At 47.3% G+C, this 144,179-nt stretch overlaps 1 protein-coding gene across 1 annotated transcript; it reads left to right on the forward strand.

The window, feature by feature from the left end:
- The first annotated feature begins 20,741 nt into the window (after positions 1–20,741).
- On the forward strand, positions 20,742–90,916 carry CD63 (CD63 molecule). Its single transcript, XM_063952661.1, has 8 exons — positions 20,742–20,887; positions 21,110–21,188; positions 82,013–82,201; positions 82,319–82,393; positions 82,668–82,763; positions 87,519–87,662; positions 88,773–88,856; positions 90,258–90,916. Exons 2-8 carry the CDS (start codon positions 21,123–21,125, stop codon positions 90,321–90,323), a joined length of 720 nt encoding a protein of 239 aa, XP_063808731.1. The 5' UTR covers positions 20,742–20,887; positions 21,110–21,122; the 3' UTR covers positions 90,324–90,916.
- Positions 90,917–144,179: the final 53,263 nt, after the last annotated feature.

The raw sequence follows: 144,179 nt of genomic DNA on the forward strand, positions 1-144,179 counted from the left end.
GAGACTGCAAAGAATTATTTATTAGCAGTTCTGCTAATCTTTTGTTCGCTATTCTGCTAAGCTAAGATACACTCCCAGAGGGCGGCGGCCTAGCGTGTGCAATGCTGCTAAAAGTAGCTAGCGAGCGAACAACTCGGAATGAGGGCCATACTTGCTAGTCCAGGAAACCGGTGATCGGTGTTCTGGTGCAGGCTGACGGCCATCGGGACCTCCTGTGCGCTGCTGTGACCCCCGATGCAGTAAAGTGATGCTGCAAAACGGAGGTCACTTTACAGCACCAGGAGTCACAGCAGCACACAGGATCTGATGCCCGGCAACCCTGCAGGAGCAGCGATCACCGGCTCCCTGGACTTGTAAGTATATTTACCGTGATGGGAAGGGGGTGGCGCGGCAACAGGGAAGGGGTAGTCACGATGGGGGGTCGACCCGGCGGCGGTAGCGGCGATGTCGGTGGTGGTGGTGCATGCTGTTGAGGATTACTCGCAAGCTCTGTCCCTGCATGCACTAATTAATACATCCGTGCGATGTAATCAATTATCGCAGTGCGGATTCGTTTGATTTTATCACATGCCATGGATGCGGATGGTGATAAATCGGCCCCTAAGTCAGGGAAGGTAGAGCCTCAAAATGGTCAGTCTGCCGAGACCCATCTTCTTAAAGCTATCTGGGAAGTTATGTAGGATGGCTTTAATGTATTCCATGCAATAAATAGGTCATTTGTGGTTGATGAGAGCAAAAAATTATGAAGGGAAGGGGGGCTGCATTTTTAAACGCTGCCTCAATCTGACCTTTAGCTGCATTTAATATGTGGTTGACCGGTTTTTAGGAGTGTCTAAGAACTTTTGGAAGGGGACTAGGAGGAGGAGAGGAGAGGGCTGGGCATTGGAATGTTGGTTATGGAGTTTATAAATGTGTGTATAAATTATTTTTAAGCTTGACCACCAGATATACAGCAGTGTGCCAGGTTGACCTCAAGACTTCCAGCACCAGTTATAGGAAATAGGGAAGATGGAATGAAGGTTTTAGCTAGCTGCCTCGATTTCAGACCACTGCTTGCCAGTGTCCCTCTCCCAGGCAACTTCATGCAGTTCTTTAGGGGGTTGGTGGTAGGAACAGTATTAGTTAATAAATATAAATAAAGGATATTAAATCCTTAGATAGTTCCTGCCAACAAATCAACATCAATGTCACAGTGCGCCGGAGCCCAGCTCCTTACCAGATCTAGCGGGTCGCCAAGGGATGGTGGTGGTTCTGTTGCAGGTGGGTGTTGGTCTTCTATTGGCTGGCACCCACCACAGTGATGGCCTCTTCAGCTGTTAGCTGTAGCTGCCAGCATCTCCCTTCTGGAGGCTGCTGAAGGTGGCTCCTGTGCTCCAACTGGCTGTGGCTCCCACAGGGACGCACACAATGCTCTGTTTACAATTTAAATGGCCAGTGCTTTGTCAGTTCCCACTATTGCCCTTACTTTGTCGGTCTGGGACCCAGTGGCCACAAAACTCTCTCTACCTATCCTTTGCCCCAAACTCATTTGTGGCACCACCCCTCTTTTCTCCCTGGCTGCGTGCCTCTCATTGCCTCCAATTGGACAGCGACAGGCATTACCCAATTTCGCCATGTACTTGGCAGCTTAGCGCCTCAGTCTATTGCGGAACCTCAGGAGAGGTACTCCTCCCTCCCTAACTCTTATTTTTACCAGTATCTTCAAATTTTGAACTTTGTCACCACGTCCATTAAAGAATCTGGTCTCCCCGTCCCCCCCTTAGTCCGACGACGATCTATTTATCACCCTATGGATAAAGACATTATCTCTCTGCTATATAATGCCATTTTGTCCTCAGGCTCTCATCCCTGGGCTGCCCATGAACTATCCTGGGAAACTGATTTGGGGATGCCCCTGGAAGAGGAGACATAGGAAGCTATCCGCTTAAATGTCTCTAAATGTTCCATTAGTGTTTCTATTAAAGAAAACTCTCACAAAGTCTACTTGTGATGGTACCTAGTCCCAGAACGTTTGCACCAGATTTACCCCTCTGCTTCTAATCTCTGCTGGCGTCAGTGCGGTATGATCGTTTTTTTCTATCACGTTTGGTGGACTTGTCCTCGGATCGCTTCTTTTTGGTACTTGGTTCAAGCACTTATAGCCTCTGTGATTCCTTACTGTCCCTCCCTCACTCCAGCAATGCTGCTCCTGTGTGCCCCAGCTTGGCAGTTGGCAAAATCACACATCAAAATGATCCTCCATTTAGCTTGCGCAGCTAAATTTCAAATTGCAAAAGCTTGGCAACAACCGTCCCCTCCATCCCGTTTTCAACTCTTAAACCAAATTTGGTTTGTATCCAAAATGGAGTCTCTCCCTCCTGCAGAACAACACAGTGGACAAGTTTCATTATACTTGGTCCGCATGGCATAGGCTCCACAATTCAACTCTCCCTGGCCTTACTTAATTCTTTTTCACTAGATGTCCCCTCCCTTCCAGTATTCTCTACACTTTACATCCTCTTACACTCTGGCCCGCTCACACCTGTCCCTTGCTTTTACCCTGTCCCCCCTTCTTCCTCCCCACCTTCTATCTTTGTTCTCCTTTGCCCCATCTTCTCATTTATTTCTTCTTTCCCCTTTCTCTTTTCTCCCCACACTTCCAAGCGTTCGAATTTTACCTTTTGTTACGCATCCTATGTTCAGTCTGCTCCCTTTTGTCCCTCAGACTGCTTTTTTGCCTCCCTCCCCCTCCCCGCTTCTAAAGCCTTTAATAATACCACTGTTGCAGTTCACTGGCTGGGCTGCCCCATTATTGATTATTGTTCTATGTCTTTACTGATGCCTACTTGCTCACAGATTAATATCATGTTTTTGTTTTGTTTTTCTGTTGTGATTCCACTCACTCTGCTCTCCTTGGAATCCTTTTCAATATATTGTTCTGTTAATTTCACTTATTATTATAATATATGCAGCAGTGATATAGTTATTATAACTAGGTAATCTACACTGTCAATTTGTATATTATAAGGTATATTGTATTCTAGGAAGAAACTATTGCAGCTTTGAAATAGTTGGTAACTGCTATCTTAGTGTTTGTTTTAGGTGAGTTTTATGGCATGCTCTGTAAACGGGGGTGGGATGTCAGGCCTTGATTGCAATTACTAGACACACATGGATACTTACCATTCATAAGGAAAGATGCTTGGCTGACCAACAGCCGGCTGAACAGGGCTTTATTAGAAGGGCTGTTTAAAAGGGCTAAGAAAATATTACAATATAGACTTACCCAGGACTTACCAGGACGAAAAAAGACGGAAACATCCCACCAACAAAACAGAAAACCATCCTCCCTTCCTTTCATTCCCAAACATCTGTGCAATTCAATCCACATGACCTCTAAGAACAAAATGCAACCAAATTTTAATATAACCAGTTACATTGTGATTTACATGTGATTGTACATACCTGTTTGTCACTTTGCAATATCATGCACAGCTAACATACAGCAGAACAACACCAGTAAATAGGCACCTGAACTTTTAACTTGATCAAGTAAAACCATACATTCTCAGCCCTGATAACACTGGTAAAATCTCAAACAAACTACCGTATATACTAGAGTATAAGTCGACCCGAATATAAGCCGAGGCACCTAATTTCACCCCAAAAAACTGGGAAAACTTATTGACTCGAGTATAAGCCTAGGGTGGGAAATGCAAGTCTAGCCGTACACAGCCCTCAGTGCCAGATATGCCCCCACATTGCCAGATATGCCCCCACATTGCCAGATATGCCCCCACATTGCCAGATATGCCCCCACAGTGCCAGATATGCCCTCATAGTGCCAGATATGCCCCCACAGTGCCAGATATGCCCCCACAGTGCCAGATATGCCCCCACAGTGCCATACTGCCAGATATTCCCCCACGGTGTCAGATATACCCCCACAGTGCTACATGTGCCCCCACAGTGCCAGATATGCCCTCATACTGCCAGATTTTCCCCACGGTGCCAGATATGCCCCCACAGTGCTACACATTCCCCCACAGTGCCAGATATGCCCTCACAGTGCCAGATATACCCTCATGGTGCCAGATATGCACAGCCCCCAACCCCCCCCCCCCCCCCACTGCCGCCGCCTGTCTCTACTCACCATTGACGGGCTGTGTGTAAACGAATTAAGGGGCAGCGGAATGCGGGCAGCAGCAGGCGGTGCGGGCATCGGTGGCCGGCCTTAGGTCATACAGGAAAGTCTGCAGCGGCTGAGGAGGCGGGCGGCGCGGCGGTGCTTCAGCGAGCAGGGAGAGGGAGACGGATGGCTGCAGCAGCGTCACTGATTGATGCACCAATTACAGTGCGCTGCTGCGGCTCCCGTGTCCCCCTCCCTCCTCCTCCTTCCCTCCTTCCCAGAGATCTCTACGCTCTGCTCCGGAGCATCACTCGAGTATAAGCCGAGGGGGAACTTTTTCAGCACAAAAAATGTGCTGAAAAACTCGGCTTATACTCGAGTATATACGGTATTTTCCACAGATTGATTTTCTGCATTGCTCTTCAAGGAGTATTCATAAAGACCATTGCATCATTCAGTCTCCCAGCAACTCAGCCCTCTGTGTATGTTGCCCCCTCAATTCTACACTCCCCTCTTATTAGCACTCATGAGCTTTTCACTTCCCTATACTCATTGACAATAACATCTACAACCTCTCACCATAAAAACCTTTCACAAGCCTCTGACACTCACATTTATCTCTCTCTTCTGCTTCTGATAGCTGATGACATTTCACCAAATCCAGGACCCAGCCACTTGCATCGCTCACATTCACCTGATTCACAGCAACATAGAAATCCAGCTAACCTCATAAACATCACATGTCTTCCATCACCCTCCAGATCACTAAAATGTGCCTTATGGAATGCACGCTCTGTTTGTAACAAATTAACATCCATCCATGACCTCTTCATATCCAACAACACCAATCTGCTGGCTATAACAGAAACCTGGATCACACATTCTGACACAGCCTCCCCTGCAGCACTGGCACATGGTGGTCTCCACTTTACACACACCTCCAGACCCAGTAACCATAAAGGAGGAGGAGTTGGACTTTACTTTCCCAATCTTTTGCATACACTGTTCTACCACAGGTTCCATCATTCACATTTACATCATTTGAAGTACATTCCATTAGGGTTTACACGCCTTTCTCTCTGCGTGTTGCAGCTATCTACCGTCCACCTGGGCATCCAAAACAATTTTTGGAAGATTTTTCTGCCTGGCTCCCTCACTTCCTATCCTCTGACATCTCCACCATTATCATGGGTGATTTCAATATTGCTATTGATTGTCCAAAATCTGCTGCTCATGCCTCCAAACTACTCTCTCTAACTTCCTCTCTTGGCCTCTCCCAATGGGCTGACTCCTCTACTCATCAGGAAGGCCACTGCCTTGATCTAGTATTCACCAGACTATGCTCCATCTCTGAACTCACTAACACTCCTTTCCCCCTCTCAGATCACAACCTTATCACCTGCATGCTCTCCTCCGTTAATTCAAACCCTGTGTTGCTGAAGTCCTCCAATCTTCCTCAAACCCGCAGAAATATTAACACAATTAATCTTCAAGAACTTTCCACTTCACTCCAACAACTGCTTTCACCTATTTCTGCATTCACCTCTCCTGAGATGGCTGTATCACACCTTAATGAGACTCTAGAACTAGCCCTTGATGAAGTGGCTCCAGCTACCCATCACACTCCACGTAGGCCTAGATGTCAACCATGGCACTCCAAATTAACAAGACAACTACAAAAACTCACACGAAAACTTGAACGTCAGTGGCGTAAATCTCGTATTTCAAGTGACTTCCTCACATATAAGACTGTCTACCATTCTTATAAAAATGCCCTGGACACTGCCAAACAAACATATTTCCAAACTCTTATCTCTGCTCAAGCCTCCAACCCCAAACGACTCTTTAATACATTTAAATCACTTCTGAATCCTCCCTCACCTACCCCACCAGCCACTATCAAGGCACAGGATCTTGCTTCCTACTTCAAGGAGAAGATTGATAAGATCCGAAATGAAATGGTATGCTCTTCGGCAGCCAGTGACCTGCCCCGTTCTTTACCTGAACCCTCTGGCACTCTTTCTTCATTTGATACCACAAATGAAGATGAAGTATCATCACTCTTCTCATCCTGCTTCTCCACTACCTCTCTTCTTGATCCTTTACCCTCACAAATAAGTAAAGCTCTGTCTCTGGTGCTCATCCCTACCTTAACTAACATCTGTAATCTCTCTCTCTCTACTGGTATTTTTCCTTCACTCTTCAAGCATGCAGTGATTACTCCCATTTTAAAGAAACAAAATTCTGACCCTAATGCTCTCTCAAACTACCGCCCTATCTCTCAGCTCCCTTGTCTCTCTAAGCTACTTCAGAGACTTGCCTACACTCGACTTACACACTTTCTTAACTCATACACTTTATTGGACCCACTTCAGTCAGGCTTCCGTTCCCAACACTCCACAGAGACAGCACTGACTAAAGTGGTTAATGATTTGGTCACTACGAAGTCTAAAGGCCATTACTCACTACTTATTCTTCTAGATCTATCTGCTGCATTTGACACTGTAGACCACTCTCTTCTCATACAGACATTACAATCCCTAGGTCTTAAAGACACAGCCCTTTCTTGGTTCCTATCCTACCTATCTAATCGCTCCTTCAGTGTTCGCTTCTCTGAATCTGCCTCCTCTTCGCTACCTCTTTCAGTTGGAGTACCGCAAGGCTCAGTCTTGGGTCCTCTGCTTTTCTCTATCTATACCTCATCTCTTGGTAAACTAATCAGCTCTTTTGGTTTTCAGTATCATCTGTATGCAGATGATACTCAAATCTACCTATCCTCACCTGACTTGTCCCTATCTGTACTGGACCGTGTCACTGAATGCCTTTCTGCCATTTCATCCTGGATGACATCTCGCCACCTCAAACTGAATATTTCAAAGACAGAGTTAATTATATTCCCCCCGGCCAATAGTAGGTACCAACCTGATATCTCTATCACTGTTGAAAACTCGACTATCTACCCTACCCCACAAGCTCGCTGCCTAGGTGTCATCCTTGACTCTGATCTGTCCTTTGTTCCCCACATTCAATCTGTCTCAAGATCATGTTACATGCATCTAAAAAACATATCCAAAATACGACCATACCTTACACAAGACACTGCTAAAACTCTAATCCACGATCTCATTATCTCCCGCATTGATTATTGCAATAGTCTCCTAACTGGTCTTCCCAAAACGAGACTCTCACCACTGTAATCCATTCTGAATGCAGCAGCGAGGCTTATCTTCCTCGCTAGACGTTCATCGTCTGCAGATCCACTCTGTCAGTCCCTCCATTGGTTACCTGTACTCTACCGCATTCAATATAAAATACTTTTACTCACACACAAGGCCATTAACCAAACTACACCAACGTACATCACTTCGCTTATCTCAAAATATCTCCCGACCTCTTCGCTCTTCACAAGACCTGCGTCTCTCATCCACACTCATTACTCGCTCCCACTCACGATTGCTGGACTTTTATCGGGCTGCACCCACTCTGTGGAATGCCCTACCACGCACAATAAGACTCTCCTCTAGTCTCCAAACCTTCAAGCGTTCCCTGAAAACTCACCTCTTCAGGCAAGCATATCAAATTCTAGAACCGCCCACATAACTTTCATAAACCTTCCTATCAAATTGCATCCACTCTGTACAGTCCACACATATCCTCACATGTCTTCTCATTCTATGCAATAGATAGCACCTTTCCTTATGTACACATGCCTATTTCCCTATAGATTGTAAGCTTGCGAGCAGGGCCTTCCTACCTCTATGACTGTTTGTTATCACCCATTTTGTTATTGTTATTTCAAATTGTAAAGCGCAACGGAATTTGCTGCGCTATATAAGAAACTGTTAATAAATAATAAATAAATAAATAATTATTACATTCCACTGTTGGCATATGTTAATTGTACTCATTGTTCCTTTTCAATAAAATAAAATATGTGATTGAAAAAAAAAATAAGGTAACTTAAATGGCCAGGCATGCTGAAAACATGACATCATGTAGGCAACAAACTTGAACACCCCCCCCCCCCCCCCTTCCCAATATAAGGAAGTCTCTGAACACTGAGGTGAAAAAGTTGCCATTTCATTGGTCACAATATTCCTCATTACCCCAATACCCATAGAACTGAGGTGCTGTAAAGAGCACAATGCTTTACAGCATGAGGATGGTAGTCTTACGGATGGTGAGGCATGCTGTTTTTCTGCTGAGCTGCCCAACATAGAGACCCCAGCCCTGTACTGGTTAAACTATGACTTAACACTGCAGGTTTCCCTGTTGACAAAGGCAAGCAGACTGGGCTGTCTAATGTGAAGACCATAGCAGGAGGACCCAACCAGGCTCGGACTGGCCCACAGGGGTACAGGGGAAACCACTGGTAGGCCCCACTGCCTGGGGAGGCCTCCTCCTCTAGGGATCAGGTTCTAGACTGTGCACTTGAATGATATATTATACATATGTTACCTTATACTACACAGGATTATGATGTATTATCTACAGTACATTGCTGTCATTAATCTGGCACATTATCGTGCATGCACTAGCATTAATTACTATATAAATTATCAAGGAGTCCAGACCAGGTACTCTATAATAGTTAGCCAAACCTCTGTGGTGGCTGGCCACACCCCCTTTGGAGGCTGGCCGCACCCCCTTTGGAGGCTGGCCACACCTTTTCATGGGCCCCTACCACTGCATACCCCCGGTGGACCCTTTATGCTCCAGTCCGACACTGGACCCAACACTCATCTCCCTGTTTTAGTGGCAGGATCAGGTTAAAGAAATTTATCTGGGGTGGGCTAACACTGGGGATGGTCCTAGGCTTTAGTCTGCTGTATAATTTTTAAATGACACTACAAATGAAGGTTGGATACTTCTGAGACAGCCTGTATGCAACTTTTAATGATATCCAAGAGCAGACGACGGGACCAGGAAACAAACATAGACTGGTTTCTAGCTACACGAAAGTGGTAGAACTTCAATGGTTACAGTGGGTGCAAGTGCCTCATCACAGTGGCGGAACAAGCAAGCGGTGGGCCCAGGTGCGACAAAATGCTTTGGGCCCCCCCCCCCCCCATCCAAGTCCACCCCGGGGGCAGTGCGCGCCGTAGGCGCGTGCAAAAATACATAGTGGCGCGGCTTCGTGGGGAAGGGGTGTGGCCACAAAATAATACCAACACAGTAGTCTCCATTATTCAAATTACGCCGCACAGTAGCACCACTACACCAGGTAGAGACCCTTTTACACCTTACAGCGAACAGATTCCTCTTTTTACACATTACAGCAGACAGCGTGCCCTTTTTACACATAACGGCAGACAGCGTGCCCTTTTTACACATAACGGAAGACAGCGTGCCCTTTTTACACATAACGGCAGACCGCGTGCCCTTGTTACACATTACGGCAGACAGCGTGCCCTTTTTACACATTACGGTAGACAGCGTGCCCTTGTTACACATTACGTCAGACAGCGTGCCCTTGTTACACATTACGGCAGACAGCGTCCCCATTTTTACACATTACGGCAGGCAGATTCCTCCTTTTTACACATAGCAGCAGGCAGATTCCCCATTTTTACACATAGCGTCAGGCAGCCCCCCTTTTTTACACATTACGGCAGGCAGATTCCCCATTTTTACACATAGCGTCGGGCAGATTACCCCTTTTTACACATAACGGCAGACCGCGTGCCCTTGTTACACATTACGGCAGACAGCGTGCCCTTTTTACACATTACGGCAGACAGCGTGCCCTTGTTACACATTACGGCAGACAGCGTCCCCATTTTTACACATTACGGCAGGCAGATTCCCCTTTTTACACATAGTGGCAGGCAGTCCCCCCTTTTTACACATTGCGGCAGGTAGTCCCCCCTTTTTACACATTGCGGCAGGCAGTCCCCCCTTTTTACACAGTGCGGCAGGCAGTCCCCCCTTTTTACACATTGCGGCAGGCAGTCCCCCCTTTTTACACATTGCGGCAGGTAGTCCCCCCTTTTTACACATTGCGGCAGGCAGTCCCCCCTTTTTACACATTGCGGCAGGTAGTCCCCCCTTTTTACACATTGCGGCAGGCAGTCCCCCCTTTTTACACAGTGCGGCAGGCAGTCCCCCCTTTTTACACATTGCGGCAGGTAGTCCCCCCTTTTTACACATTGCGGCAGGCAGGCACAAGAAAGAAAGAAGGAAAGAAAAAGAAAGAAAGAAAGAAAGAAAGAAGAATTATACTTACCCTCAGGCTCCTCGGTGCAGCTGCGTCAGACGACGATTCCCGGGCAGTAGAGAATGAGGAGGAGGGAGCCGGAGGACGGAGCCGCAGCAGCGCTTTGTTACTGGTGGAGGCGCTGCTGCTGCTGCCCCTCTGCTTCCCTATAGGCTGTTCTCGGAAGACAGCCTATAGGGAAGCAGAGGAGCAGCAGCAGCAGCGCCTCCACCAGTAACAAAGCGCTGCTGCGGCTCCGTCCTCCGGCTCCCTCCTCCTTCCCCCGTCTGTACCGCTGCTCAGCTCCTATCTCCGGGCGGCTGTGCGCTGCGGGCAGCGGTTGCCTGCAGCGCACAGCGGCATGTAATGAGTCAGTTTGACTCATTACATGCTTGGGCCCCTGGACAGAGGCGGGCCCCAGTGCAGTGCACTGCCTGCACTGCCGGTAGTTCCGCCTCTGCCTCATCAGCTTCCTCTCATAATCTAATTTATCACTGCTATGTCCTAATAGCCCTTTCACATCACAAAAATAACCCGGTATCGACCTGGCATATTGTGCGATGTGAAAGGGGCCATGGAATATTCCCGGGTCGCCTGAGCCTGTAATTCAACCCGGGTTATAAGCAGTGTTATTCCCGGGTTGAATACCGGGTCAGTGGCAGTATAAACGGGTTCCCCGTTCACTACATAGGGAGAAGCGGCGTGGCGATGAGCTCATCTCCCAGCGCCACCTCCACCCCCTGCTGCCGGCTCTGCTCCCCGCCACTGTGGCAACCATCCCAGCATATTGCCAGGTCGGGAAGCCTGCCGTTAGGGTCCAATGCCGGATCCCACCCGGGAAGGCCCCGTTTCCAATTCCCAGATGGGATCTGGCATTGGAGATCTGAAAGGGGTATAATGTAAGAGAATTCACAGAAATCTCCTCCAGGGGGCTAACTATCAGTGCAGATTATCAGTGGGGACTACGATCTGACCCCTATGTACCAAACTCGTTTTTCGGAGTTTGGCCCCATTGGTTTACTGAGATGGTGTAAACTGCTTTATACCTATGGAGGTATTCTTGCAGGAGAGAGATCTTCCGATCCCTCTCCTGCAGCATCCTTCCCAGGGCCAACTCTAGGCACGTTCGACACATGCGATCGCGCAGGGCGCCACCCTCAATGGGGTGCGCCGATTTCTCACCACCATATTGGCTCACGGATCCATCTCCGTCTCTAATTCCTCCTGCTCTCCACCTCCCTCCCCGTACACTGCACCTCTCCCCCCAGCTCGCAGCAGCAGCAATCTCCCCCTGCTTTCCCCGCTCTGCATACCTCCCTCCGTACTCCGTTCACCGTGGCCCCCCTCCCGGCTCTCAGCAGCAGCTATCCCCCCTGCTCTCCCCACTCTGCACCCCCTCCGCACCCCGTGCTTCCCCCTCCCCCAGCTCTCCCCGCTCTGCACCACTGGCTCCCGGTTCTGGCTGTCACACTGCCGAGTCTCCTCCCCAAGACACCGGCAGTGGCAGCACAGGATGCACGGGGGATCTTCAGGCTGCTCTGGCTTACTGTCTGCCTGGATCTCCCCGCTCTGCGGCTCTCCCTCCTCGGCTGCTGTCCAGCTCCCCCGGACTGCTGACCCCGGGGCTCCTCTTCTAGTATACCTGTGTGCTGCTGGGGGAAGACCCCGGTGTGCACCGGAGAGAAGTACTACAATGACCGGGCATGTGTATCTGATACTGTGTGGGGGGCATGTGTATCTGGCACTGTGTGGGGGGCATTTGTATCTGACACTGTGTGGGGGGCATGAGTATCTGGCACTGAGTAATGGGCAAGTGTATCTGGCACTGTGTGGGGGGCATATGTATCTGGCACCATTTGGGGTGCATATTATGTGTATCTGGCACTGTATGGGAGGCATGTGTATCTGGCACTGTGTGATGGGCATGTGTATCTGGCACTGTGGGGGCATCGTATGTGTATCTGCCAATGTGTGGGAGACATGTGTATCTGGCACTGTGTGGGGGCATGTGTATCTGGCCCTGTGTGGGGGGGCATGTGTATCTGGCACTGTGTGGGGGCATATTATGTGTATCTGGCACTGTCAATACATGTATATCTGACAATGTGGGGGCATATTATGTGTATCTGGCACTGTGGAGGCATATTATGTGTATCTGACACTGGGGGGCATGTGTATCTGGAACTGTGGGGGCATATTATGTGTATCTGGCACTGTGAATACATGTGTATCTGACAATGTGGGGGCATATGATGTGTATCTGGCACCGTGGAAGCATATAATGTGTATCTGGAACTGCTGGGGGCATATGTGTATCTGATACTGCACAACTGGGGGCATATGTGTATCTGGCACTGCTGGGGGAATATAATGTGTATCTGGCACTGCTGGGGGCGTATAATGTGTATCTGGCACTGCACTACTGGGGGCATATGTGTATCTGGCACTGTGGGGGCATATAATGTGTATCTGGCACTGTGGGGGGCATATTATGTGTATCTGGCACTGTCAATACATGTGTATCTGATAATGTGGGGGCATATTATGTGTATCTGACACTGTGGAGGCATATTATGTGTATCTGGCACTGGGGGGCATGTGTATCTGGCACTGTGGGGGCATATTATGTGTATCTGGAACTGTGAATACATGTGTATCTGACAATGTGGGGGCATATTATGTGTATCTGACAATGTGGGGGCATATGTGTATCTGGCACTGCTGGGGGCATGTGTATCTGACACTGTACAACTGGGGGCATATGTGTATCTGGCACTGCTGGGGGAATATACTGTGTATCTGGCACTGCACTACTGGGGGCATATGTGTATCTGGCACTGTGGGGGCATTTAATGTGTATTGTGGGGCATTTAATGTGTATCTGGCACTGTGGGGCATATAGTGTGTATCTGGCAGTGCACTGCTGGGGGCATATGTGTATCTGGCACTGCTGGGGGCATATAATGTGTATTTGGCACTAATGGGGGTGTATATTTGGCACTACTGGGGGCGTATGTGTATCTGGCACTGCACTACTGGGGTCATTATGTTTCTGACACTATACTGGAGATATTATGAAAGGAACACTACTGTGGGCATTATTTGTAAGGCTGCTAATTGTATGTGTAGAGGGGTGTGAAAATATATTTATTTATAGTTTGATTATATAAAGTTGTGAGACCACACCCACTTTTCCAGGAGCGCGCGCGCCTTCGGCATGCGCATGGTGGGGGGAGCACTTTGCAATTTTCTCGCTCAGGGCACTAGTAGGCCTGGAGCCATCCCTGCTCCTTCTGACTCTGGGAACTGACATTGTGAGCATGCGCTCAAATGTGAAAGACTCCCCCAAAATACCAGGAATGTAACTTCAGGGGCATCAATTAACGCTACAACTATCCCTGTGAGTTAACTTTTGTACATAGAGAGGATATTTTCATTCAAAATAAAATATGTTGTCGCAATACTGACTGTTAATAATTGTGCCAGTTATTAATAGATAAGCCCCTGTGTTCTAGAAAGGAAAAGTTCCACAGTCAATCCTGCAGTGTACTTGCTCCGTGCGGTGCATTGCAGCGTAATCGTGATATTGCAATTGCTAAAAGTTTTATTGTCTTGTCATTAAGTTACTGCTGTGTGTTTCCATTAAGTTACTTCTGTCTGTTACAAATTACACTATAGTAGTAAAAAAAATAGATAGCTAGATAATTCAGATTAGATATACAGTAAACTTACTTTAGATACATAACTGGGAAGCATGTACATGTGGCCTTTGCATATTTGTAAGTAAAGCAAAAAAAAAATAACTGGGCAAAACCATGTTTCACTGCAGGTGAGGCAGATGTACAATACGCAGTGAGATTTAGATTTGGGTGGGTTATATTGTTTCTGTGCAGGGTAAGTACTGTCTGCTTTTGCATGTAGCACACAAATCTAAAACAGCTTTATTTTTACACTGCAATTTAGATTTAATTTTGAACACACCACACCCAAATCTATTTCTCTGCTCCACCTGCAGTGCAACATGGTTTTGACCATTTGCTTGATTTTTTGCAATACTTACAAACAGTATTATTTTTCTGGAAAAATAGGTTCAGTTACTATGAGTCTGGGGGTGGAGCTATTTAAAAGTGATAGATAGATAGATAGATAGATAGATAGATAGATTTTAGAAAGAAGGCACTTAAAATTGACTTTAACATAAATCTACAGATTTTTTTTTTTTTAGAAAAGAAGGCACTCAAAATGGACTTTCAAATAAAACTTATCTTATGGAAAATACATTCAGGCCCAGGACAGGTTCAGGAACCCAGTTCCTGATTATGTCATATTTAATGAGATTTGCAGGAACTGAGGGGCAGATGTATGAAAGTGCGCTGTGGTTCCCGCTGACCACAGCGCACCTTAAGGCAGCATTTTGCGCTGCACCCAACTGTATGAACGGCGTGTTAACGCGGTATGCACTGCCCGCCGTGTGCCCCTGCCACTTACCGCTTCCCTGCAGTAGAGAATGGGAAACGAAGGGCAGAGGCAATGTATGATTGCCTCTGCTGTCACTTTTCGCCTCCTAAGGCCGCTGGCCTGGTTCGCCTCCCCCAACCAGGCGATGTGTGGCAGCAGCATTCAGGGATGTTTTTTTTTTATTTAATTATTGAAATTTTGAGCCTAAAACTTTATTGCTCGTGGACAAACACGTCCACACAGCCTAATCGCACATGCGTCTCCTGCTGTCAGCGGCGCGAGCATGGCGAACGGCGCATGCGCAGAAAGACGCTGACAGCGATACCAGCCCAGCCGATGTGGAAGGTGCGCTATCGCGGGACAGGTAAGATAACGCCCTCCCACATCAGCGGGGGCCTCAATAATACATTGTGGCGGCGGCTGCGGGCGTATCACCGCAATAATGTGGTGATAACCCCCTGGATACATATCGTCCGTTAGGACGTTTTTCATACATCACCCCGAGTTCCTGCCGATTTCTGCTGAAAAATAGCACTGCTTACAAACATGAATCATACATACGTTTGACCGGCAGACGGGATGCCGGCTGTCACTATACCGACAACAGCATCCTGTATGTCGGAATCCCGGCAGCGAGTCCTCTCGCGGACTCGCTACACTCTCCACGCTTTCAGACCCTCCAACATGACCCGTTCCACTAGGTACAAAATGCTCTGTTTCTGGACTTCCCTCTTAATTTATGATTTACATCACCTGTGTTGAACTAGTCAAATGATAAGAAAGCTGTTTCTTCACAGGTGATGGCAATAATAAATTAAGAGGGAAGTCCAGAAACAGAGCATTTTGTACCTAGTGGGTCGGGTCATGTTGGAGAGTATGCGCTTTGGGCCCGGTGGCTCATTTCACGCGCCACAGATTATATTCCCACTCAGTTGGTGGCGTAGACCCATCAATTGAGTGGAATCAGTGGCGTCATGAGGTGGGTGCGGGGAGTGCGGCCCGCACCCGGGTGTCACCATTCAATAGGGTGACACCAAGACGAGACGCCCACTCACACGCACCCCCATAATAGGCGTGCGCACGGGGGTGCCCGATGCGCACAGGCACCCCCTAATGTCTGGTCCCCTTACACACGCGCGCACTGCAGCCGGACACTGGAGGGGTCCTCTCCACGAAGGGGATCCAGAGTTGCTCGCTACTGAGGCTCCAGCTCCCATACTACCAAGCGCAGTGGAGCTTTTGTTCTGACGTCGCTGGAGCGGGGGCCGGGCTCAGTTTTGTGCTGCGTCCGCTCCGTGTTCTGCACAGGGAGAGGAGCTGACAAGTTCAAGAAGTTCAAGTGCGCTCACAGAAGAAAAGGTGAGGTGAGGTGCTGCTAGGAGAAGGGGGTAGGGAGAGGTGTTTGCGGCAGAGGCATGGATGACCCCCCCAACACCACCCCTCCCCTCCCCTTCTGCCCTATTTTCCCAACCTGTCGAGCTGCTAGGGAGGCCATATAAGAGCAGCATCGGTGAAGACCCGTCCTTCACTTATGGCTGGCCACTGTGTCTCAACCACGGGACAGGCTCCTGCAACCAAAATATTAAGGCTACAGCCGCCTACAGCTCCCATCATCTGTGTGAGTCTGGCGATGCACAGCTCCAAACAGCCACAGAGCAGCTATATGTACCGTACCTGGGATCCAGCGGTTAGTGTGCTTGCATGGAGATCCATTGAATGGTGCTCCTGGTTCCTGCGTCAATGACACCTTTGCCACACCCCCAAGGTGAAGCTGTTTATGTGCTTTTTTTTCATATACAGGTTGAGTATCCCATATCCAAATATTCCGAAATACGGAATATTCCGAAATACGGACTTTTTTGAGTGAGAGTGAGATAGTGAAACCTTTGTTTTCTGATGGCTCAATGTACACAAACTATGTTTAATACACAAAGTTATTAAAAATATTGTATTAAATGACCTTCAGACTGTGTGTATAAGTTGTATATGAAACATAAATGAATTGTGTGAATGTAGACACACTTTGTTTAATGCACAAAGTTATAAAAAATATTGGCTAAAATTACCTTCAGGCTGTGTGTATAAGATGTATATGTAACATAAATGCATTCTGTGCTTAGATTTAGGTACCATCACCATGATATCTCATTGTGGTATGCAATTATTCCAAAATACGGAAAAATCCCATATCCAAAATACCTCTGGTCCCAAGCATTTTGGATAAGGGATGCTCAACCTGTAATTTCATTATTATACCTTTTTTATTATTTTTCTTTTTAAGTATAGAATTTTTATCTTTCATTCTTCACTTATTACATTTTTTTCAAGGTAAGGGACATACTAGTAGTGGCGGTGGGCTGGTTTAGGTGGGGGCCCCAACATCTCAGTCAGGGGTAGGGTGGGAGGGCTGCCTATTTTATCAGTCCCAGGCCCCACAATTTCTAATGGCAGCCCTGACTGTAATCTTCATTTCTCTCCATTTACTGTATATGAAGGTGTGTTATAAAGAAATGTTGTGAGCTGTCGCCTTCTGGTGCAATAATTGTGCATTGAGATTTATGTTTCAGAATGTAATTTGTATTGTATTTACATTGAAGTTTTTTTTTTACGGATTTGGAGAAAATTAAGTCATTACTTTATGCTCACCTGCATACTAATCTAAGGTTAATGTGATCCGAATACCATAAAACAAACAGCGGACAGTAATTGACAGATAGTAATAATACAGGTTGAGTCTCCTACATCCAAAATGCTTAGGACCAGACGTATTTTAGATATAGGCTTTTTCCGTATTTTCGAATAATTGCATACCATAAGGAGATATCATCGCGATGAGACCCAAGTCTAAGCACAGAATGCATTACTGTATATTTCATATACACCTTACAAACACAGCCTGAAGGTCATTGAATACAATATTTTTAATTGGTGGCAACGCCGCTGTAGCTTTCCCTCTCATTCCACATAAGCTGGCCGCCGCTGCTGTGACTGCTGGGATGCGCTTCCCTCATACCAGCATGCACAGCAGCGGCGGCCAGCCAATGCGGAAGGATAGGGACAGCTGCAGCGGCGCCATCGGCAATTACAGTGCACTGCTGCGGATCCCTCCCTCCTCCCCCTCCCTCCTCTTCCTTCTCCCCTGCCCCCGGAGCTGCCAGCACTGAGGAGCCTGACTGACTGAGCCAGTGGAGAAATGGTAAGTATAATCTATTCTGTCTGCCGTAATGTGTAAAAAGGGGACGCTGTTTGCTGTAATGTGTAAAAAGGGGACGCTGTCTGCCGTAATGTGTAAAAAGGGGACGCTGTTTGCCGTAATGTGTAAAAAGGGGACGCTGTCTGCCGTAATGTGTAAAAAGGGGACGCTGTCTGCCGTAATGTGTAAAAAGGGGGACGCTGTCTGCCGTAATGTGTAAAAAGGGGACGCTGTCTGGCGTAATGTGTAAAAAGGGGACGCTGTTTGCCGTAATGTGTAAAAAGGGAACGCTGTCTGCCGTAATGTGTAAAAAGGGGACGCTGTTTGCCGTAATGTGTAAAAAGGGGACGCTGTCTGCCGTAATGTGTAAAAGGGGGACGCTGTCTGCCGTAATGTGTAAAAAGGGGGACGCTGTCTGCCGTAATGTGTAAAAAGGGGACGCTGTCTGCCGTAATGTGTAAAAAGGTGACGCTGTTTGCCGTAATGTGTAAAAAGGGGACGCTGTCTGGCGTAATGTGTAAAAAGGGGGACGCTGTCTGCCGTAATGTGTAAAAAGGGGGACGCTGTCTGCCGTAATGTGTAAAAAGGGGATGCTGTCTGCCGTAATGTGTAAAAAGGGGACGCTGTCTGCCGTAATGTGTAAAAAGGGGGCGCTGTCTGCCGTAATGTGTAAAAGGGGCTCTACCTGGTGTAGTGATGCTACTGTGCGGCGTAATTTGAATAATGGAGACTACTGTGCACCGTACGTAATATGAATTGGTATTATTTTGTGGCCACACCCCTTCCCCATGAAGCCACGCCCCTATATATTTTGCGTGCGCCTACGGCGCACCCTGCCCCTGTTTTACATGCAGGTTGGCACCAATGCTCTATCTTGCACACAGCACTAAAATGTCTAGTTACGCCACTGGCGGCGGGCATTGGGGGTCGGCATAGCTGCAAAAGGGGGTCAGAGCTTTTTTGGGGTGGCTACGTCTGCAGGGGATCATCCGTAGTTTCTGCTCCAGCGATGGAATCTCAATTATTTTGCGATCGCATCACTGGATGCCAATTAGCATGCTGGACGGCCCCCAGCCAGGGTCGTCTTAACAGTAGTGTAGGCCCCTGGGCACAGCAATGTGCTGGGCCCCCTACCCATCCTTCAGAGGTAGGGGTTGGGGGTGCTATCAGCGGCAGCTTTGATGTCCCACGGGAGGTAGGGGGTGCTCTATCTTCTGCTCAGCATGTAGGACCTGGAGCAGTCATTTCTGCTAATATTGCCTTTACTGCACAGATGGGGCTAAACTGTAGAAGGGGGCATTGGGCTGAGTGAAGGGGCTTCCAGGATGGTATGGGGTGTTTAATATGTAGGGAAGGGGTCGATAGTGGAGTGGGCTTCATATTTATTATTTTTTGGTGGGAGGGCAGCTTGCTTGACTGCAGATATCTCAAGTTCCTGAAAATATATTTCTTAGCTTTAAATGGAATAAAAAACTAGAGAGTCCCACCTTTCAGATGGTTCTGGGGACTTGGGGTTCAGAGTTCAGGAGCCAGAGCAATTCACCAACGCAAATCTAAAACTGCATATTAGGTGTGTGGAGCTGCAGCAGGGACCAGCTGCTTGAAGGCTGATATCTCTAGTTCTGGGCATAGTAGAGACAAGCTGCTAGTATTCACTGAAAGGGGAGAGTCACAGCTTTTGGATTATACCCTCAGAAAAACTCTAAGTCAGACAAAACCTGAGATATCTGTCTGGGAAGAGCAATTAATAGGCTTGGATGGGGACCACTGGTTTCAAGTCGGATATCTCCGGTTCCCCAGGGCCGATTTTAAAAAATCTGGTACCCCTGGAAAGAGGGGACCCTCAGCTATCAGCCTAGGGCCCTTAATCTCCTGGGGCCCTTGGGCAAGAGCCCATTGAGCCCATACGAAAAGACGGCCCTGCCCCCAGCATGCTACAGAAATGATTGCAGATTCTGCTTTTTAGCAGAATATGCAAACCAACCTGAATAGTGTCCTATGTCACTACTATTGCCATTGCATTCAGTGATATACAGGAATTGTGATTTACAAGTAAAACTAGTACAAAAACATTACTAAGGATTCCGTGTGGTGTGATATGGGAGGAAGTCCATGGGGGGTGACACCATGAGTTACCACACCGGGTGACACCAACCCTAGTGACGCCTCTGAGTGGAATAACCTGTATTGTTCGGGATTCCGTCAGTCAGCATATCACCAGCGGTTGGGATTCTGGCGTCAGTCTCCTGATCTCCGGGATCCCGACAGCCGGTATATTAACTGCATCCCCCTAGCTTAAATCGTCACTTTCAGTGCCCTCTTGACAGACATTGGTGTTCTACAGTTCCCACCCCAATATGATTACGGAATATTTATTTTGCGATTTTAAGCATTCCTTGTCTATAACTATTCATACTACAGAATGGGAACAATTAGGGGAAGTGCCATTAAATATACAGACTATAAGACACTGTTTGACCAAGTAGTCAAGATGGAAAAACAAATATTTCCAGAGCTACAGCTGTAGAACTTGTGAATATCAGGGAGAGCTAGCAGCTCTGGAGTGTTTATTCATACTGCGCAATACCGCCAGCACACACTGATCAGTCACTGTGTAAGTATGAGTAATACTCATAGGTGAGGGGGTTCCCACTCCCAGCATTACGTCCAGCAGCACACACCCTGCAGCCAGGAAGGCAGCGGCGGCAGCAGCAGCATCATCAGCCACCAGGCAGGGTCATATGACCGCAGCAGGAGTTGCAGAGTTGCGGGGGCAGGCTATTTAGCTGGGGGGAGGGGGCGGTGTGTGTTGTGCTGCTTAGTTTCTGCTCAATCACTGAGCTCGTCACGCAGTGTCTGGTGTGTACAGCTACGGGCGGCAGGGACTCGGGGACGAGAAGCAGCAGCAGTTGTGCACTAAGTTGGGGCAGAGGTGAGTGCGGCGTGTCGGGCTGCTACTTATACCCTGTACATACGCTGCGTGTGTACTGTAATAGCGGACCAGGCTTTCTCCCGTGCCCGGCGCTGTGTTCCGCTGTCTGCTCAGCAGGGTGTAACCGGACATCTCTGGCAGGGAGGCGCAGCGCCGCGGCCATTGAGTTATGTACTGCACATAGGGGTAACGCTGCTTCTTCTGTCCCCTCTGTGTTCCCAGGCGCGGCTACAGGATGGCTGTCGATGGAGGAATGAAATGTGTGAAATATCTCGTCTTTATTTTCAACTTGTTGTTCTGGGTGAGTGACTTGTGTCTAACTGTCCCCCCTTCCCCGCAGCCCGAGCACCTAGCTAGCGGTAAGTACCCGTGCCCCTGCCCGCATCCTCCCCGGGGGTGGCGGCTGCCGCTGGCTCCCTGCCTGGGCTGGGAGTCTATGCTGGAGATAAATATCATCATAAATCCTGTGTGTGATCGCCGGGCCTCCTGCCCCAACCCAGGTGTAATCACATTAGCAGCAGCTGTTTGTCCTGGCTGCTCCTAGCGTCATTCGTCATATGACATGATACCTGCTCTGTGCACTCCTCTTATACTTACACCGACGGGGGGGGGGGAGGAAAGGGAAGAAGCGAAGCGTACAACTGTGGAAACTGATGGCCCCAAAAAGAGGGGCCTATTTATCAAGTGTTTTCTTTTTCTGCAAGGCTAATTAGTGCTGAAGAACACTATCCATTTTCCTCAACGGGGACTAGTCTGACACCTATGTACTAAACTTCTAAAAGTTAAGCTTTTGTAGTTTTGCCCCATTAGTCTACGCCATCGTCAGACTGCATAAAGCGCTTTGGGGTCGATTCAGCTCACTGTTAATAGTGTTGGGAAGGAGGTCCTAGAGCTATTCAATTCAGCGTGCTGTTAAGTTCGACTGCATGACTTCTGCTCACACCACTCCGAGGTGTGAGCAGAAATCTGACAAAACTAGTGCCGCAATGCTATTGTGCCTTAGTGTGGCGCAAACAGCATTTAAATTGGAGAATGCCAGTTCTTGCGACTTGATGCTGAGTAGACACTAGTAGCTATATCTGCAGATCAATTGATCTACAGATATATCTACAAACGAACTGGGCAGTGTGTTCTGCATACACACTTCCCAATTCGCCGAGGCTGATATCACAAACTGGGTGAGTATTTACATGCGCCCGCCCATTTGTGCTGTCAATCACTGCTGGCGTCTGCAGCAAGTGTACGTGCGGTCAGCTGACCACCCGAACACTCAGCGCAATTTGCCCAAAAATTGTTGGATATATTGGTAGTCTGCTGTGCTGCAGGGCCTACGCGCTATGTCTGTGAATGACTGCGTTCGGACATATTGCTCATACACACTGGCCGACAGACCTGCAATATATCGGCCAGTGTGTACACACCTTAACACTCAGCTCTGAAGGACAGTGAAGAAAGTGTAGAACTTTAGGGGCTGATATAATTGTTTTTGTGTTCCTGATCTCCCATGTAAAATGACAGGTGATCGGGAGTCTCAATTCAAATTTATTTATTTTTTATCAAACTGATTGCACCCAAATAGATGGGGTTTAGCTGCAGGGATAACATGAATCTCCCCCTAAAGCAGAAGTTATTTTGTGAAGGTAGATCCCTGCCAACACTGAATTGTGATTAATCAAATAATGTGCTTTTTGTATGATATCCTTTTAATATGCTCTATATATGGCAGTGAGGTAATAGGTTGAGATATAGGGTGTACCTGTAAAAACTTCAATTTTTTTTTTTTATTTTTTCCCCTTCCAAACACCTCCCGAGCAGTGAAAAGTCTGTGGTTCTGGCAGTTTGCCCTAACCAAGACTTTAGATTGTGTCGCTGCTAATCCCATATATTTGGGCATGTAGAAAGTATTGGGCAACAATTGAATTGCTGTGATGGGGCCCCATACAAACATTTGAATCACCCCCGTAGCAACAAAATGTAATAGGCCTTCAAAACTTTTCTAAAGGCATTAAGTTAGTCTGACTTTACAAGGTTTCCTGATACCAGTACAGCTAATGGTCATTTCTATAAAGCTCCCGAGTGCTGATGCTTCAACATTGTGTTTTCACTTTATGTTGCCTTCTTAATCGCACCGTTCGGACTGGTCACTTATGGTCTAGACTTGTGTAGAAAATGGTTAAAGCCAAGAAAATGTGGCAAGTTTGTGTAGAATAGGCTTTAATGTTTCATATGAAGTGCTAAAGCTACATGGCTTTGTAAGCAGATGTAGTATATGCTTTCTGTATTCTGTAGGATAAATTAATGTCACATTTTCATAGGGATACATTTTTCTAGAATGAGTGCTTTTAAATTCAACACAGATGCGTGGCCTTTGGCTGATGGGCATTTTCAATGCAAAGAAGTGCAGAAATTGAGAAGTGACAGTGACTCGGTAAGAAAAGCTTGCTGCTGTGTATTAAGCTTCCAGTAGGTCTGTTCCCCCACAGAGGCTCTTGAACTATGGCCCTCATTCCGAGTTGTTCGCTCTGTAATTTTCTTCGCATCGCAGCGATTTTCCGTTAATTGCGCATGCGCAATGTTCGCACTGTGACTGCGCCAAGTAAATTTGCTAAAAAGTTTGGTATTTTACTCACGGCATTACAAGGTTTTTCTTCGTTCTGGTGATCGGAGTGTGATTGACAGGAAGTGGGTGTTTCTGGGCGGAAACTGGCCGTTTTATGGGAGTGTGTGAAAAAGCGCTGATGTTTCTGTGAAAAACGCGGGCGTGGCTGAAGAAACGGAGTGTTTGGGCGAATGCTGGGTGTGTTTGTGACGTCAAACCAGGAACGACAAGCACTGAACTGATCGCACTGGAAGAGTAAGTCTCGAGCTACTCAAACTGCACAGAAAAATCTTTTCGCAATATTGTGAATACTTCGTTCGCAATTCTGCTAAGATACACTCCCAGAGGGCGGCGGCTTAGCGTGTGTACTGCTGTGAAAAGCGGCTAGCGAGCGAACAACTCGGAATGAGGGCCTATGAACGCTCTAAACGAGGTTGTGCTGGGTCCTACAGTTTAAAGCAGATTTTACATTTTGGAATGGAATTGTGGAGGGATGTCCTCTTTGGCTTGTTAATGTTTTGCTTTTACAGCACAAACTGACATAGGCAAAATGTAGCAGCCTAGAGCTTGGCATGGCTTACAAAAAAATAAGGATCAAATAAGGTTAGTGATAAAAAAAAATAATATATAAAAAAAAAAAAGGGGCAGACTAGATGGGCCAAGTGGTTCTTATCTGCCGACAAATTCTATGTTTCTATGTTTCTATGGCTAAAACACAGAAGCATACCTAAGCCTTTTAAACGTTCTAAACTAAAATGGTTTATAGTAGAAAATAGTATCTAATTCCTAGGCCCACAGCTTTCCCCTGTGCACTTTTTAGCAAATAGGAAAAACAAGGTCTTCATCCCACCCACTTCTCTCACCTCCTTAAACTGTTCATTATACATGGTCACAGCTGGAAGTGAGGCCACACTAGCTGTCATCTAAACTCTATATCTACATATGGTTACAAAGTCTTCTGTAGGCAGCTGGTGATGAACGGTAGTCCTATTGCTCATACATCCTAAAACTGACTAATCCATATGGCATAACTATTTAAAAAAAATTATTTGAGCTATAACTGCTTGATTATTTATGCCCCTTCTGTTACTGGTACATTCTGGAACATATTTGGTATTTACAAAGACATCGCCCGGTTTTCCTTGCACCGTTATGAAGAGATGCAATACTGGTGGATGTGACTTACTGCGAATGGTTCAACGTGTGATGCACCAGAATTGAATACCTGTAAAAATGGTACATGTGCTACTAATATTGGAAGGTTTTACGTTATTTATTCCTAGCCAGGTACACCTGTAATACAGAAGTGGGAACTCTTATCTAGAAGGTTATGACAGTTGGGTTGCGTGGAGGGGAGTGGTAACAATTGAGCAGCTGAGATAAACCAGTACATGCAGTAATGATCAGGGTGTCTCCTCTGCAGGTGCTATAAGGAGAACTGAAAAATTATTATACATCAAGGTCCCTGGCCTGACCTAGGATTTGGAACACTCCTCTAATATGGGACACATTTCATACCATGGCTTTGACCCAAGTTATTTTCAAGTCTGCATTGTTTACACTGCAGGTGTGTGTGATGCCGGCACTTGGCGATAACCTTTCCTTACACTGAATGCGGCTTTCCCAATGCTGTGAACGGGACCTGGGTCAGATGACCAAGGCTACCTGTTCACACTGTCACATTACCAGTCCTTCCTGGGACCAACCGCGCAAATTATCGGGGTAAGTCAGAAATGAGTTTTGTGAGTGATTGTGTCAGACAGTAAATTCTGTGAGGTTGATGCCACAAGGGGAAGCACTGCACATATTTCATCTGACTAGTTTTATTGATTGGATCTGTATTTATTATCCTTATATAGCGCAACAAGGGGTCTGCAGCGCCCAGTTAGAGTAAATATGCACATAATCAGAAGCGGAAAACACTGACTTATGGTTGAAGACAATATAGGACAAGTACAGGGTAACTAAGCATAACTACACCAGTAAACGACAGAAGTTCCAAGGTGGCCAACAAACTGCATGAATTGGGCAGTTGAGGATTATTAAAGTAAGAAAAGAATAAGCACATGAGGGAAGAGGGCCCTACTTGTGAGAGCTTACATTATAAAGGGGAGGGGCAGACAGGGGTGACACAGATGGGGTAAACGGAGCATGGGACAGAGGGTTAGGATGAGATTTGGCTGGGTTTGGTAAAGAAGTGGGTCTTAAGAGCCCGTTTGAAGTTCTGTGGAGAGTCTGAGGGGGAGAGGTAAAGAATGACAGTGAGAGGGAGCAGCACGTGAAAAATCTTGGAGATAGGAGTGGGAGGACGTAATCAGAAGACAGAAGAGTTGGCGTGCATTAGCAGAGCGAAGAGGATTGGTAGGGGAGTAAAAGGAGATAAGGTCAGAGATGTAAATGGGAGAGGAGTGGGTGAGGGCTTTGTAAGTGAGTGTGAGAAGTTTGAATTGGATTCTGAAATGGAAGGGAAGCCAGTGAAGGGCTTGTAGGAGAGGGGAGGTGGATGAACCGGGCTGCAGCATTGAGGATAGATTGGAGTGGAGAGAGGTAATTGTCAGGGAGGCCAGTTAGAAGATTACAGTAATCCAATCTGGAAATCAGTGAGTGAATAATGATCTTAGTGGCATCCTGGGTGAGAAAAGGTCTGATCCTGGAAATGTTTGAGATGAAAATGACTGGTTTGTGAGAGGTGCTGAATGTGTGGTTTGAAAGAGAGGGAGGAGCCAAGGATTATGCCAAGACGGTGTACTTGGCACAACTATCTCCTCTAGCCCCCATCAATGGATAATGAGATTGTGGGAGGTGAGTTTGTGCGGGAGGGTGGGAAGATGATCAGCTCGGTCTTAAGGTGCATACACACGGAGAGATTTTGACTGAGAGATTTTGACTGAGCGATTTCCCTTGAACTGGCAGTGGGAGATTTTGACTAGCTTTTCCAGCGATTTTTGACTAACTTTACCAGTGATTTTGGCTAACTCATTCAAGCAAGGGGATGCTTTTTCTTTTCCAGCGACATAGCCAAAATTGACTTGCCTGCACAGTCTATTTTTAGCAGCGATAGCGTCCTAGCGGGGACGCGCATCGCTATCGCTGGCTTTGTACACATGGAGAGATATGCACTAACTTTCTGAGCGATTTTGACTATATAGTCAAAATTGCTCAGTTATATCGCTCAGTGTGTATGCACCTTTAGACATGTTGAGTTTAAGAAAGCTCTGGGACATCCAGGAAGAGATGGCAGAAAGACAGTTGGAGGTACAAATGAGGAGAGCTGTGGAGAGATCAGGGGAGGAAAGGTAGATTTGAGTGTTAACAGCATAGAGGTGATATTAGAAGTTAAAAGAACTGTGTTCAGCTGAAGAAGACGTATAGAGAGAAAAGGAGAGGACCAAGAACAGAGTCTTGGTGGACACTAACAGTTAGTGGAAGTGTGTGTGTGTGTGTGTGTGTGTGGGGGGGGGGGGGGTTGGGGTAGTGTCATGAGGAGAAGGAATGATCAGAGAGGTAGGAGGACGGCCAGGAGAGGGCAGTATCAAGCAGACCAAGAGTAAAGGATTTGCAGAAGGAGAGGGTGGTCCAGTGTCAAAAACAGCAGAGAGTAGTGGCCCTTAGATTTGGCTGCATGGAGGTCATTGCAGACTGTTGTGAGGGCAGTTTCAGTGGAGAGTTTGGAGGCAAAAGGGAGGAGAGTGTTGGGTCGATAGTTGGAGAGAGTGTTTGGATCAAGGGTAGGATTTTTAAGAATAGGGGAGACGAGCATGCTTGAAGGCAGAGGGGACAGTGCCTGATCAGAGGGAGAGATTGAGATGGTGAGCAAGATGGGAACAGGCAGGAGAGAGGTAACTGAGGAGGTGGGAGGGGATAGCGTCAAGTGGGGAGGTTGTGGGGGAAAGGAACGCATGAGGGCCATGACTTCCCCCACCAACAAATACATGGGAGAAAGATGTCCGAGTTGGTAAGAGAGGATGGGTGGTGGCTGGTTGCTAGTCTGGTGGGATGTGATGTCCTGACGCATGGAATCAATCTTGGATGTGAAATAAGTGGCAAAGTCAAGAGCAGATAACGAGGAAGGGAGAGGAGGTGGTGGTGGGCAGAGGAGGGAGTTAACAGTGGCAAAGAGGCGCTGGGGGATGGAAGACTGAGTAGAGATGAAAATTTTGAAGTATGATTGTTTAGCAAGGGAAAGGGCAGTACTGAAGGATGAGAGCATAAATTTGAAATGGAGGAAGTCTGCCTTAGAGCGTGATTTCCTCCACTGTTCGGCAGTATGTGAGCATTTTTGAAGATATCTGGTGCATTTGGTGTGCCAGGGTTGAGGTGTTGATCTGCGTGGGTGAATTTACATTTTGCATTAAGTAGTCTAGATAGAGCATTTTTCATGTAATCTTCAGGTCACTAGGATCAGAAAGACAGTGAAACTTAGAGTAAATATAAAAAAAAAAAAGCCACCTGAAACTAAAAATGGATGGTTCCCAGTAGCGATAATAGTCACATGCTGCACTCCAAAGGTGGGTACATACTGATAGATATATCTGCTGATCAATTGATCGGCATATATATCTACGGATGATCGGGCAGTGTGCTGTACATACACGGTTCGATCCGTCGGGGACTGAAGTCATGAACTGGCTGGGTGTGTACACGCGTCTGCCCAGTTCAGCTGTCAATCACCGCTGGCCGCCGCAGCCTGTGTACTGGTGACTGGCTGGTCGCATATACACACAGTGATGCTGCGACAATATATCTGTGGGGCTGACGCAATATGTCTGTGAATGACTGAGTTCAGACATATCGCCCGTACACACTGGCCGACGGACCCGTGATATATCGGCCGTTCAATGAACGGCCGATATATTGGCCAGTGTGTACCCACCTTAACACTTTGCCTGTTCCATGCAGGCTGAGTGGTTCTTGGTTCCTTCTCGTTCATGAACCTCCCACTTCTTGAGCCTGAGAGATGGAGGCAACTTACTGTAGAACTTTTTTTTTATTTTTTTTGACACTCAGAACTTCCTATAGCTCTTGCGGCATCCTGTAGCTTTTTCATGTTTTTCTGATCTTGCTTACCACATTTAGACCTGCAAACAATCTGCTTGTAGATAAGTGTTTGTTATGCTAAGATTGCATTTGGTATAGGATGTGTGCTTGAAATGTAGGCAGAGCTAGGTTTCATAACTGGGGTTTAATGTCACCACTTTCACAGCATCCTGTGTTATCTATAAATCGTGCTCAGAGCTTCCTCTTTTTATATCTGCTCTTGACCAATATGAGTAGTGTCCTCCCCCTTTTTTTTTTTTTTCCTCCTGTGCTCTCCTCTCAATGCAAAGAGAGCCTAAAGGTTAGGTTTATAAAAAGCAGTTTCCTTGTATAAACATGGTGACGTAACAGGAGGGAGTGTGTAGAGCTGTATAGTTCTCATGTTTTGGGTGGGGTGAAAACTGCCTCCTATAATGCCTCACTAGTACTAATTACAGAAAATAGACATGTACACAGAAGATCTGCTCTGATCAGTGGAAGTCTTAAATGTCTTAATTTTTCTTCTGTTATCTTAGTGATCTATAATGGCTATATCTGCCTTAATGTCTTGTGTAATCCATGCAACGTGTCCTTTCACGAATAATCGTGAATTGCAGCTTAATGTATGCAGCAGTGCTATTCTCCCTTGAATATCAGAATACCTTTGTTTACCTAGACCACAGGTTCTCAAACTCTGTCCTCAGGACCCCACACTGTTTCATGTTTTGCAGGTCACCTGTAGATTTTTAAAATGTGGCAGTTGGTGATACACAGTGCAGCTGCTGGGTGACATGGAAAACGTGACCTGTGTGGGGTCCTGAGGACCGAGTTTGAGAACCACTGACCTAGACTAACGCCCATGTTCAAATAAGCCTATCTCTTACCAAGCCGGTAACATGACAAATAAAACGGCAAGTGTATGTATGTATGTATGTATGTATCATTTAAAACTGGAAAATAGAATTGTAGTGGTGATGCAGTTCTTCACATTTTCATGGCTTGCAGTTTACAAAACAAAGACCATTCACACTGGCAGGTCGCCTGTATCTCCTACGTTGTACTATATTCACGTAAGCTGTTCTACATGTAGCATTGCAGAATAGGATACTGTTGCTTATAGTAAAATATTAGATTCTGTCCATTCTAGTTCACTAAGCTAACTTCTAGCTATGGGTCGTATAGTACGGACATAAGCTGTATGTGTAACCTGTTCTCCACTGTACACCTATTTAAAATCCTGGGCTGCTTATCCTCGGGTGCCCATTCAATTCTGAGGGATGTGCTTCTTGGACACTTGTAATATAGCACATAGCGGCCGCAAAATTAGTCTTATTGCTATCGTGTTTGACCAATGGTACCCATGTAATGGTGTCACATTGCTAGAAATAATATCCGCCCTAGGCATCCTGAATGATGGAGAGAAGAGTTAAACATAAGCTGTTTCACAATATTTAGCCATTGTATTTGATCATAATCAACTTCGAACATTAAAATCGCCTAAAATGTAATACACAATGGGGTCGATTCAATTCACCGACAGTTGAATAGTGCCGGGAGTTAGCTCCCGGCGCTATTCAATACAGCGCCAAGTGACACTTAATTGTCAGGAATTCTTCTCTCACCCCCGGGGGATGAGAGAAGAAATCCGACAAAAGTGCTGCCGCGAGGCTGATTCTGTCGGGCATCAGCATCACGGCAGGGAGTTAAGCCGGAGAATGCCCGTTCTCCAGACAAATCAACCTGTTAAGTCCGGGAGAACGGGCATTCGCTGACTTAACTTAAGCTGAGTTGAATAGCGCCGGGAGCTATTCAACTGTCTGTGAATTGAATGGACCCCAATGGGCTAAAGACGTGCCAAAGACCTCAATGTGCTGAGATGGGGTTTGCAACTTAAGATGTAAGGTTGACTGATTTAAAGTCAAATGGGTTTATGATGGAAGCTATCTGATGTTGAAGAGTGTCCGACTGACTTAATTTGATAGTGTAATGTGCTTATTCACTAAAGGGCCGTACTGACGGGGAGATTTCCCAGAGATGTGTGCTGAGCGATCTAGCACAGACCGCTCAGCATGGCGGTGAAATGAGCGACCTGCTAGATTGTGCCTGCATGCAGGCTAATCTAGCACCGACGATAGCCACGTGCGGGGCCGCGCATCGCTGTCGCCAGCACCCTAGTCAGATTGCTTAGAAATTAGCTGAACATCGCTCCGTGTGTACCCCCCTTTACTGTCCTAATGTAATTCAGATTATGTACATATATGGCCAACTCTGGCAGAGATCTGTCCACTTGTCTGGTCTGATCATCCCGATCTGGCTCAGCTACACTAGTGTAGCATATGGCCCGCTTTAATCTAGTGCAGTGGTTGTGAGGAGGTGAGCCGTTTAACTTTATTTCTATTAGGAATTCACTGTCAGTTTGCAACTGTGGATGCAGATATTTAGGTACTGAGGAAGGTTCTTAGAACTGCTAAACTGGTTATTTTCAGATTTAATAGGTTATTAATGAAGCATCTGGTTGTAAACCCAGTTTTTCGGATCATGTTTTTGCACCATATTTAAATGGGCCATACTTTTAATAGTAGTGTCCTGCTAGTATTAGCATTTGCCTCTTAAATATCTAGCTTAAATATGATCAAAAGCATCCATTTACAACCCGCTGCTGAGTTGATATCTCCTAAGTGTCATTTTAAGTGTGAATTCTATCCTGTCTTTCATTATGGGAGCCTTATACGCTTATGTTGTACAGATTCCTTATCTTCTGTGACTAATAACTTTAGTTTTCAGTGCCTGGTGACTGCTTACATCAATATTTACCAATCTGAAAGTTGGAGATATCAGCCACCTGAGAGCCTGTAGCCTGACTGCTGCCCTGGCTTAACCACTTGAATTCTAGAAAGGAATGTGCTAGGTATTATACAGCCACTGGAGTTCTTTATGCCAGTGTGTGTGGGTGTTTTTTTTTTTTTTGACTCCTGATTAGTTTGTGTGATGATGGCAAAACTAAAACAAGTGGCATAAAAAAAAAAAAAAAAAAAAATTAAGTCACCAATGGTTATTATAACACTAGAAACTGTTCTAGGGAGGGAAATCAATTGTGCCTAGTGCACCCTGCTGGATGTCTATAGTAATGTGCGCCTATAAGAGCAATTCAAATGTTGCTCTGATCGGGCCACATCAGCCGTGGCACGCACACATTCTTTTTTTTTTTTTTTTTTTTTATTTCTTTCTCTCATCCTCCCGAGGTGCAAGAATTAAATTGTATGAAAAGCCTGTAGTTTGGGCGCCCAATAAAGATTTTTAGACTGGTTTAGCCACTTTGCACGGCTAAACTTGGTGCTTTCAGCTGTGTTCAGTGCTAATGGGCGGGCAGCAGGTTACATGTGGCTCAATTGAATTTCCCCCTATTCTTTAATGTTTTAAGGTAAAATGTGTTCACTTTCTAAAGGCTCATACCCACTGGAAATTCTAGGTTAAAATACTGCAGGATTAAATGCTGTATGTATATACACTTCCACCTTACAGACTGGGCACATCCTATCGGTGCCACATCATATAAAACTAGAGGGGATTTTGGTTATCCCCAATGACTGTACTTATCAGGGCCTTATTTTATTTTTTGCTCCAGCCTTCGGATGGGGAGAAAAGTTCCTTTTAACTTGGGAGATATCTGGTCGGCAACCCTGTTAATGCTGGAATTAGAGATGTGTGGGTTCTGATTTACCCGGATCTCAAAACACCAGCTTATTGGCTTTCAGATGTCGCGTGTTTTGATTAGCCAGTAAGATAAATTCAAACTCTCATTAAGAACAGAGTAAATCCGAAGATGCACATCTGTACCTGGAAGCCATGAAAAGTTCCTTGCCCGTTAACAAAGGTTGGCTTGGTTTAAACCAAATGTGGTATACTTTACATATTTAAAGAATTCATTTTAATGTGCAAAAAGAAGCCAAGGAAAGATGGAAAAATCTCAAAGGCATCAAATTACAGATTAGACATTCTTATAACATGTTAAAAAAAAAAAAAAAAGTTTGATTTCATTTCCATCATTTACACTTTCAAAAGAACAGAAAACAAAAAATGGCGTCTGCAAAAGTTTGGCCACCCTGCAGAGTTAATACCTTGTACTGCCCCCTTTGGCAAGTATCACAGCTTGTAAACGCTTTTTGTAGCCAGCCAAGAGTCTTTCAATTCTTGTTTGAGGTATCTTCGCCCATTCTAACTTACAAAAGTCTTCCAGTTCTTTTGAGATTTCTGGGCTGTCTGTGACGCACTGCTCTTTTAAGGTCTATCCATAGATTTTCAATTATGTTGAGGTCAGGAGATTGTGAAGGCCATGGCAAAACCTTCAGTTTACGCCTCTTGATGTAATCCACTGTGGATTTTGAGGTGTGTTTAGGATCATTATCCATTTGTAGAAGCCAGCCTCTCTTTAACTTCAGCTGTTTCACAGATGGCATCAAGTTAGCATCCAAAATTTGCTGGAATCTTATTGAATCCATTTTTCCTTCTACTCGTGAAATGTTCCCTGTGCCACTGGCTGCAATACAACCCAAAAGCATGATTGATCTACCCCCATGCTTAACAGTTGGACAGAGGTTCTTTTCATTTAAATTCTGTGCCCTTCCTTCTCCAAACGTACCTTTGCTCATTCCAGCCAAAAAGTTCTATTTTAACCTCATCGGTCCACAGAACTTTATTCCAAAATGCATCAGGCTTGTCTATATGCTCATTTGCAAACTTCAAACGCTGATTTTTGTGGCGAGGACGTAGACGAGGTTTTCTTCTGATGACTCTTCCATGAAGACCATGTTTGTACAAGTATCTCTTTATAGTGGAATAGTGTACCACAACTCCAGTGTCTGCCAGATCTTCCTGGAGGGATCGTGCAGTCAAATGTGGATTTTGACTTGCTTTTCTCACAATCCTGCGAGCTGTTCTGTCTGATTTTTCTTGGTCTTCCAGATCTTGCTTTAACTTCCACTGTTCCTGATGACTGCCATTTCTTAATTACACGCCGAACAGAGGATATGGGCATCTGATAACTCTTGTATCTTCTTATAGCCGCCTCCTGCTTTGTGAGCGTCAACTATTCTGAGTTTCAGTGTTCTACACAACTGCTTAGAGGAACCCATGGTGCTGATTGTTGGAGCAAGGTCAGATGAGTCTGGGCTTTTAAAACCTTTTTAGATTGACATCACCTGGTCTTTCCAGACGATGATTGAGAACAATCCATGACACTGCCAGCTCTTGGCTGTCCAAAGGCGGCAGTACAAGGTATTAACTCTGCAGGGTGGCCAAACTTTTGCAGTTGCCATTTTTTGTTTTCTGTTCTTTTGAAAGTGTAAATGATGGAAATAAAATCAAACTTTTTTTGACATGTTATAAGAATGTCTAATCTGCAATTTTGATGCCTTTTTGGAGATTTTTCCATCTTTCCTTGGCTTCTTTTTGCAAATTAAAATTAATTTTTGCCTGGGGTGGCCAAACTTTCAAACCCCACTATGTGTGTGTGTGTAATATATATATATATATATATATATATATATATATATATATATATATATATATATATATATATATATATATATATATATATATATTATATATATATTTATTATAATTTTTTTTTTTTTTTTTTTTAAACCACTGTTTTGGTGGTTGGTTGAACGGCTTTCCATAGCAGGTGATATCAGCAGATGAACGGTGGCCGCCGGCGATTCAGCGGAAGCGCGCATCAACGCTCATCACTGCGGCATACACACCAAAAGAGAGCTGCTTTCAGCTCAAAATTGCCCAGTGTATGTGCCTTTTAAAGAGTAAACACCACCAACACATTAAACAGGGCAATACACCGAAAAACACCTCATGGTTTAATCTTCATGTTTACTTCAATTCAAAGCCTAATGTATTTCCTATTATTGAACAACTTCTGACTGCTCAATCCTCTTCAGCTAGTGTAGAAATTTTTTTTTTTCTTTTGGTTTAGCTCATTCAAAGCTTCGAAACTGGGAACTGAAAAGGCATCTAAACTAATGGTTTTTATTCAGAATGTTTAATGCCAGTGGCATAGCCAGTGCTAATGCTGAACGCCTTCTTACTTTTGCATGTTTTAATTGGGTTTAGTCTAAAATTGGTTTTATTGAAAGATTTCAAATCCTCTCAAAGCCTAATAACTTTGGATTGTTAATGTTAGAAAGCGTTAAACCATGGTTGATCAAGGTTTCTAATACATAGCAATGTTTCACAGTATTATAACAAACAGGATTACATTTTTTTTTTTTTTTCAATAAAATGTTAATGCAAAAAAAAAGTGTTAAACCAAAAAAAAGTGTGTGTGGGGGGGGGGGGGGGTTTTGTGTGGATTTTTTCTTTCTTCCCCCAACCCTGGTGTTAACCAGCCTTTTGGGAAAAGTCAGGATGTTAATTGAATAACATTCTGCATTAAAGCCCGAGGTTACCTCCGTTGCCCGCAGCCATACCCCTTTCACATTGCCAAAATAACACTGGTTATTTTCTGGTGAACATGTGTCGCGCTGCAGTGTGACACAGGGGTATATGCAATTAAGGTCGAATTCCCGAAATTGTCGAATTTCGGGTATTTTTCGCCAAAAAAAATAATTCGTCAATGCAATTCAGTGCTTTCCGTCAAAAAAACGGACTTTTTGCACATTCGACTTTTTGCACATTCGACTTTTTGCACATTCGACTTTTTGCACATTCGACTTTTTGCACATTCGACTTTTTGCACATTCGACTTTTTGCACATTCGACTTTTTGCACATTCGACTTTTTGCACATTCGACTTTTTGCACATTCGACTTTTCTGCAATGATACAAGTGCTGCAATTCGACAAAAGCATATTCAATTCAAGTTTGGAAATTCGACAGCAGTGCTTTTAGACAGCAAATTCGTCATTTTCAATCCGCCACACTTTGGAGGGTGAAACCAATAAAAATTTTTTAAAACATGTTGTTTTTGTGGGGGTTTTTTCGTGGTAATATCAGATCTATTTATATTAGAAGGGATTAGGTACTTGGTTTGTCTTTTTGGGAGGCACAAGTATTATATATTTTTAAAAATATTTCTGACGTCCTAGTGGATGCTGGGAACTCCGTAAGGACCATGGGGAATAGCTGGCTCCGAAGGAGGCTGGGCACTCTAGAAAGATTTATGACTACCTGGTGTGCACTGGCTCCTCCCACTATGACCCTCCTCCAAGCCTCAGTTAGATTTTGTGCCCGGACGAGGTTGGATGCACACTAGGGGCTCTCCTGAGCCCTTAGAAAGAAAGTATAGATTTAGGTTTTTTATTTTCAGTGAGACCTGCTGGCAACAGGCTCACTGCAGCGAGGGACTAAGGGGAGAAGAAGCGAACTCGCCTGCTTGCAGCCGGATTGGGCTTCTTAGGCTACTGGACACCATTAGCTCCAGAGGGATCGACCGCAGGCCCAGTCCTTGGTGTTCGGTCCCGGAGCCGCGCCGCCGTCCCCCTTACAGAGCCAGAAGCAAGAAGAGGTCCGGAAAATCGTCGGTAGAAGACATCAGTCTTCTCCAAGGTAGCGCACAGCACTGCAGCTGTGCGCCATTGCTCCTCACACACACTTCACACTCCGGTCACTGAGGGTGCAGGCCGCTGGGGGGGGGCGCCCTGAGAAGCAATTATAACACCTTGGCTGGCAAAAATACCACAATATATAGCCCTAGAGGCTATATATGTGGAAAATACCCCTTCCAGAATCCAGAAAAAAGCGGGAGAATAGGCCCCGGAAAAGGGGCGGAGCCATATCCTGCAGCACACTGGCGCCATTTCTCCTTCACAGATCCACTGGAAGGAAGCTTCCTGGCTCTCCCCTGCAGTCTACACTACAGAAAAGGGTAAAAAAAAGAGAGGGGGGCCACTAAATTTAGGCGCTGTATAAATTATATAGAAAAAGCAGCTATAGGGGACATAACTCAGTTAGTCCCTGCATTATATAGCGCTCTGGTGTGTGCTGGCATACTCTCACTCTGTCCCCCCAAAGGGCTTTTGTGGGTCCTGTCCCCTGTTGGAGCATTCCTTGTGTGTGTGCGGTGTGTCGGTACGGCTGTGTCGACATGTTTGATGAGGATAATGATGTGGAGACGGAGTAGATGCCTTTAGAAGGGATGTCACCCCCTGCGGGGCAGACACCTGAGTGGTTGAGCTTATGGAAAGAAATGAGTGCACGTATAGACTCCTTACATAAGAAATTTGACGACATGCCTAATGTGGGATAGCCGACTTCTCAGCTCGTGCCTGTCCAGGCGTCGCACAGGTCATCAGGGGCTCTAAAACGCCCGCTACCTCAGACCGCAGACCCAGATGTCGACACTGATACTGACACCAGTGTCGACGACGATGAGTCTAATCTGATGCCCACTAAGGCCATTCACTGCATGATTGAGGCAATGAAAGAGGTGTTACACATTTCTGATATAAAAGGTACCACTAAAAAGGGTATTATGTTTGGGGAGAAAAAACTACCCATAGTTTTTCCCCCATCAGATTAATTAAATGAAGTGTGTGAAGAAGCGTGGGCTTTCCCTGATAAAAAATTGGTAATTCCTAAGAAGGTACTAATGGCGTTCCCTTTCCCGCCAGAGGATAGGTCACGTTGGGAAACACCTCCTAGGGTGGATAAAGCACTCACACGTTTATCAAAAAAGGTGGCACTACCGTCTCCGGATACGGCCGCCCTCAAGGAACCTGCTGATAGAAAGCAGGAGGCGATCCTGAAGTCTGTATATACACACTCAGGCATTATACTTAGGCCAGCTATTGCGTCAGCTTGGATGTGCAGTGCTGCCGCTGCGTGGTCAGATAAACTGTCAGAAAATATTGACACATTAGACAGAGACACGATCCTGTTAACCATAGACCATATAAAAGACTCAGTCTTATATATGAGAGATGCACAGAGGGAAATCTGCCGACTGGCATCTAAAGTTAGTGCATTGTCCATTTCTGCTAGGAGAGGCTTATGGACTCGCCAGTGGACAGGATATGCAGATTCTAAAAGGCACATGGAAGTGTTGCCATATAAAGGTGAGGAATTATTTGGGGATGGTCTCTCGGACCTAGTTTCCACAGCAACGTCTGGGAAGTCAACATTTTTACCCCATGTCCCCTCACAGCCTAAGAAGGCGCCGTTTTATCAGGTTCAGTCCTTTCGGACCCAGAAAAACAGGCGTGGAAAAGGCGGGTCTTTTCTGTCCAGAGGCAGAGGTAGGGGAAAAAGGCTGCAACAAACAGCAGGTTCCCAGGAGCAAAAGTCCTCCCCCGCTTCTTCTGCCAAGTCCGCCGCATGACTGTGGGGCTCCACAGGCGGAGCCTGGTACGGTGGGGGGCCGCCTCAAGAATTTCAGCGATCAGTGGGCTCGCTCACTGGTGGATCCCTGGATCCTTCAAATAGTATCTCAGGGGTACAAACTGGAATTCGAGGCGGCTCCACCCCACCGGTTCCTAAAATCTGCCTTGCCGATTGCTCCCTCAGACAGGGAGGCGGTGCTAGCGGCAATTCACAAGCTGTATTCCCAGCAGGTGATAATCAAGGTACCCCTACTTCAACAAGGCCGGGGTTACTATTCCACACTATTTGTGGTACCGAAACCGGACGGTTCGGTGAGACCCATTTTAAATTTGAAATCCTTGAACACATACATAAAAAAATTCAAGTTCAAGATGGAATCGCTCAGGGCGGTTATTGCGAGCCTGGAAGAGGGGGATTACATGGTATCCCTGGACATCAAGGATGCTTACTTGCATGTCCCCATTTACCATCCTCACCAGGAGTACCTCAGATTTGTGGTACAGGATTGCCATTACCAATTCCAGACGCTGCCGTTTGGACTGTCCACGGCACCGAGGGTATTTACCAAGGTGATGGCGGAAATGATGATACTCCTTCGAAAAAAGGGAGTTTTAATTATCCCGTACTTGGACGATCTCCTGATAAAAGCGAGGTCCAAGGAACAGTTGTTGGTGGGAGTAGCACTATCTCAGGAGGTGCTGCACCAGCACGGCTGGATTCTTAATATCCCAAAGTCACAGCTGGTTCCGACAACACGACTACTGTTCCTGGGGATGATTCTGGATACAGTCCAGAAAAAAGTGTTTCTCCCGGAGGAGAAAGCCAGGGAGTTGTCATCTCTAGTCAGAGACCTCCTGAAACCAAAACAGGTATCAGTGCATCGCTGCACGCGGGTCCTGGGAAAGATGGTGGCTTCTTACGAAGCAATTCCTTTCGGCAGGTTCCATGCCGGAATCTTGACCTGTTGGACCAGTGGTCCGGATCGCATCTTCAGATGCATCGCTTGATAACCCTGTCTCCAAGAACCAGGGTGTCGCTACTGTGGTGGCTGCAGAGTGCCCATCTTCTAGAGGGCCGCAGGTTCGGCATACAGGACTGGGTCCTGGTGACCACGGATGCCAGCCTTCGAGGCTGGGGGGCAGTCACACAGGGAAGAAACTTCCAAGGACTATGGTCGAGTCAGGAGACTTCCCTTCACATAAATATTCTGGAACTAAGGGCCATCTACAATGCCCTAAGTCAAGCAAAATCCCTGCTCCCACACCAGCCGGTGCTGATCCAGTCCGACAACATCACGGCAGTCGCCCATGTAAATCGACAGGGCGGCACGAGAAGCAGGATGGCGATGGCGGAAGCCACAAGAATTCTCCGATGGGCGGAGAATCATGTACTAGCACTGTCAGCAGTGTTCATTCTGGGAGTGGACAACTGGGAAGCAGACTTCCTCAGCAGACACGACCTCCACCCGGGAGAGTGGGGACTTCATCCAGAAGTCTTCCAGATGCTGGTAAACCGTTGGGAAAAACCACAGGTGGACATGATGGCGTCCCGCCTCAACAAAAAGTTAAAAAAATATTGCGCCAGGTCAAGGGACCCTCAGGCGATAGCTGTGGACACTCTAGTGACACCGTGGGTGTACCAGTCGGTTTATGTGTTCCCTCCTCTGCCTCTCATACCAAAGGTATTGAGAATAATAAGAAAGCGAGGAGTAAACACCATTCTCGTGGTTCCGGATTGGCCAAGACTAGCGTGGTACCCGGAACTTCAAGAGATGCTCTCAGAGGACCCGTGGCCTCTACCGCTCAGACAGGACCTGCTACAGCAGGGGCCCTGTCTGTTCCAAGACTTACCGCGGCTGCGTTTGACGGCTTGGCGGTTGAACACCGGATCCTAAAGGAAAAGGGTATTCCGGAAGAAGTCATTCCTACGCTTATTAAGGCCAGGAAAGATGTTACGGCAAAGCATTATCACCGCATATGGCGAAAATATGTTGCATGGTGCGAGGCCAAAAAGGCCCCAACAGAGGAATTTCAACTAGGTCGATTTCTGCATTTCCTGCAAGCAGGAGTGAATATGGGCCTAAAACTAGGCTCCATTAAAGTACAGATCTCGGCTCTGTCGATTTTTTTTTTATTTTTTTTTTTTTTTATTTTTTTTTTATTTTTTTTTCTTTCAAAAAGAACTAGCTTCAGTACCTGAAGTTCAGACATTTGTGAAAGGAGTGCTGCATATTCAGCCCCCATTTGTGCCTCCTGTGGCACCTTGGGATCTCAACGTGATGTTGAGTTTCTTAAAATCACATTGGTTTGAGCCACTAAAAACCGTGGATCTGAAATATCTCACGTGGAAAGTGGTCATGTTATTGGCCTTGGCTTCAGCCAGGCGAGTGTCAGAATTGGCGGCTTTATCATGTAAAAGCCCTTATCTGATTTTCCATATGGATAGGGCAGAATTGAGGACTCGTCCCCAGTTTCTCCCTAAGGTGGTGTCAGCGTTTCACCTGAACCAGCCTATTGTGGTGCCTGCGGCTACTAAGGATTTGGAGGACTCCAAGTTGCTAGACGTTGTCAGGGCCCTGAAAATATGTTTCCAGGACGGCTGGAGTCAGAAAATCTGACTTGTTGTTTATCCTGTATGCACCCAACAAGCTGGGTGCGCCTGCTTCTAAGCAGTCTATTGCTCGCTGGATTTGTAGTACAATTCAGCTTGCACATTCTGTGGCAGGCCTGCCACAGCCAAAATCTGTGAATGCCCATTCCACAAGGAAGGTGGGCTCATCTTGGGCGGCTGCCCGAGGCGTCTCGGCTTTACAACTTTGCCGAGCAGCTACTTGGTCAGGGGCAAACACGTTTGCAAAATTCTACAAATTTGATACCCTGGCTGAGGAGGACCTGGAGTTCTCTCATTCGGTGCTGCAGAGTCATCCGCACTCTCCCGCCCGTTTGGGAGCTTTGGTATAATCCCCATGGTCCTTACGGAGTTCCCAGCATCCACTAGGACGTCAGAGAAAATAAGAATTTACTCACCGGTAATTCTATTTCTCGTAGTCCGTAGTGGATGCTGGGCACCCATCCCAAGTGCGGATTGTCTGCAATACTTGTAAATAGTTTTCTCTATCGTCCTAGTGGATGCTGGGGTTCCTGAAAGGACCATGGGGAAAGCGGCTCCGCAGGAGACAGGGCACAAAAGTAAAGCTTTCCGATCAGGTGGTGTGCACTGGCTCCTCCCCCTATGACCCTCCTCCAAGCCAGTTAGATTTTTGTGCCCGGCCGAGAAGGGTGCAATCTAGGTGGCTCTCCTAAAGAGCTGCTTAGAGAAAGTTTAGCTAGGTTTTTTATTTTACAGTGAGTCCTGCTGGCAACAGGATCACTGCAACGAGGGACTTAGGGGAGAAGAAGTGAACTCACCTGCGTGCAGGATGGATTGGCTTCTTGGCTACTGGACATCAGCTCCAGAGGGACGATCACAGGTACAGCCTGGATGGTCACCGGAGCCTCGCCGCCGGCCCCCTTGCAGATGCTGAAACATGAAGAGGTCCAGAATCGGCGGCAGAAGACTCCTCAGTCTTCTAAAGGTAGCGCACAGCACTGCAGCTGTGCGCCATTTTCCTCTCCGCACACTTCACACGGCAGTCACTGAGGGTGCAGGGCGCTGGGAGGGGAGCGCCCTGGGAGGCAAATGAAAACCTATTTGGCTAAAAAATACCTCACATATAGCCTCCGGGGGCTATATGGAGATATTTAACCCCTGCCAGAATACACTAAAGAGCGGGAGACGAGCCCGCCGGAAAAGGGGCGGGGCCTATCTCCTCAGCACACAGCGCCATTTTCCTTACACAGCTCCGCTGGTCAGGACGGCTCCCAGGTCTCTCCCCTGCACTGCACTACAGAAACAGGGTAAAACAAGAGAGGGGGGGCAAAATAGTGGCAAGAATTATATTATAAAAGCAGCTATACAGGGAGCACTTATTATAAGGCTATCCCTGTCATATATAGCGCTTTTGGTGTGTGCTGGCAAACTCTCTCCCTCTGTCTCCCCAAAGGGCTAGTGGGGTCCTGTCTTCGTTAAGAGCATTCCCTGTGTGTCTGCTGTGTGTCGGTACGTGTGTGTCGACATGTATGAGGACGATATTGGTGTGGAGGCGGAGCAATTGCCAAATATGGGGATGTCACCTCCTAGGGGGTCGACACCAGAATGGATGCCTTTATTTATGGAATTACGGGATAGTGTCAACACGCTAAAACAGTCGTTTGACGACATGAGACGGCCGGACAATCAGTTAGTGCCTGTCCAGGCGCCTCAAACACCGTCAGGGGCGGTAAAACGCCCTTTGCCTCAGTCGGTCGACACAGACCCAGACACAGGCACTGATTCCAGTGGCGACGGTGACGAATCAACCGTATTTTCCAGTAGGGCCACACGTTATATGATTTTGGCAATGAAGGAGGCGTTACATTTAGCTGATACTACAGGTACCACTAAACAGGGTATTATGTGGGGTGTGAAAAAACTACCTATAGTTTTTCCCGAATCAGAAGAACTAAATGATGTATGTGATGAAGCGTGGGTTGCCCCCGATAAAAAGATGCTAATTTCAAAGAAGTTATTAGCTTTATACCCTTTCCCGTCAGAGGTTAGGGCGCGCTGGGAAACACCTCCTAGGGTGGACAAGGCGCTCACACGCTTATCTAAACAAGTGGCGTTACCCTCTCCTGAGACGGCCGCACTTAAAGATCCAGCAGATAGGAGGATGGAAAATATCCAAAAAAGTATATACACACATACAGGTGTTATACTACGACCAGCTATAGCGACAGCCTGGATGTGCAGTGCTGGAGTAGCTTGGTCAGAGTCCCTGATTGAAAATATTGATACCCTGGATAGGGACAATGTTTTACTGTCTTTAGAGCAAATAAAGGATGCATTTCTTTATATGCGTGATGCACAGAGGGATATCTGCACACTGGCATCACGGGTAAGTGCTATGTCCATTTCAGCCAGAAGAAGTTTATGGACGCGACAGTGGTCAGGCGATGCGGACTCAAAACGGCATATGGAAGTTTTGCCGTATAAAGGGGAGGAGTTATTTGGAGTCGGTCTATCAGATTTGGTGGCCACGGCTACAGCCGGGAAATCCACTTTTTTTTACCTCAAGCTACTCCCCAACAGAAAAAGACACCGACTTTTCAACCGCAGCCCTTTCGTTCCTTTAAAAACAAGAGAGCAAAGGGATATTCATATCTGCCACGAGGCAGAGGAAAGGGGAAGAGACACCAACAGGCAGCTCCTTCCCAGGAACAGAAGCCCTCCCCCGCTTCTACAAAAGCCTCAGCATGACGCTGGGGCTTCTCAAGCGGACTCGGGGGCGGTGGGCGGTCGTCTCAAGAATTTCAGCGCGCAGTGGGCTCACTCGCAGGTAGATCCCTGGATCCTGCAGATAATATCTCAGGGGTACAGGTTAGAACTAGAGACAGATCCGCCTCGCCGTTTCCTGAAGTCTGCTTTACCAACGTCCCCCTCCGAAAGGGAGACGGTTTTGGAAGCCATTCACAAGCTGTACTCTCAGCAGGTGATAGTCAAGGTACCTCTTCTACAACAGGGAAAGGGGTATTATTCCACTCTATTTGTGGTACCGAAGCCGGACGGCTCGGTAAGACCTATTCTAAATCTGAAGTCCTTGAACATATACATAAAGAAGTTCAAGTTCAAAATGGAGTCACTCAGAGCAGTGATAGCGAACCTGGAAGAAGGGGACTTTATGGTGTCCTTGGACATCAAAGATGCGTACCTCCACGTTCCAATTTACCCCTCACACCAGGGGTACCTCAGGTTCGTTGTACAAAACTGTCGCTATCAGTTTCAGACGCTGCCGTTCGGATTGTCCACGGCACCTCGAGTCTTTACAAAGGTAATGGCCGAGATGATGATTCTTCTTCGAAGAAAAGGCGTATTAATTATCCCATACTTGGACGATCTCCTAATAAGGGCAAGGTCCAGAGAACAGCTAGAGAGGGGATTAGCAAAATCCCAGTTAATGCCGACAACTCGTCTGCTGTTCCTGGGGATGATTCTGGACACGGTTCAGAAAAAGGTTTTTCTCCCGGAGTAAAAAGCCAAGGAGTTATCCGAGCTTGTCAGGAACCTCCTAAAACCAGGAAAGGTGTCTGTACATCAATGCACAAGAGTCCTGGGAAAAATGGTGGCTTCTTACGAAGCAATTCCATTCGGCAGATTCCATGCACGAATTTTCCAGAGGGATCTGTTGGACAAATGGTCAGGGTCGCATCTTCAGATGCACCAGCGGATAACCCTGTCTCCAAGGACAAGGGTATCTCTTCTGTGGTGGTTGCAGAGTGCTCATCTATTGGAGGGCCGCAGATTCGGCATACAGGATTAGATCCTGGTGACCACGGACGCCAGCCTGAGAGGCTGGGGAGCAGTCACACAAGGAAGAAACTTCCAGGGAGTGTGGACGAGCCTGGAAACGTCTCTTCACATAAACATTCTGGAACTAAGAGCAATCTACAATGCTCTAAGCCAGGCAGAACCTCTGCTTCAAGGAAAATCGGTGTTGATCCAGTCGGACAACATCACGGCAGTCGCCCATGTAAACAGACAGGGCGGCACAAGAAGCAGGAGTGCAATGGCAGAAGCTGCAAGGATTCTTCGCTGGGCAGAGAATCATGTGATAGCACTGTCAGCAGTGTTCATCCCGGGAGTGGACAACTGGGAAGCAGACTTCCTCAGCAGACACGACTTTCACCCGGGAGAGTGGGGACTTCATCCGGAAGTCTTCCACATGCTGGTAACCCGTTGGGAAAGACCAATGGTGGACATGATGGCGTCTCGCCTCAACAAAAAACTGGACCGGTATTGCGCCAGGTCAAGAGATCCGCAGGCGATAGCTGTGGACGCGCTGGTAACGCCTTGGGTGTACCAGTCGGTGTATGTGTTTCCTCCTCTGCCTCTCATACCAAAAGTATTGAGAATTATACGGCAAAGAGGCGTAAGAACGATACTAGTGGTTCCGGATTGGCCAAGAAGGACTTGGTACCCGGAACTTCAAGAGATGATCACGGAAGATCCGTGGCCTCTACCTCTAAGGAGGGACTTGCTTCAGCAGGGTCCCTGTCTGTTTCAAGACTTACCGCGGCTGCGTTTGACGGCATGGCGGTTGAACGCCGGATCCTAAAGGAAAAAGGCATGCCGGAAGAAGTCATTCCTACTTTGATTGATTAAAGCAAGGAAGGAAGTAACCGTGCAACACTATCACCGCATTTGGCGAAGATATGTTGCGTGGTGCGAGGATCGGAGTGCTCCGACGGAGGAATTTCAACTGGGTCGATTCCTACATTTCCTGCAATCAGGATTGTCTATGGGTCTCAAATTGGGATCTATTAAGGTTCAAATTTCGGCCCTGTCAATTTTCTTTCAAAAAGAATTGGCTTCAGTCCCTGAAGTCCAGACTTTTGTTAAGGGAGTGCTGCATATACAGCCTCCTGTGGTGCCTCCAGTGGCACCGTGGGATCTCAATGTGGTTTTGGAATTTCTAAAATCTCATTGGTTTGAACCACTAAATAAGGTGGATTTAAAATATCTCACATGGAAAGTGACCATGTTACTAGCCCTGGCTTCGGCCAGGAGAGTGTCAGAACTGGCAGCTTTATCTTACAAAAGCCCATATCTGATTTTCCATTCGGACAGGGCAGAACTGCGGACTCGTCCGCATTTTCTCCCTAAGGTGGTGTCAGCATTTCATCTGAACCAGCCTATTGTAGTGCCTGCGGCTACAAGTGACTTGGAGGACTCCAAGTTACTGGATGTTGTCAGAGCATTAAAAATATATATTGCAAGGACAGCTGGAGTCAGAAAATCTGACTCGTTGTTTATATTGTATGCACCCAACAAGATGGGTGCTCCTGCGTCTAAGCAGACGATTGCTCGTTGGATCTGTAGCACAATCCAACTTGCACATTCTGTGGCAGGCCTGCCACAGCCTAAATCTGTAAAGGCCCACTCCACAAGGAAGGTGGGCTCATCTTGGGCGGCTGCCCGAGGGGTCTCGGCATTACAACTTTGCCGAGCAGCTACGTGGTCAGGGGAGAACACGTTTGTAAAATTTTACAAATTTGATACTCTGGCTAAGGAGGACCTGGAGTTCTCTCATTCGGTGCTGCAGAGTCATCCGCACTCTCCCGCCCGTTTGGGAGCTTTGGTATAATCCCCATGGTCCTTTCAGGAACCCCAGCATCCACTAGGACGATAGAGAAAATAAGAATTTACTTACCGATAATTCTATTTCTCGGAGTCCGTAGTGGATGCTGGGCGCCCATCCCAAGTGCGGATTATCTGCAATAATTGTACATAGTTATTGTTAACTAATTCGGGTTATTGTTTAGGAAGCCATCTTTCGGAGGCTCCTCTGTTATCATACTGTTAACTGGGTTTGATCACAAGTTGTACGGTGTGATTGGTGTGGCTGGTATGAGTCTTACCCGGGATTCAAAATTCCTCCCTTATTGTGTACGCTCGTCCGGGCACAGTACCTAACTGGCTTGGAGGAGGGTCATAGGGGGAGGAGCCAGTGCACACCACCTGATCGGAAAGCTTTACTTTTGTGCCCTGTCTCCTGCGGAGCCGCTTTCCCCATGGTCCTTTCAGGAACCCCAGCATCCACTACGGACTCCGAGAAATAGAATTATCGGTAAGTAAATTCTTATTATTGTTAACTAAAGGGTTATTGTTGAGCCATCTGTTGAGAGGCTCAGTTTTCATACTGTCAAACTGGATATAGTATCACGAGTTGTACGGTGTGATTGGTGTGGCTGGTAAGAGTCTTACCCGGGATTCTAAATCCTTCCTTATTATGTCAGCTCGTCCGGGCACAGTGTCCTAACTGAGGCTTGGAGGAGGGTCATAGTGGGAGGAGCCAGTGCACACCAGGTAGTCATAAATCTTTCTAGAGTGCCCAGTCTCCTTCGGAGCCCGCTATTCCCCATGGTCCTTACGGAGTTCCCAGCATCCACTACAGACTACGAGAAATAGAATTACTGGTGAGTAAATTCTTATTTTTTTTTTTTATTATTTTTTTAATAGATGGAATGGTGAAATCCCTGAAAAAAATGGCGTGGGGTCCCCCCTCCAAAGCATAACCAGCCTCGGGCTCTTCGAGCTGGTCCTGGTTCTAAAAATGCGGGGGAAAAATTGACAGGGGATCCCCCGTATTTTTAAAACCAGCACCGGGCTCTGCGCCTGGTGCTGGTGCAAAAAATACGGGGGACAAAACAAAAGGGGTCCCCCATATTTTTTACACCAGCATCGGGCTCCACCACTAGCTGGACAGATAATGCCACAGCCGGGGGTCACTTTTATACAGTGCCCTGCGGCCGTGGCATTAAATATCCAACTAGTCACCCCTGGCCGGGGTACCCTGGTGGAGTGGGGACCCCTTCAATCAAGGGGTCCCCCCCCCAGCCACCCAAGGGCCAGGGGTGAAGCCCGAGGCTGTCGTCCCCCCCACCCCACCCCCATCCATCCAAGGGCTGCGGATGGGAGGCTGATAGTCTTGGTAAAATGTCAAGAATATTGTTTTTTCCAGAAGAACTACAAGTCCCAGCAAGCCTCCCCTGCAAGCTGGTACTTGGAGAACCACAAGTACCAGCATGCGGGTGAAAAACGGGCCCGCTGGTACCTGTAGTTCTACTGGAAAAAAAATACCCAAATAAAAACAGGACACACACACCGTGACAGTAAAACTTTATTTCATACGTCGACACACACATACTTACCTATGTTCACACGCCGACATCGGTCCTCTTCTCCATGTAGAATCCACGGATACCTGAAAAGAAAAGATCAATATACTCACCTCAAGCCAGGGTCCAGAGATAAATCCACGTACTTGTAAAAAAACAACAAACCGGACACCCGACCAAACGGACTGAAAGGGGTTCCATGCTTACACATGGGACCCCTTACCCCGAATGCAGAGAGACCTCTCAGAGTGACAGCTGTCACAGAAAGGTCTCTAAAGCCAATCAGGAAGCGCAACTTCGTTGCGCTCACCTGATTGGCTGTGCGCTGTCTGAACTCAGACAGCGCATCGCACAGCTCCGTCCATTACTTTCAATGGTGGGAACTTAGCGGCTAGCGGTGAGGTCACCCGCCGGTCAGCGGCTGACCGCGGGTAACCCCCGCAGACTGCAAAGTTCTCACCATTGAAAGTAATGGAGAGGCTTTGCGATGCGCTGTCTGACCGCTCAGACAGCGCACAGCCAATCAGGTGAGCGCCACGGAAGTAGCGCTTCCTGATTGGCTGAAGGGACTTCAGTGACAGGAGTCACGTGGTGTCCCGGCATTCGGGGAAAGGGGTCTGATGTGAAAGCATGGGACCCCTTTCAGTCCGGTGGTACGAGTGTTCTGTTTTTTTTTTTTTTAACAAGTACGTGGATGTATCTCTGGACGTGGATGTACCTCTGGACGCTGGAAAGTGAGTATAATTTTTTTCACAGGTACCCTCTGATCGTCGGAGACCGTGGCAGTCGGCGTGTCAACATAGGTAAGTATGTGTGTCGGCAGTGTGTAATAAAGTTTTACTGTCACTGTGTCTGTGTACTGTTTTTATTTGAGTATTTTTTTTCCAGTAGAACTACAGGTACCAGCGGGCCCGGTTTTCTCCCACATGCTGGTACTTGTGGTTCTCCAAGTACCAGCTTGCGGGGGAGGCTTGCTGGGACTTGTAGTACTGCTGGAAAAAACAATATTCTTGTCATTTTTCTCAAGGCTATCAGCCTCCCATCCGCAGCCATTGGATGGGGGGGGACAGCCTCTGGCTTCACCCCTGGCCCTTGGGTGGCTGGGGGGGGGGGACCCCTTGATTGAAGGGGTCCCCACTCCCCCAGGGTACCCCGGCCAGGGGTGACTAGTTGGATATTTAATGCCACGGCCGCAGGGCACTGTATAAAAGTGACCCCCGGCTGTGGCATTATCTGTCCAGCTAGTGGAGCCCGATGCTGGTGTAAAAAATACGGGGGACCCCTACTCGTTTTGTCCCCCGTATTTTTTGCACCAGGCGCAGAGCCCGGTGCTGGTTTAAAAAAAAAAAAAAAATACGGGGGATTCCTGCCCAATTTTTCCCCGCATTTTTAGAACCAGGACCAGCTCGAAGAGCCCGAGGCTGGTTATGCTTTGAAGGGGGGACCCCACGCCATTTTTTTTACGGGTTTTTCCCGTTTTTTTTAAATCGCGGCAAAATCCTGCAAATCGGCCGTTTTTCGCCCGCGGGACTGTCTAATACGTTTTTCATTGAATATGGTGAATTCAGGCAGCCACCTGCCGGAATTCACCTGTCGAATTGTGTCGAATTAAAAAAACAGCGATAATTTGCCGCGACTCGCCGTGAATTGCATATACCCCATAGTGGCCTATTAGAGTGATGAGGCAGTGAAGGAGGAGTTTAGGATCTGGAGGAAGCAGAGATATGCAGGGAAATTACAGGCACTGTCAAAGATGCTATATTTGGCCGTATCAAACAGCCGTAAAGTAGAAACGGTCATCAACTCGGGGCTACACACGTGCTCCGCTGGCTATGATTGCTGCAATGCTATGAGCAGTCCCTACCCCCTCATTTTGTTTCCTTTTGACGCCGCTCTTGTGAGACAGTCAATTTTAAATGACATTCGTAGTGTTTACATGGGTGATCTGGGTTTAGTGTGAAAGGGTTTAACCCGGGTTCAAAATCCTGGGTCGGACCCGGGTTTGTAATGTGAAAGCAGTATTTTCTGTAGGTAATTGAATCTCATTGTCTAGTGGGGCAGGGGGTGATGATCAGGCATGTAGGGAAAAAGGTGTTCTAGGGTTTTAACCCCCCCCGCATCAGTGTGGACCTGATAACAGGCAGGAAAATACAGGATGTGATCACTAGTGTTTCTTGCGCAGGAGATTGCTCCCCTAATCCAAAAAAAGAGTAGTTGTGATGTGCACTGGTCAAGACTGTAAACAACCTAGAAATCCACACAAAGCAAACACATAAAATGGTGAAATATTAGTTTAATAAAAGTCTTTATATGATGTGATATGCTTCAATAAAACAGTTTAAATCAACCAGAGACATTATATAGTCTCTCTATTTAGAGGCAGGACACAATTCTGCCACTTGGTATTGAATACATTACTCACCTAAACATGACATGCAAATGACATATATATACTAAAGGCTACAGAAATGTGTTGTGTAAAATGACAATTTTCACTTAATTAGTTCACACTAGGTTTAAGTTGTGCACTATTGACCCATGACATTGATATTCCCTGTAGAATCTATTAGTCATGGGTTATGTGAAAATACAACTTGCCAGTATTATCTACTGATAAATATTTGTCCTTTAGCAGACTGTATAATACTGGAATAATTAGGATTTTCCAGTCTTGAATGTTCTAGTTTACTTTCAGTATATATGCAATATAAATAGCAAAGGGGAGCACTTACTGCTTTTCTCTAACGTCCTAGTGGATGCTGGGGACTCCGTAAGGACCATGGGGAATAGCGGGCTCCGCAGGAGACTGGGCACTCTAAAGAAAGATTTAGTACTATCTGGTGTGCACTGGCTCCTCCCTCCATGCCCCTCCTCCAGACCCCAGTTAGAATCTGTGCCCGGCCAGAGCTGGGTGCTCCTAGTGGGCTCTCCTGAGCTTGCTAGAAAAGAAAGTATTTTGTCAGGTTTTTTATTTTCAGAGAGCTTCTGCTGACAACAGACTCTCTGCTACGTGGGACTGAGGGGAGAGAAGCAAACCTACTCACTGCAGCTAAGTTGCGCTTCTTGGGCTACTGGACACCATTGGCTCCAGAGGGACCAAACACAGGTACCTAACCTTGATCGTCCGTTCCCGGAGCCGCGCCGCCGCCCCCCTCGCAGAGCCAGAAGTACAGAAGCAGCAGAAGCAAGAAGACATCGAAATCGGCGGCAGAAAACTCCTGTCTTCACTTAAGGTAGCGCACAGCACTGCAGCTGTGCGCCATTGCTCCCACAGCACACCCGCACACTCAGATCACTGTAGGGCGCAGGGGGGGGGGGGGGGGCGCCCTGGGCAGCAATTGATACCTTTTGGCAAAATTATACATATATACAGTCAGGCACTGTGTATATGTACGAGCCCCTGCCATTATTTTTACACAGAAACTGGACAGAAGCCCGCCGCTGAGGGGGCGAGCCTTCTTCCTCGGCACTCACCAGCGCCATTTTCTCTCCACAGATCCGCTGAGAGAAGCTCCCCAGGCTCTCCCCTGCAATAGAAGAGGGTAAAAAGAGAGAGGGGGGGGGGGGGGGGGCATATAAATTAGGTGCAAAAACAATATATACAGCAGCTACTGGGTTAACACTAAGTTACTGTGTGATTCCTGGGTCATATAGCGCTGGGGTGTGTGCTGGCATACTCTCTCTGTCTCTCCAAAGGGCCTTGTGGGGGAACTGTCTTCAAATAGAGCATCCCCTGTGTGTGTGGTGTCGGTACGTGTGTGTTGACATGTCTGAGGTAAAAGGCTCCCCTAAGGAGGAGAGAGCAAATATGTGTGAGGGTGTCTCCGTCGACAACGCCGACACCTGTTTGGATATGTGTAAGTGCTGAGGTAAATTTATTGCACAAAAGATTAGAGAACAGACAGGAAATCTACCCATGTCTGTCCCTATGTCACAGAGACCTTCAGAGTCTCACAATGCTCACTATCCAAAATAATAAACACTGATATCGACACGGAGTTTGACTCCAGTGTCGACTACGATAATGCAAAGTTACAGCCAAAATGGCTGAAAGGTATTCAATATATGATTATTGTAATAAAAGATGATTTGCATATCACTGATGACTCATTTGTCCGACACAAGGGTACACATGTTAAGGGGAAGAAAGCTGAGGTAAATTTCCCTCCTCTCATGAGGAAAAAGAGCGGGAATCTCCAGACAAGAGACTGCAGCTTCCCACAAAAAAATTCTCAGGCAGTATCCTTTCCCCACTAGGGCCAGGATGTGATGGGAATCTTCCCCTAGGGTGTCACGTTTGCACAGAAGGTAGCACTAGCTGTTTTCAGGTATCCTGCAGATAGCGTGCACATTCTAGTATGCTACTCAGACCGGCGATAGTGTCGGCATGGGTTTATAGCGCGGTGGCAGTGTGGACAGGTACCTTATCAGCAGAGATTTAGACCCTAGTAGGTGTATATATGTATGTGTGTGTGTATATATGTGTATATATAGATATAGAGCGACCGCTGTATCAATAAATATTTTCAGGCGCCCATAGTGATAAAATCTAATTTAATATTGAACACAAAGATGCATAAAAACATACATAAAAAATGGGACAACAATAAATACACAGCTGCACTAAATGAATTAAGAACTACAATAAAAATATTTAAAAGCAAATTTTCCTTATCTTTGGAGTGAGGTAGGTACAGGTCATCCAACGCGTTTCGTCTGAGACTTCTTCAAGGGATATGGAGATATATATATATATATATATATATATATATATATATTATATAAAATTTCTATCCAAAGAGACACAAGTATACTGGGTCCTAGAGTCAAAGCTATGTCGATTTCTGCTTGACGTGTCCTGTAGAATAAGCAATGGAACAGCTAGTTCCCAGGGAAGTCCTCCCCGAACTCTGCAAAAAAAAATCCACCGCATGTCGCTGGAGCTCTACAGGCGGAGCTAGGCCCGGTGGGGGCACGCTTTCGTAAGTTCAGCTACAAGTGGGTTCACTCCCTATTAGATCCCTGGGCAATAGATGTTGTGTCTCCGGGATACAAGCTGGATTTGGAGAAGATGCCTCCTCACTGACGGCCCTGCCGGCTTCCCCCTGCGAGAGGGTAACAGGGTTAACTGCAATTCAAAAGTTTGTATTTTCAACAGGTGGTGGTCAAGGTTCCCTTCCTTCGACAAGGAGGGGGTTATTCCACCAGGTTGTAGTCCTGAAACCGGAAGGTTCGGTTAGACCCATATTGAATTTAAAATCCCTGAACATATACCTGGAAAGGTTCAAGTGCAAGATGAAATCGCTAAGAGCGGTCATTGCAAGCCTTAAAAAGGGGGAGATTTTATGGTGTCTCGGGGCAAAAGGGATGCATACCTTTGTGTCCCCATTTATCCACCTAATCAGGCGTACCTCAGAATTGCGGTACAGAATTGTCATTACCAATTTCTGACGTGGCCGGTTGGTCTCTCCACGGCCTTGAGAATATTCACCAAGGTAATGGCGGAAATGATGGTGCTCCTGCGGAAGCAAGGTGTCACTATTATCACGTACTTGGACGATCTCCTCATAAAAGCGAGATCAAGAGAGCAGTTGCTGAACAGCGTATCGCTGTCTCCGGAAGTGAAACGGCAACACGTCTGGATTCTATATATTCCAAAGTCGCAGTTGGTTCTTACAGCTCATCTGCCTCTTCTAGGCATGATCCTAGACACAGACCAGAAAAAGGTTTATCTCCCGATAGAGAAAGCTCAGGAGCTCGTGACACTGGTCCGGAATCTATTAGAACTAAAACAGGTGTCAGTGCATCACTGCACTCGAGTCCTAGGAAGGAGGGTGGCATCATACGAGGCCATTCCCTTCGACAGGTTCCATACCTTCCAATGGGACTTACTGGACAAGTGGTCCGGATCACATCTTCGGATGCATCGGTTAATCACCCTATCCCCCAGAGCAAGGGTGTCTCTCCTGTGGTGACTGCAGAGTGCTCACCTTCTCGAAGGTCGCAGATTCGGCATTCAGGACTGGGTCCTGGTGACCACGGATGCAAGCCTCCGAGGGTGGAAGTTTTCACGCAGATTGCAAATCGACGGGAACTGCCACAGGTGGACATGATGGCGTCCCGCCTCGACAAAAAGCTAAAATGGTATTGCGCCAGGTCAAGGGACCCTCAGGCGATAGCTGTGGACGCACTAGTAACACCGTGGGTGTTCCAGTCGGTCTATGTGTTTCCTCCTCTTCCTCTCATACCAAATGTGCTGAGGAGTGAGAACAATACTCATTGTTCCGGATTGGCCATGAAGGACTTGGTACCCGAAACTGCAAGAAATGCTCACAGAGGACCCATGGCCTCTGCCTCTCGGACAGGACCTGTTGCAACAAGGGCCCTGTCTGTTCCAAGACTTGCTGCGTTTGACGGCATGGCGGTTGAACGCCGGATCCTAGCGGAAAAAGGCATTCCGGATGAAGTTATTCCTACGCTGATAAAGGCTAGGAAGGACGTGACGGCAAAGCATTATCACCGTATATGGCGAAAATATGTGCTTGGTGTGAGGCCAGGAAGGCCCTACAGAAGAATTCCAGCTGGGTCGATTCCTGCACTTCCTACAGTCAGGAGTGACTATGGGCCTAAAATTAGGGTCCATACAGGTCCAGATTTCAGCCCTATCCATTTTCTTTCAAAAAGAACTGGCTTCACTGCCTGAGGTTCAGACGTTTGTTAAGGGAGTGCTGCATATTCAGCGCCCTTTTGTGCCACCACTGGCACTTTGGGATCTTAACGTGGTGTTGGGTTTCCTGAAATCCCACTGGTTTGAGCCACTTAAGACTGTGGAGCTAAAGTATCTCACGTGGAAAGTGGTCATGCTGTTGGCCTTAGCTTCGGCTAGGCGTGTGTCAGAATTGGCGGCTTTGTCATGTAAAAGCCCCTATCTGGTTTTCCAGATGGACAGGGCAGAATTACGGACTCGTCCGCAATTTCTGCAAAAGGTGGTGTCATCTTTTCATTTGAACCAACCTATTGTGGTGCCTGCGGCTACTTGTGACTTGGAAGATTCCAAGTTGCTTGACGTCGTCCGGGCTTTGAAGAATTATGTAACCAGAACGGCTGGGGTCAGGAAGACTGACTCGCTGTTTATCCTGTATGCATCCAACAAAGTGGGTGCTCCTGCTTCAAAGCAAGCTATTGCTCGCTGGATCTGTAACATGATTCAGCAGGCTCATTCTGCGGCTGTATTGCCGCATCCAAAATCAGTGAATGACCATTCCACAAGGAAGGTGGGCTCTTCTTGGGCGGCTGCCCGAGGGGTCTCGGCATTACAGCTTTGCCGAGCGGCTACTTGGTCGGGTTCAAACACATTTGCAAAATTCTACAAGTTTGATACCCTGGCTGAGGACGACCTTGTGTTTGCCCATTCGGTCCTGCTATGGAAAGCCGCTGACATCACTGGGCAGGGGGGAAAAGCGCTCAGTGTGTGCACCTTTTAGTTTAGAGTTTAGACAGTACAAATTTCTACATTGCAACAATTTCAAAATATAGCTTAAGAGCCCTACACACTGGACAACATTTTATAAAGATATCCTTCAAAAATGAACGATATCATTCATATCGTTCAGTGTGGAGGCACAGATGATGAAAGATGCACGCGTCCTCGCAGTTGGTGGTGGTCTATCATCGTTTATCATTGCAAGCCAATTTGGACGATATTGAGGTTTGCAATGTCAAATCGTTAAGTGCATGCAAAAAATTGTAACTGAAAAATAGTTAATCGTTTAAATCGCCCAGTGTGTGGGGCCCTTAGTTTGCTGTGTATCACTTTTTTCACTCTTCTACACAATGAGTCATTTAGTTGGGCATATTCATTTGATTTGGCTGCCAAGTTTCCCCCTTGGCTAACTGCTGTCAGCCCGATTCAGTTGCTAGTGTCTGATGTTGACCTACGATATTGCATGTTAAGGTTTTATCACTTTCTGGTTTAATTTAAAAGTTGTAAACGTGTAATCAAAGTTAAAGGAAAAATTATCCCTGCAACCTTACAGTAGAACATGACCTAGCTATATATAGCAGCGCCTAAACATTTGATCTTATAGTTATATTAATTACAAGTGTGTTTGCTGTGCAAATGTTGATGATACAAATGTAAAGTAGCTGTCAAGTGGAACCTGGATGGAAGACTGAGAGCCATTGCTTTAGAACAGTCGGGACCTGATCAACTTCTCTGGGGGATCAGTTACACATGGCTAGTGGCCGCTGGGCACGCTGCTGCTCTATTTCACAAATGTTCAATAATTTGTACCATATTTTGTAGCAGTTGTAATTTGCTCACAATTAAGTCACTTGTTTGCACAACATAATGTGCGAAGGTGGCTTGATCACGACTCCTAACACTTCTATTCCTTTATATTTTAACTAGTTTAAAGGCTCAACGTCCAGTGGTAAATATCGATCTTTAGAATATATGTTCTGCTTTTGAGTTTTAGTGGATGTGTTAATGGCAGAATGACTTTTGTACGTAATGCAGTGTTATGGCTTCCAGCTGCACCCCCCACTCCCATGTAGTGTTGGTAGGCTGAGTTTTCAATTGCTTAGAAATGTTGTTTTTCAAGTCTTATATGTCCAGCTATAGACATATGAAGCAAAGATCATGTGATGCTGGGAACTCGAACAAGTAACTAGTCTGAATTCATGTGATTATATCTGAGCACAACGTTCATGTGGAGATCGAAGCTTTCATTTGTATGGAGTTTGACTATACAGTGTCTAGCCATCCCTTTTTTTTTTTTTTTTTTTTTTTTTTTTCCTTTTTTTTTTTTTTTAAGCTAAGGTCCTATTCTATGTGACGTTCTTGTATTTATAGACCGAACTCGTTCATATAGCACTTTTACATTATCTGCAACATTCCCATCTCAATGTAATATAGTGGTGAATGATGTAGACACCAGGCATGATGGTCATTAGTATTGCCCCATCCAACAGGGACATTAGTGTATTCCAGTATTGCTCCATTCAACAGTGACATAGTGCTAGAAATTTGGTAATGGCTCTTCCCCAGGCAATAACATCCCATATATGCTCTGTAGACATCCCTTCAGTGAGTCTGTAAGCCATTTCTAAAGAAATGGGTGTGAATACAGGAAACTATGGAAGGGAGCCTCCTCTGGGGTGCCATCCCTGAAGTCGCCACGCTGACCTACTCCGTTGCTCCAGGTTCTGCTTTGTGCCCCAGAGCAGGGAGCCCATGGGGCATATGCCACAGTCCTCCATTTCCATGTCTGTGTGGTGATGTGCAGGAGGCAGGACATCTCCTACCGCAGCCAGCACTTAGGGTGGGGTACGAAGTCTCTCCCCATAACTTTCCCCTTCTCCTCACAACTATATATGGGCACTATCCGCTGCACATAGTAACCATGTCCCCTGTAGCAGATGACTCGGGCCGGGGCTCTCTAACATGCCTGGGCATCCCTGTAGAGAGCATGTCTGGGTGCTGCTGGGACAGGGTGCTGACAGTGAATGCGAGCGAAGGGGGGGGAAACCAATAATTCCCCACCAGACTCCTAGTATGAGCTTATGCCCTTGTTAAGAAAGTATACTATTTTGGCCTCTTGGAAGGTGAAAGGGGGAGATTCAAATATATAGACTAGAAACAATGGGGTCGATTCTATTCGGCAACTAATGAATAGCGCCGGGAATTGGCTCCCGACGCTATTCAATTCATCAACTAATTACCTGCAATTGTCGGGAATTCTTCTCTCATCCCCGGGGGATGAGAGAAAAAACCCGACAAAAGTGCTGCCTCGCGGCTGGCGCGAGGCTGATTCTGTCGGGAATCTGCCTCGCGCCGTAGAGTTTAGTCGGAGAATGCACGTTCTCCCGACAATTCAACCTGTTTTGTCGGCGAGAACGGGCCATCGCCGACGTAACTAGTTGCTGAATTGAATAGCGTCGGGAGCTAATTCCCGGCGCTATTCATTAGTTGCCGAATAGAATCGACCCCAATGTTTAAGTTCTTGAAAGAAACTTGTTGATAAATTGTCCAGCCTATTTATATTTCTTGTAGCTGCTGTGTGGTTGGCTGGCTGGTCACATGAGTAACCCGTGATCAGCCAGAATGGTCCCCTGCAGCGACAGAGTAACATTCCTTCCCATGAACTGGTCAGGCTGCCTAAGCAGCACTACATCGATCTTAAACCTTTTGTATCCTCAGTGTAATGTGTACTTTTCTTGGACAACTCCTTATTAAAGAGGTTCTATCTTGTTTCAGCTTCATGACCTTTCACTTAATGCCTTTTGCAGTGTTGAGACTGTCCTGGGCTGTAGGCTGGATGTTGGGAATTTGCCCTCGCCCCACATGAGTCACTGGGCTTTAGGAGGCTGCATGTTCAGGTGTGGATCATGTTCAAGGCAGGTGATAAAATGTAAAGATTTTATTTGAGATAAAAACAACCCGTGATGTAGAATGTTGGGAGGCAAAATGCAGTGAAAAGGTAGAGGCTAAAATGGGTTAGGGAAATTCTTCCTACAAGAAACAAGTGGCAAGTGTACTAGGTAAACCACTGCTCATTGTACCTGTGCTATTGTCCCCATTTATGGTGTGCCCCTCACAGTACGCCAGCCCTCATTGCCCACGAACAGTACTAAATGGCTTCCATCTATGCAAGTTCCTTACATATACATGCTAGTCCTCAACCTGTATGGATAACTCCCATGCAATCTCTCATACCATGTTCGCTGCAATATGGTACTTCCCACGGGGCAAATCTATGCTTTTTAATTGTGGTTCCATACTCTTGCCATACTGGCTGGTCGCATGACACCACCAACCTGATATCCTGTCCCGGTATTCTGTTGCAGAACTATATGCCCCAGCATATCTGTAATGGCATTCTGGGAATGTAACCCAAAGCCAAATGGTGACCCTCCTCATGCAGCTGATTTCAATGTCCCATAAGGATACTTGCTAGCTTGTGCTCAGATGCTGAACCATATTGTCCTTAAGGCTTACACATAGATGTGACTGGCCCTGCAGTGTTTTAAACTTGCCACCACTTCATATTCCCTGCTACATCTGTAGGGCAAGTCTCCTAACTAGCAGCTTTTCCTGTGACTTGGGCCAGACTGGTAGATGGAGTTAGTTGCATGCCTCCACATAAAAATAGACCCATCATTGCTGCATGATGACCAGCTGGCCACTCAGTCCAACATAACTCATAATTTAGTTTTTGTTTCTAACAAAATTATGCAATTGGCAATATATTGGGGCTAGTAGTGTAGTGGTGTAAACACCCACATAGGGCATAGCTAGTACTAACAGCACTGGTCTCTGCTCCTCCCCTTCTCACAACAGGCACTTGAACATTAATCCGGTCCTAACTGTGATGGTAGTAAAGGAGACTATTATCAGGGGTTAAGGTGAGCAGGAACAGGGCGGAACCGCGTTCCATTTTGTTCCGTCTCCTCTGGCTCACCTAACCCAATGTTAGCCTGCCGTTGCTGGAAGATGCTGGGCGCCCGCTGAGATTGTGTTACCAGCGGGCGCCTGGCTCCCTCTCCACAGCTCCGGCTTCCGGCTCTGAGTGTACGCTATGGGAGAGACGTCATGACATCTCTCCCATAGTGCCGAGGAGCGGACGCCGGAAGAACTGCAGCGGTCTGACGTGGGAGCGAGGCTCTGTGTACGGTGGTTTTTGTTTTCGTCTGTGTAGCGGCGCATCTACTGGGGGGGGGGGGCCTAAACTACATAAGGGGCATCACTCCTGGGAACATAAGAGGCACCACTATTGTGGGCATTGCATATAGGGCACTACTATGGGTTCTATATAAGGGGCACTACCAGTACAGTGTACATTGCATAAGGAGTGCTACTGCTGTGGGCATTGTGTGTATTACGGGGCGCTATTGCTGTGGGCATTGTTTATTACTGGGCACTATTGCTGTGGGCAATGTGTATTGTATGACGCGCGCAATAAATGTATTACATGGGCACCTTGGGGAGGGGTGCGAGTTCCACCACCTCTCTAGGACCACTTTAAGCACTGATTATCGCTGCTTCTGTGGGCTGTGCCCACTTAGCTTAGTCTGACCAGAAATCATCAGTGACAATGGGCCTGGAACAGGGCTATCCTATTACTAGTATTGCCAGTGTTGCTATTTTAAGGTTGTAGTCAGACCCTTATCTACAGTAGCTTAAAGATGATTGCACAGTCCTCCCCTTAGAATAAATAACCACAGACCTGATGCACTATGCAAGAGTTAAAAAAAAAAAAAAAAAAAAGTCAGCTGCCTGTTTTTGCAGCAACAGTATGGCCTTTGTAAGGTGTGCTCTCTCCTTGGTGGAATCAGAGGAGTGCTAGTTTAGATGTTGGATTGTTGTGACCAGCATTCAGTTAACCTGATAATTGTTCTCCCGAGAGACTGGCTGATAACAGTTGCAAGATTGTCATTATCGGGCTATCCAATTAAATCCTTATTTTTGTTTGGTGAGGGGAGAGAAATGTCCTGTTTTCTGTGCGATAACACATGGGATGCGCCCCTATGTATCATTGCGGCTCTGAGGGCTGCTAATCGGGGATTTCTTAATGTGCCTGAGGCACTTAAAGCATAATGCCTGGTATTGGGGCTGATTGGATAGCTCCCGGTGATTCTATTAGTTGTGGTGCATTACCACATCTAATTGAATACCAGATTTTTGTCTCATGCAAGTAATTGCTTTTGCTTTTATAGAAGTTGCTTGAATTAATGTTTAGCAAGTTGAGTTATGGAGCTGTTTAGGCAGACAACTGAACTAGACCTGAAAATAACTTGTCGACGTGGGGAAAAATAAGAGCACCTAGTGTAAGGGTGTGTACACACGGTGAGATTTTCTTTCGCTTTTGACTATATAGTCAAAAGCGCAAGAAAAGTTAGTGCAGATCGCAAGGTGAAAGTCACCTTGCGATCCCGATGCGCGGTCCCGCCAGGTCGGCATCACAAGAAAAGAGACTGCACGCAAGTCAATCCTTGCTAGATCGGTGTACTATCGAGTTCATCTCACATGTCAATGACATCTCACATAAGCCAAAATCGTAAGCACACATAGGAGTCTATTCAATTTGGCAACTTATGAATAGCGCCGGGAATTAGCTCCCGACGCTATTCAATTCAGCTTTCAGCTGCTAGTTACCCGCAATTGTCAGGAATTCTTCTCTCATCCCCGGGGGATGAGAGAAGACACCCGACAAGTGCTGGCGCGAGGCTGATTCTGTCGGGAATCAGCCTCTCGCCGGGGAGTTAAGTCAGAGAATGCCCGTTCTCCTGACAATTCAACCTGTTTAGTTGGTGAGAACGGGCCATCGGCGACTTAACTGGAGCTGAATTGAATAGCGTCGGGAGCTAATTCCCGGCGCTATTCATAAGTTGCCGAATTGAATCGACCCCATAGTCCATATCTCAAGAAAAGTTAGTCAAAATCTGTGCTATCTGGGCTCCGGGGAGTTCAAGGGAAATCGCAAGTGAAAATCGGGCATAACAAGGATGTCACCGTGTAGCATTCTAGCTAGATAAATTCCCTTATTGCCTTATCAGGCATTAGTATCTTGCCATGTACAGTACATATCCATTCTTTGTCATGAAGAGCAATTTGGGTTCTAGAGAACTGCTGTCTGTTTACCCCTTTTTAATGTGCTGCTGGTTTGTTGTGTGGGCTCCAATGTCCCCATTTTTTGTTTTATTTTTTTTGTTTGTTCTGCGGGCAGTTAAGGTGTGGTATAAAACCAGTATGATTAAGAGTACTGTGTACAGTAATGTGATCTCTCCATTCGGTGTCACAGCAACATATGAGACCATACGTGAGGTGTTATTTTAGTAACAAATCATTTCAAGGAGTATTTGGAAGGTGCAGTTTATACAGTAGGTGTGCCATGCTAGAGTCTAAGGGGGAATTTATGGGTTGTGTGGTTTTTTTCTTTTTTTTTTTTTTTCTTTTCCCCAGATGGACGTGAGTGACATGGGCGCCCACCTCTGGGTTTAGATGTGTAATGTGGCTAAAACCATGCAACGCCGACTTTTCTCAGATCTCTGCTCACCACCTCCATAAGGGTGTGAGCTGGACTCATTGGTGCCTGCCAGCAGAGACCATTAAATAGCTTTCTCTATCGTCCTAAGTGGATGCTGGGGTTCCTGAAAGGACCATGGGGAATAGCGGCTCCGCAGGAGACAGGGCACAAAAAAGTAAAGCTTTTACCAGATCAGGTGGTGTGCACTGGCTCCTCCCCCCATGACCCTCCTCCAGACTCCAGTTAGATTTTGTGCCCGAACGAGAAGGGTGCAATCTAGGTGGCTCTCCTAAAGAGCTGCTTAGAGAAAGTTTAGCTTAGGTTTTTTACTTTACAGTGAGTCCTGCTGGCAACAGGATCACTGCAACGAGGGACTTAGGGGAGAAGTAGTGAACTCACCTGCGTGCAGAGTGGATTTGCTGCTTGGCTACTGGACACTAGCTCCAGAGGGACGATCACAGGTACAGCCTGGATGGTTACCGGAGCCGCGCCGCCGGCCCCCTTGCAGACGCTGAAGAGAGAAGAGGTCCAAAATCGGCGGCTGAAGACTCTTGAGTCTTCATAAAGGTAGCGCACAGCACTGCAGCTGTGCGCCATTTTCCTCTCAGCACACTTCACACAACAGTCACTGAGGGTGCAGAGCGCTGGGGGGGGCGCTCTGAGAGGCAAATAAAAACCTTATTAGAGGCAAAAAAAATACCTCACATATAGCCCACAGAGGCTATATGGAGATATTTAACCCCTGCCTAACTTCAAAAATAGCGGGAGACGAGGCCGCCGAAAAAGGGGCGGGGCCTATCTCCTCAGCACACAGCGCCATTTTCTCTCACAGAAAAGCTGGAGAGAAGGCTCCCAGGCTCTCCCCTGCACTGCACTACAGAAACAGGGTTAAAACAGAGAGGGGGGGCACTGATTTTGGCGATATTGTATATATATAAAAGATGCTATAAGGGAGAAACACTTATATAAGGTTGTCCCTATATAATTATAGCGTTTTTGGTGTGTGCTGGCAGACTCTCCCTCTGTCTCCCCAAAGGGCTAGTGGGTCCTGTCCTCTGTCAGAGCATTCCCGGTGTGTGTGCTGTGTGTCGGTACGTGTGTGTCGACATGTATGAGGACGATGTTGGTGAGGAGGCGGAGAAATTGCCTGTAATGGTGATGTCACTCTCTAGGGAGTCGACACCGGAATGGATGGCTTATTTAGAGAATTACGTGAGAATGTCAACACGCTGCAAGGTCGGTTGACGACATGAGACGGCCGACAATCTATTAGGACCGGTCCAGGCGTCTCAGAAACACCGTCAGGGGTTTTAAAAACGCCCATTTACCTCAGTCGGTCGACACAGACACAGACACGGACACTGAATACAGTGTCGACGGTGAATAAACAAACGTATTTCTCATTAGGGCCACACGTTAAGGGCAATGAAGGAGGTGTTACGTGTTTCTGATACTACAAGTACCACAAGAAAGGGTATTATGTGGGAGTGAAAAAACTACCTGTAGTTTTTCCTGAATCAGATAAAATAAAATGAAGTGTGTGATGATGCGTAGGGTTACCCCGATAGCAAATATTGGCGTTATACCCTTTCCCGCCAGAAATTAGGGTACGTTGGGAAACACCCCTTAGGGTGATAAGGCGCTCACACGCTTATCAAGTGGCGTTACCGTCTCCAGATACGGCCGCCCTCAAGGAGCCAGCTGATAGGAAGCTGGAAAAATATCCTAAAAAGTATATACACACATACGGTGGTTATACTACGACCAGCGATCGCCATCAGCCTGGAGATGCAGTGCTGGGTTGGCTTGGTCGGATTCCCTGACTGAAAATATTTTATTCATGTAGAGCATTTAATAGGATGCATTCTATATATATGTATGTGAGATGCACAGAGGGATATTTGCTCTCTGGCATCAAGATAAGTGCGTTGTCCATATCTCCCAGAAGATGTCAGGGACACGACAGTGGTCAGGTGATACAGATCCCATACGGCAGATGGAAGTATTGCTGTATAAAGGGAAGGAGTTATTTGGGGGTCGGTCCATCGGACCTGGGGACCACAGCAACAGCTGGGAAATCCAACCTTTTTTTACCCCAAGTTACATCTCAGCTAAAAAAGACACCGTCTTTTCAGCCTCAATCTTTCCTTTCCCATGAGGGCATGCAGGCAAAAGGCCAGTCATATCTGCCCAGACATAGAGGTAAGGGAAGTAGACTGCAGCAGGCAGCCCTTTCCCAGGAAAAGAAGCCCTCCACCGCGTCTGCCAAGTCCTCAGCATGACGCTGGGGCCGTGCAAGCGGACTCAAGGTGGGGGGGTAGTCTCAAGAGTCTCAGGGCGCAGTGGGATCACTCGCAAGTTGACCCCTAGATCGTACGAGTATTATCCCAGGGGTAAAGATTGGAGAGTCGAGACATCTTCTCCTCGCAGCTTCCTGAAGTCTGCTTTACCAACGGCTCCCTCCGACAGGGAGGCAGCATTGGAAACAATTCACAAGCTGTATATCCAGCAGGTGATAATCAAAGTACCCCTCCTACGACAAGGAAAAGGGTATTATTTTTCCACACTATATTGTGGTACTGAAGCCAGACGGCTTGGTGACACATAGTCTAAATCTAAAATGTTTTGAACACTTACATAAAAGGTTCAAATCGAGATAAAGTCACTCAGAGCAGTGATAGCGAACCGGAAAAAAGGGGACTATATGGTGTCCCTGGACATCAAGGATTACCTCCATGTCCAAAATTTGTCCTTCTCATCAAGGGTACCTCTGGTTCGTGGTACAGAACTGTCAATATCAGTTTCAGACGATGCCGTTTGAATTATCCACGGCACCCCGGGCCTTTTTACCAAGGTAATGGCCGACAAGATGTTTCTTCAAAGAAAAAAGGCATCTAAATTATCCCTTACTTGCACGACCTAAAAAGGGCAAGTTCCAGAGAACAGTTGGAGGTCGGAAGAGCACTATCTAAAGTAGTTCTTCGACGGCACGACTGGATTCTAAATATTCCAAGAATCGCAGCTGTTTTCCGACGATACGTCTGCTGTTCCTAGGGATGATTCTGGACACGGTTCAGAAAAAGGTTTTTCTTCCCGAGGAAAAAGCCAAGGAGTTATCCGACCTGTCAGGAACCTCCTAAAACCAGGAAAGGTGTCTGTACATCAATGCACAAGAGTCCTGGGAAAAATGGTGGCTTTTTACGAAGCAATTCCATTCGGCAGATTCCATGCAAGAATTTTCCAAAGGGATCTGTTGGACAAATGGTCAGGGTCGCATCCTCAGATGCACCTGCGAATAACCCTGTCGCCAAGGACAAGGGTATATCTTCTGTGGTGGTTGCAAAAGGCTCATCTATTGGAGGGCCGCAGATTCGGCATACAGGATTTGATCCTGGTGACCACGGACGCCAGCCTGAGAGGTTGGGGAGCAGTCACACAAGGAAGAAACTTCCAGGGGGTATGGACGAACCTGGAAAAGTCTATTCACATAAACATTCTGGTACTAAGAGCAATCTAAAATGCTCTAAGCCAGGCGGAACCACTCCTGCAAGGAAAACCGGTGTTGATTCAGTCGGACAACATCACGGCGGTCGCCCATGTAAACAGACAGGGCGGCACAAGAAGCAGGAGTGCAATGGCAGAAGCTGCCAAGATTCTTCGCTGGGCGGAGAATCACGTAATAGCACTGTCAGCAGTGTTCTTCCCGGGCGTGGACAACTGGGAAGCAGACTTCCTCAGCAGACACGATATACACCCGGGAGAGGGGGGTCTTCATCCAGAAGTCTTCCACATGCTAATAAACTGTTGGGAAAGACCAATGGTAGACATGATGGCGTCTCGCCTCAACAAGAAACTGGACAAGTATTGCGCCAGGTCAAGAGATCCACAGGCAATAGCTGTGGACGCACTGGTAACACCTTGGGTGTACAAATCAGTATATGTGTTTCCTCCTCTGCCTCTCATACCAAAGGTATTGAAGATTATACGGTGAGGAGGAGTAAGAAATACTAGTGGCTCCGGATTGGCCAAGAAGGACTTGGTACCCGGAACTTCAAGAGTTGGTCACGGACGACCCGTGCCCTCTACTTCTGAGAAGGGACCTGCTACAACAGGGTCCCTGTCTCTTTCAAGACTTACCGCGGCTGCGTTTGACGGCATGGCGGTTGAACGCCAGATCCTAAAAGGGAAAGGCATTCCAGAAGAAGTCATTCCTACCTTGATTAAGGCAAGGAAGGAAGTCACCGCGAAACATTATCACCGCATTTGGCGAAAATATGTCGCGTGGTGCGAGGATCGGAGTGTTCCGACGGAGGAATTTCAACTGGGTCGTTTCCTACATTTCCTACAATCAGGATTGTCTAGGGGTCTCAAATTGAGATCTATTAAGGTTCAAATTTCGGCCCTGTCAATATTCTTCCAAAAAGAATTGGCCTCAGTTCCTGAGGTACAGACTTTTGTTAAAGGAGTACTGCATATACAGCCTCCTGTGGTGCCTCCGGTGGCACCGTGGGATCTAAATGTAGTTTTAGATTTCCTCAAATCCCATTGGTTTGAACCATTGAAAAAGGTGGATTTTAAATATCTCACATGGAAAGTGACTATGTTACTGGCCCTGGCTTCCGCCAGGAGAGTATCTGAATTGGCGGCTTTATCTTATAAAAGCCCTTATCTAATCTTCCATTCGGATAGGGCAGAACTGAGGACTCGTCCGCATTTTCTCCCTAAGGTGGTATCAGCGTTTCACCTGAACCAACCTATTGTGGTGCCTGCGGCCTCTGGCGACTTGGAGGACTCCAAGTTGTTGGACGTTGTCAGAGCCTTAAAAATATACATTTCAAGGACGGCTGAAGTCAGAAAATCTGACTCGCTGTTGATACTATATGCACCCAACAAGTTGGGTGCCCCTGCTTCTAAGCAGACGATTGCTCGTTGGATTTGTAACACAATTCAACTTGCTCATTCTGTGGCAGGCCTGCCACAGCCTAAATCTGTTAAGGCCCATTCCACAAGGAAGGTGGGCTCATCTTGGGCGGCTGCCCGAGGGGTCTCGGCATTACAATTCTGCCGAGCAGCTACGTGGTCGGGGGAAAACACGTTTGTAAAATTCTACAAATTTGATACCCTGGCAAAAAGAGGACTTGGAATTCTCTCATTCGGTGCTGCAGAGTCATCCGCACTCTCCCGCCCGTTTGGGAGCTTTGGTATAATCCCCATGGTCCTTTCAGGAACCCCAGCATCCACTTAGGACGATAGAGAAAATAAGAATTTACTTACCGATAATTCTATTTCTCGGAGTCCGTAGTGGATGCTGGGCGCCCATCCCAAGTGCGGATTATCTGCAATACTGTACATAGTTATTGTTAACAAATTCGGGTTATATTGTTAAGGAGCCATCTTTAAGAGGCTCTTTCTGTTATCATACTGTTAACTGGGTTTAGATCACAAGTTGTACGGTGTGATTGGTGTGGCTGGTATGAGTCTTACCCGGGATTCAAATTGCCTCCCTTATTGTGTACGCTCGTCCGGGCACAGTACCTAACTGGAGTCTGGAGGAGGGTCATGGGGGGAGGAGCCAGTGCACACCACCTGATCTGGTAAAAGCTTTACTTTTTTGTGCCCTGTCTCCTGCGGAGCCGCTATTCCCCATGGTCCTTTCAGGAACCCCAGCATCCACTACGGACTCCGAGAAATAGAATTATCGGTAAGTAAATTCTTATTTTTTGTCCGGTACCCACTTCTTACATAGGCACAAGATAGATAGTTCTTTATCCATGGACAAATAGATGTTCGTTTTACTGAAGCCCTGTCCATTGTGGGAAAAGGGTTAGATTCCCCCTTTACCTTCATTACCAGGTTCTAGCGATAAAAATAAGGCAAACAATTACTAATGTGTAGACCTGCCTTGGGCTGCATCAAATGGGTATGCACCCTGTGTATGAAGGTGTGCTTTTACAATCGCTGACCATTACACTTAGTTGGTAGTGATCTGTAAAAGCAGTGATTTTGCTACTCTCCTAATATAAGATAATAGGGGGGCCATATACAGTGGTGGACTACACAGTGTATTGTGCTCAGTGTTATGTATGCAGTTTATACCTTGAGAAAGTTACAGGTATTGCAGTAGTAGGATGGGAGTTTCTGGATTTTTTTTTTTTTTTCTCCTAGGTTATTTGTTCTTTGATACTGTATGTAATTTGCCTTGTAATATCTAGTCTGTGTGCCCTTGGTGGGTTGTTGGTAAGGTAAATAGTGCGTAAACATGGGTTGTTACTTGGCCAAGCCTCCTTGGTACACATTGCAGTAGCATAGGCGTATGCATAACTTTCCATTTTAATCATTCTAAAAAGAGTACTTGTATTTCATACGGTACTTGCTGAGTGTAAGTCTTGCTTTGTTCTTCAAATGAGCATTAAAACTACTTATGGTCTTAGGGGTATATGCAATTGCGGTCGAATTCCCGAAATTGTCGAATTTCGGGTCATTTTCGCCCAAAAAAAAAAATTCGCCAATGCAATTCAGTGCTTTCCGACCAAAAAACGGACTTTCAAAATTCGACTTTTTGAAATTCGAATTTTTGCAAATTCGACTTTTCTGCAATGATACAAGTGCTGCAATTCGACAAAAGCATATTCAATTCAAGTTTGGAAATTCGACAGCAGTGCTTTTAGACAGCAAATTCGTCATTTTCAATCCGCCACACTTTGGAGGGTGAAAACAATAAAAAAAAATTTAAACATGTTTTTTTTGGTGGTTTTTTTTTTTTTAGGAATAGCATATCTATTTATATTAGAAGGGATTAGGTACTTTTTTTTTTTTTTTTTTTTTTTTGGAGGCACAAATATTATTTATATATTTTTTTTAAAATATTATTTTTTTATTTTTATTTTTTTTTATTGCTGGAACGGTAAAATCCTTTAAAAAAATGGCGTGGGGTCCCCCCTCCAAAGCATAACCAGCCTCGGGCTCTTCGAGCTGGTCCTGCTTCTAAAAATGCGGGGGAAAAATTGACAGGGGATCCCCCGTATTTTTAAAACCAGCACCGGGCTCTGCGCCTGGTGCTGGTGCAAAAAATACGGGGGACATAACGAGCAGGGGTCCCCCGTATTTTTCACACCAGCATCGGGCTCCACTAGCTGGACAGATAATGCCACAGCCGGGGGTCACTTTTATGCCGTGCCCTGCGGCCGTGGCATTAAATATCCAACTAGTCACCCCTGGCCGGGGTACCCTGGGGGAGTGGGGACCCCTTCAATCAATGGGCTGCGGATGAGGGGGCTGATAGCCTTTTGTGATAATGAAAAGAATATTGTTTTTTCCTTCAGTACTACAAGTCCCAGCAAGCCTCCCCCGCAAGCTGGTACTTGGAGAACCACAAGTACCAGCATGCGGGAGAAAAACGGGCCAGCTGGTACCTGTAGTACTACTGGAAAAAAAATACCCAAATAAAAACAGGACACACACACCGTGACAGTAAAACTTTATTTCATACGTCGACACACACATACCTAAGTTCACACGCCGACATCGGTCCTCTTCTCCATGTAGAATCCACGGATACCTGAAAATAAAAGATCAATATACTCACCTCAGCCATGGTCCAGAGATACATCCACGTACTTGGCAAAAAAAGAAAACGAACACACGGGCCACCGGACTGAAAGGGGTCCCATGCTGACACATGAGACCCCTTTCCACGAATGAGACCTGTCAGTGACAGTTGTCACAGAAAGGTCTCTAAAGCCAATCAGGAAGCGCAACTTCGTTGCGCTCACCTGATTGGCTGTGCGCTGTCTGAACTCAGACAGCGCATCGCACAGCCCCGTCCATTATATTCAATGGTGGGAACTTAGCGGCTAGCGGTGAGGTCACCCGCCGGTCAGCGGCTGACCGCGGGTAACCCCACCGCTGACGGCAAAGTTCCCACCATTGAAACTAATGGAGCGGCTTTGCGATGCGCTGTCACAGCACAGACAGCGCACAGCCAATCAGGTGAGCGCCACGGAAGTAGCGCTTCCTGATTGGCTGAAGGGACTTCAGTGACAGGAGTCACGTGATGTCCCGGCATTCGGGAGAAAGGGGTCTGATGTGAAAGCATGGGACCCCTTTCAGTACGGCATGGAGCGGGTGTTCGGTTTGTTTTTTTAACAAGTACGTGGATTTATATCTGGACGTGGATGTACCTCTGGACGCTGGAAGGTGAGTATAATTTTTTCACAGGTATCGTCGGAGACCGTGGCAGTCGGCGTGTCAACATAGGTAAGTATGTGTGTGTCGGTAGTGTGTAATAAAGTTTTACTATCAAGGTGTCTGTGTACTGTTTTTATTTGGGTATTTTTTTTCCAGTAGTACTACAGGTACCAGCGGGCCCGTTTTTCTCCCGCATGCTGGTACTTGTGGTTCTCCAAGTACCAGCTTGCGGGGGAGGCTTGCTGGGACTTGTAGTACTACTGGAAAAAACAATATCTTTTTATTATCACAAAAGGTTATCGGCCACCCCATCCGCAGCCCATTGGATGGGGGGGGGACAGCCTCGGGCTTCACCCCTGGCCCTTGGGTGGCTGGGGGGGGGGTGGGGGGGACCCCTTGATTGAAGGGGTCCCCACTCCCCCAGGGTACCCCGGCCAGGGGTGACTAGTTGGGTAGTTAATGCCACGGCCGCAGGGCACGGCATAAAAGTGACCCCCGGCTGTGGCATTATCTGTCCAGCTAGTGGAGCCCGATGCTGGTGTTAAAAATACGGGGGACCCCTACTCTTTGTCCCCCGTATTTTTGGCACCAGGCGCAGAGCCCGGTGCTGGTTTTAAAAATACGGGGGATCCCTGCCCAATTTTCCCCCGCATTTTTAGAACCAGGACCAGCTCGAAGAGCCCGAGGCTGGTTATGCTTTGGAGGGGGGACCCCACGCCATTTTTTTTTTCCGTTTTTTCCCCGTTTTTTAAAATCGCGGCAAAATCGGCCGATTTTCGCCCGCGGGACTATCTAATCCGTTTTGCATTGAATATGGTGAATTCCGGCAGCCACCTGCCGGAATTCACCTGTCGAATTTAAAAACGGCGATAATTTGCCGCGATTCGCCGTGAATTGCATATACCCCTTAATCTTTCCAGATCAGAGTGATACTGTGTATGACGATAAGGTTCTTTGGATAAAGTTTATTTTTGTTCTGGTGTCTACCCCATAAGGGGTGTATGTCTCGGACCAGGAATGGAGTATCTGATCAATATTGCTGTTGCATACATGTATGCGTGGATGTCTGTTATACCCAGGGTAATCCTACGTAGTGTGCCCAAGACTGCTGCCTCATCTGGTACCTTTTTGTGGGTGGAATGGGCAACCCATGGAAGTTATTACCCAAAATGTCTGCACAAACCCTGCAATGAGGCTTATTGTGCTCTGTTTGTTCTTATCACTGAAGTTTTGTATTTGCTGTTATTTTAAATACTCTGTATAATGCGTCGTGTGGGCTTTGTTTTTTTTGTCTGCGGGAGAAAAGCACTATATAAATAAAATTATTATACTGCTGTCATCTACTGTAGTTTTTTTTGTGTTAAAATTCATGAGTTCTTTATATTCTGACTGCTGTTAAAATATACATAGCATGCACCAGAGTTCAGGCCCTTCATAAAGTTTTGCAGAAGTCTGCATCAGCATCTTATAATTCTTGCAGTGTGAGCTTTGTCAATTTATCTGCTGGTGGGATTGTACTTTGTGCTGCTATAACCTCATATGAAAACTCAGGGCCATTAAAAGAATAGATTAATAAAACAATGTTGAAAGATGTGCTTCAAGTGTTCCGAAAATCCCCTGTGTGAGTAGTCTACAGGTGTTGGGTATGGTATATCGGTGGCCGGGATCCCAGCCGCCAGAATGCTGGCAGGGTGGTGAGCGCAACAAATCCCCCTAATAGGCTCGCTGCGCTCACCACAGGTTCTATTACCACTCTATGGGTGTCGTGGGAATAGCCCCTGTTAGCCGGGATTCTGGCTGTCAGCATTGTCACTGTTCGGGATTCTGGCGTCTGTATCCGGACCGCCAGCAATGTAACCACATCCTGTCTACAGATGGAGTCTGTTTTTCAGATTATACTTGACAATACCAATAGGGACATGTAAACATGACTAAGGGGTCTATTTATTAAGCCTTGGATGGAGACAGTCGCTGGAGATAAAGTACCAGCCAATCTGCTCCTAACTGCTATGACACAGGCTGTGTTTGAAAAATGACAGTTAGAAGGGGATTGGCTGGTACTTTATCTCTGCTGACTTTATCTCCATCCAAGGCTTAGTAAAGAGACACCTAAATCTAGGTGGAACAGCTGTGACATTTTGGCGTGTCTTTACCACTGTAAATTGTTACAGCATGCAATTGGCAAAACATTAGATGGCTGTCTGCTTCTTCGGTGCTTTAGCTGAGCAGAGACAATTGAGGTGTGGTAATAGTCAATGCGTTTTGAGAATAACCAGTCTAGTTTTATCAGAGTAATACTAGAATCTGTTATGTCAAAAAGGTACTATGCCACTTGGATCTTTAGACACTGCTTCAATGCAGCTCTGAAGAACGAGCAATCAATGTTTAGCCAATTGCATGCTTATTACCATATAAAAAAAAAAAAAAAAAGTGCCTAAAGTAAGTCTCTTATGAAATGCCTCTTGACCTGTTACTCGAACAAGTGCTATAAATTGTTCTTTTTACTACAAATTAACTGCAGTTTGAGGTCGGCGAGCTTCTTTGGCATGTTTACTGATCACAATAAGGTTTGTTACTATATCCCTATGTTAGCATGATTAAACAATTCTAAGTCCATTTTGAAGACTGTCTTCTCAGACTAAAACAAATCTGCATTTGCTAAGTTTAAGCATCCTTAAACTTGTACAGATTTTCAACTTTCTTAAACCCCTGTCACATCACAAAAATAACCCGGTATCGATCTGGCATATTGCTGGGTCGACACGGGTCAGTGTGCGATGTAAAAGCGCCCCATGAGAATTCCTGGGTCACCTGACCCGGAAATTCAACCCAGGTAATAAGGGTTATTCCTGGGTTGAATACCTAGTCAGTGGCAGTGTGAACGGATTCCCTCGTCGATGGGACCAGTTTACTACTGCCGCTATGGCAACCGACCTGGCATATTGCCTGGTCGGAAAGCCAGCGCAGAGGCTTCAATGCCAGATCTCGCCCAGGAAGGACCATTTTCCAATTCCCAGGTGGGATCTGACATTGGAGATCTGAAAGGGGTGTAATTGCAATGTAAACAAAAAAAATAAATCTATCCTATCTAATCTATTTGATGTTTCCTTTAGAAGGACACTCTCCAGAAATTGGTTATCTCTTAACGACTTTTGAATTTGAGGGTTGACCAGAATTGTTAGTGTCTTGCCCGCCTCTGACCGTGGCCTATCTATCTATCTATCTATCTATCTATCTATCTATCTCTATCTATCTCATAAACTGAGATTCACTAAATTCTTATATTGACTGAACACGTGCTTGCAGTTGGCACAAGCCACATTTCATGCCCTGTTTGTACATACATTGGGGCAGATGTATTAACCTGGAGAAGGCATAAGGAAGTGACAAACCAGTGATATGTGCAAGGTGATAAAGGCACCAGCCAATCAGCGCCAATATGTAAATTAACAGTTAGGATCTGATTGGCTGGTGTGTTATCACCTTGCACATATCACTGGTTTATCACTTCCTTATGCCTTCTCCAGGTTAATACATCTGCCCCATTGTTCTTAAAAACCTTGTTTCTGGGGGTAATTTAAAGAACCTGCGGTTATGGTGCACCCTCTGCCTGTATTAAACAATAAGGTGCATTATGACTTGTGTTGTGTTTCCACCCCCCTTCCCCCCCCCCCCCCCCCCTACCATGTAATTTTCTTGTGGGCTTTGTTCATGCGGGTTCTTCTCTGGTTAGTTTGATACATGATCCTTTCTTTATGGCATTTATAGAATACATGAAGCTTTAGGCACAATAAAACTGAGTGCAGCTACAAATCCAGTGCACAAAAGTATACAACCACAAAACACTCCAAATTATATGGTGAAAAAAATCACTCAAATATAAAGCACTCTTTAGGTACATATGATAATAGTCTCCATAGGGGGGAGATATATATATATATATATTCCTTTTGAGGGTCGAGCGGATATAGGGGTATATGCAATTAGTGGGGAATCGCGGCAATTTTTCGCCCGTTTTTTAATTCGACACAATTCGACCGTCTAATTCCGGCAAGTGGGTGCCGGAATTCAACATATTCAATAAAAAACGGATCCGACAGTCCCGCTGTCGAAAAACGGCCAATTTGACGGATTTTAATCCGATTTTTAAAAAAAAAACGGAAAAAAATTGCGTGGGGTCCTCCCTCCAAAGCATAACCAGCCTCTGGCTCTTCGAGCCGGTCCTGGTTCTAAAAATCCGGGGGGGAAAATGACGGGATCCCCCGTATTTTTAAAATCAGCACCGGGCTCTGCGCCTGGTGCAAAAAATACGGGGGACAAAAAGAGTAGGGGTTCCCCGTATTTCTTTAACGTCCTAGTGGATGCTGGGGACTCCGAAAGGACCATGGGGAATAGCGGCTCCGCAGGAGACTGGGCACAAAAGTAAAAGCTTTGAGACTACCTGGTGTGCACTGGCTCCTCCCCCTATGACCCTCCTCCAAGCCTCCGTTAGATTTTTGTGCCCGAACGAGAAGGGTGCATACTAAGGGGCTCTCCTGAGCTGCTTAGAGTAAAAGTTTAAAGTAGGTTTTTTTTATTTTCAGTGAGACCTGCTGGCAACAGGCTCACTGCATCGAGGGACTAAGGGGAGAGAAGCGAACTCACCTGCGTGCAGAGTGGATTGGGCTTCTTAGGCTACTGGACATTAGCTCCAGAGGGACGATCACAGGCCCAGCCATGGATGGGTCCCAGAGCCGCTCCGCCGGCCCCCTTACAGAGCCAGAAGACTGAAGAGGTCCGGAAAATCGGCGGCAGAAGACGTCCTGTCTTCAATAAGGTAGCGCACAGCACCGCAGCTGTGCGCCATTGCTCTCAGCACACTTCACACTCCGGTCACTGAGGGTGCAGGGCGCTGGGGGGGGGCGCACTGAGACGCAATAAAAACACCTTATATGGCGACAAATACATCACATATAGCTCCTGGGCTATATGGATGCATTTAACCCCTGCCAATTTTTCCATAAAGAAGCGGGAGATAGGCTCCGCCCCCTTCTCGGCGGCCTATCTCCTCAGCACACTGGCGCCATTTTTTCCTCTCAGCTCCGTTGGAGGAAAGCTCCCTGACTCTCCCCTGCAGTCCTGCACTACAGAAACAGGGTAAAACAAGAGAGGGGGGGCACTAAATTGGCAGATAAATATATACAGCAGCTATATCCGGGAGAAACACTTATATAAGGTTATCCCTGTATATATATAGCGCTCTGGTGTGTGCTGGCAAACTCTCCCTCTGTCTCCCCAAAGGGCTAGTGGGGTCCTGTCCTCTATCAGAGCATTCCCTGTGTGTGTGCTGTGTCGGTACGTTGTGTCGACATGTATGAGGAGGAAAATGGTGTGGAGGCGGAGCAATTGCCTGTATTAGTGATGTCACCCCCTAGGGAGTCGACACCTGACTGGATGGTCTTATGGAAGGATTTACGTGATAGTGTCAGCACTTTACAAAAGACTGTTGACGACATGAGACAGCCGGCAAATCAGTTAATACCTGTACAGGCGTCTCAAACACCGTCAGGGGCTCTAAAGCGCCCGTTACCTCAGATGGTCGACACAGACCAAGACACGGACACTGACTCCAGTGTCGACGGTGAGGAAACAAACGTATTTTCCAGTAGGGCCACACGTTACATGATCACGGCAATGAAGGAGGTTTTGAACATTTCTGATACTACAAGTACCACAAAAAAGGGTATTATGTGGGGTGTGAAAAAACTACCCGTAGTTTTTCCTGAATCAGATGAATTAAATGAGGTGTGTGATGAAGCGTGGGTTTCCCCCGATAAAAAAAACTGCTAATTTCTAAAAAATTATTGGCATTATACCCTTTCCCGCCAGAGGTTAGGGCGCGTTGGGAAACACCCCCTAGGGTAGATAAGGCGCTCACACGCTTATCAAAACAAGTGGCGTTACAGTCTCCTGATGCGGCCGCCCTTAAGGAACCAGCTGATAGGAAGCTGGAAAATATCCTAAAAAGTATATACACACATACTGGTATTATACTGCGACCAGCAATCGCCTCAGCCTGGATGTGCAGTGCTGGGGTGGCTTGGTCGGATTCCCTGACTGAAAATATTGATACCCTGGACAGGGACAATATATTATTGACTGTAGAGCATTTAAAGGATGCATTTCTATATATGCGAGATGCACAGAGGGATATTTGCACTCTGGCATCAAGAGTGAGTGCGCTGTCCATTTCTGCCAGAAGAGGGTTATGGACGACGCGACAGTGGTCAGGTGATGCGGATTCCAAACGGCATATGGAAGTATTGCCGTATAAAGGGGAGGAGTTATTTGGGGTCTGTCTATCGGATCTGGTGGCAACGGCTGGGAAATCCACCTTTTTACCCCAGGTCACCTCTCAGCAGAAAAAGACACCGTCTTTTCAGGCTCAGTACTTTCGTCCCCATAAAGGCAAGCGGGCAAAAGGCCACTCATATCTGCCCGGGGCAGAGGAAGGGGAAAAAGACTGCAGCAGACAGCCTCTTCCCACGAACAGAAGCCCTCCCCCGCTTCTGCCAAGTCCTCAGCATGACGCTGGGGCCTTACAAGCGGACTCAGGCACGGTGGGGGCCCGTCTCAAGAATTTCAGCGCGCAGTGGGCTCACTCTCAAGTGGATCCTTGGATCCTGCAGGTAGTATCTCAGGGGTACAAATTAGAATTCGAGACGTCTCCCCCTCGTCGGTTCCTGAAGTCTGCTTTACCAACGTCTCCCCCCGACAGGGAGGCAGTATTGGAAGCCATTCACAAGCTGTATTCCCAGCAGGTGATACTCAAGGTACCCCTCCTACAACAGGGCAAGGGGTATTATTCTACGCTGTTTGTGGTACCGAAGCCGGACGGCTCGGTGAGACCTATTTTAAATCTGAAATCCTTGAACACTTACATACAAAGGTTCAAATTCAAGATGGAATCACTCAGAGCAGTGATAGCGAACCTGGAAGAAGGGGACTATATGGTGTCTCTGGACATCAAGGATGCTTACCTCCATGTCCCAATTTGCCCTTCTCACCAAGGGTACCTCAGGTTTGTGGTACAGAACTGTCACTATCAGTTTCAGACGCTGCCGTTTGGATTGTCCACGGCACCCCGGGTCTTTACCAAGGTAATGGCCGAAATGATGATTCTTCTTCGAAGAAAAGGCGTCTTAATTATCCCTTAGTTGGACGATCTCCTTATAAGGGCAAGGTCCAGAGAACAGTTAGAGGTCGGAGTAGCACTATCTCAAGTAGTACTACGACAGCACGGATGGATTCTAAATATTCCAAAATCGCAGCTGATTCCAACGACACGTCTGCTGTTCCTAGGAATGATTCTGGACACAGTACAGAAAAAGGTGTTTCTCCCGGAGGAGAAAGCCAGGGAGTTATCCGACCTTTTCAGGAACCTCCTAAAACCAGGCCAAGTATCAGTGCATCAATGCACAAGGGTCCTGGGAAAAATGGTGGCTTCTTACGAAGCGATTCCATTCGGCAGATTCCACGCAAGAACTTTTCAGTGGGATCTGCTGGACAAATGGTCCGGATCGCATCTTCAAATGCATCAGCGGATAACCCTGTCTCCAAGGACAAGGGTGTCTCTCCTGTGGTGGTTGCAGAGTGCTCATCTTCTAGAGGGCCGCAGATTCGGCATTCAGGACTGGGTCCTGGTGACCACGGATGCCAGCCTGAGAGGCTGGGGAGCAGTCACACAGGGAAGAAATTTCCAGGGCTCGTGGTCAAGCATGGAAACGTCACTTCACATAAATATCCTGGAACTAAGGGCCATTTACAATGCCCTAAGTCAGGCAAGGCCTCTGCTTCAGGGTCAGCCAGTGTTGATCCAGTCGGACAACATCACGGCAGTCGCCCACGTAAACAGACAGGGCGGCACAAGAAGCAGGAGGGCTATGACGGAAGTTGCAAGGATTCTTCGCTGGGCGGAAAATCATGTGATAGCACTGTCATCAGTGTTCATTCCGGGAGTGGACAACTGGGAAGCAGACTTCCTCAGCAGACACGATCTCCACCCGGGGGAGTGGGGACTTCACCCAGAAGTCTTCCACATGATTGTGAACCGTTGGGAAAAACCAAAGGTGGACATGATGGCGTCCTGCCTCAACAAAAAACTGGACAGATATTGCGCCAGGTCAAGGGACCCTCAGGCAATAGCTGTGGACGCTCTGGTAACACCGTGGGTGTACCAGTCAGTGTATGTGTTCCCTCCTCTGCCGCTCATACCCAAGGTACTGAGAATCATAAGAAGGAGAGGAGTAAGGACTATACTCGTAGCTCCGGATTGGCCAAGAAGGACTTGGTACCCGGAACTTCAAGAGATGCTCACGGAAGACCCATGGCCTCTACCTCTAAGAAAGGACCTGCTCCAGCAGGGTCCCTGTCTGTTCCAAGACTTACCGCGGCTGCGTTTGACGGCATGGCGGTTGAACGCCGGATCCTGAAGGAAAAAGGCATTCTGGATGAAGTCATCCCTACCCTGATCAAAGCCAGGAAGGATGTAACTGTGCAACATTATCACCGTATTTGGCGTAAATATGTTGCGTGGTGTGAGGCCAAGAAGGCCCCTACAGAGGAATTTCAACTGGGTCGTTTCCTGCATTTCCTGCAAACGGGACTGTCTATGGGCCTAAAATTAGGGTCCATTAAGGTTCAAATTTCGGCCCTGTCAATATTCTTCCAAAAAGAACTAGCTTCAGTTCCTGAAGTTCAGACGTTTGTCAAGGGAGTACGGCATATACAGCCTCCTTTTGTGCCTCCAGTGGCACCTTGGGATCTCAATGTAGTTTTGGGGTTCCTAAAATCACATTGGCTTGAACCACTCACCACTGTGGACTTAAAATATCTCACGTGGAAAGTGGTAATGCTGTTAGCCCTGGCTTCAGCCAGGCGTGTTTCAGAATTGGCGGCTTTATCCTATAAAAGCCCTTACCTAATTTTTCATACGGACAGGGCAGAATGGAGGACTCGTCCTCAATTTCTCCCTAAGGTGGTTTCAGCGTTTCACTTAAACCAGCCTATTGTGGTGCCTGCGGCTACTAGGGACTTGGAGGACTCCAAGTTGCTGGACGTAGTCAGGGCCCTGAAAATATGTTTCCAGGACAGCTGGAGTCAGAAAATCTGACTCTCTGTTTATCCTGTATGCACCCAACAAGCTGGGTGCTCCTGCTTCTAAGCAGACTATTGCTCGTTGGATTTGTAGTACAATTCAGCTTGCACATTCTGTGGCAGGCCTGCCACAGCCTAAATCTGTAAAAGCCCATTCCACAAGGAAAGTGGGCTCATCTTGGGCGGCTGCCCGAGGGGTCTCGGCTTTACAACTTTGCCGAGCAGCTACTTGGTCAGGGGCAAACACGTTTGCTAAATTGTACAAATTTGATACCCTGGCTGAGGAGGACCTGGAGTTCTCTCATTCGGTGCTGCAGAGTCATCCGCACTCTCCCGCCCGTTTGGGAGCTTTGGTATAATCCCCATGGTCCTTTCGGAGTCCCCAGCATCCACTAGGACGTTAGAGAAAATAAGAATTTACTTACCGATAATTCTATTTCTCATAGTCCGTAGTGGATGCTGGGCGCCCATCCCAAGTGCGGATTGTCTGCAATACTTGTACATAGTTAGTTATTGTTACAAAAATCGGGTTATTGTTGTGAGCCATCTTTTTAGAGGCTCCTCTGTTATCATGCTGTTAACTGGGTTCAGATCACAAGTTGTACGGTGTGATTGGTGTGGCTGGTATGAGTCTTACCCGGGATTCAAAATCCTTCCTTATTGTGTACGCTCGTCCGGGCACAGTATCCTAACTGAGGCTTGGAGGAGGGTCATAGGGGGAGGAGCCAGTGCACACCAGGTAGTCTCAAAGCTTTTACTTTTGTGCCCAGTCTCCTGCGGAGCCGCTATTCCCCATGGTCCTTTCGGAGTCCCCAGCATCCACTACGGACTATGAGAAATAGAATTATCAGTAAGTAAATTCTTATTTTTTTACACCAGCATCTGGCTCCACTAGCTGGACAGATAATGCCACAGCCGGGGGTCACTTTTATACAGCGCCCTGCGGCCGCTGTATCCAACTAGTCACCCCTGGCTGGGGTACCCTGGGGGAGTGGGGACCCCTTCAATCAAGGGGTCCCCCCCCCACAGCCACCCAAGGGCCAGGGGTGAAGCCCGAGGCTGCCCCCCCCCCCCCCCCATCCAAGGGCTGCGGATGGGGGGCTGATAGCCTTGAGAAAATTGAAAGAATATTGTTTTTTTCCAGTAGTACTACAAGTCCCAGCAAGCCTCCCCCGCAAGCTGGTACTTGGAGAACCACAAGTACCAGCATGCGGGAGAAAAACGGGCCCGCTGGTACCACCTGTAGTTCTACTGGAAAAAAAATACCCAAATAAAAACAGGACACGCACACCGTGATAGTAAAACTTTATTTCACACATGTCGACACATACATACTTACCTATGTTCACACGCCGACCTCTGTCCACTTGTCCAAGTAGAATCCACGTGTACCTGTGAATAAAATTATACTCACCTGATCCAGTGTCCAGATTATAATCCACGTACTCTGCAAAAAAAAAACAACCGAACACCCGGACCAAACGGACTGAAAGGGGTCCCATGTTTACACATGGGACCCCTTTCCACGAATGCCGGGACCCCACTTGACTGCTATCACAGAAAGGTCTCTTCAGCCAATCAGCGAGCGCAACGTCCTGGCACTCTGCTGATTGGCTATGCGCCAATTTGGATATTTTTTTTCCCAGTAGAACTACAGGTACCAGTGGGCCAGTTTTTCTCCCGCATGCTGGTACTTGTGGTTCTCCAAGTACCAGCTTGCGGGGGAGGCTTGCTGGGACTTGTAGTACTACTGGAAAAAAACAATATTCTTTCAATTTTCTCAAGGCTATCAGCCCCCCATCCGCAGCCCTTGGATTGGGGGGGGGGCAGCCTCGGGCTTCACCCCTGGCCCTTGGGTGGCTGGGGGGGACCCCTTGATTGAAGGGGTCCCCACTCCCCCAGGGTAACCCGGCCAGGGGTGACTAGTTGGATATTTAATGCCACGGCCGCGGGGCGCTGTATAAAAGTGACCCCCGGCTGTGGCATTATCTGTCCAGCTAGTGGAGCCCGATGCTGGTGTAAAAAATACGGGGGACCCCTACTCTTTTTGTCCCCCGTATTTTTTGCACCAGGCGCAGAGCCCGGTGCTGGTTTTAAAAATACGGGGGATCCCCTGTCATTCCCCCCCCCCCCCCCCCCCCCCCCGATTTTTAGAACCAGGACCGGCTCGAAGAGCCCGAGGCTGGTTATGCTTAGGAGGGGGGACCCCACACATTTTTTTTTCACATTTTTACCATTCCATTTGAAAAAAATAAAATAAATTTCTATTTATAATTTTTTTTTTTTTTTTTTAATATATAAATAATACTTTTGCCTCCAAAAAAGACAAACCAAGAAGTACCTAATTCCTTCTAATATAGATATGCTATTACCAGTTTAAAAAAAAAAAAAACACCAAAAAAAACATGTTTTACAATTTTTTTTATTAGATTCTGCCACCAAAGTGTGGCAGATTGAAAATGACGAAAGTCTAAAAGCACTGTTGTCAAATTTCCAAACTTCAATTGAATATACTTTTGTCGAATTGCCGCATTTGTACCATTGCAGAAATGTTGAATTTGACAAATGTCGAATTTGGAAAGTCCGTTTTTTTTGTTTTGTTTTTTTTTGACGGAAAGTACTGAATTGCATTGTCGAATTTTTTTTGGGGGGCGAAAATGTCCCGTTTTTCGACATTTTCGGGAATTCAACAGCAATTGCATATACCCCATAATCCATTAAACTTAACAAAGAACTGTTGTCATCTCTCTGGACCTCAAAAGATATATCCTATGGTGACTTCTGGTTTATTTTGAGTGAAGATTGCACACTTTGGTGCTTTGTGGGGGGGTGGAGGGGGGGTGGGTGTTTGTTTCTTCCTTCATTGTGGACTTTCTTCTGGGTACCAACAAGGAGCAGGTAGAAATTGAACCTGCAATGCAAACAAACCATAACCCTATTATATTTGATCATCGCATAAGAAACAGTTCTGACTATCTGTGAGAAGTTATGCCTTTTTTCCCCCCTGATAGTGCCTGTAGAAGATTTGGAGGTTGTGTTGTGGCCATCATTGTAATAACTCTTCTTTCTTCCTCAGATCTGTGGCATTGCTCTCATAGCACTGGGAATCTATGTTCAGGTCACTCTTAACAGCTCTGTGATCATCAAAAATGCTGCCTCCGCTGCCCCTGCCATTGTTCTTATCGCAGTGGGAGTCGTTATCTTCTTTATCTCCTTCTTTGGATGCTGTGGGGCTGCAAAGGAAAACTACTGCATGGTGACCACGGTGAGACATTGGCCCACTTCCCTCAATTCCTGTTCATGCTGGCATGTTATACAAGACTTAATATGGTTCTTTATCTCGGTCTCATTGGTATTGTATTTTTATTTTTTCCCCGACCAGTTTGCCGTCCTCCTGTCTTTAGTGTTCCTTGTGGAAATAGCAGCTGCGATCGCTGGTTATGTTTTCCGGGATAAGGTAAGCCTACCTTGTTGATGTATTAGGGGAAATCCTAAACCCACCATGGCCCTAATGGTGTGGAGTTTGTATATTCTCTCTGTTCTTGCCTGGGTTTCCTCCCACAAACCAAAAATATACAGGTAGGTTAATTGTTTTCCAGCAAAAAATAATTGTAGTTGTGTGTAGACGGGCCAGGTAGTTCTTATCTGCTGTCAAATACTCTATTTCTATATAGAATTTTATGCTTCAGCTGCTGTAGAAGTCTACTTAAATGATCTTCCTTCCATTGTAGATTCAAGGTGCATTTCAAGATGCAATAACAGATGGTATGAGCAAATACAACACTAACAACTCCTCGAGAGAACAGATCGATGGCCTACAACGTGATGTGAGTGTTTGAGGCATCTGTCTTCATGTTAAACACCCTAATAGTCTATTGTAACTTACATTTTAAATCATGTAAACATGCACCTGGTAATTTGAGACTGCCCTTTTTAATGCTATTCTTGTGGTTCCTCACTGATGAAAGTATTTGTTCATATAGTGCCTGATTCTGATTTGCAAATAGCACATTTTAGGAAACTGCGCATACGCAGTAGGGAGTTTATGCATGTTTGTACGTCTGCTACTCGAATAGGGCAGATCTTGGCTGGATCTCTCCATCTGTGAAACAGGAGTGTCTGGATGGCAACTTCTGTGGGTGCAAGCAGGAACGTTATGGGCGTGTAGTCATGCACTAGTCTGAGACATGCATGTGCCTAAAGCTTGGGTACACCCTTTCCGATATATCGCTGGCCTGCCCGATATGTCTGAACGCCATCATTCAGACATATCGCATCTTCCCTGCTGCACACACGATGGCCAATATATCTACATCGGGATGTGTGTGTACAAGTGCTGCAGAGGCTGCCAGAGATTCACGGCTTAACTGGGCAGGTGCATGTAAATGCCCAACCAGTTCGTGACCTGAGTCACAACGGATTGGGCAGTATGTATGCACAACACACTGCCTGATTCGCCTATAGATATATCTGCATCTACATTGATCTGCAGATATATAGAGCAGTGTACCCACCATATGGCTGGGTACACATCGGAAAGTGTCATTGTTGTCTGCAGATATATCTGTTGTGAGGACATCAGTGGATTAACATTTTACACACTGGCAGGTCATCGTGAAATGTGACAAATATTCCTGTAATTTTAAATACTGGGCTACCCTTCTAAAGAGCACACAATAAATGGACATAGGCCTTTTTTCTTTTGTTACAGCTCCCACTGTCTGACTTGCCAGAAACTATTTAATTACATATACAATTTAAACATAACAATGTTTATTGTGTATACTAGGCCTCATGATTAGAGTCCACCATACAAATATTTGACTCGTACACACAGATAATTCCTGCAATGACATGGTTGCGTTAATGTTCACACATAGGATATACAGTTTCCCCCAGTGGTGGCAGGGCATCATCAGCTCTCTGGAGTGAAGGTGATGGGTTTTTTTTTTTTTATAATGGATTTATGTTTTTAATTTCAACAAGGTGAAGTTCCACTTTTGCAAAATTAAAAAAATACTAGTATTGGCCAATGTAAGAAATAACCCATACGTCCAAATAGTGTTCTGTTTCAGTGACGCTCACACACCCTTTCCTGCCTGACTCCATGCTGGCTGCTAGCTATCAATAATTGGGAACACTGGTAGCGACACTCGCTGAGCCAAGGAGGAGAGTATCTGGTTAAACACACAACACCATTATAGTCACAGTAGTGTGCCTGGCACTGTGTGACAGTACAAGGATGCAGCAGGAACCTGCACAGTGCACACACAGGGACTGGTTGGAGTTAGCTGAGCACCTCCTCAGCAGCAGGTTGAATAGGTGTGAGGAGCAATGGGGGTGGCCCTCCTTCCTTCTCCAACTTTCCTTAGCCCTGTAGTGTTGTATTAACATGGCAGGCAGTGCTATCCTCCTCTTGCTGCTGGACTTGGTTCTGCTAACTGAAGTCTGGAACTCCTCTACCGGTGATACCTGCTACTTCTCCCTGCCACAGACACCACCAGAGGATGGGGGCATTGCTGGGTGCTGGTCTAGTTTTCACCTAATACAGTCTTGTTGGCAAAGTCACAATGCAGAGATGAAGACAAGCAAACTGCTGTCACTACTCTAATCCATCCAGTGTGTGTGTGTGTGTGTGTGTGTGTGTGTCATTCCCATTCTGATGCCCCCACCCCACTGGGGACCTGTCGGCTTTCATTTGCATAACCTGGCACATCCAGGTGATGTGATGAACAGCCAACCTATTGTGTGATTGGCATGTTGGCTGTGCACACAGCATAATGCACCAGTATATCTGCAGACATTAGTCATTTGCTGTGCAGCACAGCCAGCGCGATGTCTGAACAACATAGTTCAGACTTCTCATTTGTACACACCCGCTGATGATTAAATATATATCGTCTGTGGTTTCCAGTGGGGGGGGCCACAAAGCGTTTTATCTGGGCTCTGGACCACAACCTCTCAACTGACCTTTTAAGGGGTAATTTTGGATGAATTTCTCCTTCCAAGTTGATTGCTGCAGTGCTACCACATCCAGGAGTAATTTAAGCCTGTTATCTGGTCTGAAGTCCCTAAACTTTTGCTGGAGTTGAACCAGCAAGGATCAGGCATACATGAGCGCCCCAGGCATCTTGGGTGCGAAAAGCTGGGAGATGTGGGAGGCTCTCCTGATGCTGACATCCCTGCCCATCCTTACTTCATCGACCACATGCTTACCTTTGCTGCTGAGTGGGAGCTGTGGACTCGAGCAGTCTTTCTGCATCAGAGTGCTGATATCTTTTGCTGTGAGTGGTACTCGGGCGTTACCTGCTCCTACTGCCCAAACTATTTGGAGTAGATTGCCTGTTGCAGAAGTCACACTGAGTGCTGCATCAGTGAACAGGGAAGAAGATGCTGATTGTTTGCAGCACCTAAAAAAAAAAAAAAAAAGTCCTGGACCTTTTATCAAGGGGTGGTATTCATGTGACCGCCGGTCAGCTGACCGACAGTCACATGACCTCCTCCACGAGCCCGACTGCTCAGTATCCCGATGGTCGGCATGCCGATCAACAGGGACTATTTCCACTCGTGGGTGTCCACGACACCCATAGAGTGGGAATAGAACCCGTGGTGACCGCAGGTCGCCATCGAGCCCGCAGCGTGGCGAGCGCAGCGAGCCCGCAAGGGGCTTGCTGCACTCGTTCCTCCCCGCCGGGATCCCGGTGTCGGTAAGCTGACCGGCGGTCAGGAGACCGGCGGTCGGCCATACTACACCCTTATCAAGAACCCTGCTTTTGCTTTGTAGTTTGGAACGGTTTCAGGTACCTGCTGTTTGATCTGCACCAGTCATTGGCTTTCACTCTTTGGACTCTAAATAGTGGTCTAAGCTTTTCTCCACTGTTCTATGAAATGACAGCCACCATGTTGAAATACATGGATTGCGAATCTATACTACTCAGTTCCTGAGCCGGGCAGGCATTTTTTGTGGTCCTACCTGGATGATTGCTTTGTTAAGGGGGGTACTGACGGAGCGATATTCTAAGCAATCTGACTAGATTGCTTAGAATATGAGCATTATCGCTCCGTGTGTACCCCTTATAGCAATGCGCAGCCCCGCGCAACGCTATCGCTGCTGCTAGATTGACCTGCATGCAGGCCAATCTAGCAGGTCGCTCACTTCACCCGCTTGGTGAAGTGAGTGCCCCCCCCCCCCCCCCGTCTCCCCCCGCACGCTCAGCACAGATCTCTCCTGCATCGGCCAGTCTATATGCTCCTTTAGTCCTATATTGTTTGGGAAATGGGAGTTCAGAGCAATGCATCGTCACACCAGTCTGTATTCAACACATGTGACTTGTATGTTTTCACATTGTCCTATACAATGTACCTGTTACTGGTCGGCCTATCTGAGCTGCACATTTCCACTGTAATGCCTATTGTTTGTGTGTTTTGTTTTGTTTTTTCTCAGCCTTGTGTCCGACTTACTCTTTGTTGGTGTAAATTGTTTTAATGTATTTGCTCCATTAAAAATTAATGTGGTGGTGGGGAGGGAATGATATCCTTTGAGTCACATGATCATGATGAAACACATTGGTACTCTTGCCTCTATTCCCTGTTTAATCCACCTGTGAGTGGGTGTATGTATGTGTATATGTATATATTATGTATGTAATTTTCTGTGACCCTCCTGGTTTCCACACTGTTTGGTTTGGCAGTCAACACCTGGGTACGCTCTCTGGCTTCTAGCCGCATGTTGCATTGCCACTTACATCTTAAAGCATCATTGGGCACCTGCTTCATCCCGAGTCGTCTTTATTGAAATATACAGTGTTACCCATCAAAGACAGCTTAATTAAATAGTTATGCTGAAGGAAGATTGATGCAGTTAATGCAGTATAGTAGTATAAGGTGATGGATGTTACATCGTGGAGTGAAAACACATGGACACAGCATTTCAAGTTACCACTGTGTGCACAGGGGAATATACCTGGTTTAAGACTAGTGCTTCCAGTCACCAAGAGACTCTTTTGCGTCCCAGGTGTGTTATGAATAATACACTTTTTAATTGGTTGATGGATGTATGGTTAATATCTCCCTGGCAGCTTCTGATTTACATCAGCTCGAAGGCCCAAATGTATTAAGGGGGATATTCAACTAGCCCATGTAATTTGTCTGGTTGCATCAGATGTGACCACGTCATGGAATGCCCAGCCTGGTGTTATCACATCTGATGCGACCAGCATAATACACATGTCAAATATATATCCTGAGCGGTTTGACACTGGCAAACCAGGCCTTGTCGTTTGATCTTGGGTAGACTTATTCATCAGTCTGTTTGTAAAGCTGCTAATCACTGGGGGCTTGGGCTGAAAGTTTAAAATTCAATAGGAAAGTGTTAGGAATGAATGCTAAATAAGCTTTGTCTATTTCCATTTTAAACCCATCAGTCAGTTTAGTTGCTCCCTCATGTAGCAATGTAGGCTGTCCATGTACCTTAAGCAGCTTTAAAATTCTTAGCTGATTAAACTTTAACATAACTGCAGAAGTATTGTGTAATTATAGAATTTTGTAGCTGGTTTGATTTTACACCTGTGTCTTCGTTACAGTTCCACTGCTGCGGTGCCGCTAATGCTACGGACTGGTCTAAGTATGACCCTTATAAAGCCGGGAACGTTGTCCCTGATTCTTGCTGTAAAAACTTCACTCTTGGCTGTGGCAAGAACACATCTAGTACCAACATTTATACTTCAGTAAGTCTTTTTACAAAATCTCAAATCCTTCATATCAAAATGTACTGTGATTTTCACTGACATAACCTTCAGTTTCAGTGCAGTCTCCATTGAAGCCTGCACAAGGTGGTAATTCTGGTATCTCTCGACATTGGCTAAATGTTTTTGGAGGAAAATGTCTTAGAGATTGGTTACACCACTCACTTATTATGTTCACCAGCCTAATCGGCGACTCTGCCACCTGCCCAGGCCTTAGGTTGCCATCCCTGTGCGTAACTTACCTTGCAGGATATGAGTGCTCCTGTTCTCTTGACATGTTGTCCTAGAGAAACCATTGTTAAAGGAGTGGACTGTAGCCATTAGATGGCACATCTAAACTAATAAATGGAAGGTCTGCAAGTATAAATGAACTGTAGGGGCTATCTTGTTGGAGTATATAATGTATAATTTTACAGCAGATTTAGCTTTTCCATTAGTTCTGTATTTAGGGGGTAATTCCAAGTTGAGCGCAGCAGGAATTTTTTTAGCAGTTGGGCAAAACCATGTGCACTGCAGGGGGGGCAGATATAACATTTGCAGAAAGAGTTAGATTTGGGTGGGTTGTATTGTTTCTGTGCAGGGTAAATACTGGGTGCTTTATTGTTACACTGCAAATTAGATTGCAGATTGAACACACCACACCCAAATCTAACTCTCTGCACATGTTATATCTGCCTCCCCTGCAGTGCACATGGTTTTGCCCAACTGCTAAAAAAAAATTCCTGCTGCGATCAACTAGGAATTACCCCCTTAATGCGCAAGTAGCCCCTATTTTTAAAGTGATGCTTAATGTTTTTGCGGAGGTGGTAAAAGATGAAAAATAAAAATATTTTTTCGACTTTTACACGTTTACTCCTTGTAAAGCTGAAAGCAAAAGTAATTTTTTTTTTTTTTTTTTTTACCGTAACAGTACTGTGGGTGGCTTTTGCTCTTTGTTTTGCTTATTCAAGTATAACTGTTCCTATAATAAAATATAATATGTCTGCATTTAAATATGGTTTTTGTACTTGACCTATAAATGCAATGTTCCACACAGATGGTTTCTGACTTGTTTACACTAAGCACTTGGCTCTCATCTGCTCTCTCCTGCAGGGTTGTGCAACAAGCATAGAGACAACATTGAAAAAGAATGTGGGAATTGTGGCTGGAGTGGCCCTGGGTATTGCATTCTTTGAGGTGAGTCCACCTCTATATTCATTATTAGAAATTAAGTGCCACCCCATTTGGAAACACTTAGGGTGGAATTCAATTATTCTCCCCCATCGTGGGCAGCACTTTGGCCAGGTTTTGCTGCTTTACATGGCTAAACCCGACCTCCATTGGTGCGATAAAGACATATAATTGAATATCACTCCTGCAATCTCATCACTTTAGACTGGAGATCACCCTTAGTGTTGCAGAATGGGTTAGGAGTTTCATCACTTGAGTGAACTTCACCTGATTTACAAGCTGCGTAGAATATTTTCCAGTGTGCTTTTATAGAATGTTAGCGGTGTCCAGCTTTGGAAACCCTTAATCCCTCTTTCTACCTATGGCATGTTACTCCATATCTGGAGCTGCCACTGGTTATTGATATATGCACCAATAGACTTAATAACGTTTTTCTATAGAAGAGCTATAGATGCTGTACAATGAACTTGTTTTACATGTCGAGATGAGTGCTATTCAGGGTTTTCCCTTTAGCTTTAGTGGGTGGGGGAGGTTACCCATACAGACCAGTCTGCTTCCAGATGTCATTTTACAGGCTGTGTGAGAAAAAGGAAAGAAGCTGGTTGCTATAGGCAACTCCATTTGATCTAGTCAAGTTCTAGGGGAAGGTTGGGGTCCAAAGCATTGAAATAAAACTTAATCGTCAATTTTTAACAGGGTTACACAAACCTTTATCAGGTAAAGCCTAAAACCGGCTGCAAGGGTTTGGATGCAGTAAGATAGAAGTCTGTAAACTAAACACTTATGGGCCAGCTCTGACTGTGGGTTGAAGTGATTTATGCTGCTGTCCATTTACCTGTGTGGTGGGGTTTTTTTTTTTTTTCTTCTAGTGGAAACTGTCCCCCCTGCAAATTCCCGGATCAAGTGATCCGGGAATCCTACCCGGGTAGCTTACCGGGTTGAACACGAGTACAACCTGGTAAGCTGTGCACTGTAAACGGAAACTGCGTCTATGCGACACTGCTTCCGTTCGGTGTATGAAAGGGTGGCGCTGGGAGATCATGTGATCTCCCAGCGCTGCCCCTGCTGTGTCACCAACCCGGCAATATGCCGGGTTGCTGAGCGCAGTGTAGAAGGCGGCTCTAGCACGGGTCGCAGCAGTGTCAGCCTCCCAGCTGCGACCCGTGCTATAGCTAGTGGAAAAGGGGTATAATTGTGTTGCTCTTAAAGATGGGAAATTAAAAGTCCCATCCTGTTTAAATGCCAAATCACGTTATAAATTTTCTGGATTACAAAATACTTCACTGATTCAGTGGAGTGCTACTACAGCACTGCGTCATTGTGCTTTCCCAAGGCCAGTTTGTAGCTTTGTACCCATATTACCACGGATAACTGATGTGCTCTTAACTGTCCTCTCTCCCTTTGTAGCTGTTGGGGATTGTCTTTGCCTGCTGTTTAATGAAGGGAATCCGCAGTGGATATGAAGTGATGTGACCTGCCACTACACTGGATATGCCGTGATGTCCCTTTCCCTGTTGCCATGTTAAGATGCAAATGCTAGTCTGTACCTCCTGATTTGTATTACGTTTGCACATGCCACTTACTGACTTGATATGGCAAAGCATGTTACTTCTTGTGTGAATTGGGTTAAAAAAAAGTCTGCATCACTAGTTTTATTTTTATATCCAAAGAAAATCTGTTCTTATAACTGTCCTTTTCTCCCTGATTTTTTTTTTTTTTTTTTTTTGGGGGGGGGTTTCTCTTTCTAAATGTTTTATATTAAACCATAGTCTTATTAAAGATAATTTATAACAAAGCCTGGATATAAAATAAGCAGATGGTAACATTCCTTCAGTGCCTTATTGCAACATTTTGCTTCACCTCCAAGTGGAGCCGACTGTCTTGATGCAAACATCTACATGTAAAAAGTGTATGTAAATTGTGCCATAAGTTTTGTCACTGATTGATGTCCTGTCATTTTTGCTAAATAACATGTGCTATACAGTACTCTTATGGTGTTCCAAGTTTCCATTTCTACAAAGCACAAATTGTAAAATGCCACGAATAAACTGATACAACGGCTTTAATTCCTGCTTGGCTTGTTGGCTATGATTATGCTGGTTGAGAGGCTTATGTACAAATAGCCACAGTTGTCTGGAAACTTTAAAGATGTATTAAGGTGGAGGGTTTCCCATAGCAACCCATCTTTTTGTAATATTTTAGACTGTGTATAGAGAAATGAGAGCTAGGACCTATTTGAATGCTAGTGGCAATGTCTCCACCTTATCTCTGGCAGAGGTTTGATGCATCTTTTCAGTATTTCACAAGACTACTGTAATGTGACTGACTGCTAAGGGTGTGTTTGAGTCTTCAGTGTGGGGTTGTTTGTTTTGGTGTGCGTTTTGTTTGTTTTTGTTGCCCTTTCGTGAATATACAACTATTTATGGTTGGTGTGCTGCTTTTTTTTAACCTTCTCTCGGCATTGGGTTTTCTTATTCAGAATACATATTAGAATTAGAATCTCTCCAGAACATTTTGCCAACTGGGTGGGAGCAGTGTAATACTTCGCAATAAATGTTGAAATCCTTATTGACCTGTCCTCAGAGTTATTATTTTAAATGAGAATTTCTCATACGTCCTAGAGGATGCTGGGGTCTACTTCAGTACCATGGGGTATAGATGGTTCCGCAGGAGCCATGGGCACTAACACTTTTTTCAGAGTGTGCACTCACTCCTCCTATGTCCCTCCTCCAGACCTCAGTTTAGAAAATGTGCCCAGGCAGACTGGTCGCACTCTAGTGGAGCTCTTCTGAGTTTCACTAAAATACTTTTTATGTTAGGTTTTTTATTTTCAGGGAGACTGCTGGCAACAGTCTCCCTGCTTCGTGGGACTTAGGGGGAAGAAGTAGGAACCAACTTCGTGAATAGTTTCATGGCTCTGCTTCTTGCCGACAGGACACCATTAGCTCCTGAAGGGTACTGAACACTAGCTGCGACTATGCGCTCACTCCCACAGCACGCAGTCACCCCCCTAACAGAGCCAGAAGTCAGAAGACAGGTGAGTGTATTACCGGAGGTCTGCAGAAGAGAGGATCTCCGGTCATTGTGACGGCAAAAGGTACCACGTGGCGGGCGTGCTGTGCGAGCATGCTATCCATAACACAGGCACTGCAGGGCGCGGGAAGGGGGGCACCCTGGGCAGCATGAAACTTACTCTAAACGGACTAAAGGTAGCGCATGATTCTGAGGCACAGTCCTACGCCCCCGCCAGTTTAAAAAATAGTGAAATTTTCTGAGGGGAAACTCTCCATTACAGGGGGCGGGGCTTCCTCCTCAGTCAGCCAGCACACTGCTCAGCGCCATTTTCTCCAGGCAGGCTGCAGGGGAAGAAACGCTGGTCCTCCACTTCTGAAACAAGTATCAGGGTGAAAATAAGGTAGGGCAGAGTGTATATTGGTGCTCAATTTATACAATTTGGCAGTGTAAAAGTGCTAAAGGTCTCTGTAGTCATTTTACATGCACAGGGATTTTAGTCACTGGAGCTGAGTTGTGAACTTGCAAGTCCTTCTGTCAGATTTTACTGTGGGTCTGTCCCCTATAAGCCCCGGAGTGTCTGTGGTGTGTTTGTGCACGTGTGTGACATGTCTGAGGCAGGGAGCTCTTCCCCTGAGGGAGCCATTTTAGGGACAGAGTTGTAATGGGGTGGCGCTGCCGGCACACCATGAGCCTGAATGGGTGAAAGAATTACGTGATGGTGTGAATCATATCATTAAGAGATTGGATAAGTCTGAGTCTCATACAGAAACTTGGAGAAAATCCGTGGAAGATGTGATCTTTAATAGTTTTGCTCTTTCATCCACAGGGGATCCCTCTGGGTCTCATAAAAGATAATTTGCACAAATAGTACAAACTGAAACCGACACGGACTCTGATTCCTATGTCGACACTAGTGATTCCAGGCGAATAGATCCAAAATTAGTGAAAAAACATTCAATACATGATTGTAGCTATAAAGGAGGTGTTAGAAGTTACGGAGCCCCCTCCTTTACCACAGGAGAAGGCCTACTTGTATAAAGTAAAAAAAGAAAAAAAGTGCTATGCTAAATGTGTCAGCTGTCCCAACTAATTAGCCAGTGCAAAAGAGATAATTAATATTCCTCACTTTAATTTAATGCTCTCAAACTATTGGGTTGTTGATTGCCAATAAACTTAGAAACAAAGAGAAAAAGAGTTGAAAGCGCTGTCCAGATTAAAGATTTGGTAAAAAATGTAGTAAATGTATTGAATTTTATAACACTTAATACGATCCACCTATATGTCTAAAACACATTACTTGTACCACAATGCCCAATTCCTTGGTAATTGTTAATTAACACAGCTTATACCATAGTAACACTGATGAATTACGTTTCCATATGAAACAGTGTAGCATATGTCCATTTCCTCTACAATGTATATTCCTTACTGCACATAAGCCACACTGTATCATACACTTCCTAAACCCTCCGATAACCACTTCCCAGCCCCAACACGACTAAAGGGATTGCATAAGCACAGTAGCTGCTCCCGTTAGGATGATGTTTGTGATGTAGGATCCAAATATGTCTCTGCTGTTATAACGGCTGAATTAGTAAATGGATTGGCTGATATTGTTAATTAGCTTTCAGATTACATTCAAGCCAGCTGTTATCTTTTGACGGGCGTCCCCGTCTATTATACAGGTATAGGAAGTGAGTTTGTTTTGGAAATATGTATAATAGTTCCCAATTGTTTGGAAGTCCACTGCAGCTAGACCGTAAATAAAACTTGTCTCGCCAGTGTTTGCAAGTGCCGCCTCTCTCGCCGGGCTCCGTTCCCGTCACATCTAGCGCTCAGCGGCTCCACCGCTAGCAGCAGCGCTGTGATTCTCCCGTTGCACTGGGTTGTATGCAGGCGGCAATGCTAGTTAACTGCTGTATCTCCCGCCGGACTTCGTTCTTGTCATATGCAGCGCTCAGCGGCTCTAACTCTGGCACTAGCACGGTAGTTCTCCCGCTAGGGCTGGATGTATACAGGCAGCTGGGATGATTTGAAGTCCTTAGGTCAATAGATTCTAGGCTCCATATGCTGCTATACGCAGGCCCGTAGTCAGCGGGGACACATGAAGTCTCGCCGGCACTGGGAGAAATGGCAGCTGCTTGGAAAAGGCTTGTGTCCGTGAAAATAGGGGTTTAACTTGACGCGTTTCTCAGCCTAGTTAATCGTGGCTGTTTCCTCAGAAGATACTATACCCCTGCCAGAATCCATAAAAAAGCGGGAGAAAAGTCAGCCGAAAAAGGGGCGGGGCTATCTCCCTCAGCACACTGGCGCCATTTTCTCTTCACAGTGCAGCTGGAAGACAGCTCCCCAGGCTCTCCCCTGTAGTTTTCAGGCTCAAAGGGTTAAAAAGAGAGGGGGGGGGGGGGGGCACTAAATTTAGACGCAATATATGTATACAAGCAGCAATTGGGGGGAAAAATCACTCAGTTATAGTGTTAATCCCTGCATTATATAGCGCTCTGGTGTGTGCTGGCATACTCTCTCTCTGTCCCCCCAAAGGGCTTTGTGGGGTCCTGTCCTCAGTCAGAGCATTCCCTGTGTGTGCGGTGTGTCGGTACGGCTGTGTCGACATGTTGGATGAGGAAGGTTACGTGGAGGCGGAGCTGAGGCCGATAAATGGGATGTCACCCCCTGTGGGGCCGACACCAGAGTGGATGGATAGGTGGAAGGTATTAACCGACAATGTCAACTCCTTACATAAAAGGTTGGATGACGTAACAGCTGTGGGACAGCCGGCTTCTCAGCCCGCGCCTGCCCAGGCGTCTCAAAGGCCATCAGGTGCTCAAAAAAAACGCCCGTTACCTCAGATGGCAGACACAGATGTCGACACGGAGTCTGACTCCAGTGTCGACGAGGTTGAAATATATACACAATCCACTAGGAACATCCGTTACATGATCTCGGCAATGAAAAATGTGTTACACATTTCTGATATGAACCCAAGTACCACATATAAAAGGGGTTTTATTTTTGGGGAGAAAAAGCAGCCAGTGTTTTGTTCCCCCATCAGATGAGTGAATGAAGTGTGTAAAGAAGCGTGGGTTCCCCCAATAAGAAACTGGTAATTCTAAAAAGTTACTGATGGCATACGCTTTCCCGCCAGAGGATAGGTCACGTTGGGAGATATCCCCTAGGGTGGATAAGGCGCTCACACGTTTGTCAAAAAAGGATACGGCCACCTTGAAGGAGCCTGCTGATAAAAAGCAGGAGGCTATCCTGAAGTCTGTATATACACACTCAGGTTCTATACTGAGACCTGCAATTGCCTCAGCATAAATAGTGCTGCTGCAGCGTGGTCTGATGCCCTGTCAGATAATATTAATACCCTAGACAGGGATAATAGTTTGCTAACATAGAGCATATTAAAGACGTCGTCTTATATATGAAGGATGCACAGAGGGATATTTGCCGGCTGGCATCCAGAGTTAATGCAATGTCCATTCTGCCAGGAGGGTATTAGAAACCCGGCAGGGGATGCTGCCTTTAAAAGGCACATGGAGATTCTGCCTTATAAGGGTGAGGAATTGTTTGGGGATGGTCTCTGGGACCTCGTATCCACAGCAACAGCTGGGAAGAAAAATTTTTACCTCCGGTTTCCTCACAGCCTAAGAAAGCACCGTATTTTCAGGTACAGTCCTTTCGGCTTCAGAAAAGCAAGCGGGTCAAAGGCGCTTCCTTTCTGCACAGAGGCAAGGGAAGAAGGAAAAAGCTGCACCAGACAGCCAGTTCCCAGGATCAAAAATCTTCCCCCGCTTCCTCTGAGTCCACCGCATGACGCTGGGGCTCCACAGGTGGAGACAGGTGCGGTGGGGGCGCGTCTCGGGAACTTAAGGGACCAGTGGGCTTGCCCACAGGTGGATCCCTAGGTTCTGCAAGTAGTATCACAGGGATACAGGCTGGAGTTCGAGGCGACTCCCCCTCGCCGTTACCTCACATCAGCCTTGCCTGCTGCCCTCGGAGAAAGGTAGTACTGGCGGTAATTCACAAGCTGTACTTCCAGCAGGTGAAATCAAGGTACCCCTCCTTCAACAAGGCCGGGGTTACTATTCCAAAATGTTGTGGTACCGAAACCAGATGGTTCGGTGAGACCCATTCTAAAATTGAAATCCTTGAACACTTATATATACGAAGGTTCAAGTTCAAAATGGAATCGCTCAGGGCGATTATTGCAAGCCTGGAGAATTTCATGGTATCACTGGACATCAAGGATGCTTACCTGCATGTCTCTATTTACCCTCCTCACCAGGAGTACCTCAAAATTGTGGTACAGAATTGTCATTACCAATTCCAGATGTTGCCGTTGGTCTGTCCCCGGCACCGAGGTATTTACCAAGGTAATGGCCGAAATAATTATCCCGTACTTGGACGATCTCCTTATAAAGGCGAGGTCCAGGGAGCAGTTGTTCGTCGGAGTAGCACTATCTCGGGAAGTGCTACAACAGCACGGCTGGATTCTGAATATTCCAAAGTCGCAGCTGGTTCCTACGACGCGTCTACTGTTCCTGGGTATGGTTCTGGACACAGAACAGGATAAAAAGGGTTTCTCCCGGAGGAGAAGTCCAAGGAGTTGTCGTCTCTAGACAGAGACCTCCTAATACAAATACAGGTGTCGGTGCATCAATGCACGCGAGCCCTGGGAAAGATGGTAGCTTCTTACGAAGAAATTCCATTCGCCAGGTCCCATGCAAGGATCTTCCAGTGGGACAAGTGGTCCGGGTCGCATCTTCAGATGCATCGGCGGATAACCCTGTCTCCAAGGGCTAGGGTGTCGCTGTTGTGGTGGCTGCAGAGTGCTCATCTTCTAGGGGGCCGCAGATTCGGCATACAGGACTGGGTCCTGGTGACCACGGATGCCAGCCTTCGAGGCTGGGGGGCAGTCTCACAGGGAAGAAACTTCCAAGGCTATGGAAAAGTCAGGAGACTTCCCTACACATAAATATTCTGGAACTAAGGGCCATTTACAATGCCCTAAGTCAGGCTAGACCCCTGCTTCAACACCGGCCGGTGCTGATCCAGTCAGACAACATCACTGCGGTCGCTCATGTAAACCGACAGGGCGGCAAAAGAAGCAGGATGGCGATGGCAGAAGCCACAAGGATTCTCCGATGGGCGGAAAATCATGTGTTAGCACTGTCAGCAGTGTTCATTCCCGGAGTGGACAACTGAGAAGCAGACTTTCTCAGAAGACACGACCTCCACCCGGGAGAGTGGGGACTTCATCCAGAAGTCTTCCAAATGATTGTACACCGTTGGGAAAGGCCACAGGTGGACATGATGGCGTCCCGCCTCAACAAACAGTTACAAAGATATTGCGCCAGGTCAAGGGACCCTCAGGTGATAGCTGTGGACGCTCTGGTAACACCGTGGGTGTACCAGTCGGTGTATGTGTTCCCTTCTCTGCCTCTCTTACCCAGAGTAATGAGAATAATAAGAAGGAGAGGAGTAAGAACTAGACTCATTGTTCCGGGTTGGCCAAGACGAGCTTGGTACCCAGAACTCCAAGAAATGTTCTCAGAGGACCCATGGCCTCTTCCGCTCAGACAGGACCTGCTGCAGCAGGGGGCCTGTCTGTTCCAAGACGTACCGCGGCTGCGTTTGACGGCATGGCGGTTGAACGCCGGATCCTGAAGGAAAAGGGCATTCCGGAGGAAGTTATCCCTACGCTATTTAAAGCTAGGACAGAAGTGAACGCAAACCATTATCACCGCATATGGCGGAAATATGTTGCGTGCTGTGAGGCCAGGAAGGCCCCAAAGGAGAAATTTCAGCTAGGTCGATTTCTGCACTTCCTACAGTCAGAGGTGACTATGGGCCTAAAATTGGGTTCCATGAAGGTCCAGATTTCGGCTCTATCGATTTTCTTCCAAAATAGAACTGGCTTCACTGCCTGAAGTTCAGACTTTTGTTAAGGGAGCGCTACATAGTCAGCCACCGTTTGTGCCTCAAGTGGCACCGTGGGATCTCAACGTGGTCTTGGTTTTCCTGAAGTCGCATTGGGTTGAGCCACTTAAATCCGTGGAGCTACAATACCTCACGTGGAAAGTGGTCATGCTGTGGGCCTTGGCGTCGGCCAGGCGTGTATCAGAATTGGCGGCTTTGTCATACAAAAGCCCTTATCTGTATTTTATATGGATAAGGCGGAATTGAGGACTCGTTCCCAATTCCTTCCTAAGGTGGTATCAGTTTTCATGTGAACCAACCTATTGTGGTGCCTGCGGCTACTTGGGACTTGGAGGATTCCAAGTTACTGGACGTAGTCAGGGCCCTGAAAAGTATATGTTTCCAGGACGGCTGGAGTCAGGAAAACTGACTCGCTATTTATCCTGTATGCACCCAACAAGCTGGGTGCTCCTGCTTCTAAGCAGACTATTGCTCGCTGGATCTGTAGCACGATTCAACTTGCACATGCTGCGGCTGGACTGCCGCACCCTAAATCTGTAAAAGCCCATTCCACGAAGAAAGTGGGCTCTTCTTGGGCGGCTGCCCGAGGGGTCTCGGCTTTACAACTTTGACGAGCTGTTACTTGGTCGGGTTCATACATTTTTGCAATAGTCTACAAGTTTGATACCCTGGCTGAGGAGGACCTAGAGTTTGCTCATTTGGTGCTGCAGAGTCATCCGCACTCTCCCGCCCGTTTGGGTGCATTTGGTATAATCCCCATGGTCCTTACGGAGTCCCAGCATCCACTTAGGACGTCAGAGAAAATAAGATTTTACTCACCGGTAAATCTATTTCTCGTAGTCCGTAGTGGATGCTGGGCGCCCATCCCAAGTGCGGATTGTCTGCAATACTTGTTTATAGTTATTGCTTAATTAAAGGGTTATTGTTGAGCCATCTGTTGAGAGGCTCAGTTATATTTCATACTGTTAACTGGGTATAGTATCACGAGTTATACGGTGTGATTGGTGTGGCTGGTATGAGTCTTACCCGGGATTCAAAATCCTTCCTTATTGTGTCAGCTCTTCCGGACACAGTATCCTAACTGAGGTCTGGAGGAGGGTCATAGTGGGAGGAGCCAGTGCACACCAGGTAGTCCTAAAGCTTTCTTTAGTTGTGCCCTGTCTCCTGCGGAGCCGCTATTCCCCATGGTCCTTACGGAGTCCCAGCATCCACTACGGACTACGAGAAATAGATTTACCGGTGAGTAAAATCTTATTTTCAGCACGTTTGCTGTTATGTTTCATGCCGGTTGGCATGTGGTTTGTTGAATGGTTGTGCGGCATGGTTGAGGTGTGAACTGGTATGAATCTCACCATTAACTTAAAAGTAATTCCTTTCCTCGAAATGTCAGTCTCCCTGGGCACAGTTCCTCTACTGAGGTCTGGAGGAGGGGCATAGAGGGAGGAGCCAGTTCACACTCTGAAAAAGTCTTTAAAGTGCCCACGGCTCCTGCAGAACAGTCTCTACCCCATGGTACTGAAGTGGACCCCAGCATCCTCTACGGACTAGGAGTAAAGGATTTACTGGTAAGTATTAAAATCCTGTTTTTTAAAGATCAATATTACCCAGTTGCTAGCTGGATACCGATACGTTGAGAGACCTGCACTTTCTCTGCAATGTTTCCGCTGTCCAAACTGCTCCCTGCCTCTTTAAAATGGGGGACTGATCACTAAAGCTCTGCTTGTCACTCTAACTTCAGTGCAGTGCTACTCTGATTTTAATGTCTTTAATTAAATCGGGTACAAAAAAACTCAACTTCCACCATCAAAATACATAGTCAACTGTTTTTCTCTCTCGTCCTAGAGGATGCTGGGGTCCACACTAGTACCATGGGGTATAGACTGGTCCACTAGGAGCCATTGGCACTTTAAGCGTTTGAGAGTGTGAGCAGGCTTCTCCCTCTATGCCCCTCCTACCAGTATAGAAGCTGTGCCCGAGGAGATGGACAACTTCACGAGAAGGAATTTACACAGATAGTGGTGAGGTTCAAACCAGCTCACACAAACAAGGCAAACCAAGCTAACCAGCTTGAAAACTCAGCAACAGCTGAAGAACCATACTTAACCAAGTAACAACACAGTACTCAACGAAGAACAAAGCATTACCGAACCAAATAAATAAATTCAGAAAATGTGCCCGGAGGAGCCGGTCACAGCTAGGGGAGCTCTCCTAGTAAAATGTTTTACAGTTTTTTTTTTTTTTTTTTGGGTGTGTGTTTTATAGGGATGCTGCAGGCAACAGGGGAGCTGCAATACGACTATCCTATTAAGGTGTACAGTCAGCACTGACAAGGGGTCTCCCTTTGGTATAAGCGCTGTGTGTGGGTTGGCTCCAATCTCTGTGTGTCTCTTGCCATTCTTTTCCGGGAGGGGGGGGGAGACTCTGTCTTCCCTCACCTGTGTGTGTAGGGTTTGGTGGTCTCCTTTAGCTATGTCCAGGGACTCTGTGGAGAATATGTCCTCAAAGGATGATCCCATTCCATGTAATCATGTTAGCACTGGTTTAGCACAGATTCTAGCAAGGGAGCCTGTATGGTTTTCCTTTATCAAATCTTGGATTACTCAGATTTCTGACAGGGTTGCGAGTAATGAGTCTGCAACACATGTATTACAGAACTCCATGGCAGTATGGCTCGATTCTGGTACCTCAGGACGCCCTGCTATATACCCCCAAAAATGTGTACTTGTTAACATCCCACAAGATGTTAGCCTCTATCAGGGATGTGTTAAATATAGGTTAAGGAGGCTTTTTTCACTGAAAATAAGAGCCTCGCTAACCTTCCCTGCGTCAAAGGAATTGAGTGCTATATTTGAGAAAGCATGGGAAAACCTGGAGAAAAAATTCCAGATCCCTAAAAGGGTCCAGGTGGTGGTTCCTTTCCCTGAGGAGGATAGGGAAAAAAATGGGAAAACCCACCTATTGAAGCATCTGTGTCCAGACTCTCAAAAAAAGGTGGTTTTACCTGTTCCAGGATCTACCGCCTTAAAGGAGCTGGCTGATAGAAAAATTGATAATACACTTAAATCAATGTACACTGCTTCAGGGGTCATATTACGTCCCACTATTGCTAGTGCATGGATTGCAAGGGCTATAGTAAAGTGGTTGCCTACCTTACTAGAGGATTTGGATACGATGGATAAAGGGGATGTTGAATTGTTTTTGCGTAACATTCACGTTTCAGCAGGTTTTATGGTAGAATCCATGAAAGACCTGGGTTCCATGGCTGCGGGAATCTCTTCCATGTCTGTTTCAGCTCGTTGGGGACTGTGGCTGCGCCAGTGGTCTGCCGACGTGGAATCCAGGAAAAGTGTGGCGTCCCCACCCTACACGGGTCAGGCTCTCTTTGGGGAAGCTTTGTATGCGTGGATATCCACGGCTACAGCGGGTAAGTCTCCGTATCTTCCCTCAGCTGATCCTGCTCCGAAGAAATACTTCTCTTCATCAGCATCTCCGTCCTTTCGGCCTAACAAGCCTAGAAAGGCCAAACTGTCCAATACCTTCTTTAGGGGAGGTAGAGTTAAATCCAAGAAACCTGATGCTGCAGGTTCCCAGGAACAAAAGCCTGCTTCAGGTACACCAAAGTCCTCCGCATGACGGTGGACCGCACGGCCTGGAGGTGGGGCTGAGACTCGGACAGTTCAGTCACGTCTGGGTATCATCCGGCCTGGATCCCTGGGTGATAGATATTGTGTCCCAAGGATACAGGCTGGATTTTCAAAATCTCCCTACTCACCGATTTTTCAAATCAGGCTTGCCAGGTCTACTGGCAGACAGAACTGTACTACAGGAAGCTGTCCAGAAGTTGGTGGAGGCGCAGGTCATTGTACCAGTTCCTCCTCATTTACAAACCACAGGTTACTATTTGAACCTTTTCGTTGCCCATTCTGAACCTAAAATCACTGAACCCCTTTTCTAAAGGAGTTCAAGATGGAGTCTCTCAGGGGCGGTGATATCAGGTTTGGAAGAGGGGGAATTCCTGGTATCCCTGGATAACAAGGATGCATACCACCACATTCCGATTTGGCTGCCACATTAGGCTTATCTCCGTTTCGCATTATTGGACTGTCATTTCCAGTACCAGGCCCTGTCATTCGACCTCTCAACAGCATCGAGGGTGTTCACCAAGGTGATGGCAGAGATGGTTGATCTCCTCCGCAAACAAGGGGTGAACATCATTCCATATCTGGACAATCTGTTGATAAAGGCTTCGTCTAAGGAGAAGCTGTTGCAGTCCATTGTTCTCACAATGCACCTACTCAGAGTCAACGGTTGGATTCTGAATCTCCCAAAGTCAGATTTGGAACCGACCCAGAGGTTGTCTTTTCTAAGGATGATCCTCGACACAAGTGCAGAGTGTTTCTTCTGCAGGAAAAAGCGTTCGTGATGCAAACAATGGTCTGGGATGTCCTGAAGCCAGCCTGGGTGTAGATTCATCACTGCATTCGCCTTTTGGGAAAGATGGTGGCCGCTTACGAGGCTCTCCAATACGGGAGGTTCCATGCTCGGGCCTTCCAACTGGATCTCCTGGACAGATGTTCAGGATCTCATCTCCACATGCACCAGAGGATTCGTCTGTCGCCAAAGGCCAGGATTTCACTCCTCTGGTGGCTCCAATTGCCTCACCTTCTGGAGGGCCGCAGGTTCAGGATTCAGGACTGGGTCCTTGTAACCACAGATGCGAGCCTTCGGGGCTTGGGTGCAGTCAACTCAGGGGGAAACATTCCAAGGAAGGTGGTCAAGTCTGGAAGCTTGGCTGCCCATCAACATCCTGGAACTAAGAGCCGTCTACAACGGTCTTCTTCAGGCGGCCCATCTTCTAAGAAATCGGGCCATTCAAGTGCAGTTGGACAATGTAACGGTAGTGGCCTACATAAACCGACAGAGCAGAAAGAAGAGCAGAGCTGCAATGTCAGAGGTGACAAGAATCATTCTCTGGGCAGAAAGACGCACGTTGGCGCTCTCTGCGATCTTCATTCTGGGAGTAGACAACTGGGAAGCAGACTTCCTCAGCACACACGATCTCCATCCAGGGGAATGGGGTCTCCATCCAGAAGCGTTCAAGGAAATTACAGACCTTTGGGGGTTACCCCAAATAGACATGATGGCCTCTCGTCTCAACAAGAAGCTTCAACGCTATTGTTCCAGGTCGAGGGACCCACAAGCAGTGGACGCCCTGGTGTCTCAGTGGGTGTTCCAGTCGGTGTATGTGTTTCCACCTCTTCCACTCATTCCAAGAGTTCTAAAGCTCATAAGGAGATCAAGGGTTCAGGTGATCCTCATTGCTCCAGACTAGCCAAGGCGGGCTTGGTACGTGGACCTTCTGAATCTCTTGCAGGAAGAGCCGAGGCCTCTTCCGCTTCGGGAAGATCTGCTGCTGCAGGGACCATTCACCTATCAAGACTTACCGCGGCTACGTTTGACGGCATGGAGGTTGAACGCCTGATACTAGCTCGGAAGGCCATTCCGAAGAAAGTCATTCCTACCCTGATACAGGCTAGGAAAAGGGTAACGTCTAAACATTACCATCGTATTTGGAAGAAATGTTTCTTGGTGTGAATCCAAGAGTTACCTACGGTGGAGTTTCAATTCTGATGGTTTCTCCTCTTCCTGCAAGCATGTGTGGATATGGGCCTGAGGTTGGGATCTGTGAAGGTCCAGATTTTGGCCCTCTCCATCTTCTTCCAGAAACAATTGGCTGCCCTCACTGAGGTTCAGACTTTTTTGAAGGGAGTTCTGCACATCCAACCTCCTTTTGTACTGCCTACGGCGCCTTGGGACCTTACCGTGGTGTTGCAGTTTCTACAGTCGGATTGGTTTGAACCTCTACAGAAGGTAGAGGTCAAATTTCTTACTTTGAAGGCGGTCACGTTGTTGGCCTTAGCTTCTGCTAGACGTGTGTCGGAATTAGGGGCTTTGTCCTGTAAAAGTCCTTACTTGATCTTCTACGAAAATAGAGCTGAACTCCGGACACATCAGCAGTTTCTTCTGAAGGTTGTGTTGGCATTTCATATCAACCAGCCTATTGTGGTGCCAGTAGCTACTGACTCCTCAATTACATCTAAGTCCTTGGATGTTGTAAGGGCTCTGAAGATATATGTGAAGAGACCTTCTCTTCACAGAAAGTCGTAATGTTTGTCCCATATGATCCTAAGAAGATTGGGTGTCCTGCTTCTAAGCAGACTATTTCTCGCTGGATTCGGCTCACTATCCAGCACGCTTATTCTACGGCAGAATTGCCGTGTCCAAAATCTGTTAAGGTCTACTCGACTCGTTAGGTGGTGTCTTCCTGGGCGGCTGCCCGGGGTGTCCCGGCATTGCAACTTTGCCGAGCTGCAACTTGGTCTGGGTTGAACACGTTTGCAAAGTTTTACAAGTTCGATATTTTGGCCTCTGATGATCTGAAGTTCAGTCAATCAGTTCTGCAGGAGCTTCCGCACTCTCCCTCCTGTTCTTGGAGCTTTGGTACATCCCCATGGTACTAATGTGGACCCCAGCATCCTCTAGGACGTAAGAGAATATAGGATTTGGTTACCTATCGGTAAATCCTTTTCTTGTAGTCTGTAGAGGATGCTGGGTGCCCCCACCAGTGCTTTGTTTTCCTGCAGCTGTTATCCGGTTCAGTATGACTTTGGTTAGTTATGTACTGCATTGTTACTTGGTAAGTAATGTTTCAGCAGTTGCTGAGTTTTCAAGCTAGCTTGATGTGCCCTGTATGTGTGAGCTGGTTTAAATCTCGCCACTATCTGTGTTAAATCCTTCCCTTGAAGATGTCAGTCTCCTCAGGCACAGTTTCTAGACTGAGTCTGGTAGTAGGTGCATAGAGGGAGGAGCCAGCCCACACTCAAAATGCCAATGGCTCCTAGTGGTCCTGTCTATAACCCATGGTACTAATGTGGACCCCAGCATCCTCTACAGACTACGATAAAAGGATTTACTGGTAGGTAACCAAAATCCTATTTTTTATTTTTTTTTGCCAGGAAGAAGTACAAATTGGTTAATTGGTACAGCAAAACATTTACAGTAATGGTACCAGCAAGATGTTCACATGACTCGTTACCATGGGTAACTTTTTCCCCCCCTCATACGTGCTAGAGGATGCTGGGGTCCACTTCATGACCATGGGGAATAGACTGTTCCGCAGGAGCCATGGGCACTCTTAAGACTTTTCAATGGGTGTGAACTGGCTCCTCCCTCTATGCCCCTCCTCCAGACCTCAGTTTTAGAAATGTGCCCAGGCAGACTGGATGCACTCCAGGGGAGCTCTACTGAGCTTCTCTGAAAAGACTTTTATGTTAGGTTTTTTTATTTTCAGGGAGAACTGCTGGCAACAGTCTCCCTGCTTCGTGGGACTGAGGGGGCAGAAGTAGGAACCAACTTCCTGAAGAGTTTCATGGCTCTGCTTCTGGCTGACAGGACACCATTAGCTCCTGAAAGGTACTGAACGCTAGCCGTGTCTAGATGCTCACTCCCAGTGGCGGATCTTGCCACAGGCAAGCAGGACTTTTGTCCGGGGCGCCGCCTTCCGGAGGGTGCCGGCGCCATCCGGAGGGCGCCGCACCATGGCAAGATCCTCCACTGTCAGTGTGCGCCCCAGCAGTGTCCCCCCGCTGTGCCCCCCCTCCCGCTGTGAGAAGGGAACCAGACGCTATGCGTCTGGTTTCCCTTCGTGGCGCTGGTCCTCCCCCGCTCTGAAGGGAATCAGACGCTAAGCGTCTAGTTTCCCTTCATGGAGAGGACCTTTGGTGTGCGGTGCGCGATGACGTCATCGCGCACCGCACAGCATTGTGGCATAGACGCTAGGGGTCATAATTGACCTCTAGCGCTTATGCTGTGCTATGGGAGAGACGTCATGACTGACGTCTCTCCCATAGATCCGAGGAGAAGAGCGGCGCCGGTCTGCAGGGTCTGGAAACAGGAGCGGGGTACAGTAAGTATACTTTTTCTCTAACGTCCTAAGTGGATGCTGGGGACTCCGTAAGGACCATGGGGAATAGCGGCTCCGCAGGAGACTGGGCACAAAAGTAAAGCTTTAGAACTACCTGGTGTGCACTGGCTCCTCCCCCCATGACCCTCCTCCAAGCCTCAGTTAGATTTTTGTGCCCGAACGAGAAGGGTGCACACTAGGTGGCTCTCCTGAGCTGCTTAGTGAAAAGTTTAGTTTTAGGTTTTTTATTTTCAGTGAGACCTGCTGGCAACAGGCTCACTGCATCGAGGGACTAAGGGGAGAAGAAGCGAACTCACCTGCGTGCAGAGTGGATTGGGCTTCTTAGGCTACTGGACATTAGCTCCAGAGGGACGATCACAGGCCCAGCCATGGATGGGTCCCAGAGCCGCGCCGCCGGCCCCCTTACAGAGCCAGAAGACAGAAGAGGTCCGGAAAATCGGCGGCAGAAGACGTCCTGTCTTCAACAAGGTAGCGCACAGCACTGCAGCTGTGCGCCATTGCTCTCAGCACACTTCACACTCCGGTCACTGAGGGTGCAGGGCGCTGGGGGGGAGTGCCCTGAGACGCAATAAAAACACCTTGGATGGCAAAAAAATGCATCACATATAGCTCCTGGGCTATATGGATGCATTTAACCCCTGCCAGAATACATAGAAAAACGGGAGATAAGGCCGCCGATAAGGGGGCGGAGCCTATCTCCTCAGCACACTGGCGCCATTTTCCCTCACAGCTCCGTTGGAGGGAAGCTCCCTGGCTCTCCCCTGCAGTCACCACACTACAGAAAGGGTTAAAAAAGAGAGGGGGGCACTAATTACGCGCAGTATTAAATAAAACAGCAGCTATAAGGGGAAAAACACTTATATAAGGTTATCCCTATATATATATATATATATATATATATATATATATATATATATATATATATAGCGCGCGCGCGCGCGCTCTGGTGTGTGCTGGCAAACTCTCCCTCTGTCTCCCCAAAGGGCTAGTGGGGTCCTGTCCTCTATCAGAGCATTCCCTGTGTGTGTGCTGTATGTCGGTATGTTTGTGTCGACATGTATGAGGAGAAAAATGGTGTGGAGACGGAGCAGATTGCCTGTAATAGTGATGTCACCCCCTAGGGGGTCGACACCTGAGTGGATGAACTGTTGGAAGGAATTACGTGACAGTGTCAGCTCTGTATAAAAGACAGTGGTTGACATGAGACAGCCGGCTACTCAGCTTGTGCCTGTCCAGACGTCTCATAGGCCGTCAGGGGCTCTAAAGCGCCCGTTACCTCAGATGGCAGATATAGACACCGACACGGATACTGACTCCAGTGTCGACGGTGAAGAGACAAATGTGACTTCCAGTAGGGCCACACGTTACATGATTGAGGCAATGAAAAATGTTTTACACATTTCTGATAATACGAGTACCACCAAAAAAAGGGGTATTATGTTCGGTGAGGAAAAACTACCTGTAGTTTTCCTAAATCTGAGAAATTAAATGAGGTGTGTGATGATGCGTGGGTTTCCCCCGATAACAACTGATAATTTCTAAAATGTTATTGGCATTATATCCTTTCCCGCCAGAGGTTAGGGTGCGTTGGGAAACACCCCCTAGGGTGGATAAAGCGCTCACACGCTTGTAAGGGCTCTACCCTCTCCTGAGATGGCCGCCCTTAAGGATCCTGCTGATAGAAAGCAGGAGGGTATCCTGAAATGTATTTACACACATACTGGTGTTATACTGCGACCAGCAATCGCCTCAGCCTGGATGTGCAGTGCTGGGTTGGCGTGGTCGGATTCCCTGACTGAAAATATTGATACCCTAGATAGGGACAGTATATTTTTGCCTATAGAGCATTTATAAGATGCATTTCTATATATGCGTGATGCACAGCGGAATATTTGCCGACTGGCATCAAGTCTAAGTGCGTTGTCCATTTCTACCAGTAGAGGGTTATGGACACGACAGTGGTCAGGTGATGCGGATTTCAAACGGCATTTGGAATATTGCCTTATTAAGGGGAGGAGTTATTTGGGGTCGGTCTTTCAGACCTGGTGGCCACGGCAACAGCTGGGAAATCCACGTTTGTACCCCAGGTCGCCTCTCAACATGAGAAGATGCCGTATTATCAGGCGCAGTCTTTTCGTGGACAAGCGGGCAAAAGGTTCCTCATTTCTGCCCCGTGACAGAGGGAGAGGAAAAAGGCTGCAGAAATCAGCCAGTTCCCAGGAACAGAAACCCTCTCCCGCCTCTGCCAAGCCCTCAGGATGACGCTGGGGCTTTACAAGCAGAATCAGGCACGGTGGGGGGCCCGTCTCAATGAATTTCAGCGCGCAGTGGGCTCACTCGCAAGTAGACCCCTGGATCCTTCAGGTGATATCTCAGGGGTACAAATTGGAATTCGAGAAGTCTCCCCCTCGCCGTTTCTTAAAGTCGGCTTTACCGATGTCTCCTTCTGACAGGGAGACAGTTTTGGAAGCCATTCACAAGCTGTATTCCCAGCAGGTGATAATCAAGGTACCCCTCCTGCAACAGGGAACGGGGTATTATTCCACACTGTTGTGGTACCGAAGCCGGACGGCTCGGTGAGACCGATTCTAAATCTAAAATCTTTGAACACTTACATACAGAGGTTCAAATTCAAGATTGAGTCACTCAGAGCAGTGATTGCGAACCTGGAAGAAGGGGACTACATGATGTCTCGGGACATCAAGGATGCTTACCTTCATGTCCAAATTTACCCTTCTCACCAAGGGTACCTCAGCTTTATGGTACAGAACTGTCACTATCAGTTCAGACACTGCCGTATGGATGGTCCACGGCACCCCGGGTCTTTACCAAGGTAATGGCCGAAATGATGATATTCCTTCGAAGGAAGGGAATTTTAGTTATCCCTTACTTGGACGATTCCCTGATAAGGGTAAGATCCAGGGAACAGTTGGAGGTCGGTGTAGCACTATCTCAGGTAGTGTTGCGGCAGCACGATTGGATTCTCAATATTCCAAAATCGCAGCTGGTTCCGACGACTCGTCTTCTGTTCCTAGGGATGATCCTGGACACAGTCCAGAAAAAGGTGTTTCTCCCGGAGGAGAAAGCCAGGGAGTTATCCGAGCTAGTCAGGAACCTCCTAAAACCGAGCCAAGTCTCAGTGCATCAATGCACAAGGGTTCTGGGTAAAATGGTGGCTTCCTACGAAGCAATCCCATTCGGCAGATTCCACGCAAGAACTTTCCAGTGGGACCTGCTGGACAAATGGTCCGGGTCGCATCTTCAGATGCATCAGCGGATAACCCTGTCACCAAGAACAAGGGTGTCCCTCCTGTGGTGGTTGCAGAGTGCTCATCTTCTAGAGGGCCGCAGATTCGGCATTCAGGACTGGGTCCTGGTGACCACGGATGCCAGCCTGCGAGGCTGGGGAGCAGTCACACAGGGAAGGAATTTCCAGGGCTTATGGTCAAGCCTGGAGACATCACTTCACATAAATATCCTGAAGCTAAGGGCCATTTACAAGGCTCTAAGCTTAGCAAGACCTCTGCTTCAAGGTCAGCCGGTGTTGATCCAGTCGGACAACATCACGGCAGTCACCCACGTAAACAGACAGGGTGGCACAAGAAGCAGGAGGGCAATGGCAGAAGCTGCAAGGATTCTTCGCTGGGCGGAAAATCATGTGATAGCACTGTCAGCAATTCCGGGAGTGGACAACTGGGAAGCAGACTTCCTCAGCAGACACGACCTCCACCCGGGAGAGTGGGGACTTCACCCAAAAGTCTTCCACATGATTATAAACCGTTGGAAAAAACTCGACAGGTATTGCGCCAGGTCAAGGGACCCTCAGGCAATAACTGTAGACGCTCTGGTAACACCGTGGGTGTACCAGTCAGTGTATGTGTTCCCTCATCTGCCTCTCATACCCAAGGTACTGAGATTGATAAGATGGAGAGGAGTAAGCACTATATTCGTGGCTCCGGATTGGCCAAGAAGGACTTGGTAACCGGATCTTCAAGAGATGCTCACGGAGGATCCGTGGCCTCTACCTCTAAGAAGGGACCTGCTCCAGCAAGGACCCTGTCTGTTCCAAGACTTACCGCGGCTGCGTTTGACGGCATGGCGGTTGAACGCCGGATCCTGAAGGAAAAAAGGCATTCCGGATGAAGTCATCCCTATCCTGATCAGAGCCAGGAAGGATGTAACCGCAAAACATTATCACCGCATTTGGCGAAAATATGTTGCGTGGTGCGAGGCCAGTAAGGCCCGACGGAGGAAATTCAACTGGGTCGATTCCTACATTTCCTGCAAACAGGAGTGTCTATGGGCCTGAAATTGGGGTCCATTAAGGTTCAAATTTCGGCCCTGTCAATTTTCTTCCAAAAAGAACTAGCTTCAGTCCCTGAAGTTCAGACGTTGTAAAAGGGGTACTGCATATACAGCCTCCTTTTGTGCCTCCAGTGGCACCTTTGGGATCTCAATGTAGTTTTGGGTTCCAAAAAGTCACATTGGTTTGAACCACTTAAATCTGTGGAGTTAAAATATCTCACATGGAAAGTGGTCATGCTGTTGGCCCTGGCCTGGGCCAGGCGCGTGTCAGAATTGGCGGCTTTATCCTGTAAAAGCCTTATCTGATTTTCCATTCGGACAGGGCGGAATTGAGGACTCGTCCTCAGTTTCTCCCTAAGGTGGTTTCAGCGTTTCACCTGAACCAACCTATTGTGGTGCCTGCGGCTACTAGGGACTTGGAGGACTCCAAGTTGCTAGACGTTGTCAGGGCCCTGAAAATATATGTTTCCAGGACGGCTGGAGTCAGAAAATCTGACTCGCTGTTTATCCTGTATGCACCCAACAAGCTGGGTGCTCCTGCTTCTAAGCAGACTATTGCTCGTTGGATTTGTAGTACAATTCAGCTTGCACATTCTGTGGCAGGCCTGCCACAGCCAAAAATATGTAAATGCCCACTCCACAAGGAAGATGGGCTCATCTTGGGCGGCTGCCCGAGGGGTCTCGGCTTTACAACTTTGCCGAGCAGCTACTTGGTCAGGAGCAAATACGTTTGTAAAATTCTACAAATTTGATACCCTGGCTGAGGAGGACCTGGAGTTCTCTCATTTGGTGCTGCAGAGTCATCCGCACTCTCCCGCCCGTTTGGGAGCTTTGGTATAATCCCCATGGTCCTTACGGAGTCCCCAGCATCCACTTAGGACGTTAGAGAAAATAAGAATTTACTTACCGATAATTCTATTTCTCGTAGTCCGTAGTGGATGCTGGGCGCCCATCCCAAGTGCGGATTGTCTGCAATACTGGTACATAGTTATTGTTACCAAAAAATCGGGTTATTGCTGTAGTGAGCCATCTTTTCTAGAGGCTCCTCTGTTATCATGCTGTTAACTGGGTTTAGATCACGAGTTGTACGGTGTGATTGGTGTGGCTGGTATGAGTCTTACCCGGGATTCAAAATCCTTCCTTATTGTGTACGCTCGTCCGGGCACAGTATCCTAACTGAGGCTTGGAGGAGGGTCATGGGGGGAGGAGCCAGTGCACACCAGGTAGTTCTAAAGCTTTACTTTTGTGCCCAGTCTCCTGCGGAGCCGCTATTCCCCATGGTCCTTACGGAGTCCCCAGCATCCACTACGGACTACGAGAAATAGAATTATCGGTAAGTAAATTCTTATTTTTTTTTTATTTTTTTTTTCAGCGGCGCTACAAATGGGGGGCGTGACTGACCACGCCCCCATGTTAAGCCACAACCCTAACTTTTGCCCGGGGCGCCGCAAGGGCAAGAACCGGCCCTGCTCACTCCCACAGCACGATGTCACCCCCCTCACAGAGCCAGAAGTCAGAAGACAGGTGAGTAGAAGACAGATCTTCTATCAAGTAAAGTGACGGCTGAGGTACCGCGCAGTGGCGGGAGTGCAGCGCACCATTGCTGCCCACACACACAGGCACTGCAGGGTGTGGCGCGTTTTTACCTCAGAGACTTTGCTTAATATTTATACTGGCGGGGGTAGGGCTGTGCCTGGGCATCTTATGCCCCCTTTGTTGCCAGTTTTAGAGGTGTTTTTGCTGCCCAATGCGCCATTGTGGGGGCGGAGCTTCTTCCTCAGGCAGCCAGCACACTGCTCAGCGCCATTTTCTCTCCTCAGACTGCAGAGACATCACTGGTCCTCATTCACTTCTGACTACAAGTATCAGGGTGCAAAACGGGGGGGGGGGGGCACAAGTGAATTTGGTGCTTTACAGGTGTGTTTTACTGTGTAAAAAGCGCTGCATGTCAGTGGGCATTCTGTGTTCACAGGCATTAGATACTGGCGCTGGGGTTGTGAACTGGCTGCTCCTAAACTGTGTCCCTCTGACAGATTTTACTGTGGGTCTGTCCCCATAAGTCCCAGTGTGTCTGTGTGTGTGTTGTACACGTGTGTAAGACATGTCAGAGGCAGGGACACAGAAGTGTAATGTGGTGGCGCTGCCGGCACACCAAGAGCCTGCATGGGTGAAAGAAATACGTGATCGTATGCATCATATCAATAGGAGATTAGATAAGTCTGAATCTCATGCTGAATGCTGGAGAAAATCTGTGGAAGATGTGATTTTCAGGGTTCTGTTCTTCCATCCGCAGGCGACCCCTCTGGGTCACATAAGAGACCATTTGCGAATATTGTGCATACTGATACCGACACGGACACTGATTCCTGTGTCGACGATAGTGACTCCAGGGAAATAGATCATAAATTGACAAAAAATATACAATATATGATTGTAGCTATAAGGGAAGTTCTGGAAGTCACGGAAGCCACTCCGGTACTTCAGAAAAAAGTATAAAGAAAAGAAATCTAAGGTCACTTTCCCTCCTTCCCACGAGTTTAATACTCTCTTTGAAGGGATGTGGGTGAATCCCGAAAAGAAATTTCATATTCCCAAGAGAATTCAGATAGCTTATCCTTTCCCGGTAGAGGACAGGAAAAAAATGGGAGTCACCCTCTGTGTTAGACACTGCACTGTCCAGGTTGACAAAGAAGGTAATTCTCCCTGCACCTGGCACGGCTTCACTAAAGGAGCCGGCAGACCGAAAGATGGAAACTACATTGAAATCCATTTATGTTGCCAATGGTACGCTGCTCAGGCCCACAATTGCTTGCGCGTGGGTGAGTCGCACTATTGAAAATGGTCAGAAAGCGTGTCGTCAGAAATTGACACGATGATAAAGATGAGATACTCCTTAAGTTAGGGAATATCAAAGACGCTGCCGTAAACATGCTAGAAGCGATGAAAGATATTGGACTCTTGAGTTCACAAGCCGCTACCATGGCAGGCTCGGCGGGCATTGTGGATTCGCCAGTGGAACACGGATGCAGATTCCAAAAGAAATATGGAGGCTCTCCCATATAAAGGTGAGGCCTTATTTGGCGATGGACTGGATGCGTTAGTCTCGGCGGCTACCGCAGGTAAGTCGACATTTTTGCCCTTTGCGCCTGCACCGGCAAAAAAGACATCTCACCTGCACATGCAGTCCTTTCGGCCCAATAAATACAAAAAAGCGAGAGGTTCCCCCTTCTTTGCAGGTAGGGGAAAGGGAAAGAAGTCCACAGCGGCTTCAGGTTCCCAGGAGCAGAAGTTTACCCCTACTTCTGCCAAATCTTCAGCATGATGCTGGGGCTCCTTTGCGGGAGGCCGCTTGGGTGGGGGCACGTCTCAAACTGTTCAGCCAAGGTTGGACTCTGTCTGGCCTGGATCCCTGGGTGTTGCAAATAGTGTCCCAGGGATAAAAGCTGGAGTTTCAAGACGTTCCCCCATGCCGATTTTTCAAATCAACCTTGCCAGCTTCTCTTCCGGAATGTGAAGCAGTAACAGCGGCAATCGAAAAATTATGTCAGGATCAGGTCATAGTCCTGGTACCTGTGTCACAACAAGGGGAGGGGTTTTATTCAAGCCTTTTTGTAGTTCTGAAGCCGGGCGGCTTGGTCAGACCGATGCTAAACCTAAAAAATCTGAATCTCTACTTGAAACGATTCAAGTTCAAAATGGAATCACTGAGGGCAGTGATTTCCAGTCTGGAGGAGGGGGACTACATGGTGTCTGTAGACATAAAGGATGCTTACCTGCATGTTCCCATTTATCCTCCTCACCAGGCTTATCTGAGATTTGCGGTTCAGGATTGCCATTACCAATTCTAGACGTTACCTTTCGGTCTCTCCACGGTGCCGAGGGTATTCACCAAGGTGATGGCGGAGATGATGGTTCTCCTGCGTCAAAAAGGAGTCAATATAATTCCTTATCTAGACGATCTCCTGATAAAGGCGAGATCCAGGGGGCAGTTGTTACAAAACATCACACTCTCCCTGTCAATACTCCAACAACATGGTTGGATCATAAATTATCCAAAGTCACAGTTGGAACCGAAACCATCAAGTGTGTCGATCCATCAGTGCATTCGGTTGTTGGGGAAGATGGTAGCGGCCTACGAGGCCATACAGTTTGGCAGGTTCCATGCCAGAGTATTCCAGTGTGACCTGTTGTACAAGTGGTCGGGATCCCACCTACACATGCACCGGAAGATAATCCTGTCCTCCAAAGCCAGGATTTAGCTCCTGTGGTGGCTACACAGTTCTCACCTACTAGAGGGATGCAGGTTCGGGATTCAGGACTGGGTCCTGGTAACCACAGATGCAAGTCTCCGAGGCTGGGGAGCTGTCACTCAGGGGGAAAACTTCCAAGGAAAATGGTCAAGTCAGGAAGCCTGCCTTCACATAAACATGCTGGAATTGAGAGCCATTTACAACGGCCTTCAACAAGCGGTACATCTTCAAGATCATCCCATGCAGATCCAGTCGGACAATGTAACAGCAGTCGCATACATAATCAGGCAGGGCAGAACGAAAAGCAGAGCGGCAATGGCAGAGGTGATGAAGATCCTCTTCTGGGTAGAAAGACATGTAAGAGCTTTGTCGGCAGTTTTCATTCCGGGAGTAGACAACTGAGAAGCAGACTTCCTCAGCAGACAAGATCTCCATCCAGGAGAGTGGGGCCTCCACCAAGAAGTCTTTGCAGAGGTAACAAGTCTTTGGGGAGTTCCTCAAGTAGACATGATGGCATCTCGTCTCAACAAGAAGCTTCAGAAATATTGTTCCTGGTCGAGAGACCCTCAAGCAATAGCAGTGGATGCACTAGTGGCCCAGTGGGTGTTCCGGTCGGTATATGTCTTCCCTCCATTTCCGCTGATCCCAAAAGTGCTCAGGATCATAAGAAGAACAAGAGTTCGAGCAATCTTCATTGCCCCACACTGGCTAAGGAGGACTTGGTACCCAGATCTTCAGGAGTTACTCCTAGAAGATCCTCGGCCTCTTCCTCTTCGCGAGGACCTGCTGCAGCAGGGGCCGTGCGTGTATCAAGACTTACCGCGGCTACTTTTGACGGCATGGCTGTTGAGTGCCGGATCCTAGCCCGGAAGGGTATTCCCAAGGAAGTCATCCCCACCGTTATTCAGGAAAGGAAAGGAGTAACGTCAAAACATTACCACCGTATTTGGAGAAAATATGTGTCTTGGTGTGAATCCAAGAAGGCTCCTACGGAAGAGTTTCAGTTGGGACGTTTTCTCCATTTTTTGCAGGCTGGTGTGGAGGCGAGCCTCCGATTGTGATCAATCAAGGTCCAGATTTTGGCCTAGTCCGTGTTCTTCCAAAAACAATTGGCCTCTCTTCCAGAGGTTCAGACCTTCGTGAAAGGGGTTCTGCACATCCAGCCTCCATTTGTGCCTCCAGTGGCACCATGGGACCTTAATGTGGTGTTGCAGTGCCTTCAATCGGATTGGTTTGAGCCTCTACAAGAGATAGAGTTGAAGTTTCTCACTTGGAAAGTGGTGATACTTTTGTCACTGGCATCCGCGCGGCGGGTGTCTGAATTGGGGGCTTTGTCTCACAAGAGCCCTTACCTGATCTTCCATGCAGATAGGGCAGAGTTGAGAACTCGTCAACATTTTCTTCCAAAGGTGGTTTCATCTTTTCACATAAACCAACCTATTGTAGTGCCAGTAGTTACTGACACGTTCACTGAGTCAAAGTCTCTAGATGTGGTTAGGGCTTTGAAGATTTATGTCGCTAGAACAGCTCGAATACGGAAATCAGAGTCTTTGTTTGTCCTGCATGCTCCCAATAAAGTTGGGTGTCCTGCTTCCAAGCAGACTATTGCGCATTGGATCAGAGGTACGATTCAGCACGCTCATACTACGGCTGGATTGCCGTTACCGACGTCGGTGAATGCCCATTCTACTAGTAAGGTGGGCTCATCCTGGGTGGCTGCCCGGGGAGTCTTGGCATTGCAACTTTGCAGAGCAACTACTTGGTCGGGGTCAAACACATTTGTAAAATTCTACAAGTTTGACACCTTGGCCGATGAAGACCTAAAGTTAGGTCAATCGGTGCTGCAGGGTCATCCGCACTCTCCCGCCCGTACTGGAGCTTTGGTATAAATCCCATGGTCATGAAGTGGACCCCAGCATCCTCTAGGATATATGAGAAAACAGGAGTTTTAATACCTACCGGTAAATCCATTTCTCCTAGTCCGTAGAGGATGCTGGGCGCCCGTCCCAGTGCGTACTTTACCTGCAGTTTTGTTTATTAGAGTTACACATGTTGTGTTTTATTAGTTCAGCATGTTTGCTGTAATTGGTTCATGCCTGTTGGCGTGTGATATGTTGAATGCCATGTTGTGCGGCATGGTTGAGGTGTGAGCTGGTATGTATCTCACCATTAGTATTAAAAGTAAGTCCTTTCCTCGAAATGTCCGTCTCCCTGGGCACAGTTCCTATAACTGAGGTCTGGAGGAGGGGCATAGAGGGAGGAGCCAGTTCACACCCATTGAAAAGTCTTAAGAGTGCCCATGGCTCCTGCGGACCCGTCTATACCCCATGGTCATGAAGTGGACCCCAGCATCCTCTACGGACTAGGAGAAAAGGATTTACCGGTAGGTATTAAAATACTGGTTTTTCTTTCATTTTTATGTACAAGCTCACCAATAGTACCAGATCATGGAAGAAAACCTAACACAGAGGTGTATATGGTCCAAGGTGTGAAGCTGCTGCCATGGAGGACACCCCCACCCATACAATAGGGGGAAATGTTCCAAGGGCCATAGATGTTTGCACACTTACGAAGACAAATTTAAGTTTAGCGTACATGAACATTTTGTGATCAAGCACTTTATTCCTAAGTAAACACTGTTCTCTTAAAGTGGTGCTCCCTACATATAAAAACAGTGTAAACTTGGGTTAAAATCTGCACGTTAAGGATATAGTAACTAGTCAGATGAGGTGCCTCATCTAAGACCTAATCCAAAAATACACATTTTAGGAGAAGTAATGGGTCATCTACTATCCTGTTTTGGTAATACTTTTTGCAACCTGCCCCCAGAAAGTACTGACATTCAGGTTAACTCCAGTTTCTAAAAGGAATACTGAGTAGTAGATGAGCACTTGACATCATTAGCCAAGGTTCCAGGTGTAAATTTTCTCAGCACTATTGGTGTGTGATTAGACCCTATGCAGGAGAAAAAGTTGGATTTGAAATTGTTCTGCAGAAGTGGGAACTAGCCAACATTCAGGCCCAGTCATCGTCCTCTAGTGAAGGCCTGGCCAGCCTGTGGCTCTCCAGATGTTGTGAAACTACACATCCCAGCATGCCCTGCTGCAGATTTAGCATGGCCTAAAAGTAATACTGTGGCAGGGCATGCTGGGATTTGTAGTTTCTCAACAGCTGGAGATCCACCGGTTGGCCAGGCCTGCTCTAGTGGGCAAAAGTTCCCCCGCTTAAATTTAAGAGACTGAAGAGCAACAGCAGCATAAGGAGATATAAGTAGGCCTTAGTTACTAGCTTCTCCCCAGGTGCCTATAATAATCTTAAGGGGGTTAGAAGCATGGTAGGTTGTTCAGAAGGGTCCGGTGTATGGAGGGCATGACTGGGTTGAAAGTATCTAAAGAACACAATGTGGGGGTCCCAGACTCCTCCCTGATGTCATCAAAAGCTTTTGGGGTCATATACTTGTATGAGCATCTAAGGGAAATTACGGTATCAGTTCAGATGGTCGACCATGTTATGGTCGACAGTCATTAGGTCGACCACTATTGGTCGACATTGACATGGTCGACACATGAAAAGGTCGACATGAGTTTTTTTAACTTTTTTTCTTTTGGGGAACTTATCCATACTTTACGATCCACGTGGACTACGATTGGAACGGTAATCTGTGCCGAGCGAAGTGAAGGCACCATGCCCGAAGCATGGCGAGCGAAGCAAGCCATGCGAGGGGACGCGGTGCACTAATTGGGGTTCCCAGTCACTTTACGCAAAAAACGACACCAAAAAAGTTTAAAAACTCATGTCGACCTTTCATGTGTCGACCATTTTCATGTGTCGGCCATGTGTCCATGTCGACCATGTCAATGTCGACCAATAGTTGTCGACCTAATGACTGTCAACCATAACATGGTCGACCATTCATACCGGAACCGGAAATTACACCTTGCCCAGATCCAGAGCCGGCCCTAGCCAATTTGATGCCCTAGGCAAAAATTTTGTTGGTGCCCCCTAGCAGATAATCCCACCAACAATCTTAGTGTTTATACACAAACACCGAAAATAACTTGGTTTATTGCTTTTCTCTGACGTCCTAGTGGATGCTGGGAACTCCGTAAGGACCATGGGGAATAGCGGGCTCCGAAGGAGGCTGGGCACTCTAGAAAGATCTATGACTACCTGGTGTGCACTGGCTCCTCCCACTATGACCCTCCTCCAAGCCTCAGTTAGATCTTGTGCCCGGCCGAGGTTGGATGCACACTAGGGGCTCTCCTGAGCCCTTAGAAAGAAAGTATAGATTTAGGTTTTTTATTTTCAGTGAGACCTGCTGGCAACAGGCTCACTGCAGCGAGGGACTAAGGGGAGAAGAAGCGAACTCGCCTGCTTGCAGCCGGATTGGGCTTCTTAGGCTACTGGACACCATTAGCTCCAGAGGGATCGACCGCAGGCCCAGTCCTTGGTGTTCGGTCCCGGAGCCGCGCCGCCGTCCCCCTTACAGAGCCAGAAGCAAGAAGAGGTCCGGAAAAACGGCGGCAGAAGACATCAGTCTTCACCAAAGTAGCGCACAGCACTGCAGCTGTGCGCCATTGCTCCTCATACACACTTCACACTCCGGTCACTGAGGGTGCAGGGCGCTTGGGGGGGGCGCCCTGAGCAGCAATAAAAACACCTTGGCTGGCAAAAATACCACAATATATAGCCCCAGAGGCTATATATGTGGTAAATACCCCTGCCAGAATCCAGAAAAAAGCGGGAGAATAGGCCGCGGAAAAGGGGCGGAGCTATCTCCCTCAGACACACTGGCGCCATTTTCTCTTCACAGTGCAGCTGGAAGAAAGCTCCCCAGGCTCTCCCCTGTAGTTTTCAGGCTCAAAGGGTTAAAAAGAGAGGGGGGGCACTAAATTTAGGCGCAATATTGTATATACAAGCAGCTATGGGGGAAAATTCACTCAGTTATAGTGTTAATCCCCACATTATATAGCGCTCTGGTGTGTGCTGGCATACTCTCTCTCTGTCTCCCCAAAGGGCTTTGTGGGTCCTGTCCTCAGTCAGAGCATTCCCTGTGTGTGTGCGGTGTGTCGGTACAGCTGTGTCGACATGTTTGAGGAGGAGGCTTATATAGTGACGGAGCAAATGCCGATAAATGTGATGTCGCCCCCTGTGGGGCCGACACCAGAGTGGATGGTTAGGTAAAAGGTATTAACCGACAGTGTCAACTCCTTACATAAAAGGGTGGATGACGTAACAGCTGTGGGACAGCCGGCTTCTCAGCCCGTGCCTGCCCAGGCGTCTCGAAGGCCATCAGGGGCTCAAAAACGGCCGCTCATTCAGATGGCAGACAAGATGTCGACACGGAGTCTGACTCCAGTGTCGACAAGGTTGAGACATATACACAATCCACTAGGAACATCCGTGACTTGATCCCGGCAATAAAAAATGTGTTACACATTTCTAACATTAACCTCTAAAAATGGGTTTTTATGTTTGGGGAGAAAAAGCAGGCAGTGTTTTGTTCCCCCATCAGATGAATGAATGAAGTGTGTGAAAAGCGTGGGTTCCCCCTGATAAGAAACTGGTCATTTCTAAAAGGTTACTGATGGCGTACCTTTTCCCGCCAGAGGATAAGTTACGCTGGGAGATATCCCCTAGGGTGGATAAGGCGCTCACACGGTTGTCAAAATAGGTGGCACTGCCGTTTTAGGAACGGCCACTTTGAAGGTACCTGTTGATAAAAAGCAGGAGGCTATCCTGAAGTCTGTATTTACACACTCAGGTACTAGACTGAAACCTGCAGATAGTGCTGCTGCAGCGTGGTCGGTGACCCTGTCAAACATACTAGTTTGCTAACATGAGAACATATTAAAGACGTCGTCTTATATATGAAGGATGCACAGAGGGATATTTTGCCGGCTGGCATCCAAAATGAATGTAATGTCCATTCTGTCAGGAGGGTATTAGAGACCTGTCACTGGACAGGTGATGCTGACCTTAAAAGGCGCATAGAGATTCTGCCTTATAAGGGTGAGGAATTATTTGGGGATGGTCTCTGGGACCTCGTATCCGCAGCAACAGCTGGGAAGAAATACTTTACCTCAGTTTTCCTCACAGACTAAGAAAGCACTGTATTATCAGGTACAGTCCTTTCGGCTTCAGAAAAGCAAGCGGGTCAAAGGCGCTTCTTTTCTGTACAGAGACAAGGGAAGAGGAAAAAAGCTGCGCCAGTCAGCCTGTTCCCAGAATCATAATTCTTCTCTCGCTTCCTCTGAGTCCACAGCAAGACGCGGGGGCTCCACAGGTGTAGCCAGGTACGGTGGGGGGCCGTCTCAAAAATTTCAGCGATCAGTGGGCTCGCTCACAGGTGGATCGGATCCCTGTTTCATTCAAGTAGTATTTCAGGGGTACAAGCTGGAATTCGAGATGTCTTCCCCCCGCCGTTTCCTCAAATATGCCTTGCCGACAACTCCCTCAGGCAGGGAGGCTGTGCTAGAGGCAATTAATAAGCTGTATTCCCAGCAGGTAATACTTAAGGTGCCCCTACTTCAACAAGGACGGGGTTACTATTCCACACGGTTTGGGGTACCGAAACCGCATGGTTCGGTGTGACCCTTCTTTATATTTAAAATCCTTGAACACATGCATAAAAAAATTCAAGTTCAAGATGGAATCGCTCAGGGCGGTTATTGCAAGCCTGAACGAGGGGGATTACATGGTATCCCGGGACATCAAGGATGCTTACCTGCATGTCCCTATTTACTATCCTCGCCAGGAGTACCTCAGATTTGTGGTACAGGATTACCATTACCAAGTCCAGACTCTGCCGTTTGGACTGTACATGGCACCGAGGGTGTTACCAAGGTAATGGCCGGAATGATGATACTCCTTCGAAAAAAGGGAGTTTTAATTATCCCGTACTTGGACAATCTCCATATAAGGGCGAGGTCCAAGGAGCAGTTGCTAGTCGGGGTAGCACTATTTTGGAAAGTGCTACAACAGCAAGGTTGGATTCTAAACAGTCCAGAGTCACAGCTGGTTCCTACGACACGTCTACTGTTCCTGGGGATGGTTCTGGACACAGACCAGAAATAAGTGTTTCTCCCGGAGGAGAAAGCCAAGGAGCTGTCATCTCTAGTCAGAGACCTCCTGAAGCCAAAACAGTTATCGGTGCATCATTGCACGCGAGTCCTGGGAAAAATGATAGCTTCCTACGAAGCAATCCCATTCGGCAGGTTCCATGCAAGAACTTTTCAGGGGGACCTGTTAGACAAGTGGTCCGGGTCACATCTTCAGATGCATTAGGCGGATAACCCTGTCTCCAAGGACCGGGGTATCTCTACTGTAGTGGCTGCAGAGTGCCCATCTTCAAGAGGGCCGCAGGTTCGACATACAGAACTAGGTCCTAGTGACCATGGATGCCAGCCTTTGAGGCTGGGGGGCAGTCACACAGGGAAGAAACTTCCAGGGACTTTGGTCAAGTCAGGTGACTTCCCTACATAAATATTCTGGAACAGAGGGCCATTTACAATGCCCTGAGTCAGGCAAGGCCTCTGCTTCAAAACCAGACGGTCCTGATCCAATCAGGCAACATCACGGCAGTCGCCCATGTAAACCAACAGGGCGGCACAAGAAGCAGGATGGCGATGGCAGAAGCCACAAGGATTCTCCGATGGGCGGAAAATCATGTGTTAGCACTGTCAGCAGTGTTCATTCCCGGAGTGGACAACTGGGAAGCAGATCTTCTCAGCAGACACGACTTCCACCCGAGAGTGTGGGGACTTCATCCAGAAGTCTTCCAAAGGATTGTACACCATTGGGAAAGGCCACAGGTGGACATGAAGGCGTCCCGCCTCAACAAAAAGCTATAAAAGATATTGCGCCAGGTCAAGGGACCTTCAGGTCCCTCTGCCTCTCATACCAAAGGTACTGAGAATAATAAGAAGGCGAGGAGTAAGAACGATACTCGTGGTTCCGGATTGGCCAAGAAGAGCCTGGTACCCAGAACTTCAAGAAAATATATCAGACGACCCATGGCCTCTGCCGCTCAGACAGGACCTGCTGCAGCAGGGGCCCTGTCTGTTCCAAGACTTACCGCGGCTACGTTTTGATGGCATGGCGGTTGAACGCCGGATCCTAAAGGAAAAGGGCATTCCGGAGGAAGTCATTCCTACGCTGATTCAAGCCAGGAAAGATGTAACTGCAAAACATTATCACCGCATATGGCGGAAATATGTTGCTTGGTGTGAGGCCAAAAAAGGCCCCAACAGAGGAATTTCAACTAGGTCGATTTCTGCATTTCCTACAAGCAGGAGTGTCTATGGGCCTAAAATTAGGCTCCATTAAGATACAGATCTCGGCTCTGTCGATTTTCTTCCAGAAAGAATTAGCTTCAGTACCTGAAGTTCAGACATTGTAAAAGGAGTGCTGCATATTCAGCCCCCGGTTGTGCCTCCAGTGGCACCTTGGGATCTCAACGTGGTGTTGAGCTTCTTAAAATCACATTGGTTTGAACCACTAAAAACCGTGGATCTAAAATATCTCACGTTGAAAGTGGTCATGTTATTGGCCTTGGTTTCGGCCAGGCGTGTATCAGAATTGGCGGCTTTGTCATATAAAAGTCCTTATCTGATTTTCCATATGGATAGGTCAGAATTGAGGACTCGTCCCCAGTTTCTCCCTAAGGTGGTATCAGCTTTTCACTTGAACCAACCTATTGTGGTGCCTGCGGCTACTAGGGACTTGGAGGATTCCAAGTTACTGGACGTAGTCAGGGCCTTGAAAAATTATGTTTCCAGGACGGCTAGAGTCAGGAAAATTGACTCGCTATTTATCCTGTATGCACCCAACAGGCTGGGTGCTCCTGCTTCTAAGCAGACTATCGCTCGCTGGATCTGTGACACGATTCAGCAGGCGCATTCTGCGGCTGGACTGCCGCATCCTAAATCAGTGAAAGCCCATTCCACAGGGAAGGTGGGCTCATCTTGGGCGGATGCCCGAGGGGTCTCGGCTTTACAACTTTGCCGAGCTGCAACTTGGTCAGGGGCAAACACGTTTGCTAAATTCTACAAAATTGATACCCTGGCTGAGGAGGACCTGGAGTTCTCTCATTCGGTGCTGCAGAGTCATCCGCACTCTCCCACCCGTTTGGGAGCTTTGGTATAATCCCCATGGTCCTTACGGAGTTCCCAGCATCCACTAGGACGTCAGAGAAAATAAGATTTTACTCACCGGTAAATCTATTTCTCGTAGTCCGTAGTGGATGCTGGGCGCCCATCCCAAGTGCGGATTGTCTGCAATACTTGTATATAGTTATTGCCTAACTAAAGGGTTATTGTTGAGCCATCTGTTGAGAGGCTCAGTTATATTCATACTGTTAACTGGGTATAGTATCACGAGTTATACGGTGTGATTGGTGTGGCTGGTATGAGTCTTACCCGGGATTCAAAATCCTTCCTTATTATGTCAGCTCGTCCGGGCACAGTGTCCTAACTGAGGCTTGGAGGAGGGTCATAGTGGGAGGAGCCAGTGCACACCAGGTAGTCATAAATCTTTCTAGAGTGCCCAGCCTCCTTCGGAGCCCGCTATTCCCCATGGTCCTTACGGAGTTCCCAGCATCCACTACGGACTACGAGAAATAGATTTACCGGTGAGTAAAATCTTATTTTTTTTTATTGTTAAACACGTGTTAAATACCCAAAATATACCAAAACAGTATAAATATAAAGGAACAAACAGAGCAATATAAATACCTCCAAATGAACTATAAAAATAAGAATTTACTCACCGGTAATTCTATTTCTCGTAGTCCGTAGTGGATGCTGGGAACTCCGTAAGGACCATGGGGAATAGACGGGCTCCGCAGGAGACTGGGCACTCTAAAAGAAAGATTAGGTACTATCTGGTGTGCACTGGCTCCTCCCTCTATGCCCCTCCTCCAGACCTCAGTTAAGGAAACTGTGCCCGGAAGAGCTGACACAACAAGGAAAGGATTTGGAATCCAGGGTAAGACTCATACCAGCCACACCAATCACACTGTACAACTTGTGATAACCATACCCAGTTAACAGTATGAACAATAACTGAGCCTCAGTAACAGATGGCTCATAACAATAACCCTTTAGTTAAGCAATAACTATATACATGTATTGCAGAGAGTCCGCACTTGGGACGGGCGCCCAGCATCCACTACGGACTACGAGAAATAGAATTACCGGTGAGTAAATTCTTATTTTCTCTGACGTCCTAGTGGATGCTGGGAACTCCGTAAGGACCATGGGGATTATACCAAAGCTCCCAAACGGGCGGGAGAGTGCGGATGACTCTGCAGCACCGAATGAGCAAAGGCAAGGTGCTCCTCAGCCAGGGTATCAAACTTGTAGAACTTAGCAAATGTGTTTGAACCCGACCAAGTAGCAGCTCGGCAAAGCTGTAAAGCCGAGACCCCTCGGGCAGCCGCCCAAGAAGAGCCCACCTTCCTTGTGGAATGGGCTTTTACCGATTTAGGATGCGGTAACCCTGCCGCAGAATGAGCTTGCTGAATCGTGTTACAGATCCAGCGCGCAAGAGTTTGCTTTGAAGCCGGAGCACCCAGTTTGTTGGGTGCATGCAGGATAAACAGCGAGTCAGTTTTCCTGACTCCAGCCGTCCTGGCTACATACTGTAGATTGTCAAAGCCCTGACTACGTCCAGCAACTTGGAAGCCTCCAAGTCCCGAGTAGCCGCAGGCACCACAATAGGTTGGTTCAAATGAAACGCTGATACCACCTTTGGAAGAAATTGGGGACGAGTCCTCAATTCTGCCCTGTCCATATGGAAGAAAAAAAGATTGAGAGTGTTTAACCACCCCAACTCCTGGCGCAAATGATGAATTAAATTTAAGTTGGCTATACAGCAGCTGCAAGCACTGAGGGACTGCTACCTCCCCCAGACAACAAAAATATATACACAAGAGTGCTGCGCTTGATGTATGCTTAGTGATAATTGATTAAAAATTAATAGATACACAGGTGTCTGCTTGAATCAATTTAAAACACATATGGAACTTGCTGATAAAATTTAAACAGATTTATTTACACACACAATATAGTACAATAAAAACCATTGATAAGAGAAAGCTCAAGCACACTGATAGACGTTCTAAATATGTCACTTTGTTGAAATGATTTGTAACAATGTAACTTCAATGCTGCCACATAGACCTAGTTTTGGTCTCTTTGTATCAATAGAACTGAATTGCAACAGTTAATACAGCCTGTATAAGAATGATTGTAGCTCCCGTCCTCTATGCTACTGGCGTCCCAGTGCAGAGGAAATGCCGCTGATAATATTTACCCGACCTGCGGGAAGATTCAGTCTCGCAGCGCAGGAGGTACCGGGATAACTTCCAAGCGTCCGCCGCCGGCACTATCACGGTGCAGTTGATTCTGTCCTGGCGGGCGGGTATGGACGCTGCAGTGGTATGCTGACCTGGCGTACCGGTACAGATTCTCTGAGGCTGATTATCAAATTTAAATTCACCGCTGCAAAGGAATGTGGCTGGCAGCGGTCAGTGCGTCTGTGGGCTGAGCAAGAGGAGTGACGTCAACGCGTTTCGTCCCGTCTCCCGGGACTTCCTCAAGACTTCTTGAGGAAGTCCCGGGAGACGGGACGAAACGCGTTGACGTCACTCCTTTTGCTCAGCCCACAGACGCACTGACCGCTGCCAGCCACATTCCTTTGCAGCGGTGAATTTGAATTTGATAATCAGCCTCAGAGAATCTGTACCGGTACGCCAGGTCAGCATACCACTGCAGCGTCCATACCCGCCCGCCAGGACAGAATCAACTGCACCGTGATAGTGCCGGCGGCGGACGCTTGGAAGTTATCCCGGTACCTCCTGCGCTGCGAGACTGAATCTTCCCGCAGGTCGGGTAAATATTATCAGCGGCATTTCCTCTGCACTGGGACGCCAGTAGCATAGAGGACGGGAGCTACAATCATTCTTATACAGGCTGTATTAACTGTTGCAATTCAGTTCTATTGATACAAAGAGACCAAAACTAGGTCTATGTGGCAGCATTGAAGTTACATTGTTACAAATCATTTCAACAAAGTGACATATTTAGAACGTCTATCAGTGTGCTTGAGCTTTCTTTTATCAATGGTTTTTATTGTACTATATTGTGTGTGTAAATAAATCTGTTTAAATTTTATCAGCAAGTTCCATATGTGTTTTAAATTGATTTAAGCAGACACCTGTGTATCTATTAATTTTTAATCAATTATCACTAAGCATACATCAAGCGCAGCACTCTTGTGTATATATTTTTGCTGTCCATATGGAAGATCAGATACGGGCTTTTACATGACAAAGCCGCCAATTCTGACACACGCCTAGCTGAAGCCAAGGCCAACAGCATGACCACCTTCCACGTGAGATACTTTAGCTCCACGGTCTTAAGTGGCTCAAACCAGTGTGATTTCAGGAAATCCAACACAACGTTAAGATCCCAAGGTGCCACTGGAGGCACAAAAGGGGGCTGAATATGCAGCACTCCCTTAACAAACGTCTGAACTTCAGGCAGTGAAGCCAGTTCTTTTTGAAAGAAAATAGATAGGGCCGAAATCTGGACCTTTATGGATCCTAATTTTAGGCCCATAGTCACTCCTGACTGTAGGAAGTGCAGAAATCGACCCAGCTGGAATTCCTCTGTAGGGGCCTTCCTGGCCTCACACCAAGCAACATATTTTCGCCATATACGGTGATAATGTTTTGCTGTCACGTCTTTCCTAGCCTTTATTAGCGTAGGAATAACTTCATCCGGAATGCCCTTTTCCGCTAGGATCCGGCGTTCAACCGCCATGCCGTCAAACGCAGCCGCGGTAAGTCTTGGAACAGACAGGGCCCCTGCTGTAACAGGTCCTGTCTGAGAGGCAGAGGCCATGGGTCCTCTGAGATCATTTCTTGTAGTTCTGGGTACCAAGTTCTTCTTGGCCAATCCGGAACGATGAGTATAGTTCTTACTCCTCTCTTTCTTACTATCCTCAGTACCTTGGGTATGAGAGGAAGAGGAGGGAACACATAAACCGACTGGTACACCCACGGTGTCACTAGTGCGTCCACAGCTATCGCCTGAGGGTCCCGTGACCTGGCGCAATATTTTTTTAGCTTTTTGTTGAGGCGGGACGCCATCATGTCCACCTGTGGCAGTTCCCAACGGTTTACAATCTGTGTGAAGACTTCTTGATGAAGTCCCCACTCTCCCGGGTGGAGGTCGTGCCTGCTGAGGAAGTCTGCTTCCCAGTTGTCCACTCCCGGAATGAACACTGCTGACAGTGCTAGCACGTGATTCTCCGTCCATCGAAGAATCCTTGTGGCTTCTGCCATTGCCATCCTGCTTCTTGTGCTGCCCTGGCGGTTTACATGGGCGACCGCTGTGATGTTGTCTGACTGAATCAGTACAGATTGGTTTTGAAGCAGGGGCTCTGCTTGACTCAGGGCGTTGTAGATGGCCCTTAGTTCCAATATATTTATGTGTAGAGAAGTCTCCAGACTTGACCACTGTCCTTAGAAGTTTCTTCCCTGAGTGACTGCCCCCCATCCTCGGAGGCTTGCATCCGTGGTCACCAGGATCCAGTCCTGTATGCCGAACCTGCGTCCCTCGAGAAGATGAGCACTCTGCAGCCACCACAGCAGAGACACCCTGGCCCTTGGGGACAGGGTGATCAACCGATGCATCTGAAGATGCGATCCGGACCATTTGTCCAACAGATCCCACTGAAAGATCCTTGCATGGAACCTGCCGAAGGGAATTGCTTCGTAAGAAGCCACCATCTTTCCCAGGACTCGCGTGCAGTGATGCACCGACACCTGTTTTGGTTTCAGGAGGTCCCTGACCAGAGATGACAATTCCTGGGCCTTCTCCTCCGGGAGAAACACCTTCTTCTGATCTGTGTCCAGAATCATTCCCAGGAAAAGCAGACGCGTCGTAGGGATCAGCTGCGACTTTGGGATATTCAGAATCCAGCCGTGCTGTTGCAACACTTCCTGAGAGAGTGCTACGCTGACCAACAACTGCTCTTTGGACCTCGCCTTTATGAGGAGATCGTCCAAGTACGGGATAATTATAACTCCCTTTCTTCGAAGGAGTATCATCATTTTGGCCATTACCTTGGTAAATATTCTCGGAGCCGTGGAGAGACCGAACGGCAACGTCTGGAATTGGTAATGACAGTTCTGTACTACAAACCTGAGGTACTCCTGGTGAGGTGGGAAAATGGGGACATGCAAGTAAGCATCCTTGATGTCCAGCGACACCATAAAATCCCCCTCTTCCAGGCTTGCAATAACCGCCCTGAGCGATTCCATTTTGAACTTGAACTTCTTTATATAAGTGTTCAAGGATTTTAAATTCAGGATGGGTATCACCGAACCGTCCGGTTTCGGTACCACAAACATTGTGGAATAGTAACCCCTGCCCTGTTGAAGGAGGGGGACCTTGATTATCACCTGCTGGAGGTACAGCTTGTGAATTGCCGCCAGTACTACCTCCCTTTCCCTGGGAGCAGCTGGCAAGGCTGATTTGAGGTAACGGCGAGGGGGAGTCGCCTCGAACTCCAGCTTGTATCCCTGAGATACAATTTGTACAGCCCAGAGATCCACTTGTGAGCGAACCCACTGGTTGCTGAAGTTTCGGAGACGCGCCCCCACCGCACCTGGCTCCGCCTGTGGAGCCCCAACGTCATGCGGTGGACTTAGTGGAAGCAGGGGAGGATTTTTGTTCCTGGGAACTGGCTGCCTGGTGCAGCTTCTTTCCTCTACCCTTGCCTCTGGCCAGAAAGGATGCTCCTCTGACCCGCTTACCTTTCTGAGGCCGAAAGGACTGCATTTGATAATTGTTAGGGTCTCCTGCCCTGTGCTGCCACGTCGTCATGGCAACCGGGAGACAAGTGCTAGCGGAGTGACCTGAGCGCAGCTGATACTCCGGTTCGGGTCTTTTGCTGTGCAGTGGTTATAGGCTCTGTGCATGGCAGGGGATCCGGTGCTCGTTTTTGTGCTCACTGGTCTTGTGAGGCTAAAGCGGCTTTTGCCCGTCTCAAAAGGGCATTTGTTTCGGCCAAGGTGCTGCGACACCCAGATCCAGAGCGTCCTTTTGTGGTGGAGGTGGATGCCTCTGAGATGGGTATTGGGGCAGTGCTTTCTCAGATGGGAGTGTCTGATAATCGCCTTCATCCCTGTGCTTACTTTTCCCGTAAATTTTCGCCTGCCGAGATGAATTATGACGTGGGTAACCGGGAATTGTTGGCTATTAAGGATACACTCGAGGAGTGGAGACACTGGCTTGAGGGGGCTAAGTTTGTGGTCTCAATTCTCACTGACCATAAGATTCTGGCATATTTAGAGTCAGCGAAGCGTCTCAATGCCAGGCAGGCACGATGGGCTTTGTTTTTTGCTCGCTTTAATTTTTTGATAACATATCGCCCTGGGTCAAAAAACATCAAGGCTGATGCGCTCTCGCGGAGTTTTGCTCCAATCCAGGAGACCACCGAGGAGCCGTTGCCCATTGTTTCCCCATCATGTATTAAAGTGGGCATTACCCAGGACCTCTTATCATTAGTCCTTAGAGCACAGGAGCAGGCTCCTCCAGACCTTCCGGTAGGTCTTTTGTTTGTGCCTCCTAGGTTAAGACAGCGAGTGTTCCTGGAATTCCATGCCAAGAAGTCTGCAGGTCACCCGGGTATTGCCAGAACTCGGGAGTTGCTATCTAGGGCGGTGTGGTGGCCCTCGGTGGCTAAGGATGTGGATCAGTGGGTTCGGGCATGTGACATCTGTGCCCGAAATAAGACTCCTAGAGGGGTTCCTGTTGGCCCATTACATCCACTCTCTATCCCATCTAAGCCATGGACCCACATTTCAATGGATTTTGTGGTGGACTTGCCCAAATCCTCGGGGATGACAGCCATCTGGGTTGTCGTTAACAGGTTTTCGAAGATGGCGCACTTCGTTCCACTGGTTGGGCTGCCATCGGCCAGACGCCTGTCTGAATTATTTATGCTGCATGTTGTGCGTCTCCACGGGTTGCCACTTGATGTGGTCTCTGACCGCGGATCCCAGTTTGTGGCCAAATTCTGGAGGGCATTTTGTTCCGATCTCCAGATTTCTGTCAGCTTGTCGTCGGGCTACCATCCGCAGTCTAATGGGCAGACTGAAAGGGTGAACCAGTCCTTGGAGCAGTTCCTCAGGTGTTATGTCTCCAAGTGTCAGACTGACTGGGTTGCTCATCTGTCCATGGCGGAGTTTGCCTATAACAACGCGGCTCACTCTGCTACAGGGATCTCTCCCTTCCTTTGTGTGTATGGGCATCATCCTAAGGCCAATTCTTTTGACCCCCTGGACTCCACGCCTGGTGGTTCCTCTGTGGTTTCGGTCCTTAGAGGTATTTGGCGGAAAGTGAAGAAAGCCCTTGTGTCTGTGTCATTAGTGACCAAAAGGGTTTTTGATAAGCGGAAAAGACCCTGCAGCTTCAAATTAGGAGACTTCGTCTGGTTGTCTACCAAGAATTTGAAGTTGAGACAGCCATCTCATAAGTTAGGCCCCCAGTTCGGCCCTTATAAGATCACCAGGGTTATCAATCCGGTGGCATTTCAGTTAGATCTACCCCGTTCTTTGGGTATCAATAAAACATTTCATTGTTCCCTTTTAAAACGGGCGATTAGTAATCCTTCCCCTCTTCTGATACGTGGCCAGAGGGAGTTTGTTGTTGAAAGGATTCTTGACTCCAAGGTGGTTCGGGGTCGGCTGTCATTTTTGGTGCACTGGAAGGGGTATGGCCCGGAGGAGCGGTCGTGGGTGCGCAGTTGTGATCTTCATGCCCCCAGACTGATACGCTCTTTCTTCTCGCAGTTCCCCGATAAACCCGGTGGTAGGGGTTCTTTGACCCCTCGTCAGAGGGGGGGTACTGTTAGGGTCTCCTGCCCTGTGCTGCCACGTCGTCATGGCAACCGGGAGACAAGTGCTAGCGGAGTGACCTGAGCGCAGCTGATACTCCGGTTCGGGTCTTTTGCTGTGCAGTGGTTATAGGCTCTGTGCATGGCAGGGGATCCGGTGCTGGTTTTTGTGCTCACAGTCTGTGAGGTCTGAGTGGGGCGTGGACAGCACCTGCTTTATAAGGCCTCTTCTCAGGGTAAGCAGATGCTGCTGAATCTTTGTTGGTTAGTCAGTTTCTGAAAGTTAGCCAGTACTGTGTAGCTTTGTATTTGTTTGTTGCTTACTGCAAATAGGCCTGGGGATTTGGTATTACACTCTGCCAATCCAGACCTAGCAGTAAGACTGGAGTCAGTCGTTTAGCTTGCTGGGGTTCTGTTACTACTCTGTGAACTTAGCAAGTTTGCGGCTGTATTCTAAGACTTGCCTGTCTAATCCTGTCTCACTGTGCTAGGTGTCAGGGGTCAGTTTAGTGGCAGTAAGCTGAACCTGTGCACTGCAAGTGAGAATTAGGATTGTGGAGACTCTCCTTGTGTCTATCATTCCATCTCTGACCAAGGAGTTTACTGCCACACCCGTTGGTAACCCTTTAGGGTTTTGCTGTTGCCCTTAGCAACAGCATTTTGGGTTCTCTACGTATTAAAACACAACATCTTGCTTTTCCCATCTGAGCAGTTCTAATACAAGGGAGATACCCAGTTCCTTAGCCTCTGGGCTTCTCTGTTCACTTTGTGTGTATTTTGTTACCCTATCACCTTCTGTGTACGTTATGTCATATTCCCCAGTCTGTCTGTAAGTCCATTTGTTTTGCATAACAGTTCAAACACCAGTACATTCCTGCAGGCACTGGAGTGCATAACAGTCCCGACACCAGTACTTTCCTGCAGGCACTGGTGTGCATAACAATAATACGGTGCTTTCTTAGGCTGTGAGGGAACCTGAGGTAAAAAAGTCGACTTCCCAGCAGTTGCTGTGGATACGAGGTCCGAGAGACCGTCCCCAAACAATTCCTCACCCTTATAAGGCAAAACCTCCATGTGTTTTTTAGAATCAGCATCACCTGTCCACTGCCGAGTCCATAATACTCTCCTGGCAGAAATGGACATTGCATTAATTCTAGATGCCAGCAGGCAAATGTCCCTCTGTGCATCCCGCATATATAAGACGACGTCTTTTATATGTTCGATGGTTAGCAAAACAGTATCCCTGTCGAGGGAATCAATGTTGTCTGACAGGGTATCAGTCCATGCTGCTGCAGCACTACACATCCAGGCTGAAGCAATAGCAGGTCTCAGTAGAGTACCAGAGTGTGTATACACAGACTTCAGGATAGCTTCCTGCTTTCTATCCGCAGGATCCTTTAGGGTGGCCGTATCCTGAGATGGCAGTGCCACCCTTTTAGATAAGCGTGTTAGCGCCTTGTCCACCCTAGGGGATGTTTCCCAACGTAACCTATCCGTTGGCGGGAAAGGGTACGCCATCAGTAACCTCATAGAAATCACTAGTTTCACTTTCTTATCAGGGGAACTCCACGCTTCTTCACACAAATCATTTAATTCATCAGATGGGGGGAAAGTCACTGGCTGCTTTTTCTCCCCAAACATAATACCCCTCTTGGTGGTAACCGGGTTAATATCAGAAATGTGCAATACATCTTTCATTGCAGTAATCATGCATCGGATGGCTTTTGTAGACTGTACATTTGTCTCATCCTCATCTACACTGGAGTCAGACTCCGTGTCGACATCTGTGTCTACCATCAGAGCTAGCGGGCGTTTATGAGCCCCTGACGGCTTCTGAGTCGCCTTGGCAGGCGCGGGCTGAGACCCCGGCTGTCCCAAGGCTGCTGCGTCATCGAACCTTTTATGTAAGGAGTTGACACTGTCGGTTAAGACCTTCCACATATCCATCCAATCAGGTGTCGGCCCCGTCAGGGGCGACACCACACTTATCTGCCTCTGCTCCGCCTCCACGTAACCCTCCTCATCAAACATGTCGACACAGCCGTACCGACACACCGCACACACACAGGGAATGCTCAGACTGAGGACAGGACCCCACAAAGTCCTTTGGGAAGACAGAGAGAGAGTATGCCAGCACACACCACAGCGCTATATAACACAGGGATTTACACTGCTAATAAGTGATCTTCCCAATAGCTGCTTGTCTGTATCGATTTGCGCCTAAATTTATGTGCCCCCCCTCTCTTTTTAACCCGTCTTGTACCTGGATACTGCAGGGGAGAGCCTGGGGAGCGTGCTTCCAGCGGAGCTGTGAAGGGAAAATGGCGCTGGTGTGCTGAGGAAGAAGGCCCCGCCCCCTCAGCGGCGGGCTTCTGTCCCGCGTTTTCTGTAACTTAATGGCGGGGGTTTTTACACATATACAGTTAACTGACTGTATTATGTGTATTTTATGCCAAAAGGTATTATAATTGCTGCCCAGGGCGCCCCCCCCCCCCCCCCCCCCCAGCGCCCTGCACCCTACAGTGACCAGAGTGTGTGGTGTGCTGTGGGAGCAATGGCGCACAGCTGCAGTGCTGTGCGCTACCTTAATGAAGACAGGAGTCTTCTGCCGCCGATTTCATCGCTTCTTCTTCTGGCTCTGCAAGGGGGACGGCGGCGCGGCTCCGGGAACGGACGATCGAGGTCAGGCCCTGTGTTCGAACCCTCTGGAGCTAATGGTGTCCAGTAGCCTAAGAAGCACAAGCTAGCTGCAAGCAGGTAGGTTTGCTTCTCTCCCCTCAGTCCCACGTAGCAGTGAGTCTGTTGCCAGCAGATCTCACTGAAAATAAAAAACCTAACAAATACTTTCTTTTCTAGCAAGCTCAGGAGAGCCCACTAGGAGCACCCAGCTCTGGCCGGGCACAGATTCTAACTGAGGTCTGGAGGAGGGGCATAGAGGGAGGAGCCAGTGCACACCAGATAGTACCTAATCTTTCTTTTAGAGTGCCCAGTCTCCTACGGAGCCCGTCTATTCCCCATGGTCCTTACGGAGTTCCCAGCATCCACTAGGACGTCAGAGAAATATATATATATATATATATATATATATATTATATCTCTCTCATCCAAAGGTACAGCACTTCTGGTGACTTCTGGTGACTCAAAAAAATAAATAAATATATATATATATATATTATAATTCTGTACACTAAAGGGCACTGAATCGTTGCCATACCACTATGCCAGCGTGTTATATTATTGAGTCACCAGGAGTGCTGTACCTTTGTATGATATTATCTTGTTTTCTACGGGCACCCGCTGCAGTATTGATGTATTACAGGGAGAACCGGACCTTTGGAAGTATATTATATATATTTTACACACACACACACACACACACACACACACACACACACACACACACACACACACACTAGTAGAAATCACTGCAGCACTACCGCGTGATATGTTTAATACACGTTTTTATGTGGAAAGACTCTGAGTGCCGCAGTGATTTCTACTAGCCTATACCACACAGTACCCTGGAGGCACCAGAGCAGATAACGACCAGCTGATTGGAGTGCCGGTCCATGCACTATTGGGGTATATATATATATATATATATATATATATATACACATATATATATATATACACAGTCAACATTTTATATATCTTTTATTCATACATCTTTCGTCAGGTTCTGACAAAATATGTATGAATAGAAGACATCTGAAACGTTGACTATTATAACAGTACCACTGGAGTGTGCTTTGCCATGTATATTATATATATGTATATATTTTATATACACATATGTATTTATAATATAGATATCTAATAAATATATATCGGCGGCAATGAGGCGACACTCACCAGACTTGCTACGATACTCGTCCCTGACAACGGGCGCAAGCCTGAAACGTAGGATTAAAGGACGCAAATTTTATGTTTACAGAATTCTGATGAGTTCCGCCTCATTGCCGCCGATATACATAGGTTTACAGGGTTCACTACGATCTGCCGGCCTCCCGGCGACCAGCATACCGGCGCCGGGAGGCCGGCCGCCGGCATACCGACAGTGTGGCGAGCGCCAGTGCCGTAACTAGACATTTTAGCGCTGTGTGCAAGAAACAGCATCGGTGCCCCCCCCCCCCCCCCATATATACAAAACAAGGCCAGTGTACGCCAAATATATAGGGGCATGGCTTTTTACACATTAAGCAGCAGAGTCCCCCTTTTTACACATTATGGCAGGCAATCCCCCTTTTTTTACACATAAGGCAGGCCAGAGCAGTAACTAGACTTTTGGTGCCCTGTGCCAAACAGAGAATTGGTGCCCCCTTCCCCCCCACAATTAAAATAGGGCAGTGCGTGCCACAGGCGTGCGCCAAATATATAGGGATGTGGTTTTATGAGGACGGGGCATGGCCATAGAATTGTACCAATTCATATTACGCCACACAGCAGAATACGTCATTCACATTACCATGCACATTAGCATCCGTCAGTCACATTACACCACACAGTAGCATCCAACGGTCACATTTACGGTCACATTACACCACACAGTAGCATCCGTCGGTCACGTTACACCGCACAGTAGCGTCCAACGATCACATTACACCGCACAGTACCATCCGTCGGTCACATTACACCACACAGTAGCGTCCAACGATCACATTACACCGTACAGTACCATCCGTCGGTCACGTTACACCGCACAGTAGCGTCCAACGATCACATTACACCGCACAGTACCATCCGTCGGTCACATTACACCACACAGTAGCGTCCAACGATCACATTACACCGCACAGTACCATCCGTCGGTCACGTTACACCGCACAGTAGCGTCCAACGATCACATTACACCGCACAGTACCATCCGTCGGTCACATTACACCACACAGTAGCGTCCAACGATCACATTACAACGCACAGTAGCATCTGTCGGTCACGTTACACCGCACAGTATTTATTATTATTATTATCCTTTATTTATATGGCGCCACAAGGGTTCTGCAGCGCCCAATTACAGAGTACAAACACAAAAAATCAAAACAGGAAAACAGTGACTTACAGTTGAAGACAATATAGGACAAGTACAGGGTAAATAAACATAGCTACACTAGTAAATGACAGAGATAAGTTCCAGGTGGCCACAAAACTGCGGGATTTGGGCAGTTGAGTATTATTAAAGTAAGAAAAGGATAAGCACTTGAGGGAAGAGAGCCCTGCTCGTGAGAGCTTACATTCAGTAGCATCCAACGATCATATTACACCGCACAGTACCATCTGTCGGTCACAATACACCGCACAGTAGCTTCCGTCGGTCACATTACACCATACAGTACCATCTGTCGGTCACAATACACCGTACAGTAGCTTCCGTCGGTCACATTACACAGCGCAGCCGCGTCTGTCTGTTACCTTATTCGTGTTACACCATAGAAAAGCCCCTTATATGTTAGCTAGGTAGAGGAGTGAGAGAGTGTGTGTACAGAATATGTGTGCAAATAGTGTTTGTGTGTGTGTATGCAAAGAGAGAGAGTGTGTGTATTGCACTACTTACTTCAGCTGCCAGCATCTGTTCTGTCCCCTGGAAGTCCCTCACCACACACAGCAAGATGGGCATCGCGGGAGGGACGGTGATCTGAGCGCATGGGAAGCACTCTCTTACTTCCAGCTGCTGTAATCTACATACAGCAGACAGACATTGCGGGGGGTCACAAGGAGTTAAGTGGGCGGGGCTACGGGCAGCCGGAGGAGCTGAAGCCGGGTAAGAGAAGCGGGCAGCTGCAGCGCTGGTGGTAGAGTATCGCTGATCACTAAGGGAACAACATATCGCGGTCATTGCGGGAGAAGGGGCCAGGCATACCTCACCGGTCACTGCTGCGGCTGCCAGCGCTGCAGCTAGTGGTGGTAGTCACGACCCCACAGTTTCTGGCAGCGGTCCTGCGCCCACAGTGATTTTGCGCTGTGTGCCAGGCACCGCTGGCCCATAGGTAGTTACGGCCCTGGCGAGCGCAAATGAGCCCCTTGCGGGCTCGCTGCGCTCGCCACGCTACGGGCACGGTGGCGCGCTAAGCGCGCCACACTATTTTATTCTCCCTCCAGGGGGGTCGTGGACCCCCATGAGGGAAAATACCTGTCGTATGCCGGCTGTCAGGCTCCCGGCGCCGGTATGCTGGTCGCCGGGAGCCCGACCGCCGGCATACTGAAGACCACCCTGTTTACAGGCCTTAGGATGGCACCTCAGCAAAGGTTACAATAGGACTGCCAGCAAATTGAGAAAAATAAATAAATATATATATATATATATATTTGTATAATATATATTATGTATTTACAGTATATATATATATATATATATATATATATATAAATATATATTTATATATATATATATATATAATATATATATATATATATATATATATAGGCAAAATTACAGAGTGGACACTGAATTAATTAGACTGCCTTACTGTCAGCAGCTGTACTTTTGCTGCTTTGCGGTGGTGGTGTCAGGGTGGAATTAGCCGCTCCCTTGAGTCCCTTCGGCCTTTCAACTACATTGATGGCGCAGTGCCCGGAGTCTTACTGACTCCGCTAAGGACCATGGGAGGAGGAGCTGCTGCGGCCGGACATGCGCAGCAGCCCTCCTCCCGGAGCGGCGGCCATCTTTGTAAGGGGCAGCCCGGCAGCAGACGCTGCTGGAATACCCACACTGCCCCTGAGTAGCGCCGCTGTGCCGGCGCCGTAACACAGTTAAACGCCGCACGCACAGCCAGGTACATTTTTTGCCCTCACCCGCTCCAGCCTCCGGCGCTACCGCAGGCAGCTCTGCTCTAATGGAAGAGCAGAGACGCCGACAGCGCCGAACAGCGGGTGCCCCCCCCTCACTACCAAATGATAGCTAAATCGGCAACTAGGTAAAGGCAGATGCCCTAGGCAATTGCCTAGTCTGCCTATAGCTAGGGCCGGCTCTGCCCAGATCAGTGGGAAATACTACTTAAAGAAAATGTTCTGCAAGGGCTCCTGAACACCAAAGAGTTCCCTGGATCCAATATCTCACCCAGTAAGGAGCAATCCTGGTGCCAGATTGTAAGTGCCTTTGTAACCGAACAAGTAAACTTCCTGGGGCTAACACTGTAAAAAAAAACCTGTAGTGTGGAATACCACATAATGTCATGTTGTACAGTAACATATGCAGATCCTGGCTCCCAAAGGCCATGTTCGGCGATATTGGTGAGGCCAAATAATATAACAAGAAGCGCTAGACCACCAAGACGGTAAGTGAAATGCAAGGTTCTTCTGATGAAACTGGGTGACCTAGCCCAGGGAAACGCATTAAGACCACTGAAAGCCACTAAGACCTGCACTTTCTACCACCAATGGATCCAGATAATAAGAATTTACTTACCGATAATTCTATTTCTCGTAGTCCGTAGTGGATGCTGGGGACTCCGTCAGGACCATGGGGACAGGGCACAATAATAAAAGCTTTAGGATCAGGTGGTGTGCACTGGCTCCTCCCCCTATGACCCTCCTCCAAGCCTCAGTTAGGATACTGTGCCCGGACGAGCGTGCATAATAAGGAAGGATATTGAATCCCGGGTAAGACTCATACCAGCCACACCAATCACACCGTACAACCTGTGATCTGAACCCAGTTAACAGTATGATAACAACGAAGGAGCCTCTGAAAAGATGGCTCACAACAAGAATAACCCGATTTTTGTAACAATAACTATGTACAAGTATTGCAGACAATCCGCACTTGGGATGGGCGCCCAGCATCCACTACGGACTACGAGAAATAGAATTATCGGTAAGTAAATTCTTATTTTCTCTAACGTCCTAAGTGGATGCTGGGGACTCCGTCAGGACCATGGGGATTATACCAAAGCTCCCAAACGGGCGGGAGAGTGCGGATGACTCTGCAGCACCGAATGAGAGAACTCCAGGTCCTCCTCAGTCAGGGTGTGCCCCTGACCAAGTAGCAGCTCGGCAAAGTTGTAAAGCCGAGACCCCTCGGGCAGCCGCCCAAGATGAGCCCACTTCCTTGTGGAATGGGCTTTTACTGATTTTGGCTGTGGCAAGCCTGCCACAGAATGTGCAAGCTGAATTGTACTACAAATCCAGCGAGCAATCGTCTGCTTAGAAGCAGGAACACCCATCTTGTTGGGTGCATACAGGCTAAACAGCGAGTCAGATTTTCTGACTCCAGTCGTCCTGGAAACATATATTTTCAGGGCCCTGACAACGTCAAGTAACTTGGAGTCCTCCAAGTCCCTAGTAGCCGCAGGTACCACAATAGGTTGGTTCATGTGAAAAACAGAAAACACCTTAAGGAGAAATTGAGGACGAGTCCTCAATTCTGCCCTGTCAGAATGAAAAATTAAGTAAGGGCTTTTATATGATAAAGCCGCCCATTCTGACACACGCCTGGCTGAAGCCAGGGCTAATAGAATCTTCACCTTCCATGTGAAATATTTTAATTCCACAGTGGTGAGTGGATCAAACCAATGTGACTTTAGGAAACTCAAAACAACATTGAGATCCCAAGGTGCCACTGGGGGCACAAAAGGAGGCTGTATATGCAGTACCCCTTTTACAAACGTCTGAACTTCAGGCACTGAAGCCAGTTCTTTCTGGAAGAAATTTGACAGGGTCGAAATTTGAACCTTAATGGACCCTAATTTTAGGCCCATAGACAGTCCTGTTTTCAGGAAATGTAGGAAACGACCCAGTTGGAATTCCTCTGTAGGGACCTTCTTGGCCTCACACCACGCAACATATTTTCGCCAAATGCGGTGAAAATGTTTTGCGGTTACATCCTTCCTGGCTTCGACCAGGGTAGGGATGACTTCATCTGGAATGCCCTTTCAGGATCCGGCGTTCAACTGCCATGCCGTCAAACGCAGCCGCGGTAAGTCTTGGAACAGACAAGGCCCCTGCTGGAGCAGGTCCTTTCTTAAAGGTAGAGGCCACGGTTCTTCCGTGAGCATCTCTTGAAGTTCCGGGTACCAAGTCCTTCTTGACCCATCCGGAACCACGAGTATCGTTCTTACTCATCTCCTTCTTATGATTCTCAGTACTTTTGGTATGAGATGCATAGGAGGGAACACATACCCTGACTGGTACACCCACAGTGTTACCAGAGCGTCCACCGCTATTGCCTGAGGGTCCCTTGACCTGGCGCAATATTTGTCTAGTTTTTTGTTCAGGCGGGACGCCATCATGTCCACCTTTGGTTTTTCCCAACGGTTTACAATCATGTGGAAGACTTCCCGCTGAAGTCCCCACTCTCCCGGGTGGAGGTTATGCCTGCTGAGGAAGTTTGCTTCCCAGTTTTCCACTCCCGGAATTAACACTGCTGAGAGTGTTATCACATGATTTTTCGCCCAGCGAAGAATCCTTGCAGTTTCTGCCATTTCCCTCCTGCTTCATGTGCCGCCCTGTCTGTTTACGTGGGCGACTGCCGTGATGTTGTCCCACTGGATCAATACCGGCTGACCTTGAAGCAGAGGTCTTGCTAAGCTTAGAGCCTTGTAAATTGCCCTTAGCTCCAGTATATTTATGTGGAGAGAAGTCTCCAGACTTGATCACACTCCCTGGAAATTTTTTCCTTGTGTGACTGCTCCCCAGCCACTCAGGCTGGCATCCGTGGTCACCAGGACCCAGTCCTGAATGTCGAATCTGCGGCCCTTTCATAGATGAGCACTCTGCAGCCACCGCAGAAGAAAACACCCTTGTCCTTGGAGACAGGGTTATCCGCTGATGCATCTGAAGATGCGATCCGGACCATTTTCCCAGCAGATTCCACTGAAAGGTTCTTGCGTGAAATCTACCGAATGGGATCGCTTTGTAAGAAACCACCATTTTTCACAGGACCTTTGTGCAATGATGCACTGATACTTTTCCTGGTTTTAGGAGGTTCCTGACTAGCTCGGATAACTCCCTGGTCTTCTTCACCGGGAGAAAACATCCTTTTCTGGACTGTGTCCAGAATCATTCCTAGGAACATTAGACGTGTCGTCGGAAAAAGCTGCGATTTTGGAATATTTAGAATCCACTCGTGCTGTCGTAGAACTACTTGAGATAGTGCTACTCCGACCGCCAACTGTTCTCTGGACCTTGCCCTTATCAGGAAAGCGTCCATATTTCTTTTAGGAAGAATCATCATTTCGGCCATTACCATGGTAAAGACCCGGGGTGCCGTGGACAATCCAAACGGCAGCGTCTGAACTGATAGTGACAGTTCTGTACCACGAACCTGAGATACCCTTGGTGAGAAGGGCAAAATTTGGACATGTAGGTAAGCGTCCCTGATATCCAGTGACACCATATCGTCCTGGTTCGCTATCACTGCTCTGAGTGACTCCATCTTGATTTGAACCCTTGTATGTAATTGTTCAAATCTTTTAGATCTCACCGAGCCGTTTGGCTTCAGTACCACAATATAGTGTGGAATAATACCCCTTCCCTTGTTGTAGGAGGGGTACTTTGATTATCACCTGCTGGGAATACAGCCTGTGAATTTTTTTCCAATACTGCCTCCCTGTCGGAGGGAGACGTTGGTAAAGCAGACTTCAGGAACTTGTGAGGGGAAGACGTCTCGAATTTCCAATGTACACCTGGGATACTACGTGTAGGATCCAGGAGTCCACTTGCGAGTGAGCCCACTGCGTGCTGAAACTCTTGAGATGACCCCCCACCGCACCTGAGTCCGCTTGTATGGCCCCAGCGTCATGCTGCGGACTTGGCAGAAGCTGTGGAGGACTTCTGTTCCTGGGAATGGGCTGCCTGCTGCAGTCTTCTTCCCTTTCCTCTAACCCTGGGCAGATATGACTGGCCTTTTGCCCGCCTGCCTTTATGGGTACGAAAGGACTGAGACTGAAAAGACTGTGTCCTTTTCTGCTGAGATGTGACTTGGGGTAACAAAAGTGGATTTTCCAGCTGTTGCCATGGCCACCAGGTCCGATGGACCGCCCCTTTATACGGCAATACTTCCATGTGCCGTCTGGAATCTGCATCACCTGACCACTGTCGTGTCTATAAACATCGTCTGGCAGATATGGACATCACATCTACTCTTGATGCCAGAATGCAAATATCCCTCTGCGCATCTCGCATATATAGAAATGCATCCTTAAAATGCTCTATAGTCAATAAAATATTGTTCCTGTCAAGGGTATAAATATTTTCAGTCAGGAAATCCGACCAAGCCCCCCCCAGCGCTGCACATCCAGGCTGAGGCGATTGCTGGTCGTAGTATAACACCAGTATGTGTGTATATACTTTTTAGGATATTTTTCAGCTTCCTATCAGCTGGCTCTTTGAGGGCGGCCGTATCTGGAGACGGTAACGCCACTTGTTTTTATAAGCGTGTGAGCGCCTTATCCACCCTAAGGTGTGTTTCCCAACTCGCCCTCACTTCTGGCGGGAAAGGGTATACCTCCAATAATTTTCTATCGGAGGAAACCCACGTATCATCACACACTTTAATTTATCTGATTCAGGAAAAACTACAAGTAGATTATTCCCACCCTACATAATACCCTTATTTGTGGTACTTGTAGTATCAGAAATATGTAACACCTCCTTCATTGCCCTTAACATGTAACGTGTGGCCCTAAAGGAAAATACGTTTGTTTCTTCACCGTCGACACTGAAGTCAGTGTCCGTGTCTGTGTCGACCAACTGAGGTAAATGGGCGTTTTTACAAGCCCCTGACGGTGTCTGAGACGCCTGGACAGGTACTAATTTGTTTGCCGGCCGTCTCATGTCGTCAACCGACCTTGCATCGTGTTGACATTATCACGTAATTCCTAAATAAGCCATCCATTCCGGTGTCGACTCCCTAGAGAGTGACATCACCAATACAGGCAATTTGCTCCGCCTCCTCACCAACATCGTCCTCCTACATGTCGACACACACGTACCGACACACAGCACACACACAGGGAATGCTCTGATAGAGGACAGGACCCCACTAGCCCTTTGGGGAGACAGAGGGAGAGTTTGCCAGCACACACCAAAAACGCTATAATTATACAGGGACAACCCCTTATACAAGTGTTTTCCCTTATAGCATTTTCACATATGTAATCATATCGCCAAATAAGTGCCCCCCCTCTCTGTTTTAACCCTGTTTCTGTAGTGCAGTGCAGGGGAGAGCCTGGGAGCCTTCCTCACAGCAGAGCTGAGCAGGAAAATGGCGCCGTGTGCTGAGGAGAATAGGCCCCGCCCCCTAAAACGGCGGGCTCTTCTCCCGGAGTTTGTGAGATCTGGCAGGGGTTAAATACATCCATATAGCCTCAAGGGCTATATGTGATGTATTTTAGCCATAAAAAAGGTATAATACATTGCTGCCCAGGGCGCCCCCCCCAGCGCCCTGCACCCTCAGTGACCGCTGGTATGAAGTGTGCTGACAACAATGGCGCACAGCTGCAGTGCTGTGCGCTACCTTATGAAGACTGAAAGTCTTCTGCCGCCTGTTTCTGGACCTCTGGACCTCTTCAACTTCGGCATCTGCAAGGGGGGTCGGCGGCACGGCTCCGGGACGAACCCCAGGGTGAGACCTGTGTTCCGACTCCCTCTGGAGCTAATGGTGTCCAGTAGCCTAAGAAGCAAATCCATCCTGCACGCAGGTGAGTTTACTTCTCTCCCCTAAGTCCCTCGTAGCAGTGAGCCTGTTGCCAGCAGGACTCACTGAAAATAAAAAACCTAACTTAAACTTTTATTCTAAGCAGCTCAGGAGAGCCACCTAGATTGCACCCTTCTCGGCCGGGCACAAAAATCTAACTGAGGCTTGGAGGAGGGTCATAGGGGGAGGAGCCAGTGCACACCACCTGATCCTAAAGCTTTTATTATTGTGCCCTGTCTCCTGCGGAGCCGCAAAACCCCATGGTCCTGACGGAGTCCCCAGCATCC

This window comes from Pseudophryne corroboree, chromosome 2 (assembly GCF_028390025.1).
Source record: "Pseudophryne corroboree isolate aPseCor3 chromosome 2, aPseCor3.hap2, whole genome shotgun sequence".
NCBI lineage: Eukaryota > Metazoa > Chordata > Amphibia > Anura > Myobatrachidae > Pseudophryne > Pseudophryne corroboree.

Excerpts from the sequence above, each read along its gene's own strand:
- CD63 (XM_063952661.1), top strand. The coding sequence starts at position 21,123 with ATGGCTGTCGATGGAGGAATGAAATGTGTGAAATATCTCGTCTTTATT. Across the intron at positions 82,394-82,667 it reads GTTATGTTTTCCGGGATAAG|ATTCAAGGTGCATTTCAAGA; the intron begins GTAAGCCTACCT and ends CTTCCATTGTAG. Across the intron at positions 82,764-87,518 it reads TCGATGGCCTACAACGTGAT|TTCCACTGCTGCGGTGCCGC; the intron begins GTGAGTGTTTGA and ends TCTTCGTTACAG.